Here is a 144,179-nt window from a genome sequence, read left to right on the forward strand (position 1 = left end):
CAACTGAACTGACGAATTTCCTCAAGCACATTGATATGCAAATACAGCGAAGATACTATACTGCTTGGCCTCACCAGTGGGCAGTTTCTGAGGAAAAGGCTGCATTTATCTTACTGGGGCAGCGCAGACATTTTCAGAACCCAAGCTAAAATCCCATTGTGTGGAGGAAATGGAGAGGCAAAAGATAACAAAAATAATCTTTATTAGAATTCTCATTGAAAAAAATACAGAAAACCAGTAAAAGGGAGTATAGGTCAACAGTCATAGTAAAACAGTTCAAGGAAAAATACATATACAGAAGAAAGAACAGTGAAATAAGTCAATCATCAACATTAAAAGAGCTCATTATAAAAAAAAAAAAAAAGGGAAACTGAATCCAACGGAGGCATTTAAGCCACTTATGGAAAGGAGATACGGCTAGACATTCTAGAAGATCGGTGTTCTCTCTCAAAGGTACTGCTTTTAGAAGCAGCGTCTGAAGGGAAGGGAGGACATGGGATGGGGAGAGAGGGGAAGGGTAGAGGGAAGAAAGGGAGGAAAATAGAAAAACTAGTATCTCACGGGTTTTCCCAACAAGCTCAGTCACTTGCTAGGTACTGTAGGCATTACTTCATTTAATCCTTACAACAACCCTGCAAGGTGTATTACAGGAGGTTCACAGAGGTTAAATGACTTGTGCCAGGGCTCGAAGTTGAAGTGGCAGAGAGAGGAGAACTCAGCTCCCCCCCAAAGCCCTCCTCCTTCCCTCCCCCAGCAGGTGTTTCTCTACCTCGCTACACCTGGATCCAGGGTTCGGAACAAGCTTAGTGCATTGATGGTCTGAGGAGGGGTCCATCTAACCCACGCAACATATACCTTTTTGGAGCTTGGGAGTAGAGCAATCTGGACCACATTTCCAAGAGGGCAAGTCTGATTTGACTATTTCTTCCTTGTTTCATAAAAGAGACCACCACAGGAGAAAGAAGCCATAGGAGACTGACTGCTGCCTACTGGACTGGTGGGCTCATAGCAGTTCTCCTAGAGTGTACTGGTTAATCAAAGACGGAGAAAAATGTATGGTAGACGGAAATGTGCAAACCCGAATGTGCATGTAAATCGATGATCACAAAGATGAATCAACTCTCATAACCTAGATTCCTTAGCTGTCAGAAGTCTAAGGATAAAGAAACTCAAACACCAAGCATGTAGCAGAGCTATCCGCTAAAACATTGCTTCGTCACGTTCACAAGCCGCACAGGCAACGTTTTCTATCCTGATGGCCCCTTCTTAGTTGATGATTTTTCACAATGTATTTCATGGCTTCCATCCCTACATGAGACTTTATTACTATCACATAGGAATAAAAAGCCATAAAGCACTAGAGTGAATTTATCTTGGTCGGATGCAAAACTTATTTTCTTCACATGACTTCACAACCATTTCAAAGCTAACCAATCATTTCATGCTACATTAAGGAACATTTTAAACTACACATAAGTGACAGGAAGCACACTTAAATTGTGACATCACAAATTAACAAGATGTGATCCTTCAACGACATTCTTCGCTACAAGGACCAAGAAACAAGACCAGAGACACTCAGCAACACTCAACCATTGAATTCACTGAAAACAAAGGACACTGGGAAGAATTCCTGGAGAAAAGCTCATCACTTTGACATTGGACTTGGAAACACAGGAGGAAAGACGGAAGACAGACAAATCACTGACGCAAACTGAAACCAGGGGATTTCTTTCAAGCCTCTTACTTCACCTTCTTACCCAGGAAGCTTTCCTACATGGCCCACTGCCGGCTTTCAGACTTTTCATTCTAGAGCTGGTGTACAGGGGGGAACTTAGCACCTGCTTAATACACTAAGTCAGCACTAAGCCTTCTATACCTAAATAAAAAAGAAAAAAGAGAGAGAGAAAGGGAGAAACCCTACAGCACGCTAAGAGATCACAAGTGCTAACAGTTCATCTGCAGACCTCTTGGAGGCTGATGCCATCCCCCACCCACATCTGTAGAAGCCAATATTGATGCCAGAAACAACACGGTGCACTAAAGCTCTCAGTGATCGAAATAACTCAGGTCCAGAGCCCAAGAATATTCTTTATGTTGCATTAAAGTGACATTGCTCTTGGAGCTATTAATGCACTTATAAGTGAGCACACGGAAACCAAGTCTCTGTGACCACTGATAACTCAATGCCATTAGTTCCCATGGGTTTCCTGGTCTTTCAGAAAAAAACCTGGAATGCCTGTTTACCTACTCCTAAAACAGTGCCCAGACTAATAAGCACTGCCCTTTGCTTTTTAAAAAAGTATTGTATTCTTCAAATTCAAATAAAAGAAACAAGAACTGGAATTTCTCATGAGGAGTAAGCTCTAGGCAAGAGATTTCCACCAGGAGGTTACTCTAATGAAATCTTGGTTTATGTGAATCACAGGGAGGAGACTGGAAATAGTTAAATGAAAGGAAGTGCATACATAAATTCAATTATCATGCATGAAACATGCAAATGATTCAAGCACTGCATCTGAAACTCTACTTTATATTCATTAATCTCAGGTTGCACTTTTGAAGGAGAAAGACATGCTAATTGGGTCCAGATTAATGCACTCCCAAACCTCTCCAATTTGTTTTTAGGTGAGGGTTAAATGATATGTATTAAAATAAACACAGCTGTTCGTCTGCCTCCACCTTCCACCTCCCCCACTCCACCTCTACCTCTGCCCCCAGCTGCCTCCCCCCCTTACCTCACCCACCCAGCTGCCTCCCCTCCCTGCCACAGCCCACTCCAGCTGCCTCCCCTCCCCCACCACAGGCCCATCCCAGGAAGCTCCCCTCCCCACCCCCACACACCTCTCTTCCTATAGGGAAGGAATTTAAAAGCCCCTAACTTCTTCCTTTAGAAAAGATACTAAATGAACCAGCTTCAACTTAGCCTTTTCTACACTTTCCCTTTCCCTGCAACCCAGCAACCTGCAGAAAGAACATCACATCCTGAGGATGCCGAACTGTGGCATCGAGAATGTGCCCAGATGGGCAAGCTGCCTAGCGTTTCCACGGACAGCGGGTTCCTTCTATGAGTCTGGGCCTGAGTCCTTGGACCAGTATGTACTGAAGGGTAGTTTCGGAGTGTCCTGGCATGTCCTTGCTTGAAGCCAAAGTTGCTGCCGGCTGACATGGTGATCCTGTGACTTGGTTATGTGGGAAACTAGAGAATTGAGAGAAAACTTGGGGTTTTTGTTTGCTGCTCTTCCACTGTGGCTCCCTGGGCTGGCAGAAACCGGCATAAAGCAGAGGGCCCTCAAAAGCTCTTTGGAAAGGATCCCCTGCTTTCCCTCTTCTTCCTCCTCCCTGGCAAAATTATCCTTAAAAGAAGAACATTATTTACATATTTACTTATTTATTTATGTTTGTTTATTTTGATTTCTTGGAAACATTCTTTTGGGACACAAAGAAATAACATGTTTTGGGGGAAATCGTATCTCGTGAGTCATGACGCTTTTAAAACAGTGAAACAGACAAAATCTTTTTTCTTGGTTTCTTGGACCTGGTCTTTAGAAAAATAAGACAAAAGAAGAGGAGCTATGGCCTCCCGGGAGCAGACTTGGGCACAGAGCGGGGATGGAAGGGTTCGCTCGAAGGAACAGGCACTAAGGAGTTAAACCAGGCCCAGTGGGGGGCCGGGGTGGGGGTGGGGGAAGAAGCCTTCAAACTAATTTCACAGTGAAAGTGATGTTTAATTTGAATCACGCTTTTCCCAAAGGGAAAAGGTTGGTCTCATCACTGGGCTCCTATCCTCTCCCCTTTTCCCTTCATATGAATTGAAAATTCAGATTGACCATTAATCATGATGTGACACGTTCTTTTTTTCCTGGTCCAAAAATCAAAGGAAAGCCTGGGAGAACCTCTGAGAACGCACGGGCTGGCCAAACCCCCCAGCCTACGTGCACAACAGAGAGATGACAAGAACAAGGGCACACACACACACACACACACACACACACACACAGAGACACAGACAGAAGTACAGGACTGGCACTCAACAGCAAGACACACGGACACGCACAGCGATTAACAGCCAGCGTGCTCCGGAGAGCCTTGCCGCCTAAAATTGATTTTTGCACATTTGCAAATGTAAATCGAGTCACAGTAAATAACAACAAAGATGAGGCCGGAATTAAATCTGTCAACGTCCTGACGAATGCTCTGAGCACTCTTTAGTGAGGAAAGACACTTAGGATCGTCAACGCTCCTAAAAGAGAAAATGATTATACGCTAACCAAACCCTAAGTACAAGCTAAAGATATTCACTTCATGAAGCCATTCCTCAACTAGCCCCTTGGCACTTGCTGGAATTATTCGCAGCACGAGCTCTACTTTCTCATTTTCTGCGGACTCCATGTGGGTAATTTCTTTCTCCTGATTAAAAGTGAGCTTGGCAGATCCTTCAAAGCGTGGCTTTAGGTGTGGCGGGGCTGGAGCGCATCCTTTGTCTAAGGCAGGTCGCTAATAATTCATCAGTGGACGGGCAGGCCGGGGGAATAGTCACACACCTAAAATGATTTTTTTTTAAAGGCAAACTTTATAGATATCTTCATATAAACATATTTTTATACGGAAACATGCAGCCAACAGATGAAATGAACTGTTTACCTTGGAAAAGAATAGGCAGGCTTTTCTCTTCCAAATAATCACTCCGGCCTTTCTGAATGTCATCCAAAAGCGATTCTGCCTCCTTCGACTTATCCAGCATCTGAGGCTGGGAGATAACCCTCGTAGCACTGGCCTCCTTCCCCAGCCGTTCATTATTAGCCTCCTGGTGGGTGAGATAGAATACAGTGGATGTAATAACCGTACTTCACACAACAGGCTCGCTCTCTCTTTTAAATTGAAAATCCCCTTATTACAAAACAAGGGGTGTTCTTTTTCTTCTACCTTTAAGTAGGACTGCCACATTCATTGCTTTCTACAAAAACGCAGCTGCTTTTTAAGCTACAGATAAATAGAATCTGCTAGGCGGTAATTCGACTCAGTCTGAATGCATTATTTTCTAAGACACTTTGGCGAGGGGCTTTTTATTATAAACTGGAATGAACAAGGAAAGTCCTTTTCTCTTCTAATTATGGATGTGTTTTGTTCCCTACTATTAACCTACAATGTCAGATTGATCTTCTTCTTCATCCTCCTCTTCTCTTTTCTGCAGCCAGTTCAATAATCAACATATTTCCTTTTTTTCTGGAAAATTAGAGGGCTGATGATTAAGTCTCCATGAACTCCAGTGACAAAAATGAAAATAGCACGAGGGACAGGCAAAGGCTGTAACCACAAGACAATGAAGGGGCCCTCTGATGTCCAAGGTGATGAATCCTGTTTTGACCCTGAAAGTTAAGATAAAAGGGATTTACATGTTCATTTCATTTTAATTAATGTGATTTTAATAAAATTAAGCTTTCCAGGCATTTGCATAAAGCCGATCTTATTATACTCATTCACGTAGAAAGGAAGATGTAATAAGAGGGTAACAGTTCCACATACAGTGCCCAAACTCCTGTGTTCCTTGTTTACTTGTTCATTACGTGTGATAGTTGGTAATTTTATCAGGCATCCCTCGCTTCTGGAAGCAATGCAGTGAAGAATTAAATTGAGAGGAAACACTGAGATAAAACGTATTTAATTTGAATTTCTGCGGACTTTGCTTTAACTCCAAGGATAAACACTGAGAAAAATGGGCGCGTTCCTAGTAATATTAAAGGCAGTCTGGAAACTACACTAGCCTAGGTGTTGGCTTAATTTTGATCCCTATGTTGATATTTCTGACTTTAATATTACCATAGACCATGGTGGCTATGCTCTATGTCTATATGGATACATCGCCTAGCCAATGGGAAGAAATCCCACGGGGTATCAGTGGGGTTCCAATTAAGGAAAGATAAACACTGCTGCAACCTGGACAGAAAGTGGAGATTGCCAGTATATCACAGAAGCACAGGCAGGTGCCCACAACTAAATCTATAGATTTAAAGCCGATGCCATCAGCTCCCTTCCTTCATCAGTGATGGAAAGCCAAGTGTTGGAGATGAACCGTGTGTGGCAGATAGTTTCAGAACAAGTTCTCCTTGTTTAGATTATTTTGAGTTTATTTCCAGTAAGGATGATAATGGGAATCGAAGGGGACCTGTGCACACATAAAGGCTTTCATGGAAGAATTCTGTGCTGTGATCCCATGCATATTCAAGAGACCTCAGAGAGACAGAGAGACAGAGGGAGGGAGGAGGGAGAGGTGACTTGAAATCATCTTTCCATCTAAAGCCACACCGTGGCCTCTCCTGTGTAGTTCTGTTTGAAATTTTTAAAGGGGGTACTTATTACAAGTGAGATGCAGTCCAAATTTTCAGAGCACCCACTGTGGGAAGAGATATATTTGCAGCGAGCGGTGGTGAGGGATCTTTGAGAGTCTACTGCCCTGCTGAAGATTTGAGTCTGTTTTCTGTCTTCTGATATGCCTGGGAACAAAGGAGCCCCAACAGGATGCCAGCCTCAGTCTCTGTGACTCCTTGAGGCTGTGGCAATAGAAGCAGCCCAGTTTACCTGGAATAAATAACCAAGCCCCTTCACTGAGAAACAAATTAGAGTATATTAGTTATCGCTGTAAGAGTGAAATTGAATCCCCGGGCATCGACATCTCCATTGAGCCAAGGCCGCAATACCACACCGGCTTCGGCAATCGGGGATGTTTATTTTTGTAATATTGATACGTGAGGCAAATAGAAGAAGCGACCTTCATGAAAGGAGTTCAGTCCTGATTTAGAAACATAATATTCGCAGAAATCGGTTTTGCTGGCTTACTCACAAAAAATATCTTTGTGCCTCTGCTCCCCTCAATCCATTCTTTCTCCCTGGTAAATCATTAGCTCAGATGAAAGACAGATTCGGCCGGGCTGAATGTGAACTTGTCAGGACAGCATATAATCACCATCCTCTGCCATCTGTATGATTGTTTCAGGGTAATCAAAATTACCTTGTGTGAAGATAATATAAGCCACGAGAGGCAGAACTCTTGGCCCTTATTAAACTTTCAAAATCATTAGGTAAGTAGCTCCACCGAAAGTGACTCTGTGGCTAAGGAGAGAAGAAGGTCTGCCTGTTGCTGGAGACACCGTAGGATGGTGCTTCTAACAATGTGGTCTCCCTTGATTCTCTCTTGGAGAAGAAAAAGGAGGAGAAGCCAAGTGAGAAAGGAGGAGGTGACTGAGGAGTTGGAAAGAGGAAGAGGAAAACATTCCAAAGCCCACTGGTTACAAGTGAGTTATTTCCTTCCTTTTCACATAAAAATGATTCTCTTTGCACAATGCCCCTGCCCCTCAACGTAGACTCAGTTTCAACCATTTTAAGCATCACTTTGTGCCCCAGTAAACTGGTAAATTGAGAAAAGCTGGGCCCGTCTTACTGGGCTCCTCAGACAATGAAGCGTGTGGTTTTGGGTTGCCTAAGACGCACCCAGGAAATAGCACTTACCCAACCAGGAACAGCCATTCCTACTCATGGCACTGCTAATCAGCCTTTCATTCCCCTGGTGCCTCTCCACCTGGGAATTCCTCATTCATTCTCCAATCCTGCCCCAAATTCTCCGAATACCCAGCAAAACAAAACAACCCATGGCAGGTGGACCCTTGCTCCGCCTCTTTCCTTTCTTCCACAAATTCAAATCACTTTACTCTTGCAGTGGAAGGGCTGGACACTGATTTTGTTTTACCTCCAGATCCTGCTGGGTAGGAAAGATCTGAGAAATGGGAAAGAGGAGGTGCTCAATGTGCAAAAATCCAAACCCACAGACCAAGCCACTCCCTATTCTGAGAGGGTTCATGGGTATAGCCAAGTTGGCCATGCACTAAGACAGGAGGTCCCCAGGGAGAACTTAGAATCCATTTGATTTTGGAGTTGTTGTCCCCCAGCCCCAAATTCAAGTTAGTGAGCACGCCTTGCACACCCCACCCATGGTTGAGCCCCACCCATGGTTGTGTGACATGCACAGGCACACCTGCATGAACAGCTCTCATGAGTACCCCCTGTCAAGAATAGGAACAGACCTGCTCCAGGACATCACCTAGAAGTCTTCATTCTGCCCCAGCTGGGGATAAAAACACTGATCCTGAATTGCCAAGAGTAGATAAATCTGGTTTTGCAAAACTGCCAAATATCTCAAGTTTACTAAACAAAATAGCAGCTAACTACTCTTGGGTTGTAAAGGGACATTAGGACAATTGTCCCTCTCAAGGTCAACGTCTACTATCAAGATGGGCTGAATTTCCTAAAATAAAAATAGCAACTTCAGAAAACACTCATATCTTTTTTTACTTTTCTTTTTTCTTTTTCTTTTTTTTTATTTTTAAGTAGGCTCCACACCCAGCATGGATCCCAACACGGGGTTTGAACTCACAACTCTGAGATCAGGACCAGAGCTGAGATCGAGAGTCAGGCACTTAACCAACTGAGCCACTCGGGCGCCCCAAAGACATTTATACTCTTAAGCATACTCCACACGATTCTTTTTAACTTTCACCAACTCCATTATTTTTTTTTAAATGAAAAAGTAAAAAGGCTCTTATGAAGATGAACTTTTGCAGAGGTATACTCACTTCCTTTTAAGAAAATAGGACATTGCTGCGAGTGAGAAAAATGCCCGCTCTTCCTCCTCTTCCCTCTAAACCTATTTTCTGAAGAGTTGTTTGAAATGATCTCATTTCTATAAAGCCAAATATCTTCCAATGATCAAACTTGACAATTACTGTGCAAGCAAACACAGACTCTTAGAAGGGCAACTTCAAAAAGATTTCTTCCTGCTGATGGCTGTTTGCCCATGAACAGAGAGGCTCCAGAAAGATGCTCCAAGCTCCACTGACCACAGGAACTTCCAGCCAAGATTCTAATCATCGCTGCACAAGGCAGTGCGAAGGCGATGAATGGGAGCAACAGAACACAGTATGCGTTGAATCTGGTGTGTCCTACAAATGAGGAAAACACCGATATCACCCCAGAATCGCATTCAGCACAGAGATGCTCTCAATATGAAAAGGAAGACAAGCTTTTTAACTCCTTGTCAAGGCTTCCTGACATCCACCACTTTCATGAGGTCAAGAAATGTGTCCCCAGCTTGTTTTCTGTTCTCCTTCAGGGAACACGATGAAGAATAGGGCCGCCCAGCTGCCTTTTAGCAAGTCACACTTGGATGACTCCCATCCTTACGGGGCTGGGGGGAGGGGTGGTGTTGGAGGAGAATGTGTCCACTGCATTTGGACTCACAGAATAAAAAAAATCAAAAATCGATTTAACACAAAAGAAATTCACATATATTTGCCTCTTTAATATTCTGCAAAGTGCCTGTGATACAGTTAAGTTGAAAAAGTTTTACATAATGAAGATTACTGAGGCATAAATCACACAGGTAAAAACTGAGATGTAAGACAGAGATGAAACCTACAAGCTAATTAAATTCAACAAGGGCTTCTGAAAAGAAAACATGCCCACTACACTTCCCATGCCAATATTTTGTTTTTCAAGGGGCTATAAGTGCAGAGTTGTCAAAGTTGTAAATTCTGCGGTGTGATCCTTTAGCAAAACCTGAGTGGGGGGCCGGGTTGGGGGGAAGATTAGTTGCATGGATTTCTGTGCTGAATGGATGCCAGAGCCAAGATGCAAAGAACAGATAAGTTGGAGATTCGGAGGAACTAAATTTGAAGCCAGCCAGTAAAACGGATTGAACCTTATTACCTCTAGTCACTGAGAAATTCCCGAGACAGTTGGATGCAATTTGAAAAGGTCAGAAAAATATTTCCTGCACAGCATTACTGCTTCATGGTTTAAGGGTGTACGTTTGTGAGATGCCAGCTCTAATCATTTTTATTGACTTTGCTTTCCAGAGACAGACGGACAGTCTGGGAAGCAAGACCACTAGATAAGAGAAAGGCAATCTTATAAATGAGAATCTCTCTTATTTTGCTCTCTCACTTGTGACTGTGAACAATCCCAAATCTCGCCTATTTGAGGAGAAATCACACCAACTTCACAGAAGAATGACAGAATGCAAAGAAAATCTAGGAAGGTATTGCTCTAATTTTAGTAAAATGATCTCTCTTCCTTGCTGTTTATTTAGCCTCTACTATATGCTAAGCACTGAAAGGTAAAGGATGCTGCACTTTAATCCAAGTATGAATGATTAAAATGAAACACCGTAAAATACACCACGGTGTGGATGTTAATTTATTGTCGGCATTTCCTTTGAGGGCTGGCTTCATGAAAGAGGGAAATCCACAGGAAACAGTAAGAAGTAAATGAAATATGTAACTATATACTCAAGATATATTAGAACCATTCCAAATACAAAGAAAAAAAGATTTGTCATTTGGCTTTAAAAGCAGCTTGTACGCAGTAAGAACCTTTGTTAGCAAATACATTCGCAGGTCTTTTTTGGGGGGCAGGCCGAAGTCAAAACTCAGTTTTCAATACATAATGGCATGATCTCTTCTAGTCCTGCAAAGGTTTAATTAACATCTGACTTTTCTGTCTGCAAGGACCATGTGTTTCAGGGGCAAACACAAGACAATTTACTTTTCTTTTGTTTGGCAGTGAGGCTAAAACTTTTTAATGGCCTATAGACCCAACTGCATGCTTTCTTACGATGTTCTGCCTCCATGAAGATGACCTGGCAGCTCACGAGGGCTTTTCAACCAGCAAGATGGCTTTTCTTATAGAAAGCCTTTGTTCTGATCCATGGCACGCCTTGCAAAATACAGGAGTTTCAAGCTGTACACCATAATCAACATGCCACCACTACCAGCAACACACAAAGCCAATCACGAAATGGCTTTTCATAATCTCAGTTACCCCAAAGACAAGAGAAAACCCAGCTCATGAGTGGGACATCTGAATTCTCGGCAGGGAGGATTAAATGTCTCTCTTCCAAGAGAACATTTTTTTTTTCTCTATTTTACCTGAATCTATCTGGTATTGGTTAGATATAAGCAGTAAAATTTGGTGGACTTCAATTTTTTTTCACCTTGTGTGACATCATAGATTTAACCACAGAACGTGTCTATGGACACTATGATGGTTCAGAGGCTTCCAGGGAATCACAGTTAAAACTCGAGTTTTTCCACATCTTCATTTCCTGGGCCCTGTGTTACTAGCAGAAAAAGTATCTCATGTGTGCCTCTTTTGGTTTCCACTATCTGAGTTCTCCCAGAGGGAAATTTTGAGCATTTCTCCCAACCATTAATATCATTAATCATGACCATAATAACAATCCTTAAAGTAGTATCACTAGTAAAAATAATGATAATGGAAGTAGTGACCGTTAGTTGAGCATTTACTAGGTATGGGCACCATGCAAATTTATGATCTCATTTCATCGTCTCAGCTAACTTAAATAAAATAAGTAAGGTTTTTTTTTTTCTTCCCATATTAACTACAAGGAGAATGAGGCTCAAGAAGATAGGAAAGTCATCTGGGTCAGAAAACTAGAAGGCATTCCCATGGGACTCAGCTCCAGGCTTCTCTGATTGTAGTCCCGATTATTCAAAGCTGTGTGCTTTGCATCATGTCCCCTGAGCATGGCTGGACCCAGGAGTCCCGCTCCTCACAGATCACAGCATCTCTGAAGCTGTGTTGAACCAAATTTCATTGCTAATATGGACTGAGTCACGCCCACCAAACACTGGCTGAGAGTCCACACAATGCAGCCACCTTCTAGAGCTACTGGCTAACAGCTGTTGGTAGATGTCTTTCCTGTCCTTATGGAGTTTAGTACCTGAAGGGAAGAACACACTCATGGCAGCCTCCTTCATCAGTTGGCATGGTTCACCCACCCTTAATACATTTTGGAGTCTAATGGTACACAAATTGCTTTTCTATTTGAACTGTCTTTGAATTGTGTTCCAAGAAGAGCAAGAAGAGAAAGTTTCTTCTTAGCTGGGGCTGCATTAAGGTTGAATGTGTTCATTCAATGAATCCTTCTTTGAACACATTTTAAAAAGGGTAGATGAAGATGAGTAGCCATTTTGTGTAGTCACGGGCAGATAAGCAGACTGAGAAGAAAAGAATGACGGGTCACAAAGGCTTAGCACATAAACTACTGCAAGTCTTTTATCGCAACGGAATGTATGTACCAGCTTCCAACAAACTGTTGGCATGCCTTTAATTGGAGATCAGTTATTCTAACCAATTCACCAAACGTATCCCCAGCCCCGATTCTACCTGTGTGTGGAGAGGTGATGACTGTACGTGTTGAAATGCTGGATGGCCGTCCTATCACATGCTGTCCAGGCACCTGTCTACACCTGTCCGTATAGTAGTAGGCGCCCACAGAGCCCCTCCTGTCTGGAGGGGAGCCTCGTATACTTGTCAGGCTCCCTTTCAGAGGAGACCTTTCTTCCCACCCTGAAAGGAGACTCTCCTCCTGACAAAGCTGTCTTGGAGCTCTCGAGAGGCACTAACAGGAGCCAAGAGGAGAAACAGCGGCAGCTGGGCGGCACTTCTGACAGAATGAAGTCATTGTGGAGGTCCTCCAAGTGAAAGCATTTAGAAACTAGAACTGAAATTAGGTGCAGCTACAGAGAAGTGGAGAGAGGAGCGGGTGAAGAGGAGGCTGGCACATAAAATAACTGGAGTCTGGAGGCCGAGCCCCCCAACGCTCCTGATGCTTTGCAGAGCGGGCAGACAACAATACAGAGAAGTGTGGGTCTTCTACTCTTTGCACCCCTAGTGCTCGGGGACGAAAGGCATCTAGTTCTTAACCAAGGGAGGAATGTAAAAGACCCTCCGAAGTGATCTAAGTTTTAGTACCTCATGGCGAGAAGTCACTTTTTAACCCTTGGTTATCTTCCAAAGAAGATGCCCGAAAAAATGTTTTTAAGACAGGTTAATTGGCTAATGTCTTATGGTTGGTTGGTTGGTTTTTTAATTGTAACCTACTCTCAAAGTACAACAACAACAACAAAAGTCTCTGTAAAGAAAAAGCTGGAAGAAAACGTCAGGCTAGCTTATTGTACGAAATTCCTCTTTTACCAGATTCTTCCTGGGAGCAGAAACTCAGCTTTAGGCGTTCATACCATTAGAATTAACGTTCTAGCAATGATGCTAAGAAATGATGACATACATTTAAAATATGGTATTTTTAGCAGTAGAAACAGTTACACCTCAGACTCCAAGAAAATGAAAACAGCCTTTCCTTTCTCAGCTCTGGATCAAACATAACAATTTAGCAATTTTTAAAAACCCATTATTAGACTTTTATTTTGATTATTCTTCCAACACTTCAATGTCACAATGTTAAGTGCTTTGTGTACCTGGCTGTCCTTCTCAAGAGGATTCTGGTAGCATGAGAACCCGAATGTTATCCAGGTCCGTTTTCTTTGAATTATAGGAATCTCCAGAGTGTATTCCTTCCTACATTGGGAGATAGCATGGCTTAAATTTTTCTGAATAATTTTCAAAATCAAATTTGAAAGTTTTCATGAGAGATGATCCTCCCCGGTGGGTGAGATGAAGCATAACCTAAGGGGAAAACATGAAAATAATTAGCATAAGATATATTAGCATATAGATGCCTTTGAAATAATAAACAGCTGAAAACCAAAATGCTTATTCTCAAAAGAAAGTTATAAGAAAATATGAAATTAGTATACACTTCTCACATGACAACCTCAGCCTGAAAGCCTGAAACCGAATATTCTCATTCAGTGAAGGGTGGGGTGGCCAGGGAAATGGAGAAAAAACCCCAAACCACCTTTCCTACATTCTTGTTTTCTTCATCATTGTCACATCAATTTTCTCTCTTTACTCTTAACTCCATGCTACCCCTTTTCTGTTTTAGACAGAAAAAAAAAGGTAGGAAAACAAGGGTCTTCCTTACACCACTTCTAAGAGAAGAAACACCGAGTAGACAGATCCAATGTTTTTTCTCTCTTTTCTTCCCCCTCTCCTTTAGCTAACCTTCTATCCTTCCCTAGATGGCATAAGAAATGCTAGGCTTGGCAATTCAATTATCAAGAGCACTGAGGAGCTTCAGATGAAAGGGGACAGGACTTAGCGCTTGCTAACCGTGAACCATAAACATCACTGATCATTTTTCCATTTTGAGTTAGTATGGCCTCTCAAGATAGTGAGCTTGCATACGTGCTGTGAAAAGAAGAATACGGTCTTTGAAAATGTGACCCTCACTCAAAAATCTGATCTCGGTAACCTTGAAAAAATTCATCAACCACAATTAGCTTCAGGGGCAACTGGGTGGCTTAGTTGGTTAAGCGTCTGACTTTTGGTTTTGGCTCAAGGTCATGATTTTGGGGTCCTGATACTGAGCCTGGCATGGGGCCATGCTCAGCACAGAGTTTGCTTATCCTTCTCCTTCTACTCCTCCCCCTACACACACTCTCTCTCATACGTAAATAATTTTTTTTTTAAATGTAAAGAAAACCCCCACAATTAACTTCATATTTCTCTTTCTACAAAAGAGCAGTTGTGTTGTCTCATTTCCAGAGAACTGTGACGAGTAGAGGTTATATAATGATGACCTGGAATACAGTAGTGGTTCAGTGACGGTAGGTCCATTCTTTCCTCAATGGCTTTAGTGAAAACTCCATACATTTTTGAATTTTGGGATTTGGTAAGCCTACTTTCCCACTCCCAATTAGCATGTATGTAGATGAGCGTATAGGCTAAAGACATTTATTAATGTCTTGAAATAATGATATTTTGTTCTGGGTCCACGGGATCCAACTGGGTCCACGGGATATTTTAAAAGTATCTGATACGGGTGAATTCCCTGAAGAAGCCCCTTGACCATCAAAATAGTCAGTGTCCCCATATCTGGACCATCTACATGATTTCAGTTCTTTCAATATTTAGTTATTTTAATGGCTGTCTGTACAGCACTTAGAATGCTACGAACAGGTTCTTTGCCAATAATATCCTTTGATTTTCTCAATTTGTTTTCAACTTTGAACTTTTGAGTGATGCTAATTACTTAACAAATGTTGTGTGTGTTGGTCTCTTGGCATATAAAATGGGAAGGAAAGCTTCATTTACAAAATATGGAATTCTGTAGAGATTTTTACAAAATATGGAATTCTGTAGAGATTTGAAACTCTAACTTAGTTTAAGTCACTTCATTCTCTTTCTGTGGAGGACAGATCTGGAACTTACCCTTTTTGTTATCTAATACCGGCTTCTATGTCAACAGTTACAAGTCCAGCAAAAAATACCCATTGATTTCTTGAATGTTTATATTCCTTCATCAATACTTAGGATACTGCTGACATACAGTATTGAGATTGGGATGGCAAAACCACCTCATGTTTTTTTTTTTTTTTTTTGGTCTTTTTTTGGTTTTGTTTTGACAAATATACTACCTAGTTAAGTTTGTGAGAAGCATTTTGCTCAGAACATTTTGGATGCTTTGCATGAACACACACTATCCTCTGTTTACTTTCACCTGCTTAGACTTACCTGACTGACCATACATCTTCAGGCAGACATTATTTGCAGGACATTCCTGCTGAATGTCCTTTAATCCTTATCATTTTTCTCCACTCCGGTCTAATGGAGACCCAGCTTACTGCCCTCGAGGGCCAGTTTAAAAAAAGAAAATGTTTACAAAGACCCACCCCCGGTAAATAAATGAAAAGCTAGTTTTCTTTGGCTTTCGGGATTTGAAAATATTTTGATTGCCTGCATGCTCTCTGAGAATGGTTCCTCTGGCTATGAACGAAAAGGGCCTGTTTCACAAATCAAATAAATACATATGTATACAGAAGGTATTCTCAACGGTCTGCCAGTCATACTCTGGTAAGGTAAAACATGTTCTCTTCTGCAATTTGAAAAGGATTTGAGACTCAACCAATTTGTTCCTGAAGGATATTTTGACTTCTTATGGGGGGTGGGGGTGGGGAGCTTGTTTTAATGCTAATGATGTGCAAATGTGTTTGTTCTATGTTGTTTTCAAAGTTTAAAACCATTCCAGGTGAGTAGTGGGAAATGGGCAGGCCAGTCTTCCTGAAAACTCTAAAATCTTTTTCTGTTTTATTGATACATTTTCAAATCGTTCTTCCCGAAGTTTCTGCTTTCAGAGCTAGAGTTCTGTTAAGGCTTGATAACATGAAAGCAAACCTTCCAAGTCAACTTCCATTGGTTATTTTTTTCAGGTGGTAGACTTTTCATTTGTTTCATACATGGTCAAAATATTTTTTCTTCACTTCCACCACAACAAAATAGTCAAAATCACAAAATGTACTTTGACGCTAACATTTCCTTGACTGAAAACATAGGTGGGAAGATTAAATCTCCTGCCAACACACAAGCATACTCTTCAAATATTCTCCATGACTAGGAATATAAGTCGGCAGAAACAGTACTATTCATCTACCTTGGATATAAGCCCTTCAAGGATGAAGATCTGGGGTACATGATAGAAAAGCAACAATGATTAGCTGATAATAACGACTGAGGTGTTATCTCCTTCAGCTCTACTTAAATCATCCTCTTCCATTTCCTACTTTCTCTTGCCCAGCAGTGACTAAGCACTCACACTGCACCCACAGACAATCCTTCCTGTTAACTGGGATGTTTTGTCACCGGCTGAACCGGTGTTTCATAAGAAACTGGCATATTCCCATTTCTCCTCCCATCTGACAACACAAATAATTTATAAAAATCCATGCCTCATTTATCCCTTCTTCATAAAACTGTTAGACATATTTATGTGGCATCATGGTAACACCACAGTATTAGACATATTAATGAAAAGACCCATTCATCCCTAGAATTTTTTCCTCATCAAATTCCATGACCTGAGCAACCAAGATGACTGTAAGTAGGTAAATGGCTAAATAGATGTGGTATATCCAGATAATGGAATATTATTCAGTGCTAAAAAGAAATAAGTTACTAAGCCATGAAAAGACAAGGAGGGACCTCCAATGCAGATTATTAATTGAAAGAAGCCAATCTGAAAGAGTGTATACTGTTAGATTCCAACCGTATGAAGCTATCGAAAAGGCAAACTACAGATACAGAAATGAAGTCGGTGTTTGCCAAAGGTGGTATGAGGAGGGGAAGAGGTGACTAGGCAGAGCATAGAGCCTAGAGGATTTACGGTGCAATGCAACCATTAGAGACATGGATATATGTAATTATATGTTTGTCCAAACCCACAAAATGTACCTCACCAAGAGTGAAGCCTAAGTTAAGTATGGACTTTGGGTGATTATGGTGTGTCAATGTATGTTCATCCTTGGTAAAAACCATGTGCCATTCTAGTGATATTGATAGTGAGGGAGGCTATGCACGAGTAGGGCAGGGGGGTATATGGGATATCTCTGCGCTTCCCTCTCAATTTTGTTATAAGCTGTTAAGTGCTTTTAAAAAAATAAGTCTTTTTTAAAAATGCCACAATCTTCTATATTTCTGGCCTTGTCATATTTGAGTTCTGATAAAATAGCAAATATTCTTGGCTCCATACCCTGATTACCTGCTTGCTTTTCTGTCTGCTAGAAGAGATTGGGGGCAACTGGAAGCCAGTGTCTGAGAACCCTTTCCACAGCCACCATCTAGAGAGATACAGGAGAGAATGTTTACATTCCTTAAAGTCAGCCTCAATCACTGATTAGTTCAAAAATATTTTTTCTAAAATCTGCTCTCTGAAGGTGGGACATGCCTGCAGGTGTAATTAAATATTCTTTGTGGTACTAATGATTGAATAGATTTCCCATTTATTCACTATGATGTGCAATCTGAGAATTGGAGTCTGAATCTTAGATCTGTCCCACACTAGCAATATGATTTGTCTCCCCTGTACTTGCAATGTCAACCACAGAGGGCTGTGAGAAGAAAACATAAGGGGAAGTGCCCTACAAATTGGGAAGTGTGCAGTAAATATTGTGTTTTGTTGAGATATGGTTATCATCATGATGATGATAACTGTTACATGAGGTCCAGCCGATTTTATAATATATGAAAAAGAAGATATGAGGAACCATACTAGATTCAGTATGATGATTAAGTCCGAGAATGTAATTTAATAGAAACATATGATTTTGTTTATCTGACCCAGAATGGGAAAGATCATGAGCTCATCCAAAAGTTATTGTGTAAAATTAAATTCTCCAAGTTTCTTTCAATGTATTTGAATATCTTTATAGGGAATTGATGCCTAATAAGAGATGCCATTTATTGGGGTTTGTTACCATATGCTTCTTATGGTTAAACATTTTGTGTGAATCATCTTGTTCAGGTAGTAGGGCAGGAACTGATATATTCTACCATATTAGGTAATACCAAGAATGTATAACATATAAGTGCATATTATATAAAAAGAATGGATAGAGTTATGTAAGCCCCAATAAGGCTATTTCATTTTTTGAATGGGATTTCATGGAACTGATAAATTCAAGAGAAGGGAGGTAGGAGGACAGATTTGGGCACCTGGACTGAATGGAAGGGGTATCAGAAAAATGAAGTGGTAAGATAATATGGCTGTATGGGTGAACAACAGGAGAGGTTTCAGGGGAATGTACAGGTCATGAACAAAATTCCCAATTCTTGTGAGGATATGGTCCCTCTTGCAATAGAACACTGCTCCCCCACTATACAAATTATCCCTGAAAACTATGCCATTCTCCTGAACATTTATTGGTCACTGTATTCTATATGCAGTGACCAATAAATACACTGCATTCTATATACTGTCCACTCTGACTTCTGGCACTCACCCGGGACAAAGCCTACACCACCCTGGGAGGTCTGGGCTGAGGTACAGAAACTAATCTTCAACGTTAATTTAACCAACCTTAATTGTGCAGACATATTTGTTGCTGAAAGTTCTATAATATATTTCAATTTCAGAGCTAAATTTGAATATTCTGTTGTCATGTGCATCAGTGAGAATAAAACTTGAGTAAACATTGAGTAAGCCAAGGTAGAATCCACAATACCAACTTTCCATTTAGCTTGAAAATATGTTTTGGGGCTTGTTAACACAGTATTTTAACAAGCACAAAAACTCAGAGTATTTATTTACAGCATTTATCATCATTTTTCCTTTCCACAGAAGAGCAAGTAGATGGGCAAACTCGATGGAGAGAATAATACGAAGTCGGAGATGTGACTGCCTTTCCAGATTTCTACTTCTTAGAGTAAAATGGGCTTCCTAGTCCTTGCACCACTGGGTTGCACTGAGCAGCATATTTAAGAATAACACAGAAATAACTGTGGTTGTAGATTTTTTGCTAATTGAAAGGATAGATAGATTCCTGGAAGACTTACTTTCAAACCCCGAAAGTAGCCTTTGATCACACATGAGATATAGAAAAACAGCCTGGTGGGCTTGAATCTTGGCTCTGTCACATGAGAGTCTCTGTGCTTCAGACTCCCTTCCAGAAAATAGAGAGAGTAACAGCCTCCACACCAAAGGTCTTTGTGAGTGCTCAGACTAGTACCTGGAGCAGAGCAAACACTGTGTGAGTGATAGACATGACCGTGACCATCAGCCCCATTATTCACAATGATCTGTTCATCATTTCAGAGACAAAAGATAACCTTCATGTCATGTAGGCTTTTAGCACAAGGGGAGATTAAATACCATTTCACTATCTCAGCGATAGCCAATTTATTCATTATCATATATAGAGTGCTTACAATGTGCCAAGCACTACAGTATTAAACAAGGCAGAAAAACTCCTTCTCCTTATATAATTTCCATTCGGGGGGATGGTAGACAATAAAAAAAAAATTAATAATATAATGTCTGCACTATGGACTATGTAGAAAACTACAGTGATGCCTGGGTGTCTCAGTGGGTTAAGCCTCTACCTTTGGCTCAGGTCATGATATCAGGGTCCTGGGATCAAGCCCCGCATCAGGCTCGCTGCTCAGTAGGGACCCTGCTTCCACCCTCTCTCTGGTGCCTCTCTGCCTACTTGTGATCTCTCTCTCTGTCAAATAAATAAAAAAAACTCTTAAAAAAAAAAAAAAGAAAGAAAACTACATAGTTTGTAAAACTACATAGTCTGCGCTACAGAGAAAACTAAAGGAAGGTAGAGAAATGTGGGGTGACCTTTACTCTGTCCCCACGTTCACTGTGTTTGACACACAGCTCACCACAGTCCCTGCTTTTCCTCAGAGAGGAATTCTCAGGCTGACATTCTAGGTAACTGCTTCACTGAAATCTCAACCATTTGGCTGCAACAAAAATAATCCAGCATATGAACGCATCCAGATAGACATATGTACACTGGTTTTCTGAAATGTAATGTGTATGTAATTTCCCGAATGGCTGGTTGTCACATCCATCTGGTCTTATTTCCATAGCACTTGAATGCACCACGAGGATATAAACCCTAAAAGCTAGAAAACAGAATTTAAATACCCAAACACATACGAGGTGTGTTTTCAAAAGCAGCAGACAAGCGAGCACTGTGGTATCTTCATTAACTTCTCTGCCACAGCTGAGAGTAGCTGAGACTCAGCACAAAGGCCATCGAACATGAAAGACATTCCACGGCCAGACCTCATTAAGTGGGCTTAAGACAAGCCTGACGAGCTAATGACAAAAATCTAGTTTGGAATTTCTGGACATAAGAACCCTGAAAAAGTCCAAATACACCAACACTCTACCATGCCTGCTATCTCAAAAAGGCAACAACCCAGCCTCCATTGGGTCCACGTAGTTCATGAATCAAAGCCCAGGGAAGGATGTTGTCCTCTTCAACCACACTTAATAAGAAATTGTGTTCTTTGTGTTTTTAGGTTTGGGCTCTGGTCCTATTTAAACTGCACAGATGTTGAAGGCTCCTAAATTAACAGTGGTCTCCAGGGAGATGCTCATCAGGCTACACATACCGACAAAGGCATGGTTAGAATTCAGACACCACACTGCTCAGAAAATATTTCTGGTACCGTTTCCCCTCTCTCGAAAAGACCTTTCCTATTTCTACTTTCTGTCAGCACTGGTGGAGTCTGGACCATGTTAGACTGTACCTCCTTAAATGCCATGTAGAATTCTCGAGTTGCTTTTGGTGTGCGTGTCTGTCTATTCCAACTATTTTTACATCCCTTGAATGAAGGAACACACCCTTGGTGAAATGACAGCACTTGCGTGTGCCCCACACAGTGGGAAATGCCTTACAGATACTGTTAACTCCCATAACTATCTTATTATGATCAACTTAATTTTAAAGACAAGCAAGTGAAGAGTCAAATAGTTTGCCCCCCACCACTAACTGGTGGAGAACCAATGATCTACACCCAGGCCATCTGATTTCAGAGACCACATTGTATTCCACCACCCATGCAGGGAGGAATAAATGTTTGTTGAATGAATACATAAACAAATGCATGTATTACTTAATATCTTAGAATTAAAGGAGGAAGAATCTGCCACTTGAACTATATCCTATTGCAATAGGAAGTACATAATACATGCAATAGTAGGTACATAATGACAAGATAGTTATTTGAAGTCCTTGAGACTTCGTGTCTTATCCTCTCTACGTTCCTACAGTATATTTTGGGATACCTCACAAACACAAGGTATTGTGAAATATTCGTGGAATCAGTGAAATAGTTTAACCCAACATAACAAGTAACATATGAATGAGATGATTTCCTTGGGGTCATTTTTCCATTTCCTGTTACCAGCTCCTTATATGAAGGAAGAACAGATTTTTCTAAAATCTGGCTCCGGGTGCTAATTTCATAAGAAATCCCTACATATGTACCCATGTTTCCACCTCTGGGCTCTTGGCCAGGCCTGAAAGAGACCTAAATTCCTGGTCCCAGCTTTTCAAAATATAGCTCACCTCATTTCTACAAAAGTCCTAGTAGTAAGGATGGAAATAGTAATCTTTAACTATTGTGAACAAGGCAATGAGTCAGAATATCTTAACACATGTTTACTGAGGAGAAACAAATTCCACTCCACCTGTCAAAACATGGATAATGTCCTGGATTTCACAATATACGCATCCTCAGCCCTATATTTAAATACGGTAATATTTACATAGGATGTTACTCTGCTAATGTTGCATGGAGAAACAGCATTAATAGCTTCTTTTTCCTGAACAGTCCAGAAAAATTCTCTGAGTGTATTCTGAACCTTCATTGCTTCCCTGTCCCTCACTGTAGCAGGTGATTCTGGGAAAGTTCTTTAACATCTCTGCCTATATCATTTATAAAGAAAAATATAATGTCACTTGTCCTATCTCATTATTGTGAAGATCACATACGATCATGTGTACAGAATTGCTTCTGAGCCATGAAATGTTACATAGCTGTAAGACATTATATGAACAGAAGGAATATATGTTTGTGTATAACACGCCTTGAGAAGACAGGTGTTTAATTTCATTCTTATGTAAATGATATGTGTATGTATATAAACACACATGCACATATATACACCCAGGACAAAATGGGTTTGTATGTATACTGGCGGGAAATTTGAATCACTTTGCTGCATAAGACTTTAAGAGTTAATGAATGTCACAATAAGAAAATTTCTCTAATAATTTCTGTTGGTTTTTGCTGCAGAGCTATCGTGTTTTATTAAATAATTATATCTATTTATTAAGTGCCAACTTGATGATATGCATTAAGTTAATATGTTTATATACATTGTGTGGTTTATTCATTGTAACACCACTCTAGATATGTATTATTATCTCTCTGTTGCATATGGGTAAACTAAGGCCCAAAAAGAATTAAGAAATGCCCCCCAAGGCCACATTGCTGGCAAATGACAGAGGCAAAATCTTCAGGTCTTCCTATTTACAAAACTTTGCTTACCAGGTCAAATCTTATTCATCTGAAATTTGCATTAATTCAAGTGTAGCATATGCTATGCTTATCCGAGAGCAAATTCAAATGAATTCTGTTCTTTGTAAAATATTAGGGTTCCTTTGACCAAACATGAACTGATCAAAAACATGCAATTTTCTAAAAATAACCAGGAGCTTTAACTTTTTAATTTTTTTTTTAATTTTTTTAACGTATCTTCAGAGGGTTTACAACGGCTGGGCCAGGAAATACACAATATCCTATAATTTAGGTTACTGAGCTATAAATGGGGTTAATGGCCATGACTTGGACCCACTGGTACCCACAGTTCACTCCAGGCATCCAGCAGGTGCTCCCACTGTGTGCATACCACTTCTCATGTCCTACAGCTATGCAAGGTACAGGGGAAGGTTTAACAAGAAGCAAAAGAGAACCTTCAAGGAGTCTACAGTCTAACCCTTTGAAAAGAAACCAGCATACACGAAGCACTCAAAGAGTCAAATTAATCTTAGAATACATTAGCAATACTTAGAAGTAATAAAACTAAATCAAAATTTCTTCAAAGGATTAAGTCTCTCAGCCTTTAACTCAGTCTGACCTGCTTCCCCCACATGCCAATTAGAGTTCAAAGAAAAGATTCATACACTTCATTTACAGATCTATTGAACCTTGGGCACAAGTGATAAATCCTTAATAAGTCAGAAAGATAGCTATATTTATTCTTAAAATTAACTAATTTGCACACTGAGGTTAAGTGATTTGCCTAAAGACAATTCATTGCAATGTCTGATAACACTCCGTAACTCCATTTTACATTTCACATCACTGACCTGGTTTCCCATTTTAAGGTTACTGTGTAGAAATGCTAACACATAGTCAACAAAGATTATGGAAGAGATTCTGACACCAAGTAAGTTCACATCTGCACAAAGAGACAAGACAAACAAACAAACAAACAAAAACTTTTACTAAAATATATAGGGAATCTCATGATGAGCAAAGAGTGCCCCAGACATCACTGATAATAGCAGAGATGGATGAGCTTGGCAGGGAGAACTTTCCTTCTTCTCTCTGCTCTGAAAGAGGACTTAGGTTTATTCAGAAGTCGCTTTACTGAGTGTAACAGCATGGCAGTAAGCACATTCACAATCAAACTGGTTGAGGGACGTTAGTGTCTACATTCAACCCTTCATTTAGGTGATTTTATGAAAGTATGTATACACACACACATCCACACACCCATATTTTGGTTCTTTAACAATGAACTCCCTGAGACTACCCACAGAACATGTGGCAAACTACATTTAGCTGCTGGGAAACAAAATAATCCCAAGTTCTCAAGAAGAAATATTTCCAGAATAAAGGAATTTTATATGAGGCATTTTTGAAAAGGCAAATGCCAAAATGATAATTTAAGGCAAGACAATTTTAAAGGTGACTTTTTAAAGCATGCTATTAAATAACCATAATTGTAATACACATAAATTTTATTTAAAAAAAATACTGGGGTGAGCTTCATTGATTAGACAGCAAATGGCAATGCTATGTTACAACTAACTGGTGTTAATACAGAAAATGGAAGATCAATGGTCCAAGCAGGACTTATGTCCCTTTCTCAACTTTGATTTAGGCTATTTTGAGGACTTCATGGTATCTGGGGCCAGTTCACTGTACTTTAAAATTTCTATAGCCAAAATGTAACAAGAGTAGAGTCATTTCCACAAATTCCTTATTTTCAGTACTAGATTTGATTGTAATTTTGCTGGATCTAAACCTATCTTCGAGAACCCAAATGACACAAAACTTTGGGAATAGAAATTAGCATAATGGAAATAATTTGATTTTTGGTAATTATAATTCTCACTTAAACCTAAATTAAATATGCCAAACTATAATTATGTTCAAATTTGCATCATGAAAATTATCCCCATTTTGCTCATGGCATCTTAAAATACCTAATAAGGGATCTTAAACTCTTAAGTTTGAGTCAAGAGGCCTTATTTTCAAGCCTTTGGGAAGAAGAGACTTCTTATGTATTAAGCACAGTTATTCAGCCCCTTGGGAAAGGGAGGACGGGTCCATTATTCTTCACGATTTGATGTGTAGGATTTGTACTATAATCTTTGGGTACCTCGAAGCTACCTTGCCATTAATGAGCCCTGAGTGCCACAGCAGATGGTAAAAGATTAATGCTTTCTTTGGAGAGAAACTTTAAGCAAAGCAGGTCATGCTTTAGGACACAGGTAATCGGAATCAAAGACATAGTAAGAGCTGTAATACTTAAAATCTGGGCACTTCAAAATAAGCATGACTTTGCGACCCATTTTTAAATGATCGAAGATGAGAGACAACGTGAAGGCACTGAGAACTTACCTTCCAGTACTGCAAAGTGCTCAGGGATTCCTAAGCACTTTGATCCCTATGATCAAAATATTATTAAAAAAAAATATTATTATTACTATTATTTATTTGGGATGCAAAAAGAAAACACCCCTAAAATACTGCTCACTGGAAGCTGTCTGTTTAACCTTTCTACTACTGGATTTCATTAAATTAACCAGTTGATGTGATTAAATTTGCAAGGTCTTCTATTTATCTTCATCTTTGGGACAGCGGGTGGATGTAATCTGGGAATATATTGGTCAAGAAATAGATGAGTCTGGATGTGCAGGGCTGGCTGGCACACTGTCAAAGCACACGATGAGTTTCTTAGAAAAAAAACACATGAAATATCGCCGGTTGAGTAAAATATTCACATTAATACGGGAATAAAGAAGAAGAACCCTGGCTGACATCCCATCTGTTCTTATGAATTAAATTTAGAAATCATATGTAATATAGACATTTCTGTCTGAATATCATAAAACCCTGACACATCTAGGCTTTCATTAGAAAGCTCCACGATGTGACTTGAATAACAATCTGTCTTAGCTAATTAGTATTTTCAGTTTAGCATATTCACTTCCAGACATATTGCTGTTTGCACATGGTAATTTAGGTAAACAGATACCATCCACAGCTGCATCAATTAACACTGCTAATCAAAACTGAATTCAGGTAATTAGGCACATTTATGCAAAAAAATGTGTAATTTTGGAGAAAAGCTAGATTCTTCAGTAATATGTCAATAAGTTAAAAAAATCTCCCTTTGCTTATGAAGATGAAGAATGAGAGGAGAGAAATCATCATTAATATATACATCATGCAGACAGAGTCAAAATTCCTAAATTAAATCTCAAACTTTAATTGGCCTGTATTTTCAGAAATTGGATCATATTTTTCATAAATGTTTCTCTCAATGTTTCCACATAGAGAAGTTGATTCACATCTGCCTAAGGGTTTAATCATCATCAAGCAGGACTCAAATGGTTAATGAATTCTCAAGTATTTATATACTTAGAAGATGTTGGTCAAACTTGTTCTTCCATCTTGCTTAGCATCTCTTAAGGAAGATGCTCTCGTTTTCTTATACACTTTACTGTTCTCTGCTACAAAGGACTTTTATTTACAGTTAGAATCACAAGAGTAATTTCTAACTTTCCTGCAAATACTCTTACACCCCTCCCCTGATTCTACACAATGCCTTCTAGTTGCCTTTTCATTCATTTTCAAAATGAATATTGTGAATCATTTTTCTTATTTTCCTATAATCATCAACCCATCTGATAATTTTGATTATTCTAGTCAGTTCAGAAAAACTAGTTTAGCTGTTGGTAAGTTAGCAGTAACCAGTAACTAACAATTCAGGTGGGAAGGAAATTGACAGGTTTGAGCATTAAAGTCAAAGTAAAGAAAAAAATTGGGTCATTCTCAAAAGAATTCTATAGTAGATATGGGAATCCATCCTTCATCTATCATCTATCTCAATTTCCCTTTTCTCTTTTCCAACTCTGAAACTTAGATTTCTTTCTTAGTGCAAACCCCAGGACTTTATAAGGAAATATTGAATTCAATGTCCTTAACTTTATTTTGATGGTAATAATCGTGATCCAGTTTGACAAACATTCCCTTGGTACCTACCATGTCTCAGGCACTCTCCTATGCCCTTGTGGGCAGAAACAGAGATGTCTTTAGGTCTATCACACCCCTCTGAGCCAAGCTCTGAGGGTTCACAGACCAAAAGAATCAACTTTTAAAAAGTGGACCAACTCTCCAACTGAAAATTGATCGTCAATTCCAAACTTTTAGAACCTCCTATGCTAATTTTGCAAAGGTTTACTTTTTGTTTAACCCATGCTAACTCTTTTGTTCTCGTAATGAATTAGGAAATGAGGACAATAATTGTTTCTGCCAGAGGAGCGTGATGGCTTTCTCTCACATTACAGTAACCCCATACAATATCATATATATATATATAGATATATATATATATATATATCTATATATATATATATCAAGATTTTTTTCACATATTCACTTAAACTCATTTGGTATAAGCAACTGGGCAATTCCCAATGGGAGAGCAATCTGACAGACTGGGCTCATATGCAGTTTCAGGAGGAGGGATCATAAAAACATGGAGGCACATTTATCAAGGGTTGTTAAACTGCTTAGCCAATGACAGTGTGTGAGGCGAGGTGGGGATACCTCTGACTCTCACTGGGTTCAACAGAATTATTTACAAATTTCAAATGAAAGACAGTTAATTACAAACATTTTAAAGGCAATTTTTTTAAAGAAGAGCTTATTGGCTGACTTTCAAGAATTAAATGATTAATATTTGGGCAGGACAATTTTTAGTCTCCATGAAATGAGCCAACCAAGTCAAGCTCATTGCATGGATATGCCCATGAATAATCTCGGTCATTCTAAAGCACCTCTTCTCTCCCTTAGGAACAAATCAGGGGAGAGTTCCTTCTTTCCTTGTAGTCCCTGCAATTTAGCAAATTCCTTTGTCCGAGAGAAGAGTTTACAATCATCTCAAATCCCCATGCTCACAATCACCAAGTTTCAGCAAAGTGGGATGCTACAGATATGGCAACACTAGCTCTGGTGTTTCAAGAAGGCGTTGAAATATGGCACCTGCTTCCAAGCCAGGCCAATTGCTCTCCACCCTCAGTCTCAGTTTCTGGTCCAGAAAACGTGACTCATGGGCCCACCTGGCTGCACTGAGGGGATACGTGGTACATATGAGGTACCCAAATAATTCTTGCTGACACCCCATACAGATTAGTTGGTGATGGCTCCAGAAAGACTAATGCTAAAGGCATTTTAGTCAGAAGCTATTTTATCAAGCAGTTCTCCATATTCCAAAGTCCTATGCAGAAGTGGTGTGAAAACAAGTGGCATGGAATGCACCTCCTCAACAGGCTACAAGTCACTACCCTCCAGTAGGTCACCTTCCAATTCACCCGCAAACTGATGTTTCAGAACTTTCACAATTAGCTGGGAAGTTAACATCGGAGCATTTATGGTATCCGGGGTATCTTTATGATTTTGTCAAACAAACTACAAGAAAAAATTCACTTGACCAACGTTAACCAAATCATTTTATTCTAGAAGCACAGCCCGCTAAGGAGAATAACACCTTGAAAAATTCAGACAAGTTCTTGACCATGAGGGATTTTAAAAACCTTGAAAATCCTTGTGTTTGCCACTTGTTGTCTCTCTTTGGTTTGGCACCATCCGATTGTTCATAGTAGGTCTACTCTAAATTTTTGTGGCATTAAATTATTGACTCACAAACCATACAAGATGCAGTTAATAAAACGACACCACTGGTCACTCTACGGAGAGTCTGGTTTTTAAGCACCAGGACTCCTACTAAAATATGCGGCCCAAGAAAATATCAAAAGGATTAATTTTGGTTGTTAATGGTAAAGAATGTTCTTTTGCAGCCATAAGAGAAAATGTCAGGTCTGGGACTGGGTGGATTAGAGGCGAACAGATTGCCAGAAACAAAGGCAACAAAGAAATAAAAATGTCTTCTAAATACACTGAAGCAAAACAAATGATTGGATTTGGGATTTAACAAAATATAATCTTATTTGCCTCTGCTCTTTCAGCACATCTTTTCTCTACGCCAAGACAATATGAACCTCGCCTTCTCAAGCCGTATTTTCTTTTATGGGAAAGACTGCTGGTAACTGAGGGCAACACACAGAAGATACTATCAGTAGATTGGCATATTCGTTTTTTATGCTGAGAGGATGTCATGTTTACAATAAATTTTAACGCCCAATTATTTTCATTCAGTTCTGGTAAGAGGTAAAATAAGAATAATCAAATTAGAGGGGATTATTGAATTACAGCTGAAGAATGAATAGTGCTTATTTTAGAGACTGAGTTTAGAGTAGTGTTTGTTTGTTTGTTTTAGTGAGAAGTGTCTCTAATAAGAAAAGTATTATCACGGAACAACTGGGTTTTTAAAAAGTTGGGCAATTTAATGTACCCAACCTAAAGCTAATAAAATACACTTTATCAGGCAAGGTACAGAACAACATATTTGTTTACAGTTTATGGTTGAATACCAACCCCACGATTAAGAATTAGGAAATTATCTTTATAGCAAACAGATCTTAGCCAAACAGATTATTAATCTGTACTGCAAGGTATCACCCCGCTCTTTGGAGGGTGCCAGCGTCACGTAGCCAACTGAATTCTCTCTCACTCTATCACAGGATTTTCATCTTTGACTTTCTACATAGGCCTGGGGTAGAAGTCTATCTTTCAGAAAAAAATGCTAAAAAGGGTACATGAAAAGCTTGCGCAAAAATAAACCATAGCACCTCAGGCTTCTTAATTTTTACACTATAATACTTGGGATATTCGTCCCTTGACATGTTCAGAGTGAATGCTTTGATGAAAAGAGAGAGAAGTAAATTAGATATAGAATGAAGAGAACCTGTATTATCATTTTAATAGTCCACAGACACATAAAAGGAAGATGTTGTTCACTATGTGGTGGGACTTAACTCACTGACTTGGGAATAAAAAAATTTAACGTGATATGAAAAATAGCAACAGCTTTTGCAGTGACGTGAATATGTAACTTTTTTCACAAATTTTCTGAAAAATTTAATGAAGAAAAATAAAACCCACCCATTACATGACTTTGTAAACAACGAGAGTTCGCTCCTCCTATAACATTTTTGGACCTAATGTAAGATACTGAATATATTTATAGACTCTCAGAGATCACAGGCAACGAAATTCTAAACATTAGAAAGAAATCAACATTTTGCAACAAACAGCTTCCTAAGCAACCATACCACAAAGACTCCATTTACAGGAGACATCATACAGATTTAACACGGATATAATATCCAGTTTAGGTGGCTAGCAGTGGATTAGAATAGAGATGTCCCTGCTATTTATTCCTAACCTCTTCAGGACATTTCTAGATTGGTTTTTCTATTGAGAGCACGCATTTTTCAGTGTGTGGAGATTGCCTTCAGGCTCCCGGCTTTTTTTGAGGCGGTGGTTTTGATGTTTGGATAGGAGTGATGCCTGGGACGCTTCCCACGTGCTCCCAATTATCTATACATTAGTCCATATTCCCTGCCACTGGGATGCTCTCGCCAGAGCTATGATCCTTCCAAAGCAGCATCCCATTCAGAAGTGCAAAAATGAAAATTAAAATAGGGTTTTTTTTAATTATTATTAGTTGAATGACATACGACCTGCTCAATGTTTGCATTTAAATTGGCCAGAATAATTCAGCTCTAGCTTTTAATTTCAGAAGGGTTAATCACCCTAACAAAGGTCAATCAAACTTTAATCTTCAATAAAATTGCTACAGCCCCAATCACCTGCAGGACATTTATTATATTCCTATTTCCATGCGAAAGAACGCACTGCTTTCATTATGCATCACTAATCTTCTAACTCTTTACATTAGCACATTTTACCAAAAATATTAATTCCTTTGAAACTCTGACAAGAGTTCATTTCTACACATCTCAGGAGATAATCCTGTTTAAAAGAACGGGTGTATCAGCTGTGAACCACTTTCCTGGCTTTTTCTAATCCTCATAGACCTTCGCTACTCCAACTGAGTTCTTACAATAGGAAATCTCAATGACACAAAATGTTATGGAGGTTTAGGTTAAAACAACATTATATCATTTTAGGAACTTAATCCCCCCTATTGTCTGTGATTATGCCATTCATCTCCTTGTTTCTATCCATAATGTTTACTACGTTCAAAAGTTATTGATTGGAGGCAGCAAGTGTTAACCATATTTGAACAGCAGCAGAAAGACTTAAATTCATTAATTTGTTCACTCGATAAATATATAGAGTGCCTATTATGTACCAGATACTAGGAGGCGAGAAATGCAAAGTCAAAGAAAAAAAGAGATTCTCTCTCATGAGAATAACACTCTCTTCCGAAAATGACATCCGGAATATAATAAAATGATACCTTAAACCTCCACTTCCAGCATTTCTTATCAACGTCATTAAATTTTAGTGAAGATTGGAAATATGTTGAGTCAAATTTTAGCCAAAATTTCAACAGTTTTTTTTTCTATTACTCGGACACTTAAAGAGTTTAAAATTCACAATCTCCTAAGTGGCTCATTTTTTAAGTTTTGAGAATATGAAATTTGATTTTCATATTTTCAAATAAATATATTCAGAGTATCTAGTCTCCCATGACTAGGAATAAAGCCGTGAGAAAGTTTAAATGGGCTTATTAAAAATACGCATTGCTATGCATTCGTTTCCAAAATGTCATTTCATTATGTTTTAAAAACTGCTATTAATACACACAGCAAATGGCATTGGTAAAACAAACAAACAAACAAACACACACACAAATTTGCTTTATTTTTGCCATGATATACTGGTCTAGACGACCACAGAGGGAAGCAAAGAACCTCAGGGTAAGTCCCAATTATACTGCAGATTGATTGCTTTGGTATTCTAGCGGTGATGTGACACAGCATAAACAGCCCAAACTTCACCTTCTGCATCATTTTTGAGAAACCTTCCTCTCTCTTTGTACTCTGAGGAAGCACACAGGCATACACAGAGGCACACACTCCTTCTCATTAATATTCAAGTTCATTAATTAGCAATATGTGATGACTATAATTTGGGTAACTCCCCAGAGCCTGAATATTCAATCAAGCAAAGCAAATCCCAGTAAAAAAGAAAATACAGGTATGACAGTCAATGGCCAGACTGGCATTGAGGAATAGCATGATTTTAAGATATGCTGGTCTTTCTAAATGTTGTAAAAAGCCCCAATTACTTTGACAAAAGTCAAGACCCCAGCCTTCCTTCCCAACTGCTTTGAGCATTTCTTGAAACCGAAATAGGACCTCCACATCTTCTAGAACTATGCTTGCTTTTTTCACCCCTATAACGAGGTTAACACAATAGAAAAAGCAGAGCAATGGCTCTTATTTTTGAGCAAAATGAATCCAAGGCTACACAATATAAAAGGTTCAATTGATACTTGTTAACAAACAGTTAATCTGAAAACCGATAAAGGTTAGACACAACGACAGGCAAAACATTGCTTTATACTCTATTCTCTGCATCAAAAGCCATTTCATTATAGTTCTGAATTCCCAGATTTGGAAAAAACCCAAAGCTTTCAGAGAATATGATGTAAATGCTCAAGATGCATATGGATCTTTTTACAAATCATTTTGGTCACAAAACAAAATGTAATCCACAAGCCATCAAACAAAAAAAAAAAATCTGAATAAGAAAGCCCAGGTGTGGAATTATGAAAAAGCAAACAAACGTACCTTCGGCTGAACAAGTTCACGATTTCTCATCTTGCCTATACGGCTTTGCCATTCCACCTTGAGCAAAAGTCAACTCCGTGTCCCTTGTGATCTTTGTGACAATGCCATCATATCGCTGGCAAATTTTTCGATTAAACTTTGCAGATATAGTAGCAACTTTGTTAATTATGATATTAGCCAGCTGGCGGGTACAATCAGTCAACCGCTGTAAGAAAGCCAGACAAAGAGGCATCTAATCATTGCAACCAGAGCAGATAAATTTTGTTCCCTTCTCATACGTGTCACAGATTCTATCCCTTCTGACCCTCTCCTCAGCCATCGACTGTCAAATTTAGATTCTGCGAGCTCCCAGCTTCCCTTTATCCCTGCCTTAGATCTGAAACTCCTGGTTATCAGGAAGACACGCGTCACCAGCTGTCTCGGAGCAGGAAAGCAATCAGGTGAATACTACTTATTATCTTGCATTGCTTTCTGAGGAGTGACAAGATTGATTTGGGACCCAGAATACATTCAGATCTCAGACATGTAGTTCCTAGGTTTTGAGTTCAAAAAGGAGGTTATGTGTAAGGTTGCAACAGAGAGTACTTCAATCGCAGTGTTAAGGATATGGGATATTAGAAACTTAAGGAGAATTTAAAAAATAAACAAAAACCTATCAGAGCTCCTTTTTCAGATGCCTTTGTATTTTCTTTCCCACATCTGCATTACCTTGGTCATGTCTGTGAACAGACGGTTACCCAGCGGAGACAGCTTTATGGCTAAGTAGTCTTAGGTCAACCCCTGGAAACTGTATTCTGACATTATGAAGTTGTATCCATCCATCCCCTTTTCATCAGCAAGAGTACTCTATAAACTCCCATCCTGGAACTCAGCCTTACAAATAAGTTCAAATCATACTTGCAGAGAATTTTATGAGGAACTAATTTTGGGCATTGCAGCTAAGAATAACTTACACAACTTTAGATAAAGAGACAGACATCTCTACATCCTAATACAAATTTTCCCTTCAGAAAAAAAATCAGTGAACTCAAATTATATAGAAGTGTGATTGATCAATCGATTGGTAGATATAAACACACATACATTAATGAACTTACTGAAATTGAATTGTATGTTGGTAACACACTTAATAACATTCCTGTAAAATGACGTTAACATTATTTTTTAAAGTGAAACATTCAGTTGACCAGTAAAGAGTTTGATCTGCATAGTAAGCCATTAAACCAATCTAATACTTACTAAATGATTATTTTTCCCCTTTGAAGTGTTTCAACATCAGTGGATTAAAAAACATTTACATTGCAGACTTTTAAAGAGAGTAATATACAATATGTTAATAAAATTGTATTTATCAACAAATCAGTAGGTTTTTCCGGGAAGGAAGAATTTGGTGAAAAGTTAAAATGCAATTTTGAATTACATTTTAAATAGGAATTCTATATATTTGGCTCCCTAAAGGGACCAAAATTGTTCTCTACCTATGAAAATTGCAGGTAGAGTGTACTGTGTTAACAAATCATGGTATGTATCTAAATTTGCATTTTATTTCCACATGAGGATATTCCTGTAATGGAAGGTCCAAAGCCCCTGCGTTTGGTTTATTTAGCATGAAGTGCTGAAAAGATAAATGTAGTTAGATGCAGTCTGAGCTATATATGACAGGGATAAGATGATGTAGGGATCCCCAAAACTACAGAGCGAGATACTTTCTTTCCAGGAAGATAAAAAGGCTTCTTAAATCCTACCAGAACAGAGATGGGAGGAGAAAAATATGGTTTCAGGAATTCTCAGAAATTATATCTATGCATATGTCTTTCTGAGAGTAAGATATTCTTTGTCCTTCATGTCTGGGGCTGCATTGAAGAAATACGTCAGAGCCCAGGAAAGCAAAAGAACAAAGGATTCAGAGATACTAGAGGCTGAGGGTATGCTGCAGCACAGTCTCAAGGACAAACAAAACAAAACAACAAAAACCCTTAGACATGACCTTTAGTGATGTTAGGAAATGAGCAGACTATCACCTTCACTGTCAGAGGCTTGATGACCAACCACCATGGGGCCTGGCACATGGCAGTTTCTCAAGAAATGCATGTTGATGCAGAATGAACATTTTTGTTGCACACACCATCCTCCCCAAAGCCCAATTTACCCATCTTAGAATTTAAGTAATGCCAAAAATCCTTCTTTAGGTCTTGTGTCTGTTTCTATAGATCAATGATCCCCACATATTCATTCAAGAATTGTATCTTTAAACATACCCCAAAACCCCCCAATTCAGACCGACAAAGAGTTTGAGATACCATTTTTCTTAAGATTCCAAAATAAGTGTTTCAGTCTTGCTCACTATTTGCGCCCATGAAAATAGTTCTAACTCAGAAACTTCATGAGTCAAAAGCTTTTTTATTCTTTGACTGAAAGACTTTTCCCTAAGAAATGCAGGATAAAACATAGTACTTACACTGAGTTTTTCATCACAGTAGTGTCTGTAAGAGAAAATGAAAACAATCTAATATTCCCAAAGAGGGAAATTACTAAACTACAGCAATTAGGTGTATGCAGTCATTACGTGAGAATGAGATGATTGAGGAAATCAAATTTTTATGACTATAGTAAATGAAAACAGCGGAGTATAGGACTGTACATATCCTGATTACTGAGTGCATCCGGACAAAGATTGGAAGAAGAAATGTCCGAGGAGGAAGTATGTTTTGCGGGATGAGAAAGTGTTTTCTTTTTGCCCAGGAGCTTGCTTTGACACCATTACAATTGTTCATCTCAAAAAGTCTGAATAGAAGCCCCCATCTGTAAAATGGAACAACAAAAATAATACCCTCCTGGCGGAGCTCTGGTATTAAATCAGATAGTGCATACAAAACCTTTTGCATCTCTCCTGACCTGCAGTAAACACTCGTTACATATCTTCATTCTTACCTTTCCTATAACCCCCATATAAAGAATCCAGACACATCGACCTACACCTATAATTTCATTTTTTTTCTACGAAAATCCCCAAAGAGTCACTGAATTAAATGGCGCAATCTGAAACAAGGAAAACCCACCAGACACAGAAATAGAGCCTATGTGATAAAATGGATTTATGAAATAATAATGACAGGAATAATTTCAGGTGTACAACATAAGGATTCGATAATTCTGTATGTTACTCAGTTCTCACCATGGGTGCAGTCACCATCCATCACCACACAAATGGATGTAATGTTTCATGTCAAATATACTTAATTAAAAATATAATGGCAATAATAATAATAATGAATAGATAAATGTGACTTTTTATAAACCCTACAGGTCTTAAGAAGCAGGCCCTAGCTCTGCCATAGGCTGTGCCAATAAAGAAACAGGACTGCTGGGAAACTGAAGTGGAAATAGGAGAATGTGACCTGGAGGAATGGTCAACCCCTCAAGGAATCTCAGGGCTCTTCCTTTCCTTTCCAATGTGGTGCCTGCTGATTTCTGCTCCCTGGGGGTACACATTACAATGCAGAGCAGAAGCACCGAGGTTGCGCTCTCTCTAGGGCCTGCCAGCGCCCCTCCTCACAATGGGTTGTTTATTATATAGATGTGATGCACGGGTGTGGACTTTTGCTCAGATGGAAAGAGTCGGTGAGACCATGTTCATCTGGACTTAGAAACACACTGTCCGTGGGGAAGCTTGCACCAATATCCACTGGGAATCCACACAGACAACTAAATCCTACTTAGGTGTTTATCCGGGACCATGCACCAGCTTCTGCTGGCCGCTGCAACAGTCCTTCCTAGTCCCTCTGGTCACTTGAATCTGTTTAATTAAATCTCATACATATATTTATTTCCTTCCTGCCTTCTGGCCTACTGGCTGGAGAATCAAACACCTCATTTCCCTTCCTGTTGTGCCGTGGTCTCAGGAGTCAGATGGCCTGTTCTGTCCTATGCCTAGCTCCTCACTTACCACCAGCTTGGGGACTTCAGGCAAGTTATCAAAACTCATTAAGACTCTGTTAAGAAAAAAAAAAAATACCACCACCTTGTAACGCTATTGTGAAGATTAAACTATACATGTCATTTGCTTAGTATACAGTAGGTATTCAATATATACTCTGTCATTGTTGAAGGAGCAGTGGAATCCCTGGGAAGCAGCACAGCTCGGCAGTGGGTGAATTTAGATCCTGGTTTTCTCACTTCAATGATGAACAACAACAATGAAAACAGTAATAGTAATAATAACATCTCCATAGCATTATAAGAGTTAAACGACTACTACAAAGTACTTACCACATAGTAAATAATGTTTGCAAGTATAGTTATTATTCTGCCTACTATGCTAATTGATTATTTCTTCCCCATTATGTAACTATTGTATAGTAAAAACAAATCAGGACGTTGAATGTGAAGACCTGAGGATACGTATATTCATCTATGTCCATATTCATTTTTGTTGCAGCACTATTTGCAACAGCGAAGGCCTGCGAATGATCCAAAAAATCACCAAACATAACTGGTTAAAGAAGGCTATATCCATACTGTGGAATGCCAGGTAGCCATTAAAATTAATGAAGAAGTAATGATATGAAATCATTTCTATGATCCATCTTAAGGGAAAGAACAGCGTATTGTATGTTATCATTTTGTTTAATAAAAGTTTGTACATAATATTTGTATATTTAAAGAATCTCTGAAAGATACATAAGAAATTGCTAACGGTGGTTGCTTCAGTAGGGAATGTGGCACTGGAGGAACAGGAGGGGAGGAACTCTCTCACAGTACAGATATTCCTCGATTTACAATGAATTATGTTTTGATTAACCCATCAAAAATTTAAAATATCGTAAGTTTAAAATGCATCTAATACACTTCATCTACCAAATACCTTAGTTTAGCCTTGCCTACCTTAACTATGCTCAGGTCACTTTATTAGCCTACCATTAGGCCAAACCATTCAATACAAAGCTTACTTTATAATAAAGTGTTGAAAATCTCGTGTAATTTATTGAATACTGTACAGAAAGTGAAAAACGGAATGACTGTATAGACACCGAACAGTTAAGAGTTGTAAGTGTACGTATGGGTTGTTCAACCTCCACGGCTGACTTGGAGCTGCTGCCCAGCATCAGGAAAGACCATTTTACCATATTTCTTTAGCCCAGGAAAAGATCAAAATTCAGAATTCAAAGTACGGTTTCACTGAATGTGTATCACTTTTGCACTATAATAAAATAAAAAAATTTTAAGTCGAGCCATGGGGCTGTCTGTATATTCTTTGCTACTGTATGAATTTGTGTTATATGTATGTAGCTCTTTTAAAAGCATTAATAAACTTATCAACCTTAAAAAAGTCATTATCACTGAGTATGAAGGGTGTTTCAGTTTCTTTATAAAAAAGTAGAGACAACATCCACCCTTCATGCTAGTAGACATGATTCGCTAGTTTGTCTACTCAGATATCTGTAAGACACACTGTGTTGTTGTTTTTTAAGATTTTATTTTGTTCTATTATTTATGTTTTAGAGAGAGAGAGAGTGTATGTGTGTGTGCATGTTAGCATGAGCAGGAGGGGTGGAGTGTGAAGCAGAGGGAGAATCTTTAGCAGGCTCCATACCCAGCAGGGAGCCCGACATGAGGCTCGATCTCATGACCTTGAAATCATGACCTGAGCTGAAATCAAAAGTCAGACACTTAACTGACTGAGCCACCCAAGCACCCCTAGAGATTAATTTATATCTCTATATCCAACTTGGGGCTCGAACTTACAGTCCGGGGTCAAGAGTTGCAACTACCGACTGAGCCAGCCAGGTGCCCGCTTAGTGTTGTTTGTTTGTATCATAACATGACCTTTTTCTTTCAACTCTCATTTCAATGCTGTTTCAGGAGCCTTCATTGCGTAAGTTAATTTTCTTCACTCAGTAAATGCCAAATTGTGGATATTCCAGCAGCCTCTCCTTTCTTATAAAGGATCCTTATAAAGGATCGAACCCAGCACGTGAGAGACAAACTATACATTCTGGATTATTCCAGAATCATTTCAAGTTAGGAGCACTCTTCATGTTACAAATAACACATGTCCATCTTCAGATAGGCAGTTGGCTCTCAAGGCTAGGTCCTCTAGTTGCCAGCAGAATGCCCAGAGCTAAGGGTGCCCAATACGGAACAAGGGGAAACTCCTGGTATATTGTAAATTCTCCACGGATAACCTGAAAGATTGGTATAGGTTTCAAACAAGACACTTCTTGTCTTTCAAATATGCATATTTGAGAACTCATTGCTAATTATAAATATTATCTAAACAAATATCAACCGATACTTTCATAGGAACCTTTCATGTGTCATGTTTCCTTCTTATATGGAATAGTCTCTTCTACTTTTAAAAGGTGCAACTGCCGATCACAGATGTTAGCCACCAGAACGCTTGGATTTGCAACAGGTGTACATGCAACTTGTGGCCTTTACTGCCTGTCTATAAAACAGCATTGAACTCACAGGGAAAAGATGATGGTTAAAGGGGTTGGATGGTGTGCCAGATACAATGGCCAGCACTTGGGAGCACTCAATAATGGGTTTTCTCATCAGCAGCAGCATCACTGTCATCACCACTAATTTTAAACACCATTAGATGGTCAACCGTTGTACTGGGATATGAAAAACTGCTGGTTCTTCCCGCTTGCTAATTTTTCTATTCCAGAGTAAATGTTATCCATGAAATGAACACAAGCCCTTACAGCAACTGGTAATATTCATGCTATATGCCAATCCTCAAACTTTTATGGTCATGTAAATCAGGGAGGGATCTTGTTAAAATGCAGATTTTGATTCAAGTAGGTCTGGGTGGAGCCTGACATTCCACATTTCTGACAGGTTCTGGAGGGACCCCACCACTGCTGGCCTTGGGTTATCAAGGTTATGGACACCCTGGACTTTATAGAGGGTAAGAATGACACACTTCATAATAAACACAATGACTATTAAACTATGTAGTTATGTGCACAACCAAGTAATATCTTTTTCTTCTCTCTTTCATGCTTATCTCTCTGCATTTACATTCCTCAGTCTTCAAATAAAATACAGGTATGGAATAAAAGTACAACTAGGTTCCTCTCTATGCTGACTCCTGCTGGGTACAAGGCAAGGGGGAAAAATCAATTACGTCAGTCATAAAGTAAGGGTCATATTTACAAAAAAAATTTTTAAGGGAAAAGGCAGAAACTTTAAACTTGAGTTTTTTTGTTTTTTTGGTTTTTTGTTTTCCTTTAAGTATGCTCCACACCCAGCATAGAACCCAGCTCAGGGCTTGAACTCATGACCCTAAGATGAAGACCTGAGCTGAGATCAAGAGGTGGACGCTTAATTGACTGAGTTACCCAGGTGCCCCAACCCTGAGATATTTTAAAAGAGTGAGTGATAACTATGATTTCCTTTCTTACCACAACCTAAGCCATTGTTTATATTCATTCTGTTTGACCCCAAAACAAAGTAAGATATTAACAAAATATTTTTTTCAGTGATCTATATGCTTCTCTTGTGTAACTAAACATTTACAGTCACTTCTTAAAAGAATTACTTAAAACTAAATGGTTTAATCAGTAAGAATACTGTACCATCAGCAAGCTGATATGGCTGAACTCTTAAAAATTCTGGAGATATTTGCTAAGCTTTCATTATTATTTCTACTGCTATGAGTTCTCTTGATTTGCTTGACGATAACTAGTGGGAAAAAAACCCAGAATTTTAATATGGTAAGATAATACTCTAAATTCTAAAACCCAGCATCCAGGCAAAAGCTAACAAAGGGTATATGACCTAACTCAGGTTTGTTTTTGTTTTTTGGGCTTTTTTTTCAAACTGAGACCCATGGTAAGAAAATATTTACAATAGAGCTAAGGAGCACACACACACTCAGAAGATTTTTGAAAAATGTGTTCATGAGACAATATTTGCTACATTCAGTGTGCTCTGACAGTTCCATTCTCTTTATTTTAATATTATTAAAATTATTACAATTATTAACGTTTAGTGCTGGCTGTGATCCATTCCATTGGTTTTAAACAGCCCACTAATGGGTCACTCAAACTTCCAACCTCGGAAAACTTCTGAGAGCTAAGGCTGATTCTCTGGAAGTTCATGAGTACAAGGGATGTTCAAGAACTGAGGCGACATTGTGACATTCATGGACCAAAATCCTGACCAGAGAGCCCACACAAGGCCATTTCAGTGGCAGTTAACAGAAACCATATTCCCAACAACCCATTCAAGACAAATGTTTTCTCCCCAACCTTGTTTGGAGGATAATGTAAGAAAATCACCTTCACGATTAGGTAGAATAATGGTGTTTAAGTGAATCACCCAATTACTATTAGGAAGTAATAAGGAAGTAAGTGAAGGATGACTGTGGATCAGAACTGATGAATACAAGGGAACGTGCAGGGAGCCATTTAGCAACTTTTAAATACATTCGAATATAGTAGGCTGCCTTGACCTGAGAGTCACATCAGTGAACCAAAGAGACATTATTCTAACATACACTGGAACTTTTCTAAGGACTGGCAAATCACAAAAAGAGCATGGAAACAGAATGAGATTTTGGATGGCATTGATTCTTTTTATGTGGGAATGGCTAAATTTTATCTTTCAGAAGTTCAAGCAGCACTAAATTGTTTCAACTACAAGTACAGGAATTTTGTTTCAATTTTATAAAAGGAGGACAGCGATCAGGTGTGTGAGATAAGAAGCTATAGCTAATGAAGTCATGGAACCTAAATGAAGTATACTGAAGCCACATGCCAATGCCTGGGTACTGGCTAGATCTTTTCTCGCCAGCTGAAACACAAGCAAGCAAACAAAGAGAAAGAACACCCCAACTGGTAGCAAGACAGACTAAATAGTTAGAGAGGAGCATTGCTATCTTTAGTGGGTCTCAGAGTAGTTCTGTGTGAAGAAGGATTGGGTAACCTTTCATATTTCCTCCTGCACAGTTATTCTCAGATTCCATATGGGGAGTACAAAAATAGTGAAGAAAATCTCCCTAGTTCAGACTTGGGTACCATGCGGAGGCTTAAGAGATGCTTTTCAGTAGAAGAGAGTTCGTGGAATATTTTTAAAACAATATTTTAGAGCACTGATCAGAGATTGTATTCCCTGTATGCTTTATCCCTAAGTGTTTCTAAGGAAGGTGTTTATTTATTTTTTTTTTTAAAGATTTTATTTATTTATTTGACAGAGAGAAATCACAAGTAGATGGAGAGGCAGGCAGAGAGAGAAAGAGAGGAGGAAGCAGGCTCCCTGCCAAGCAGAGAGCCCGATGCGGGACTCGATCCCAGGACGGTGAGATCATGACCTGAGCCGAAGGCAGCGGCTTAACCCACTGAGCCACCCAGGCGCCCCAGGAAGGTGTTTATTCTGATGAATCACTAATAGTTATTAGTATAATATATATATATATATATATATATATATGTCGGGATAAAGATTTTAACAGACTAGAAGGCCGTATCACAATACTCTTCCTCTCAGAGAAAGACTTTTTCATAATTCTCTCAAGGGCCTCTGGCTTTTATTAAACATCAGCTTTTTTCTCTCCGCTGAAATTATTCTGACAGCCTTGACGTTACATTATCATTACAAGATAGTGGTATACTTAAAGATAAATGAGGATTCATGGAGAATTAAAAATAAAAAGAATACATGCAAGTCTCCAAAATACCAGGTTAGAATATCAAAGGTTACTCAGATAAAAATTTGATATTTTCTCATTCAATTAATCATACCTTCCTATGGGTAAGCAAACAACCCACGCTGTTCCGTCAACAACCCTCCACTTCCACTGCACGTGAAAACACGTATATCTCATTTCAAAGATTTGTGTAAAAGCAATGATGATATTTTAACATCCTAGAAAAATTTCTCAATGAGGATTAGTTCTAATTCCAACTGATTTTCTCTGCAACTCAGGCTCCCTCACTCTCATCAAGAAAAGAAATATTCCCAGCAGGATCCTTTAGTTACATGGTAGATTTTTCTAAGTAGATTGTATGCCTCTTGCTCTTATATGGTCTATTAATAAGATATTGTGCTACTATACAATTTACTAAATTGCAAAGATCAGTCATTCTTACTTTCTATGCAAATCTAATCCTACAAAGAACACGCACATTCATACACACGTAGTCAAATACTCTCAAATCCGGTGGTCCCTTACAGAGTTACACAATCAAATCATTTGGAAGATTTTTTCAAAAAAGTTTATGATAACCCCCCAAAAAAAAGTTCCAAAGGAAAAGTGAAGTTTGTATCTGAGTTTTAAATGGAAATTTTAATTTCTTTATTTGTATAATTACCCATTTATTTTAAGAACGCCAACTGGCTAGAACAGGAGTTTGGAAGACTATGTATTAAGAGGAAAGATGAAACAGATGCAGTACACAGTTAAGATCAAAGAGCCCCATCAATTCATTCGGAGAGTCAAAATCCAGCTGAGCCTCAGCGCCCTATCTGCATAATAAGAAAGGTTGACTAAAACATAAGGATTAAACAGATGAGCTGTCTCCTGCAGAGGCGTGGGAGGGAAGCCCCACTGAGACACTTGTAAAGACACTTTGGAAGTGCACACCTGCTCCTCCTGCAGTCAAACATACAGGAGACCAGCCTGGCCGTAGACGTTCCACTAATGTCCTAAATTGCTAGTTTTAAGAAAAAGGAATATATGTCCCAAGAATGTCTCTTTTTATTTGTCAAAATGCTTTCAGTCCAGGAAAATGACAAACTAATAAATAGCTTCCATTTTTCCAAGGTGACTTATCAAGGGCTTGTTTTTCAAAATCGAGAAGGAAGAGAGTATGTATTTTCCTATGTCATGAAACATTATTAGGGAGATGCATATCTCATGATCAATTTCCTTCCAATACATGGTGCTTTTCTGAAGGCCATCTTGAGTAACACTGGTAAATATATGCTAATTCTATTTCCATTCTCAGGAAATTATCATTTTTAGTAGTATATCCCAATTTTTATGAACACTCTGCCAGGTTATACTCAGAGCTATGCTAAATTACACAATTCAGTTCCATATAGCAAGAATACAGCACAGAAATCAAATGCACTTAAGGTTCTGGGCCCGTGACAAATGATACATTTATTCTAATGCCTTCACCACAATGTTATGTTGTAGCTACTGATAAGAAATTATTCTGAACATAAATACAATTTTCTTTTAAGAAAGCTAAGTTAAGCATGCTGGGCCTTTACCCTACTGGGAAAAGATCGTATAGAGTTATAACATTAGACTTCAAATAAAATTTAAAAACCTTACCTTTGGTATGGATTAACTTTCTCAAGCACAGCGTGTACGGTGATTTAAACATGCAATTAATAGACCCAAATATATGGTAAGCATCAGCTTTTGTTTAATTCACCAAAACAAGCAATCCAATTTGCAGCAAAAGCAAGAGTCTCTCAGGAAGAGAAGGAGTTGCAAAATGTCAGGAAGTGGTTTCATGGGGTTGAAGTGCAGTCTTTGACCTGCTCCCTAGTAGTCTAATTACATGATCACTCACTCAACCAACCAGCCAACCAACCAATGTTTTTACAGTGTTGATTACATGTAAGAGGCTATGAGGGATACAGAGAATTACACGTGAACCATAAGTAACAATATTAAACCATAAGTGTCAAACGTGTGACGTGAATAAATACTGTAGAAGCAGAACCCTGTGGGATGAAGAGCTGGAGATTTTCATTTAAGAGGTGGGGTTTGGCTTAGGAAGTGAGGGATGAGGTGACGAGGAGGGAACTGGTTTCTTAAGGAAGTACAGAGATAGAAGAACGTAGAATCTACTTGGAGAGAGAGAGAAAACATTCCATTTGGCTAGGAGATACAGAAACAGATGTTCGAGGTTAAAAAGGAAAGAAAGGTGGGTTCCTGGGTGGCCCAGTGGGTTAAGCCTCTGACATTTGGTTTTGGCTCAGATCATAAACTCAGGGTTGTGAGATGGTATCCCATGTAGGGCTCTCCACTCAGTGGGGAGTCTGCATGAGATTCTCTCTTTCCTGCTATCTCTACCCTTCCCCTCTCTCTCTAAAATAAATAAAATAAATCTTTAAAAAGATAAAACAGAATAAAAAGGAAAGAAAGGTAATTATGAAGAGCCTTTGCTGGTACACAAACCACTTTCCCCCAGTCTTTCCCTAAGTGTTCTCTACATGTAGTCTGGAGAATCACTTTGCATTTCTAGTAAAAACTTATGATCTGATCCACTCTGGACATTGTGGATCAGAATCTTCAGAAATGAGAAGTGAGAAACTGGATTTTTGAACAAACTCATAAATTACATTATTTTTAATCTTTTAGGGCAACAGGGAACATTTAATATATTTGGGAAGATGTGAACTGAAGGATATGTCAGAAGGACTTTGGGGAGGGAGAACTCAGAGACAAGAAGAAACTCGGAGCAGGAGGTCCAGATCAGAAGGGTTTTTTAGGTTGTTTTTATTTTTAAAAATTTTTTTATTTATGTGTTTTAGAGAGAAAGTGCACATGAGCAAGATGGCATTGGGGGGCAGAGGGAAAGGATGTCAAGCAGACTCCACCTTGAGTGTGGAGCTGACCTGGGGACCTGGGGCTGATCTCAGGACCCTGAGATCATGACCTTGAGCTGAAATCAAGAGTTGGACACTTAGCCAACTAAGCCACCCAGGCATCCCCAAATCAGAAGTTCTTATTTTAATCTAGATGTGTGGTAAGAATAATCACCTTTGCTCCAAACAAACATCAAAATGTCCATTTCTCTCAAAATCAGAAGCCCTTAATCCCAAATCTCATCAGAATTTCCTACATATTAATATTCCAATGTTTTTAAAAATGACTTTTTAAAAAAGATTTTATTTATTTATTTGAGAGGCAGAGAGCAAGAGCGTAGGGAGAGGAAGAGGGAGAGAGAATCTGAAGCAGACTCTGCACTAAGCACAGAGCCTGATGTGGGGCTCAGTCCCACCACTGGAAGATCATGACCTGAGCTAAAACCAAGAGTTGGATGCTTCACCGACTAAACCACCCAAGTGTCCCTAAAAAGGACCATGAAATCCAACATATTTCAGTAAGACATTACTGATCCCTTAAAAAAACAAACAAACAAACAAACAAAAAACCCTTTAAAGGTACACTAATTTATTGACCACTCTACTTTAAGCACCCATTTTCAGAAGGTCTCACTTAAGTCAAATGTGTTAGGTAATGCCTAAGAAAAATTTAAATGTCTACAGTCTTTAGCCACAACAAAAGCACCACTAGAAGTCTAGCTTAGAAAAGTACCTGCAGAGGTGTATAAGGATAGATAGTGTGCACACACATACACACACGTTTATATAATTATTAACTTATAGAATAAAGGTGGAAATAATTTACAAGAACCTCAGTAAGGGAATAATTACATCAAGGTACATAGACAGAAAATGGTACAGTTATAGTCACAAATTCTGAAAATCTATGTGTTGTTATGGAATAATGTTTAAGACGGTAATTTTAAAACCAAATTACAGAAAAATACGTATAGAACCATCCAATTTTTAATGAAAAAAAGCAATGTGTATTACTAAGTGTACTTATATATGTTTCTTTTTTGATAGAAAAAGCTCAAAGGGGCATGTACTTGGCTCAGTCACTTAAGCGTCTGCATTTTGGCTCAGGTCATGATCTCGGGGTTCTGGGATAGAGCACCGCATCAGGCTCCCTGCTCAGTGGGGCATTTGCTTCTCCCTCTGCCCCTCACCCTACTCATGCTCTCTCTCTCACATGCGAGCTCTTTCTGAAATAAATAATATCTTTAAAAAAAAAAAAAAAGCTCATCAATAGTAGTGGGATGGAGGAATAGTACAAGAAATAAAGGCTAAGGTTTTTCCCTCTTTAATTTACTCATGTCTGTATCACTTATTTCCTTAAATAATAAGCAAAAATCCTTCTGTAACTTAGAAAAAACTAACTTAAAACTTATCTTTGAAGTCGCTACTAAAATGAACATAGTATTTGCAAAATCTATTAAATAGTTGCCAAGGATTTTAAATAACTTCCGAAAATAAGTGACACTTCACAAGTGTCACTTTTGAAGTTAGTGTAGGGGAAACTGGCTTCCTTTCATTTTGATTAATTAATTCTCAAAATTTAATGGACCTGCAGCCTTTAAAAAATCATTCAGAAACGTTAACGATTTACGTATTGACTTCTACTTTACAAAAGCCTTTCCATTTTAATTAATCATATCAATCTTCCCATCTGATAGAGGAAAACTTTATACTTGCATTTTTAAAGAGGAGAGTCTAAAATAAATAGATACACATAATGTTAGAGCTTAGAAGCTAAATTATGTAATTATGCTACTTGATCATTCATTAGCTACATCTCATGAGCCTACCTTCACTCATTCTCTGATTTAGCACTACTATTAGATACTTGGTTCCCACAAAATATCATAACTTATAATATGTGGGAATGCTGAATATGAACACTAATTTTCACTTAAATCTATTAGCAATCCATTTTCAAAATGCTTCCAAATGATGCTGTTTAATTTACCAATTTCATATTATATAAAAGATGCATTTTCCTATACCAACACAGCAATTCTTAAAGGTTAACATAAAGCTAATTTATGTATTACTTTTAAAAATCAGAAAATGTCTTTTCACATTAAAGAAAATTTTCTATATTAAAGAAAATTCTCTACATTAAAGAAAATTCTTAAACATTATGGAAAAAACATTACTTCATCATGAAATTCTCTACAGTTGAGTAAGATTTACATATTTCCCAAATCTCATTTTTTAAGTGTTTAGCAATTGGTTTTAATTGGAATTCTAGCTCCTCTTAATTCTAAGAAATATGAAAGGACAAATAAAATATACATTAGTTGTGAAGTAAATTAAGTCACATTCTGATATATTTAATAGCACCAGTGGAACGCATACATCCTTTGCTGACTGTGTATGTTACAGTGAAAGGAACAGCCTTACCAAGCCTATTCAGATAGGAAATAAGGAGAAAACTATTTACTGCAGTTTCCTAGAGTTTGATGGCAATTAGCAAGTCTTACAGCTGTTATTTTATTTAAATTACTTTTAAAGTCATGTTTTATAAATGGGGAGAATACTTCAGTAAACATTAAATTCTTGAGCAAAAGTATCTTTTTCCATAAATGTAAAATTAAGAAGTTCGATAAGATGATCAAAATAATATAAAATGTTCTCTTTAGATGTATGACCAGAGGATATAGTCAACCACTGTTGGAAGAGTTTCTTCATCATTTAAGCATAAATACAAGTGAAGGTTTTTCCACTGTCTGGATCAATGACCCAGGACTCTTCAAAACACTTTGAATCCAGAATTATACTCAGGTTGATAGAGAACAACTAGGAAGGACCAAAAATAATTTGCCAACAAGGAGTTCATAGAAGAGACAAAGCATATACCTGTGACACCATTAGAAAATATTTCTCAAATGCTTGAGTGTACTGTGTGTAATATAATCATAGAATAAGAGGCTGAGATACAAAAACATCCATAATTTCTCTGGGATTTCAAAAATCCTCAGGTATGGTCATTTTCTCTCCCAAGTATAACAAACATGTCAACACAGATCTAAGAATATACATGTATTTTCAGTTTCCCCAAAGCTAGTTTCCCTGCCTCAACGCACTCCAGGACAAAGCTGTTAAGCTACTTGTTTGTGCCATGGAACCTGACTACGTTTGCCTCTGAATTGTGGAATTCTTACATGGCTACAAGGTTATCACCTTTTAAGAATTCCACAAATCAGAGGCAAACGTAGTCAAGTTCCATGGCACAGATGAGTAGCTTAACAGCGTTGTTTGCAAGAATGACTTTTACTTCTTTCTGCTATCAAAAAAAAATGTGTTTATTCATTTAACAAATACAGTTGAGCACTACTATGGGCGGGATACTATGTGTGGTATAATAACGCTGGGCAATGGGGGAAAGAGAATAAACACACGGATAAGGTCCTTAAATAGGACATGTTAAATAGACATGAACTGGGTTTTGTGTTTTGTTAAAGACCCTTCTCCCCCAAAAGGAATCCAATTATCTTTCCTAGCAATGTCTCCCAGGTCCACCATAGCTTATTTCAAGACCTTACTTAATGTTTTGTTCTTTATTTCTGTTTGCGCTAAAAACCATAGTAGGTAGCCTTTACGTGTGCTAGTTTAGGCCTAACTGTAAAAAGCTTAGAAGGGAAAGGAGACCGGCTCAATTTTAAATTTAGGCTACACAGATCACGTCAGAAGCATACACTGCTCCGCACAGACTTCTTAATACTTCCAGTTTAGTTGATGTTAATCAAGATTTACTTTCGTCTTCACTTAATTGAAAAGCATCTTTCAAAGTGAATAACACCAGGCAACATACCCAGGTGTGCCTGGGGTTAATTTCATGGCTTTCAATTTGAAAATCATTACTCTTAACTTTTCTAAAGGTTTTCACAAACCGGCACCTCCGAAGTATTGAAATTGGTCTCAATTCTTCACAGTGATGGTGCAGCGATAGAACTTTTTGCTTTTTCTCAAAATACTTCGACTTCATCAGCAACAGATGAATTCATTAACTTCACTATTAATTCAAATGATTTTTTCATTTTTGTAAGCTCCAAGGTTGTCTCACTAAGATCGGCTCTCTCTGTGTTCTATAAAATGTAATCAATCTCTATTATAGTCATGAAAATGGTATTTGTCACTTTGCTGAGAAAAAAAGAAAATCAATATATTATCCAAGGCTGAACAGGCATTTAACGCAATGAATTGAAGACCTTTAGAGAAATTTAGCTTGCCAGGAGTTTAGGACAAGTTAATCGAAATCCAGAAAATTCACAGAAGGTTGGCCAATGAAATATATAGATGTGCCACAGAAATTAATATTTGGGCAGTGGAATAACCTGTCATCTCCAATCCTGATAAGAAAATGGATTTAGACAGGCAAATCTCCAAGGGGTCACCAATTTGAAAAACAAAAGTGAAATCCATACACCAAGAAAGCATTTCTTGAATGTGGCTGGTAAATAGGAAAGGCTTCATTCTCATTTCCTATAAAATGTACTAGGTAGAGAGATGTTTTTAGACCTGCATAAAGGTAAAAAACCTTCAAGGTCAGAAACCTGTAGGGATAAATGTCGTTGGACATATTTTGGCTTTGAGCTGTTGAGGGCTGTTCTCGGTTGCAGTGGTTAACTACAGGGTGCGATGGTGTTGCGGAGAACTCAGAACGCATCTTGCCAGTCTCCCGCTGGGGAGGACCTCTGATCCTGTTCTTCCAGCTTCTGCTGTGTTGCCGCCAGCAAAGAGGAAGCGTGCCCCTTGATGACCTCCTGTCTGTAGAATAACTCCTCTAAACGGAAAAGTCTCTGTCTTGAGCTGGAATCTACTTCTTAAAAAACTGCTGCTCTTTGATCCTAGTCCTATATTTGGATCAGCATAAGGTTCTTTTGTTGCTGTTCCTTTGCAGCAGGCCCTCAGATGCTTGAGGTCAGCTATCATTTCTTCTGTCTCTTTTCTTTTTCTGAACAGAGACTAAGTTCCTTCACCCATTTCTCCTACTACACCGCTTACTGTGCGCATGGTTTCAGAAAACCCATGGTGAATCAGAAAATCCTTCCCAAGATACCCCAATTTATCAATATCCCTTTAAATTTGTGCCACCAAAAGTACACATAAGAAAACAAGTATGTTCATCAGAGCCCTGCTTTACTACAGTTGGAAACTAATGTAAAAATAAGTTCCTTCTTTCTGTCTCACAGTAGCTTCGCTGGATCTGTTTTGGGTTGAATTTATATCAGTGAGAGCAGAAGCTCTGTGGGGGCAGGAATTCGTGTCTGTTTTGAAACTGCTCCATCTTCAGCACTGAGCACAAGAAGGCACTCAACAAATATTTGGTGAATAAATGTAGGGATAAAAGAGTCAGTTAAAGATGCTAGATCTTTGTTTATTGAGTGGTTAACAAGTCACATCCCTTCCATTCTATACTCATGAAACTGATTTAAAAAATCCAAATACAGGACTTTGTATTGGCTGCATATTGTCTTGGGTTAGATCAAGGGTTTGCAATAGCTAAAACTATATCAAGTGCATATGCATAAACAAAAGGTGACTGTAAAGCAATGGCTTTTATTAATTAGCCTATGAGACTTGACAGATTCGAAAGTCATTTGGTCATTATCATACCCTATGGTTTTCAAATACAAAGTAAATAGATCTCTGTATGTTAATTTCACTTTTAATCCTGCTGGAAGTAGTTATTTCATTACTCTTCAAAGAACAGTTATGATGTCCTACGTGAGACAACTGAGACATTGCAAAATTAATAATCTGTCTTGGCTCATATGAGAGGTAAATACCAGGATCAAGTTTCAAATTCCAGTCTCTTAGGACCAAATCCTATGTTTTCCACCATCCCATTCTCCCTGTTTTATAAAACTGAAAGATGATGGGAAAGGGAAAATAATGACGAGGAATTTCTAAAGAGAGATACTCTGTGATAATCTCATCATCCTGATAAGGAAGAAGTACCAAGAAGTACCATTCCAAAGAGTTCATCATAAAAGTTCCCAGTGGAAAACCATTTTTTCTTAAGGTATTTTTCCTTCTCTGCCTTATAGTCTCTAACAATTAGAGAACAAAATAGTAAAAGAAATTTTTAACTTTGAAATTTACATCAAATTTTGAATTTGTACTCCTATGACTGAAAAATTTTGAATTTGTACTCCTATGACTGAAGAAACTGATAGAGGTAGAAAAACAATAACAACAACAAAACTTTAGGAGAGGAGAAACAAGATCATGGACTCCATGTGAATAAACTGTGTTTGTACAACAGTAAATCAACTACTAAATGCAACTTTAAAAATTTGTGCATGAAAAGGAAATGAGCACTTCTACTTATTTGATGAAAACAAACTCAAAGAAACAAGTGGTAAATTTAATACAAAAAATGTTGGCCATTTTGGTGGGTGTCCCATAGAGTGAACATACATAACAAATGTTTGTATCACCAGTTGTCCAGAAGCAACCTCCTGAAATAGCAAAGCAGTTTTGACCAATGAATTCAAGCAACTGCCAATTTAACAGAAATATTCCTCTCAAATAGGCTAACTAACATTCTACTGAGACAAACTGGATAATCACTTGTTTGAATAATAGCATTATAACCATACAATGTACCAATCTTCTTAATATCTTGAAAATTCAATTTCTTATTAAGTAAAAGCACATGATGGTTCATCTTCATTTGCATCAAATCTGTGGAAGCTCGATTCATTTCATGACTTGCTCAATTACAAAGTAAATAAGCGACTCATAGAAATCACTTATTAGGTGGCAACAATGAAAACCAAAGAGCTTATTTTCTTTACAGGCTTCAACTGCCCCTCTCTGGTTTTTATGAATAGAATTTTTTTAATGCCATCTATTGTTGGCACTTTCAGTAAATGTTCCTCATAGAAGTTTAACTGTAACTTTCACGAAAATGACAGAGTTGCTTCATTTCTGAGGTCACGGAACAAAGCAAGTTAATTAAAATTATTTCTTTGTATTTAACATGGCAGATCGCCACATCTTAAGAGATAAGTTACACTAAGTCTTCTGTAAATAGATCTCTTCCATTGTTAAGTCTCTGAGTATAAATGCGCTTAGGTTAACTGATCTAACGGTGCTAACTGACTTACTCAGCACATCTTTACTGACCACCCACCTGTGTCACACACTACACTACATCATGAGGATTTGAGGAAATAAGGCACAATTCCTTTTCTTCAGGTAGGTACAGTCTAATAGGTAAGACATAAACATGAGCATAGAATTTCAGCATGGTGGGGTAAAAATAGCACTACAGAGAATTCCTTAAGTTCACAGATGTCACCCAGAATCCAGAAATGTGACTATCGTACAGTAAGCACTCAATAGATACTTGTTGACCAGATGAACAATGGAATGAATTTCAGTTGCTCTAGAAACAAACAGAAGAGGCACCTACCTCAAGCTAGCGCACTTGTGCTGCAGACTGGAGTGATGGATAAGGAGGAGATGTTGGACTTTACTTGTATGTTTCCAGAATACTCTGACCTCATATGGGGAGGAGAAAGGGAAAGAGATTGAGAGAAGATAGAGCCATCTTAACTGTCCGTCAAAAAGGATTTTATGATAAGGTGATTTCTCCTACATGGCAGGCTCTGAGCCTGAACCTTGGGAGAAAGCAGTTATTTTCATGCTGATCACACTGAAGCCCTAAGTTATAAAGTGACATATTTGGATTTAAGTGGTTGAGAGCAGAACAGGGCCATCAAGTTCAGTATATAGTTCACTATGTCACACCCCAGAGAACATATTAATGAAAAAGCTTTTTATACGTGAAGGCAGACTTCAACACATTTCTGTGACAGTAAATTAAAGATCTGACTTAAGACAGAATAGAGTAACTCTAGTATCAGCTGTATGCCTACAATAGTCTTTACAAATAAATTTATAATTATCCCTTCTCAAAGGTCTATCTTTATTCCCTCTTACTAACTAAAATGTAAGTGAGAATTCAAGCAGTTACAAAGATAGCTGTTGAGACAAAGTAATAATGGTCTTCTGGTTAAGATCCTATTCAAAGGTTGAGCTTTCTAAGAACTCATTTTACTATAAAAACTCAAGAAAATTAAGTCATTGAGTGTGGGTTTCCTCCGGTTATGCCACCTTATACCCAATGATGACTCAAGTAAAGAAGAGAGCTGATTCTGTCTAAATATTTGTCTTCTTTTAAAGCTGACGTGGAATACATTCATTTTTTTCTGCCTAAACTTCCTAAACTTCCAAAATTGTAGTAAAACAAAAGCAGTTCTAAGTCTTGACCATTCAGCATCTGCCACCCTACATCACTTCATTATCAATTTCATACTTTTATATTTTGCCCCACTGTCCTTCTGTCATATGCCTGGATTAATTCCTAACTCTGGGCAATCTAATTAATACATTTTCTCTGTTCTTGTTCCAAAGCCATTCCGGGATGCTGAAAAAACTTACACCACTGGGCTGATTGATGCCAATACAAAGGGATGCCTTCAGAAACTCCTTCACTTATACCAGTGCATCTCCCTGCCCTAGTCATCAAGAGAGCTCTTACAAATATTTGCTACTCTTCACTTGTCCCCTCTCAGTGGACTACTTTGCCTCCTACTCCCTAAAGAATAAAAAAGAGCCCAAGAGGTAAAAATAGCTTCATTTCACCAGCTGATAATCATCCTTAGCTTCTTCCCTCCTCTTTTGGAAGGGAGAGGTATATGTTGTTCCTTTGAAGGCCCCTCCTCCAGATGGATTAACTTCTCCCTCCCCCAGGAGTCACTCCATGAGGTAATCTGCTTGGCCTCTCTTTCCCTCATTATAAACATCTTTCCCTACAAACATGCTCCATTCTTTGGTCTTTCCAAAAGCTTTCCTTCCATCCTTCCACTGCTTGCTCCCCGCCTTCCACATCCTGTTCCCACCCCCTTCCCTTCCATACGGAATGTCTAGAAAATGTAGGCTGCTGGCTGTAACTCTTACGCTTCTCAAGTCCTATTCACTATGGCTTACATTCCTACTAATTCAGTCTTTCTGAGATGATCCTAAACTTCCTTATTTCCAGCCAAAGGCTGGATACTTCATCTTCATACCCTTGGCAGCTTAGTGGAATTTGGCACCAGTAAGACTCTCTTCTCCTCAAAATCCACTTTTTTTTTTTCCTTTTTCTCCCCCCCCCCCCCCCCTCGGCTCCCTTGGTGTCGCTCTTCCCTGAGGTTCCCTTGCTTCGTCGATCTCCTTTGATTGACTCTCCCACCCTGTTCATCCTTTCAGCGGGAGCTAGTTTGCTAAGTTCCCTGGGCAGGACTCTTTAATGCTTTCCCTCCTTCTCCTAGATTAGAAGTGGAGAGGAAAGGTGCTCCATATATAAATTACCTCTTCTGTCCAGCTAACATTCACCTGCCTCACAGGGTACTCAAAAGGTGTTTCATTCATACAAACGAAACAATCACAACTCTTTTTACTAACTGAGGATTGTTTACTGAATCTAGCCTCTTCATTCTCATCGTCATTTGTAAAATCAGCTCCTTATTATTTAGAGGGCTAATAAAGGACAAAATCTTCCTTATCCTTCCCTTCTTGTTTCTCCTTATGTATATTTTTTTCATGACTGACAGAATTAGCTATCTCCAAATAATAATAATGATAACAGCATTTCAAAATCACGAGCCCCCTTAAAAAACAAAAGTGCAATCATATACCTTGGCTGGCCATTTCTTACAAGATTAAAAATTCAGGTTCCTTTCCTTTGTATTCAAAGCTCATCACCATCTGGCCTCATCACATCTTTCTAATTCATCATTTACCTCTCCTCCTTCATGTGTACATCTACCCGAAGCCTCACTGTATTGATTTTCCACAGTAATTGCGGGCAAACTTTGCAGGTGTTATGTTCTGTGCCTAGATGATTTCCCCCACGTCTTCATTCTGCATCCTTTAATAATGAGCCTGAATATCATCTTTTTGGGTAAAACCTTTCCCAGTTACCCCACAGAGTTACTGAAACTAACGAAATCTTTAATTTTCTTGTGTGGCAATTTATCCATTTTCCTGTCATTTGGACTTCACAGTGAAGTCCTTAAGGACCAAAGAATCTATTTCACTCATCTTTGTATCTCCAGAACCTGGCACAGTGCCTAGGAAATAGAAAGTAGTTGTACATATAAAACTGATATTTTTGATACATACATGTTTTACATTAATCACTGAAAATTAATGATGAGCATTCAGAAAGGGAAAGAAAATCACCAGGATTTTCATTTCAACATGTCTGTCATGTTAGACACAAAGGCTACCTTTTCAAATTAGCTAAACAAGTCATAAGGAAGTAGATTTTTAAGCCATTTTATAAAGCTCTATTTGTGGGATAAATTTGGACAGTTAAGGGATAGCCTGGTAACTAATACATTCCTGTAAATTATAATATAAAATCTTATGTGGTCATGCATGTCGTATCTATCTGACATTATAATAAGAATACAGTATATCATGAAAGGTACTTACTATAAATAGCTTAATGGCTACTTCTATTAAAATAAATGGTTTTTCAATAATAAAATGGCTTCTTATTCATATAGAAGTCAATACATATTTTAAGTAATTCACACCTTCATGTCTTACATCTAGGGTGTACTTATCCTCTTGGCAATGTATAAGAAAATAAACTGCTTTTCAGATATTTACACCTGACCACTTTCTTTCCATCGTATTTCAAAATTTACAAATCAAATTTTGGTGTTTTTTTTTTGGCAATAAGAATGATGCAGAAATTTTCCTAAATTTTTAAAAAAAATCTGTCATGACAGTGATACCAAAAATTAAATCCAGCTCCAGAAATTTTCTTTGGATTACATTGAAAACCCTAGAAGAATAAACATAAATGCAATTTTGGTAAAGCAGAAGCCACTCATGTATTCTCCATTCCGTTATCAATATGCACCTGTAACTACATACATCTCGCTAGTTAACGGAGAAGAATGAGAGAGTAGTACAGGGCATTGTCACCACCTCTATTTATGGATTTCATGAAAGAAACTATTTGCAATTCATAGTAAAAAGCCTGAAGTATTCATTACTGCAGAAGACAAGTGTTGCTCTCAGTGAGTTTTCACTGTAAACCTTTTCAGTCTTTGTTGTCATATCTGAGCATCTGCTACCCTACAGTAGGTGAAGTCTAAACACAGCCCATTGCAGCTGTCAGGTTCTGTTTAAACTTTTGTCAAAACCCAAACTCTTTGCAAGCAGTCATTCATTTGAGATTCGTGTTCCTCGCTGATTACCGAGGCAATCCTAATGGCTTCTATGTGCGCTTGTGATCCTGTAGCATAATCATAGGAGTTAAGTGTTAGTATTTTTCTAACTGAGTACCTGAAGGGAAACCATCCCATTGATTTTGCCTCAGACAACTCTGAATAATTTGCATGCATCTAACAACTAAATTTCACCTGTATCAAAGTATGAATCCCAGAAAGAAATTAGACCTAGTATTTTCCAATTAAAATACTTTCATAGGCCATCAACAACAAAGTGAAATAAAAGTGAACATACTATGAAGACTAAAATGAGAGGCTCTCAAATGGGGGTGACCAAGGTTTCCAGGAAGGTAATCCTTCTTATATTACTTCCTTCTCCAATCATAGAGAACAAGTCTAAGAGGCATTTATTCCATTTCCAAAGGGTAGAACTCAGTAGAGCAAGAAGTAAAAAGAAACCACTCATTTTCCTTATCCTCATATCCTGGATATAAAACAAATTGAAGTCTGAAATCATACGTATTAGGATATCCAAGATACAGTGAAAATAAATATGAAAACAAATATAAGTGACCCCTTTTTAATGCATGTAATTTTTTCTAAGAACTTTTCTCGTCGTGTTTCTAAAAAGGAACGCAATACTCAGAGTCCTCCTCCTTTATTGGTAATACAAAAACCAAAGATAAACCTGAGGTTTTATGATATCACACTCATTACACACGCAGGTTATTGTGCTAATAATACTTCTGGGATGATATTTAAATATTATGATGAAAATGCTGAGATAAAATAAGAACTGTATTTTAGGAAACAGTCATTAAATTTGGGATTAAACTTAGTCATTAAAGTGTGTGTCCTTGCATTCTTAATCAGGTATTTACATCTTTCAGTTGGCTTGAGATTTAATGTAGTTTAATAAGACAGTCATAATCATAAACGCATAATCATAAATGATTAACAAGACCCACATTTCTTGCTCACGTTAAGAAAGTTTCTGTTAAGTCTATGAAAAAAAGCTGCATGCTCTGCAATTGCGTGTTTGTGGTTTTAAAGAACACTGAGGGCAGAGAGTCAATAAAGTGCATTCAGAAGGCTCAGTGTGCATGGATAAAAGTACAGAGCTGGCTTTTAGTAAGATGCAGAGCATGAGGAATGGAACAGAAAGAAGGAATTAGGTGGGATGACCAAGGAGGAAGACAAAGCAAGAGAAGATAGGTGAAGATACAATTTGCATTGGATGTATGTGATGGGAGCCACCACTTGATGTTCTTGAGCAAGGGGGTGGCATATTCAGTGCAGAAATCAGCAAGTAGGACTCTGAGGGCTGCAGTGGGTTTTACAGAAGGGAAAAAAAGATAAGAGTAAGCAAAACGTCTTAGCAGTCCAGTGACAAGGACCATGAAGACTGCCATGGACATCACATTCCACCCTCATACCTGGTCTTTGCACACCAGAGAATGTGGCTTGCTTATATGACATTGATGATTTCAAAGGATTAGGGATGTATTCATTCTCCATTATTCATCTGAACCTGACATCACAGTCCCCAGGTCAGAATTCACAGGTCTTTGGGGTGCATGTGGAGTGGGACACTGTTTCATGTTGACCTACAAAATGGCATTGCTGAATATTTGAACTAGTCACCAACCAGGTTCACATAAACATTTGAATTTCCAGACTTAAAATTAGAAGGTCTTTAAAGATTTAGAAGTTAAAATTAGAAGACCTTGCATGGCTAGATCTGTATTCTTATATAACAACACATTATTTTGATTTTCTGACAGGGTGTGCCTTCTCCAGTTTGCCAGAGTCCCCACTATTCTCTATCGTCACTCTGCTTGAGGCCCATTCATTTTACTGTGACCTTGTCGGGCTCATTGAGTACGCAGTCTTGGATCTAGACCTTCCAAAATAGATTTATATTTTGAGATGTTTGCCCCCAGTGGTTTCCTAGCCATGTAAAGTACCAATAAACAGGGCCTACCTTCATTTATGGTTTATTGTTCACAAAGAACTCTCCTAATACACGTGCCAGTCTATGAGCAAGGCAAGGTATATATCATTCCCACCATTTTACAGATGTAAGAAAGGGAACTGTACCAGATCAAGAGACACATGTAAGCTGGCCTGTGACAAGTGTCTGGGTTGGCTCCAGGTCTCAGATCTTTTGTCCGCTGGTAATTGGTCTTCCCACTCCTGTGAACTCCCAGGGCTATCCTCCAATTCTTACGTCTTGGGTTTTAGCCAATGTGTTATTATGACATCCAACCCTATCTCTCACATTTGCTCAACATTTTTTCCTACCTGACCCTACCCTGGTATTCCAAACTCTGCCCAATCTCAGCCTATTTTCACTGCTGGCCAGCTTCAATAAATCCTCCAGTTCCCACCTGAAAGCTCACTTTCTGAGGAAAGTTCCTCCTCAGACATTCCCCACGACCTGGCTACATCTCTCCTTTTAGTTATGCCATTGTGCCCTCTACTTAGCCTGTTGTCACATGCCTAACACTAGATGATCATCTGTGTCCCTCTCTGAGCCCTAAGCACTGTAGGATTGAGGATAAGTCTTTCTCATTTTCTGCAGTGTCTCCAATCCCTAGAAGAACTATGCTGCTGGTACATGTGAAGGCATGGTGTCAAGGTTTTGGTTTGGGTTTAAAAATAGTGTTTTAATTGTGTCAGCCTATCTTAAATGAACAGTGACTGATATTTACTGAGCACTTACTATAAACTACTGCAGATATTCAGAGGTCTTTATTCATATCAGAGTTGCAGGATTCTGGATGGGAATAGAATGTATGTTCTTACAAAAATAAGATACTGAGATTTACTCTTGCCACTTTCTGACTGTATATAACCACATGCTACCTTCATCCTTTAGCTGACATACAGAGGTAGCACTCCTTGTCAATGACCCTTACATTCCGTGTAGCCCCACCCAGTATCTAGTTTTCAACTAAACATGGTCAGGCAGCCTATCTGGCTCACTTGGGCATTTTTTTTTTCCTGCTGTTCAATGTTGTCCTTGCTCTTTGTTGGCATGTCTAGTTTATGCATGCTTACAATCTTTATTCTTAAAAGTATTTATGCTTTTTTAGCAAGTACTATTCTTTTTCCCTGGAATTCTTAAAAAAAAAAAAAAAGCGAGAGAGAAAGGAAAAAGAAGGAAGAGAAAGGTAAGAAAAATGTGTTTTAAAACATTTTCAAATCTCTCTACAGACCACTCGCTTATTCTCATTTTCTAAAGCAAAAGTCCCCATTTTGTAAAGGCTCCTATAGCTAAAATTGAGAGGGCACAGCTTACTTTTTAAAAAAACTAACTGCTATCTTAAGTATGCCTGGTTTCATAGATCCTTGAGGCAAGGCTAAAGTCTATTTAACAGTTAGGCGCTCATTAACTACTGATAAATTTTATCATAGGGAAAGAAGGAAATAAAACATCATCAGAGTTGCTGAATTTGTGAAACTAGAAGGAGGCTGCTGGCGGTCAGTATGGCAAAGACAGTAGGGAGGCATGAATAAAATTTTGCTTTTAACTCCTCTAACTTTTAGCTATTGTCCAAACACAAGACATGCAAGGTGGAGAAGCAGAGAAACAATATGAAATATTCCATAAAGAGAATTCCATTGGGAAATCAATTAAGAGTCCCCAGAAAACACACCGTGAAAAGAATCCAAAGAAAACCACACTGTACAAAAATATTGTATTTACCATTACTAAATTTTTAAAAAGTAGGCTCCATGCCTAGTGTGGGGCTTGAACTCATAGCCCTGAGATCAAGAATTGCATGCGTTATTGACTGGGCCAGTCAAGTGTCCCACCATTCCTAAATTTTAAACTCTTATTCATTTTTCCAGCTCTAGGCTGTCTGTCACCTATGTTGTGAAGTGTTCTGATTCCATAGCTTGAGTTTGTCACTTCCTCCACATTGATAAGCCAGTCAGTCCCTTCATTTATTATGGCAAGTGCTGTGATGTTCTAAATCTACTTCTGTACCCTGTGCTTCCCCAACCAGGCTGGAAACTCTTTGAAGGTAGAACCACATTGCCACAATTGTTTCTCCAAGATCTACCAATCCCAGGATCTGAATTTTAGTGGGTATTCATTCCATCAATGAAAGATCAACATATAAATGATTATAGTAAATTCGAATAATGGGTTAAATGCCAAGGCAGGACATTGCTTAAGAACAAGAATGGAGCTCCATTTGAATTTCAGGGGACTAAGGTTGCCCATGTAATGGTCAGCATTATAAGGGCTCCATTATAAGGGCAAACGAGAATCCTCTGTATTTTCTGCCATCATTTTTACTTTCTCTGAGAGCGAAGAAAGTTCTATATTGGCAAAGTATTAACACTGGTGACACGGTGATCGAAACAGGTCCTCAAATGTAGCATCTCTTCCCTGAAGTTGAAGCCCAATTAAGATGAACTATAACCAACACTGAAGTCATGTAGATGCAGCATTCCAAACAGTAGTGATGTGCTTGGAATGCTGGGCCAGGAATCCGGCAAAAACAGTTTTGTCTTGAAATCTTAGACATGATGTTGCTAAATACAAATCAAAAATAGCAACTGACATTTTATGTTTATTAAGCCTTTTTCTCTCATCTATTTCCTGCAGACACTTCTACAGATGGATATGGAGATAGGCACCTGCTATAGATCCTGTTCTCCCTTGGGAAACATGCATTTGCTGTTTTTCATGGCCATTCTATTTTAAAATTTGCTTTCAGGAATGCTGAAAAGGGGAAGCCACTCAGCTAACTTGCTCTGCCCAGAAGAGCACTAGCTGCTGGAGGAACTAACCCATTTGCTTTGCTGGCTTTGTGTTATCATGCTTCTTTTCATTTAACTCACTTGGATACAGCAGGAGAGAATATTATTAATCAGCCCAACAATGAGCCTGTCCCCTGGAGAGAGAGTGATATACCTGTAACACAGTGGTATCTCCATTATCAAATAAACTAATTTAGAGTGGCCTGCATTTCTTGGGTCTGTAGGTTGTAAGATGACAGGCCTTCCAATAACGGACATATCACATGCAAAATTAATTCAGTTTGTGAAGGCATATTTTTAAGACATACTATTGAACTTTGGTGAGATAAAAAACACACAAAAAACAGGGGATGTGGCTTTTTCCAGTTTCAACCTGAGTAATTTCATGTTTGTGGAATCCAATAATAAATGAGTTTGTGTTTCATACATCTTTTTTAATTCTATTTTTTCAGTAATTCATTTTTATTATATTTTATGAAAATATCAGCCCACAAAATATGATCAATTTAAGAGGGGGAGAAAAAAGGTCCTTTTTGAGAATGAGAGTACTCAGGACAGCAGTGTGATGTAACGTACAGGGTTGGGCTGGCCTGGACCATGTGCAAAATCTCAGGATCCTTGGGGAAATCCAGAAAACAATGGTTTGATGCCAGAGAGCTCTCTTTCCTCAACTATAACATGGACATATACCACTACTGCAAAGTTGTTGTACGGATTAGATAATTGGATAAGGTTTGTAACTCAGTGCCTAATTGATGTCTAGCAAAAATCCAGTTAGCTGTTATCATTATTCAAAGTGTCTTGCACATAGTAGATACTCAATAAATACTAGCTTCTAATTATTTCCCACTTTGTGTAGAAGATTCTAAAAATGTTAATGCCTCACATGGCCATAGTCCAAACTTCTGAGTGACCTGGGGACATGGCAGCCTGACCAGGCCACATCCGGATATGCTACAGAATGATCTGGTTCCTTTGAGAAGCGACTTGTGGATCTAGCCCATCAGTGTGGGCCCCTTGTTTACCAGTGGACATTTCTCTTCTTATACTTTCATTGAGAACACTCTCCTCTGGGCCATCCCTGAGTCGCTGACAGGAGGCAAGAGATAGAGAGAAAAGAACGCACAGAAGGAGCCATTTCAGGTAATGAGGGAAAATGTTAAAGAGAGGTTATTTGATTTCTTCTCTCACAAATTACTAAGCCTAATGGGTCTCTGCATGCTCTCTATTAAAAAAAAATTGCTTGAGGAGGTAGTTAGGATGGGCAAAAAAGAAGACCAAAAAGCTTCTACACTATGTTTGACTTTAGAGAACTCTTTAATTTGATTCTTAGAGGCCGATGGCAGATCCTGTTATTCCCACAAAACTGAGAAACTGAGGCTGAGAAATTAAATTGTTGTCCAAGCATATCTTGCTGGTGAAGACATACTGTCATCCCAAACCCAATGCTCTAAACTCTTGAATATGTGCATGGAGAGTATAGGTGAAGTAGAGGGATATATATATATAGAGAGAGAGAGAGAGAATATTTCGGGAGAACGTCTCAGCATGGTAGCTTGATGCACAAACAACTTGACACCATGCATACAAGCCTTTGTGAAAGAAACAATGGGCAACCGAGAATGAATATATGGATGGGGTGTTCACAGTGACAAGTGGATGTATATCCAAAAATAAAGAAGTGTATTAGGAAAAAAATGATCAAAGGACTTCAGGTTGTGGTCTAAGGCATAACTAGATTCAAAACCCAGAAAATAAAAAGGAAAAGCTGACAGACATTTTTAAGTGGCCCCAGGCTTAGAGAGGCAGGCTTTGAGGATGTCAGACAACCCCAGGAGAGTCCCAACAGGCACCTTTGGCCGCAGAACTAACCTCACCCCTTGGCCCAGTTAGCCATTCCCACTCTGGGGAGATCTCCAGAGGCAAGGGAGAGATCGCACTGTCAAATAAATTTCTCCAGCTGCTGCTGGCTGCCAGCAATCTCATCAGCTCAGTATTTGATCTTTGATAAGAGGTTAGTGACCTTTACAAGGGCAACACCTCAAATGTTCTCTGTCACATAGACCTTTGTGTGGATAAATTTCAGGTCCTTGCTCCATGGAGGGTTTATCCAGGAAAGGCAAGCAGCAGGGCAGGGAACTGGGCATTGCAGGGGAATAAGGACAGAATGCACCTTTTCCATAAAAGCTGGCATTGCTGACGGCAGATACTGCCTTTTCACGATGTCGTCTAAGATTAGCCATCAATTCTTTGCCTAATGCAGCTTATAGAAAAATTGTATATATACCGTATATGTGTATCTGCACAGATAGGCGATAACTAAGAGGAGTACTAAAGATCACTGCTAATGTTTATTGACCTACCATATGCTAAACAGTGTGCTTTATACTCATTATTCCATGTAATCTTTACAGCAACCCAATGGGGGAAGGTCTGATTACTTTCCTCATTTTATAACTGAAGAAGCAGGGCTGGAATCTGTTTATATAGCTAGTAAGCAGTACAGCAGGAACTCAAACTAGTTAATCCAATTCCAGTTTAACTGCTACATTTATGCACCAAACTTAAGCGACAGTGTTTTCACAGTGTGACACAGACACAAACATGTATCAGTCCATACTGCAGACCTGCAGCGGAGAACTCAGAGCCCCCATCCGCTGAGTTTCTAATCTCTGGTTTAACACATACTGGGTCCACAAAAATTAGACAAGGAAAAAAATGCAGCAGTTTATCTTCAGAAAAGATGGGAAACAAGGAGGGTAAGAGTGAATGTGGTTGGGGGGAGTCAATCTTTAGGTGGGGAAGTAGGAAATGAAGAACTTTCTGTGTCTCTGAAAAGCAAAGTAACAAGGTAATCTCAAGTCTAAAGGAATTGCTTTAAGCTCAATAAAAATTCACAGATTTGATGGGGCTAAATTCTGACAACAGTCAGCTAAAATCCTTGGGTGCAAAGCGTGCCCAGTATCAAGGAGTTACGGTGATTTACAATTCACATATCTATTGCCAATTCATCTGTTTCGCACCCCTGCGTATCAATACTCCGGGCTTTTCAGACTTGACCAGGAGTGTCTGGGATATGTGACAGTGTTGGGGAGAGGGGTGAGACTGCACCTGGCACATAGCGGACACTCGACAAATGTTCTTCTGAAAGAATCACAAAAGGGCAAACATGGCTCACTCATCTCAAATATCAGATGTACTCAACAACAACCAAATTACTTTTTTTAAAAAATAAAACAATCACGATATATAACGAAACAGAATGTAAAGTATGAGTGAATTCCTTCAAACTAAACATGACTTGCTTTGGTACCTGTTTAGGGTAACACCCACATCCTCCAACCCTTAGAGTCCTTGTGGTTTCTCTTCCACCATGTGTACCACTTGGCCAAGAAATGTGTACAAGAAGTATACGCATGCAAATACGCATGTGCACGTATTTAACCCGGACCATGGACCACTGCCTTTCATATTTAAAAATGAATCTGTTTAAAGGAACTGCTATCTTTATGTCACATTAGAGTGAAATGGTACATCATTCTTTTGAGCTTATTAAGACAGTAGAGTGGGCCCCTGAGAACCATAGTAGCTGAAGAGTAACCGCCTCCTTCCCTCGCTCCTCACCATGACCATCAAGCTGTGATTCACATCTCATGCAATTATTTGAATGGTAAACAAAAGAAGGGCATTTTATTCTCCAGCATTTTTCATTTAACAAATTAGAAAAGAAACACACACACACATACACACACACACACACACACACACACATTATCCTCCACCATTTTCACCCAACCATGACCATCCCTGGAAAGAGTTTTGAAACCAGAAAGCACTAAATAAAGAAACATGAGACCTCATGCTACTGGACATCCAGAGGCCATTTAGTGCACCAAAGGGCAGTGGAGGTTGGCTGCGTTGAGTGTCTGGAAGAACATGGCCACCAACATGGCACTATCACTTCAGTGGAGGCAAGTACACAGTAACTTCAAAATATTTTGAACTTACTGGTCCTGAACACTTCTTTACAAAATAAATGAGTGTCTGAGATTCCTCATGGACCCCAAGAGACATTTATAAATAGGAAATCTTTGTCAGATTGAAGACAAATTGGCTAAAGAATACATCTAAATACTAAACTAGAAGGGACCTCATACTCTTGAAAAGATTCCAGGGACGGTCATGGTGCAAGCATCCATGACCTTTCATCATTCTTTTTTCTTTTCTTTCTTTTTTTCTTTTTTGCTAAAACTTCAAAGATATTCAAAGTTATTCATAACTTCAAAGTTATTTAATTTTCCCACTGCACCTTCTATGAACTTCTGATCCTGTCTGCTAAGAAATATCCAGAGATCAGTCCTAGAACATAAAACAAACAGGGGTTCTGCTCCACTGTAAGATGGTGCACATACAGGCTCCAACTCCAGTGAAATAGGCTCTGTAAGATTTCCTTCAGTATGTGGGCCGTGGGCTCCAGCTAGGAAGCATGCCAATTTAGTCTTAAAATGAGCTATGATATTCTTACAATAATCTAATACATCTCAGAACTTTAGTCTTCTTGCCTGACATGTGTATTACGTTCATCCTCTCAGACAACTCTTGCATAGTGCTCTCACACTTCCTTAAGTATATATTCTGTATGAATGCAAACTGATATTATCATCCCAATTTCACCAGTTGCGAGGAAAGCCCCTCCAATGAGACAACTGCTGCTGCTCCAACAGAAGGCAGGTGCCTCTACTCCCTCTCTCAGTTCCCTGAGCCTTCCTCTGCCAGCACATGAGAAAAAGGCATCCACGGTGGCAGAGCGACAGATTGAAAAGTCAAGAATCAATACAGCGATGTGCTTTAGGATATTTGCTTGATTAAATGAGCTTCATAAAATATTTAAGGAGGTGTATACTTACCACTTAGGAAATAGTAATCAAATTAACATAACAAAGTAAAATCAATTCTCACTTTCTTGTTCTTCCAGAAGCAAACAATAACATGCAACATGTACTCTTAGAGGAACTTCACATATACCTATGTTTTATAGGACTTTTCACCCTGCACATTTAGTTTTTGCTAACCCTGGAGTTACTATTAAAGCAATTTGGAATTCTCCTACTGCATCGTACTTAGGCAGTGGTAGGAAGTAGCCCAATAACATGCTGGGTAGAGGGGGGACCCCATTTGGGTTGACAAAATCCACCATAGTTAATCCTCAAAAGTGAAATTTCTATATCCTATAATCAGGCGTTGCTGGGCATTTGATTAAATACCCCAGGCATTTGGTCCCCAACCTCCTTTTCGTCTCTCCCCCCAACTGGCAAACAAGAGAATTTAGACCAGAAAAACCTGGAGAAACAAAGTGTGTACTTTAGTACGGAAATGCTTTTACCTGCCTTGCCTGCTGTGAATGAAATGGGCTGGGCTTTCAAAATGTTAGTCAGCTTAACTCCCAGTTGGTGGCCCTGGAGAAATGTAGCCATGCAGTCTATTGCTCTGTTTCTGTTCTTTAACTGCCAACTGGAATACAATAGACCAGTAGAAGGGGAACAAAAGAGAGATGGATCCAGAAAGAACCCAAAGAATGACAACAAAGCAAGCAAAGAAAATGATAATGAGTCAAAGACACTGAGCTTGCCAAAGTTAGCATCCCAGACTATTTTCACATTGAAGATAATTATGCTTCCATTAATTGCCACTTTTCCCCTGAAAAATTCATGATATTTTACAAGCTACAAATTATCTAGTGCAGATTCATCTTTGCAACATTTTAGGAAAAGTCATACCATGTGCATAACCCAAAGAGAGAATGTCTACAGTCATGTTGCTCAGACGTGGATAAGATATATTTTACGCATCAAAGGGGATTTTGGTATAAACAGAATGGGCAGTGATGTTGAAAACACCAATATTTTTGAACTACAAAGTGAGCACGTGGCCACTGTAGTGGATTACAGAATAGGTACCAAATAAAGAGGAACAGATATTTGTGTATCTACAGGCACCTTGAACTTTCCATATGTCCAGCTCCTGTCCTCCATCATTCTCCATTGTGTTTCGCACTTTTGTCCTTCCCAGGAAGATATGAAAGTTTTACCACAGTAAACACAAGGCTGACACTTACCACGAAATCTTTATTTCCCATTTTAGCTCTAGAATACTTCCAAGTATGCCATTGTCTTTAGTTTGTGCACATTTAGAATTCACACGTCAAAAGTTAAACCTCCCCTAAGGTTAGAAAATAGTACGCCTTTCCCCCCAAGAACAATGATAATATTTGTAATTTATTTTTATTGAAGTATGTCATCTGATATACTGTGTTACAATTTTCCAAGCTGAGAAGGATAGAAAAACAGTCACAATAATATAATTTATCCATAAATAAAATACCTTACTACATAGCATAGCTTTCAATGCCTTAAACTGGTCACAGTTTAGAAAGTGTATATAAAGCGTTATATTACAGATTTCTGTATCAAATTGACAAATGCAAACTTTCTTGGGGGCTGAAATCATGCTACATAAAATCAAATGTAATCTCATTTTATGGGACATGATAAAATCTTACCTCCTCAGATGGGACATCCAGAATGTCACATTTTCCCTGCGATTTTATTAATAAAGCAGCAGCAGACTTCTAATAGATAGTTTCTTCTATATAACCTTCTCTTTCTGGGTAGTCAGAGTCAGGGTATTAACTAGGTGATCCGAAGTTAGAATACAAATTACAAATAATTTTTGTTGTTATTTCAGCCAGTCTGAAAGTTCAGGAAAAGGAAAAACAGAATGAAGAATCTTCGACTGGACAGCAGAAAGAAAAGCTTACTATTAAGATGATTCTATATATATTACCATGAACTTGCTAGTATTTTACATTTTAACTTACTTAAAATCGGTTTTTGATCTCACAAAGTATTAAAAGTTAAATTATATCTACTCCCAGACATAGTCAAGTGATGATTGGGCAATTTTCTCCTTTAAGATCCATATTATCTTCCTTGATCACCCACTCTGCTCAAAATACATTATAAAAATGACCAATTTACCACCCCACTTCACACGAGGAAAAGACAATACTACAGAATGTGGGTCCCAGGATAGAGCAACCAAACACTACCCGGGGACAGATGAGCATGATAGAGTGTATATGAGTAACTTAAATTTTCCAATTATTCTTTAGCTTATAAAACAATCGCTAGACTCGCCATTATGAGTTCCAAAAACACACACTTGGAAGCATGAGCGATTAGCATATGTCATTTCCTACTGGCGGAAGCCAGCTCACAATAAATCTCTTACCTTGTAGAGAGATGGAACAGTACAGGGCTCATAATAGGATGAGTGATGTGTGAAATGTTCTTCAGCTCACTTCCCCTGGGATTTATACTTCCAAACCTAGGAGCACCGTTTGCCTGCATGAATGGAATGCTAAGCAATGCGGTAAAAACAACCAATGTGTTATGTGTAGCTTTTCAACTTTTTGAAATCTAGGAGAAACTGTGAAATCAGTAAACAAGTAAGCAAGCACGTGTCTAAAATTATGGCACAAAAAAGCTGGAAAAATGCACAGTTCAAATAAGGAAGATTAGCAATGAGCACATATTTTAAGTAAGACTGTGTAAATAATATGCTTTTTCTTAGAAGCTGAAGGACTACTCCATGCCTGGTTATGAGCTTAAGAGTGAGGCTGTTTTATAGTGTACGAGGAAATCACTGGATTTTGATTTACAGACAAAATGTTGGTTAAATAGTCAGATTGTTTTCAAGAGCATTCAGAGGAATAAAGAAAAAGGTGAACCTAAGAAAAATGTTACAGGCTCAAATTCTCATTTCATTTCCTTGTTTAATTTTTTTTTTTGAAAGAAAAAAATTGTCACTAACTTTTTGAAAGGCATACTTTCAGATTGGACTTGTTTCCAATCTAAATTTAGCCTCCGGTCCTTGTGTCATATTTCTTCAGGCATGAGAAGGAAAATCAATGCCCCTACTCACCTTTGGAAGAATTTCACTGCCAAGTCTCCATGGTTCTATGGGATCCAATAATCCGTGGCTCAGTATTGATTTTTCTATGACACCTGTAGAAACAGCCTCTCCTTCCTTTCTAACAAAATATAGCAACAAGAATTGTGTAGTTTCTGAATGAATTAAACAGAGGCTATTAAGGCGTAACTGCATCCTGAAAGAAAATGGGGGTTATATTTTCTAAAAAATGTTACATTTGCTTGATATTTCAGAGACACTTAACAACTTTTTACAGATAATATGAACACATGCTTTTAAAGATAATTTGAACATAATTTCCTCAGGTATGCTGTAGCTAAGTCATGGATTACAAATACCACTTACTTTTCTAAGGAAATAGACAAATGGTAAAAGACAATTTGGTAAACTTCAACCCCCAATTAAAAAATGTCTCCAAAGCACGGGGTGTGGTGCAAAAATAATGAATACTGTTATGCTGGATATAAAAAAAAAATAAATAAATAAGTGAAGAAATGCAGATTGAAAATTTAAAAAAAAAAAAAAATGTCTCCAAAATCAAAGCCCCTTTTGCCAGTGAAAAACCACATCATGCCTTTAAGACCTAAAGTTTTGATAAAACAAAGGATGACCCTTTCAAGCGGCAGAGTAGAGAGGATCAAACCTTAGGAGAAAGAGTACGTTAAACCTGGGGGTGTGTTTTATGGCACGAAAGGAGTTGGAAGATCAAGCAAGGGCCACCAACCTTCCCACTTCCTTAAAAAGCATAAATGCAAAAGCCAAGCCAAACCAAACCAAAATCCAAGAAGTCATGTTTCCAGCATTCTTCACACACCTGACTGAAACCTCAAAGGTATGTGTCTCCCGCTGGGCAAACTTCTTTGGGCACGTCTGAATATATTCCCTGCGGCCGTCCCGCATGCTGAGTGGGGTCCCTCTAGTTGGCAACCCACTCTGTCACTCACTCCATCAGCCTGAGAATCTGCAAAATAAAAATGCAGTGTTAAAAAAAAAAAATCCTTTTACATTTGCTTTTCCCAGTAAAATCCTAGAGAAGAAAACACAAAGCAGGTTGTTTCTCACAATAAATGTGACATCTTGGTTTAAAGTGACACGGCCATGTTGCACTCTGACAGGTTGAGTGTTAAGATCTGACAGATATGAGCCCGCAAGAACCACCTTCCTGCCACATGTATTTAAGCTCATGTTAAAACCTTGATCTGATAGTCTCTTGATTAGCTTGAGCAACAGTGAGTGCTACTGCCTTTCAAGTTCATTATAAATTATGCTATTCCTCACATTACTGTCAATTTAAGCTCCTGTTTTACTAAAATGCAGGCATTTAAACACTCATCAAACCTGTGCACATTTTTGAGTTAAGGACTGAGATCAATCCACACTCCAGCAAGGGAGAAGTTCCATTGTTTATCAGGCCATGTCTACACTGGCTGAGCAAAGCGCTCTGTTCAGAAGGAGAAGCGCCTTTGGCAGCTAGAGTCTACATAGCTGACCCATGGACGCTCTGGCGGAGCTTCTTCACCTAATTACACAAGTGCAATGAAATTACTAAGCATTTGATGAAAATGACCCAGGACGACAAAAAGGCATGGCATGATTGTGCTTCTAATTTATTTACATGGTAGTCATTTAGCATATAACTCAAAGAACCTATTAAAAAATAAGAATGTTTCTACTCTTAGGCATGATGAAGAAGGACAATAGTTGATGACTCAACATTGAGTTTGACCCACGTTGTATTCTTCCCAAACAAGACAGTGGTAGCATGGTTTTAAAATGCAATGTGTTTTCCTAAATGGTCTAGGTTAAGCCTTCACCCCTGATTTTATATTCGTGGGGCAAAGTCTTCAGACTTCAAGTAATTAAAAAGTTAATTTAGATCTGCCAGAAAAATGGGTCAAAACAGTAACTGATCTTTGCAGGAAATATTTTCTACTCTTCCAACCTGCGCCACCAGGATTTAGTAACAACTGTGGGTGCGTTCTATTCTGGGGACACGTCAGTGCCCTCAGAGCATCTTGTGTGTTGAGATCTTTTCACCAATTTTTAGAATAAAAAGAGATTTAGCAGAAATGTTCTATTAACAGCTATGAAATTATAGGTTTCCCCCTCCAACCACCCAAACACACTCCACCCTGTGCAATAATAGATACAATGCTAATCACCTTTGGAATTTTGCCAGGCTTCCCCCACGGGTGAACTAGCAGAGTTGGACCAAATTGCCTGGAAGGAACAAAGCCTCTCTCACCCCCAAGGAAGACTTCAAAGGCTGTCAAAAGCCACCCATTCCAAGTCTTTGAAGAAAGCCGGGGGGTGGGGGGAAGGGGAGGTATTTAAACGCGTGCAAGTCTATCCAAACCGTGATCCATGAACTATACTTCTACCATCACCTCAAAATACATTTGCTAAGCCAAATTCTAAACCCGAGTTTCCCTAATCCCTGGTCTTTGCAGGCAGGATGATCTCCCATTTTTTGCCAGCCCCATTTTCTGATTTTCAAAACAGTGGTCAGTCTGTTGCTATTGGATCGTCATTCAATTTATATGCCAAAGTGCTTTTCCCTGGGAGCAAAATTCCACCTTCAGACTGCATCATGGCAACACACTAGTTGATCAACTTTACAAATTACCACTCAAATTCTAAAATTAAAATGAATCTAGGTGATCTAAGAATTGCTTAATTTAGGGAAGCCCACCTAAGAAATTGAATCCAGTATCTCCTTTTCCTATAGGAAAGCCCTAAGAATGTCTAAATATAAAACCACTGTTGATGTCTTAGTCACACAATGTTTGAGCACCTCATGAGGACGACATAGAGCAAACATCTTCATGGTGCCTACTACATGCTAGGCATGGTTCTACATACCTTGTATATGTGATCTCACTGAATCCCCATGACAACCCTCTGAGGCAAGTACAGATAAGAAAACAGAGTCCAAGAGGCAACGAGGAGGCTGTCTTGAGTCACAGGGGTAGAAAGTGGTGGGGCAAGGATTTGAATCCAGTTTGGCTCTGGAGTCCATGGTTTTACTGGGCATCTCTCATGCCCTGCCATGCTAACTAAATGGCTGTCATTATGGACAGGGATTGATAGACAAGGGTGATTCCTTTAAATTAGCCCTTTCTTTCCTATAGGAGCAGAATTAATTTGCCTGGAACTAAAAGCTTTACTCTGTGAACAGCTCTGGCCCCTTGGCTCATTTTTCTGCTTCTTCTTCATAGGCATTTTCTTCCGTATTGAGCCAGCATCTTCTCCTCTCAAAAACAAAATTGCTTCTCACTGATCATCCCTTCAGAATACCGTTTACTCCTTTAAAACTTATATCCTGGAAGATGCTTACTGAATGTGAAAAATATCGAGTAAGGAAGAAAATGCACGAATGAAAACTGTTAATTAAATAAGACCTCTGAGTAGAGTATGAACTTAATTGTTGCCTCATGGAATCAGGCTTCCTGAAGTCCAGTCCTGATGGTACCTTTTACAAGCTGGGCAGGTTGTTTTTTCTCTCTAGGACTTAGTTTCTTCATCTTTAAGATGGGAATAAAAATAGTACTATAGCTTAGGGTCATGAGGATTAAATAAACTAATCCATGTAAAATAATTCAACCTAGTGCATGGCTCATACCAAGCCCTCAATAAATACATGTTTTTGCTATTATGACATTTCGTTTGTCACTGCAAATAAGCCTAGCCTTCAGCTGCCACAAAACGCTAACAATCAAAAGTTTTTGTCATTTGGGTGTGAAAGTATTAATACGATTTTAGGAAAATCGGTTGTAGTCACACGAAATCCTTTCAGCCCAGGGACAATCTGGCTTTAAAAATTCTCTGTGACAGATCTTCACAAATAATTTCATTCCCCTTTATTTTGCAAGGGCACAGGCAAATCACAGAACATGACAGAACTACTTAAAAAGTCATCAGAGCTTACAATGTGGTCGGACACCTAACTCAAGAGCCAGGAGTAAATTTTTCTATATAAGGTTTTAAGTAACTTAAAGGAATTGGTCACTTAATGATTTGTTTTTTATACCACAATCCAGATTTCTGCCTGGAGTTAACTGACATGAAATTGACCTGGACAGTGGGGATGCAACTCTCACAATTGTGCCATTCAACAATAGTTAAACTGTCCAGGCTTCAGCTTGTCTCTTTCTTTCTTTGCTCCTTTCCCTTCTCTATATTCTAAAAGCTGAGGTTTATGCTTAAGTCCCAACTCTTTGAGGCCACATGAGTGATTCAGAAATGGCTGCTTAGGAACCTGAGACAGAAATTTCCACTGCAAAGAGAGGAAAGTACTAGAGGCAAAGGACTCATTGAGTGCATGCTTGCACTGAGCTATTCGGTAAGTGTTATACAAAGAAAAAGGAACAGATTGAAACCTTTCTTCCTTTTGGTTCTAAAATGGACACCATCACCATAGAGAGAGAGTGAGAAGTCCAGAAGTCCAGCAGGAGAACTGGGGAGAAGCTATTTTGGGTAAATCTGACACTTTTGCCTGGATATTCCCAGGATGCTCAGGGCTGCCTTTTTGTGATTCAGGTGCCATGGGACTTGGGAAACACTTTTTGGTCCCCAAGGGGCTAGTGGTGAGGACAGTGCCTAATTTCCCAGTGGCTCAGAGATAACATATTCTTTGGCGATCCAGAGGGGAAGGAAGTACGGATGTATAAAGACGCACTCTGGTCAAGAATTAAATTTTTGAATAAAGAGGTCTGTTTGCAGTCTCATCTAGTATAAAGAGACAGAAAATGGAATGGTGAAAGAAAGCACACACAGTCTCAAATTTTAACCCTACATCTGTGCCTGTGAAAGCTTACTGCCACCAACATTCAGAAGGCAGGGACCCATAAGCTGCCCCAGGCCAGCCGACTTTCATTCTGAAACAAGCTTTTAGCAATAATTAGCCTCTGAGTTTCTAGAAGAGTATGGTGTGTCCCAGAAATACTCACCTGCCTAAAGTAACCTTGAGTGAGGGACAGTTATAGGGTTAGAACTCATGGAGGTAGAATGTGGTAGAAATGTTAGAGAAGAAGTAAATTTCCCGAGAGCAGCTCAGTCATTAGAAGGAAAGGGGAAAGCCAGGAAACACAGAAGATTTCTATTGGCAAGAGATGCCTCATCTTCCACTGGGAATGATCTACAGAGACCACAGGGGTACGACGAGGAGATGCTCTCTCAGCACTCTGCCACCAAGAGGATGCGAATAGGGGATGATGGGGAGCCAAAGAGCATAATCTGCTTTCTCACTTGAGATGATGAGCCATCCATAGCAAAGGAACGGGACCACTGTGCAACTTTGTGGGAAAGGTACTCCATGATCAGACTTCCAATCTGCAAGCATCTTTAAGTCAGATGAGTACACTACCAGGTACAAAATCACTCTCAACAAGCAAAATTCTTATTTTCTTGTGGCAGTCTTATTTTTTCTTATTGCCACATATTGGGGTCTTATTTAAGGTTGTCTAAAATCCTTTAACCTAAGGAATTTTGAAAAGAATTCTGCTTATTTCATACCAAATATAAGTGCCAACAAATGACATGGATGCCCCAACACCAAATGGGAAGTTAACAAAAGAAAAAAAAAAAAAAAAAAGATAGGCTTTATGAGTGGTCCTCCTCACTGGCCACACTGTACATCTGCTGTCATGTCTCTTTTTTTTTTTTTTTAAGTCCTCACACAAATTCAACCCAGGTGATTTAGTTCTTAACAAAATTAATGTGAATTAATTCTGATCATAAATTTTAATGAGACAACACTTCAGATGCTCTTGGGCATTCCAAATGCTAAATTTCTCTTTTTTCTGTGGTAAAACTGAAAATTCTTTCCTTGGGAAACCTTGACTGTTTCCTCTCTGCTGTTTTGACATAATGAACCAATGTGCGTAGCAGTCAGGTCAGAGGGGACAGAACCGGAACCTCAAGCTTCCTGAATCTTTACCCCCTTCCCACCACTACATATTTCTCATTCCCTTTTGTTCACGAGTTTTCTAATTTCCCAGAATTACAAGTCATACAGCCTGACACCAAGCTTGATCTTGCCATTATGCTTGATTGTTCAAAATTACACTAGTCCCAGAATGTTGACAGAATTCCTTTCAATATTTTCTCTGCTGGTTTATTAAGTGGCAGTGTCAGACTTAAAGAAACGATCATTTCTGGGGCCACTTGTTCCATTCTTTTAAGACTGACATCACATTAAAAAATGCTCTCCCCAATCTTCTACTATTCTCTTGATCCTCAGTATATTTGACATGTCGGAAATAATTACAAGTGGCTTACTAAAAACGGGAAACATTTCTCTTGAATATTTCAGAATGGATGAGGGCAGGATGGCTTGGTTATCAGCTTCATTCTGGGTGGAAGCAGGCACCCAACATCAGCAGCGTCTCCCGAGAAAGCGGAGGCCTGCCCTAATGTTTTAGATATCTGTTTCTGTGAACCCAGCCCAGGCACTGTCTGTTCCTTACAGATAATCACTAATAGCAAAGGCCCTTCTTCCTTAGAGGTGTCCCTCAACTTCTTGTGTCACTTTTTATGTAAGTGTGCTCAAGGCAGTACCTCTGCTATGTCACTTGTTAGTATCAGGATAGCTTGTTTAGAAACAGGTTGCTGGTTAGAATGGGGGGGAGCAGGGCTTTATTTCAGAGCTCTCTCTTGTTTCACACTCTCTCCTTGGAATGGGGTACTGCCTGTTCTTTTCATCAAAGGCAGAAAATCTGTTTTGTGTCTAAGGTAAATGGAGAATGTCCACATCTATATTCCTTTTCAAAGCTTACTATACTCATCTATGTTTTAAAAAAAAAAAAAAACTGACAAAGGATCCTGCCCTATCAGTCTTGGTTGTATTGTAGGATAAACAGTCATCTCTCTATAAAATGATGCATCCTATGCCCCTCTTTAAGGAGACGGAAGACAATCTAATACTGGGGACATTATCCCTTTTCACTGATAATCAGGATTATAGCAAACTTCCTGAGTCTCTGATCTGTTGCTTGATATTAGCCCCACTGATAAGCTCTCGAGAGAAACTCCACCAGATGGGCTTACACGTGGAGAGGTGCAGGGCTGAAACCTCCTGATCCAAACTCTGGGAGACGGGTTTCTGAGACGGCCATGCACTGATGGACAAAGTTCTTGACGTGGACAGATGGAACCGGGTTTCTTCTCTACCACTTATTATTAACCATGTGGCTTTGAGCAAACCACCTAGGCTCCCTGAAGCTTATCTTATAAAACACCTTTTGAGGCTTATCTAATAAATTAGACAATGTATCTGACAGTGAAAGCAGTGATTCATAACAAAACATCACACAAATGCTTGGCATTATTTTGTCTCAAATAACAACCTAGGACTAATGAGGAAATCAGTCAAGATCATGGACATCAAACAGAAATCTAGGGGAAAATCCATATAGAACATAATCATGTTTATTCGGCACTAAGAACAAGGCTTCCTTCTAAAGAAATATTATCATTACTTAAAATTTGGTTTTATGTATATATCATATCTACAGGTGACCAATTTTCAAGGAATGATAATACAGTAAAATACTCGAAGCCACACAGAGAGTAGTTATAAATGAACACTTCTTAATAATTCGAGAGGCATTTCATTGTCTTACTGCACCTAAGGGTCACAATTATGATTATCAGTGGCTAACTGACTAGAGAAATGGATGGAATCTGAATGACTCTTTGAGGAAAGTGAGAATAAATTTTAGGCATTAACTCATGCTATGCATTTTGAATACTATCCGAGGTCTCTACTGCAAAAAGGTAGCATTATCTCAATAACTCTAAGCTATCTGCCCTAAGCTTAGTGATTTATATTCTCTCTAGGAGGATGCTAACCACAACAGAAATTTCCACATTCTAACACATCACCAAGCATGTTGCCCCAACATAATGACTTCTGGGTGGCACTAAAGGCTGGGAGTTTCACTTCTCTGAATCTGATGCACCAACTTTGGAAAGAACAGCAGAAAGTCCCTGCAGGGGTGGGAAGTAGGGAGGAAAGAAGAAGCTCTGCCCTGACTCATGGATGGGACTGTCAAAAAGATGAAATGAGTTAAAATTTGAAGAAGACTTTGTAAGTTATATGGCACTAGACAAGTGTAAGATATAATTATTGCTCTTAATAGTCTTGCTCCGTCTACCACTGATATTATATATAGCTTGAAAGGGAAGAGTTCTTTTTCAAACGATGGTATATTTATCCCACCATCATCCAATTCTTGCTTTCTCAGGTCCTCTCAGCCAACATGAGTGACATGCATAGTCTATTCTTGTTTTCTTCGGTTTTTGTCATAGTTTGACACAGTTGGAATAGATGGGAAGATCTTGCAGAGAACAGAGCTTCAAGTGAATTTGGAAATTTTTAAAAATAGCTGTCTCTGAATAGTAAGGTATAAAGGTTTCTGTACGTAGAAGTTTAAACACACTTCTTGTTAATACACCTCAAAGCATGTAGCAATTATGGCAGGATGGTAGAATATTCTGAAAGCTCAGCAGTTGCACACTGTGTCTGTTAGGATGCCATCATCAAAAAAGACAGATACGTGTCATAATGATTTCCACTCTGAGCTTAGCGGTCTGAACCGCATCCTTGAAATAAATAAATAAATCTGCATATGTGCATGAGCATACATGTGGCGGCGTGGGTCCTTATGGTTGTATAATCATAAACACACACAGTTGTCCAACAATATGCCACAGGAAGAACCCAGGACACATTTGGCAGAGAGCTATGAAGCTCTACAAAGCTATTAACATTCATCTGTAAATCAACTGAAAGTAAATCTAGATTAATCAAAGTAGATATTCATTTCTTCACAAGGAAAGGGCTGTTTTTGTTTCCTTAGTTTCTAATAAAAGTATCTTTGGAATACTGCTTACAAAGCTTAAGGGGGCGAGGGGAGAAAAGTGTAATGGGGTTTTATAATGGGCAGTGCTTTCCTAAGTAGAATGAGGGAGATTTACATTGGCTAGCACAGACTGTTTACCAGGTAGGTAGGTAGGTAGATAGATAGATAGATTGATACAATGAGAAAGGACTAGTAGAACATTAACCATAACGTGGTCCCACGTAGGTTTCACACACACACATATATATATGGCATAAAACAGATGAAGATCGATCTGTTACCAGATGTTCTATCTGGGAAGGAAAGTAGAACTGGGGACGGATGAGCAGGAGGGGGAGAAGGGAGCTCCTTTTCCCTCCTTAAATTTCATTGTGATTACTATTTTACTTATAATTAATTCTTAAAGAAACATTAAGTTTAAAGAAATAGAAGTCATGGCACCTATACTAGAGGAATCCTGAATGTAATTACAGGTCTTTTGTAATTGAGCCTACTACTTTTCGTGTTGCTCACGGAGTTCTGTAGAGTGGATATTCTGCATTGATGTCCATAGCATCCCTCTGGCAAAGGGCCACTTACCTGCTACAAGTATTTGCAAAGCTCAACCCAAGACACTATGTCCATGATAATCTCAAATGTAAGGAGTCAAAAATACTAGTAAATTCATCATCTCCTCAGTCCACCTTCACAGCTGAAAGTGTTTTCCTTCTTGCTTTTGATGGGACAGATATAAAGCACTAGAGAAAAAAAAAAAATCGTACCCTACTTACTAAAGTCTTATCCATACTTGCTTACCATATCACACTCCCCCAATCAGCTGTTTCAGAACATGGGCCGGGGAGGAAGCACACGACACTTTCCCCATTGCTCATGGCATTGTTCTTTATACCATTATCCGTGCATTTAAGTTAGGACCCTTTGAAACAGCAGAGCACAAAGAACTAAGAGTATTCAAGATTGGGTCTGATACTTTGTCTGCAACAGGAACAACCTGACTTACCAGCCAGCACACAGGGCCCTAACAGCTCATTCATTTGTTTGAAAATGTGCCTGTACAATGACGCAGGCACTTTAGTCATGGTGAGAGCATGACATAAATGATCATCTCTTCCTTCCCCTCAAGAAACTTGTAGCTGTCCAAGCAATAAAGTCAGATACAGAAAAGATCTTAAAAGTGATCAACCTTTTCTAACCTTTGAAGAGTTCATGTATATGTCTTTGATTGTAAAATTTGACTCATTAGAGAAGTCAGCACTAATTTTCATGTCCTTGACTTAAAAAGTCAAAAGAAGAGAGTTCCGAGTTACACGAGTTGTTGGCAAAGCACACAGTGGGCCAAATCCAGCCTGCCACCTGTTTGTGTAAATAGTTTCTTTGGGACACAGGCACGCTCATCTGTTTATGTATTATCTGCGGCTGCTTTTGAGCTACAACAGAAGAGGTGAGCAGACACAAGAGAGAATGTATTCATTGAAATACAAATGTGTACTTAAAAAACAGAAAGTACTTATTTGTCTTCGATTTTGGCATGCTTTTTTGGGAAGCTGTTTCTGTAGGATATTCTAAGAGTTTTGTTTTTTGTTTTTGTTTTTTTTTTAAGGAATGTGTGTGTTCCCTTTCTGATACTCGGAAGAACAAAAAGAGATGGTGAATAAAGAGTTATTGTAAAGCATGGGTAGAAGAAATATAAATTAGAAATGGAGGCACTTGACAAGCAATGTTTTTAAATCTGAACTTTTGCTACTAGTTCATTTACCTCCGGCTGGGCCAAGTGCTGAAATCTGAATGTGTATGGTGGGGATAGGAAGAAAAGATCTGAATTAAGTGATTAGGGAAATAATAGAGCTTATTTAACAAGTCTTTGAAAATGTTTATAATATTGTGAGAACTGCCCCCAATTCCTGAATGTCTCTTCCTGAAGAGAATCTGTCCAAAAGGAAAAAAAAATTGCTTAAGCTAAATTTTTGCAAAACATTTGCATGGATAGAGCAACATAGTGTACTGCCAAAGATGCTCCAATTTAATTATGCCCAGCAAGTTGGCTGGGCTTGTTTGGCACTTCATTAACAAAAAATAAACCTCGCTCTTTTTCCTGAGAAAATAGCATTTATAGCATTTTTGGGGACAGCAAAGTTCAGTGTGCTACTTCTTGGTATAAAAAAAAATGTATGTGTATAAATAAAACTTGAAATTTTTTCCTCTGGCATGGTAACTGACTACCCCAGAAATTCAATGTTTTAGACATGTGAGTGAATAAAGGTCATGTAAAATTTACCTTTAAGTGTTTTTTGTTTTTTGTTTTAATCACAGGGAAGCAATGCCATAAAGCAGCAAGAGGAAAGATGTGGAAGTTGAGAAAATAGAGTCTTGTGACACTTCTCAACTAGCGGGGGTGTTCTGTGCAAGCCAATAACTTAGTCTTTTTAAATTTCAGCTTCTTTGGGTGGTAAAATATAGGTAAAGTGTGGATGTTGGGAGAGAAAGTAAGATAAAGATAGTTGTATATTTGTGACTGAGTTACTGCTCAGAAGGAAGGAAAGGTAAAATTAAATTAAAGGTAAATTGCATACATAGAACTCCTTACATGAGTTTCCTGACTCAATTATCAGCCACGGAACAGAGATATTTCCAGTCTTGTAGCAAGTTTTTCTCCAAAGAGGTCAGTCTGAATTTAGTTCGAAGGAATAAGTTGCTAACAAGCTGCTAGCAGCTTGGACCGCAGAGCTCACACCAAGACAAACTAGAGAATGACACAGCTCACGCAGTGAGTGGGACATGCATAGGGTGTTGGTAAGGCTAAGAAGTTGGGGCAGAGGGTGTCAAGGCACACAAAAGAAGGATTCTTAAAGGAGGGGACATATTTGTGTTCAGCAAAGGAAGCTTCCGAGTGGGCCACGAAAGAGGGCACAGAAGTGACTTATAGGCCAAAAAATGATAGGGTTCATAAGCAGAATTCCCAGCTGTTTTCTGGGTCTGGAAAGCAAAGTTTGAAACAGGACATTGTTAGAGATAAGATGAGTAAGATGAGCAAGGCAAGATGCAGTGTATTTAAGGCAAGAACTCAAGTTGGGACGATTTTGGACTTTACCCAGTTGGGCAGAAACACACGGGGCATGTTTTCGGCCCGCGTGAGGCAGTCTCGGCAGTGGGTTCTACATGGGGGACAACAAAAGTGGGAAATAAAAGCTGAAAATGAGTCTCCTGTGTCTGGTTCAGGTAGACGTGAGGATGTGGTCCCACAGCGCGTTACGGAAGAGCACAGAATGAGAGACCAGGGGAAGGGGATGGTGATGATGATACATGCAGGGTTGGAGGGTGCCTCGTGGACACAGCAGGCAGTTGGATATCTGAGGAAAGGGATCTTGAGCTACGGATAAAATTTGTGCATCATTGTAAATCCTGAGAGTGGATAGAAGTGCGGGAGGGGGGCAACGGACTGAGGGTGAACCCTGGGGAAGGAGGAGGAAGAGAAGGGCATGATAGAGGCAGGGAAGGAACAACCTGGGGAACTTCAAGAAGGAGACTCAATGTGGCCAAGTGTGCAGAGAGATCCAGGAGAGACTCCAAACGTCCCCTAGGTTTAGCAGTTTAGGAACCATTAGTTCCGTGGTGAACTGAGAGCAGGCGCCAGAGGCTGGGGACAGCAAGACGGAGACAAGGAAATGCACAGAGTACACATACAGCTGATTTTTAAGAGGTCTGAATGAGATGAGGAGGGGAGATACTGGCGTGAAGATGGACTGGAACCAGGGCATAGGGGAGGAAATGTAAGACGCAAGCTACCCGGGGATCCACTTGAACAGATGAATGTCTCTGGACTGAAGCGTCAGCCCTAGCCACGGCAAACTCGGCCGTGGCTCCCTCTGTGGCTGGGCCACCCTCCTCTCCTCTTCCATCTGTCCTTTCAATGCCATCACATTCACCCTGGAGAAACTTTCTGGGCAACGTGCCCTGGTCCCAGGACGGCAGGCTCTTTAGCAAGCAAGACATGAACTAAGACGGAGTCAGTCATAATTTTTGTACATAATCTCCTAGGAAATCAGAGAAAAGGTGATTGTTTTCTTAAATAACCACGATTAAAAAAAAAAAAATCCCTTTAATTCTGATGTAAGCCCTGTCATTACCCGAGTGCTTATCTAGTATTTTATCATAAAGCTTTTGAGATAGATGTGCAGGGACATTAGGAGACATCACACATGAGATCTGATTTGTTGGTAGATGGCAATTATAGGTACAGTTAGTTCTCAACAGCGCAGAAATTCCCACATTGGAAAGGGACAGTACAGCATAGCTAAGAGAGGGTCATCTGGCTATGAACAGGTTTGAGCTTTCCCTGGCTCTGTCCCCACCCAGCCCCGCAACCTCACCCAAGCTCCTTCTCCAAGTTCAGCCTCTATTGGAATAGGTGCTTCCAATTAATGGTTTCCTGTCCCACAATTTCCAGCTAAAAGAAAACTATGACTGAGACTCCCATTATATTTTCTAAGATTTAGGAAATTAAATAAAAATATATTACATGGCTACTGAAGCAAATACCGAGCAGGCGACCAAGGTCATAAAATTACAGCATCTATCTTGGGAGAGAAACACCTACTGGTAATAATTTAAAAAGAGAGCTAGACACATAGCCTCTTCTTTTTCCAAATGAAGAGCTCATTTGAATCTCACAATATTTTCCTTCCCTTTCAAAGTCCAGTAACAAGTGTTTGATGACAAATCAAAGCAGGATTGTTCCAGTCACAGTACACATGCCAGTGTCTCCAGAAGCAGAGGAAGAATGACAATTTCTGGAGACAAATGATTCATTTCTGTTTCTGCTCTATTCACTAGGAGAACATAACTGCTGTCAAGATTCAATCTGAGGTTCAGTAATACAAAGTCTATGCCTTTGGTTACCACACAGACAGCAGTTTCTCTGGAGTCTCTCCCTAGACGGTGTCAAATAAAGAGACCTCAAAGAACTCTAGTGGGCGGGGATGAGGAAATTGAAAAGTGCTTTTAGTTTCACAGAAATCCAACGAATGCATATTTTGTGATCCTGGAGATAAAAATGGAATAAAGCGTAGTGCAAAGATTTAATCTTCTCTTTCTTCTTCATTCCAGAGACAGAAAAAAAAAAAAAAAACAAACCACACAGTAAGTATGCTTGGTCCTTTTCCTAGGATTTGCCGGGACCCTGCTTGTCCTTGGGCTTGCTCTTAGCTGTAATCTCAGCATCAGAGAAGCAAGACCTTCCAACACTTAATTCCTTCCTACCCTCTCCTGTTTCTGAGCCCTCCTTCTCTGGCGTTGGGTTTTGTCGAGGTACTTGGTATTTGGTTTATTTCCTCTACCACTTTGTTTACCCCCTTTTCCATATCATCTCTTCAGTGCCAGTCCAGGACTTGGTGAACACCCACGTGGATTACTGTGGCCCCCTTCATCCCGCCCTCTGACCTCTGAACTTAAGACTCTTCATCTGCCTTTGTGTGGCTTCCAGACGTCGTACATAAGCTAAGGATCAACACACAGCAGAACAGCTAGGGTTGTTCCCCACACTGTCCCAAGGACCTCATCATTTTTTTCTCTTTAGGTTTCTGCTGACGTTTTCCCTGGGAGGTTTTCCTAGCTTCACAGTCTCTGTGGGGCACCCTACCCTGTCCTAGCTGCTTTTTCTCTTAACCTTTTCTGGTCTGCCATACTCTCCTCAGACGAGACATCTTGATACCCACATCATCCAGCCACTCCCCTTGCATTTCTGAGCGTTCTCCCAAAGTGTGCCCTAAGTGTGTGATAAGGTCTTCTCCATCGTGCCTTCAGCAATGCCTCGCTCTGGCTTTCTGTCAGGAATCTACATTTGCTGGCAATATCTGGAAAGCAAAGTTGTCTTAGCTACAATTTCTTAAGCACACACTATTCCTTAGGCCGTTCTTTTTTTAATACCCAGAATTAGCTAATTTGTATACTTTGTGCCCTCATGATTTTAGTAGTATTTTCTCATGCAAAACTTATTATATTTGTATTTCCTTTATTAGACTTTAAACTCCCCACCTACAGGAATTGTATAGCTATAAATCAACCTCCTCAGGGTTGTCCAGTCACCATTTCAAAAATGGCTTTAAGAGTGACAATAAAATAGAAAGTACTATACAAATGTACCTGTTTTTCCACGAGGACATAAATGAACAAATCATCTTGGTAACCACATAGCTTGGCTCCCTCAGCTCCCCAGTGGGCCTCGAAAGCACTAAGCCTGTTTCTTACCTTGCTTTCTGTCCTGTGGAGCTAATCCAACCACAGACTTGCCTTTGAAGTCAACTGGAACATCATGCATGGGTGAGCTCCAGAGAGCACACAAAAGCAAGAAAAGAAAACTGACATGTTATTCTTAACCAAAGGGACTGTGCTATTTCCGTGTTTCCGTACACACTGGGGCATCCCACAGACTTCAAGAGCCTGCGGATGAAGTAGATGAATCTGAAGTTAGCGGCGTCATGTGAACGGGGAACGGGGCGGCAGATGAAGCACAACAGAATAAAAGTTCGAAATTCCTAGTCAAGAATTTCTGTTTTCTTTAACAAGAGCCATACAAATCGCAAATATAAAATTCTTCAAGGTTATGAAACTCCTCCCTGAGAATGTCAGCCTCTTCTGGAAATGGCATCCACTCTTCACCCGAGGCATCACAATCACTTTGTAGACCAGCATTCAGTCCCATGCAACAGCCGTTTATCCAGAATCTTTACTGAAAAGGAGTTGTGCTCATCAAGATGAGAGCATCATCACTGTCTCCAAGAAGAAAGTATAAAGCAGCTCTCAGGGCATACAGCTCTCCACGGCCACTTACAGAGAACACTCTACGACAGGAATGACCGACAATGCAGCAACACAGTGGAATCCAAATTACAGCTTTAATACTGCTTCTCATAGTCAAGGGCTTAAAACCAAACAATGTTTGGAAACGAACTAAATTTATTATGTACACACCTTTGGACCCTGCAAGTCCTTTCCTAAAAAGAAATTCCACAGAAATAAAAGAACCAACAAGATGGCCCACTACTTAACAACTATGTGTATTTTGGGGTAAATTTTCCTCACCTTTCTAAGTCTCAGAGTGGTAATCTGTAAATTGTGGATAATAACCTTCTAGCCCATGTGGGTATGATGCCCGACATGGGAAATGGTCAAGAAAAGTTAGTAAGATGGGTATTATAGTCCTTACTTTGCAGAGGGGAAAAAACAAACAAACAAACAAAACAAAAAAAACCTGTGTTTCAAAGATGCTACACAGTTGGTCCAAGGTAATGGCCTGTCTTGGATTTGAACTGAATTGGGTTTAATTCCAAAGACGATCATTTTCCTGCCTCAAAAACTGCTACTTAACTTAGGGTCCTAAAGTGAACAAGAACAGGAGGCATCAACAGAGAAGATGCTCCAGTACCACCTGGGATGATCATTCGAGGATGCCTGAGTTCTCATAACCCTCTCTTCAATGTGTGTGTTCCAATGCTAGAATATTAGCCTTTCAAAAAACATCCAAGGGCCTCAAATCACAGGGTCCTAAGCTTAAACATGAAAATGATGTAACCAGGGGATGTAGCCTGAAAAATGAACATGAACCTGAAAAGCTAACAGTCAAATACTGAGAAAATAGGGATTCACTGTAGGTGCAAGAAAAAAGCTCGGTGCTCCTGGACATTGGCACGGCACTATAATACTGATTTATATTGAAATAGTTTAAGACGAAGCATAAGAACTTGTATTTGCCATCAGGAGCACTGTTAATCAAAATACTCTAGTTACTTTTCTGGGGTAAAGACCTGGATGACAATGAGCAAGTTATGCTGAGGTTAAATTGCCCTGAATGAGCACCTGGAGAGGAACTAGAGAGGTGTCATGCCCAGAAACAGTGGACAAGGTGAGGATGCTATGCTGAAAAACACTTACCCTTAGAGGTATGGCACTAAGATTAAACTTTAAGAAGACAATGGACATTAAGATCTAGCAAGTGCAACTAAGAATAGATGAATCCTTAATTCAACAAAATCTCGATCTCTTTGTTTCTAAATAGTCTTCGATCTCTTCTGATTCACAAATTTAGCGCCTGTATAATATCCCCCGCTGTAGAATACTCTCACCTTCTTGAGTTTGTTTGTTCCCCTTTCTTCAAATGGTGTGAGTCTAAATGTGTACTTTTCTTTTTAATGTGCAATTTTAAAGGCAGAGATGGGTAGAATGTATTTAAGTCTCTAAACTTGATGTTCCAAATCATTTACTGGAGGAGGAGGGTAGGTAGAGAGAAATCCCACTGAAGAATTTCTCAACCATTCCTCTTGAATTCCATGGAGTCTGAAAGTGCCTTCTACAAATGGCTATCAAAAATGAAATGCAGGGGCACCTGGGTGGCTCAGTGGGTTAAAGCCTCTGTCTTTGGCTCAGGTCATGATCCCAGGATCCTGGGATTGAGCCCCACATCCGGCTCTCTGCTCAGCAGGGAGCCTGGCTCCCCCCCCGCCTCGCTTGCCTCTCTGCCTACTTGTGATCTCTGTCTGTCAAATAAATAAATAAAATCTTTTTAAAACAATGAAATGCAGCCTAGAGTAGACGGTAGTGAGAGGAATTCCTTATTTGGGGACACCAAAGGCATTCACAAGTCACAGCAAGAAGGTGTATAATATCTCTGTGCTCTGAATCTGTTTAGACAGGGGGATGGTGAGCCCTGCTTCCCACAGACACTGAGAACCAAGAGCTGCCACATCTTCGAGAGGAAGTTGCTCTCTGTTCTCTGAATGGGGCTCACTAAGTATCTTTCTATCTGTTTCTCTTACGCATCTAGTGTAAGTCCATTCACATACCCGGATACTCAAGAGAATTAGTCCTTTCCTGGACCCTCCCCCTGTTCCCTTAACATTAGGGCATCTCTCCTCCTTGCTTCTTGAATGTCATACAGGGTCCACACGAGCTATCTGGTGGGAATAGAGTGCTCATTTGTCTCCAGTTCTGCCCTTCCCTGAGCAGAGAAGGCAGAAATGGTCAAGGCTCTTCTCTCTATATCTATAAAATACATACTCCACAAGATAAAGTAAGAGTAATTAAACTATTTCTGGGTTTTTCAATATGAGATCTTAACCTAGTTAGGGGCAACGACTTCAAGATTTTTTATTAAAGCCTTAAAATTTTTTGGCTAGCTAATCTTTGGTTTCCCTGGTAAATGACAAGTACACAAATACAAAGTTGTCTTCCTTAAAATCCTAAGATTTTATAATCATGATAAGATTTAAGACTGAACTAATCCTAAAGCTCTTTGACTAATTAGGTGTTGTTTGGAATAATGTTTTTAGCTATGTGGCTGAATGGTCCAATATTTCCTTGAGAGAACAAAACTCTGGGCAGGGCTTGGCACACCTAAGGATGCTGTTAAAGACAGCTTTGAGGTTTTCCATTGCACAGAATATGTTAGCCTGTCTGTCTTCTCAATACAGCAAGGAGGTTGAACTATTCAAAAAACTTTTCAATTTTCATTTGTGTCCAATTTTAGAAGAATATCATGAAGTACAATTAAGGCAATGGTAAACTCCAGCTCCCCACCCACACATATATAGTTTATTATAAGCCTTCAATAAAGTATTTGTAAGTTTTGGACAGTTGATTACTAACCATGTGATATAGTTAATTTTTTTAAGTCTTCGTGAAATGAAAATCTTCTTTTTGCTGATGAAATAAATTGAAAATTATAACAATCATTTTCAGGAGCCAACCTTTATTCTGAATGTTCTCATTACGGTTCTCACAACAAATAATCTGAAACAATATTCTGAGCCAAAAAGCTATATATTTGATTGTTAATACTGCTTTCTACCTGTGAGGGAATAGCTTCTTCCTTCACAGAACTGAAGTATGATTGCTAAAATAATTTTATTATAGTATCCAATTAATTCTTTAAAGTTCTTTTTCTCCAATTACACAACGTTGATGACTATAATCATGACTATTAAGCAAAAAAGATACTATTTTTGTTAGAAAGGTCATATACTGTGCCAGCTTTAACTCAACTTAGGATGGAAAAAATAAAGTCCCCAAAGTATGTGAAAATCTGAAGTCTTTAAAATATTCTAGATCAGTACTTCTTTGCCCTACGTACTGATATTTCCTATTATATTTACTTAACCCTAAACCAAATACTATCAAAGAGATAACTGACTGAAGGAGGTTAAGGTATTCATAAATATCAGAAAGCCAATGAGTAACAATGAACTGAAGTAGGTTAGATCAGATCGCATTACACCCACTGAATTAGCAGGATTTAAGTAAAATGAGGGACTAAACTCTGGATTCAAATCCTGTCAGCACTGTGAAAGCACTGGGCTTAAAAAAATAGATCTCAGTCTTGAAGATGGTATGCTGCCTGAATTATGTAGATAATCCCATTCTCATACCACTTTTCTACTTGTCTAAACTAGCCTGGACTGATTATAAGGACGACATCTGATGGGAAGCCATGTGTATTTCCGGTTTCCATTACGTAAGTACACACTTCCTAGGTGACTTCCTCGTCACTTGAAAGACCATTCTCTTATTTATTTAAAAATAAAAATTTAAAGCTGCTAATGTAAAGCTATTTTTGTAAATGTCACCAAATGGAATTTATTTTAAAGATCAACGGCCTCGTCACACGACATGCCTAAGAATGAAATGTTATTATTTGTGCGTCATGTACAGCCTTTTACATGTCATATCCATAGCGAGCCAACAAAACAGAGCACTCAAGGAAGTTTTTAAAAAATCCTTGGACCAGAACAAGTTATTAATTTAGCATATTTTGAAACACCTTTTTTTTGTTTGTACATTCAAGTTGGTAACGCCACGTCCCCTGATTTGCATGATACGAATTTGAGAGGAAGCCAAAGGTTTTATTTTTGCAGTGACAAAACACACAAGGCAATTCAGAGAAAACAGGATCTTCAGCTCAACTGATTGGGACTGCATGGAGAAAACTGGCTGATTAAATATTCCCTTTTCCAACTGCATGTGGTGTGTTCTTATGGCAAATCACAGGGGCTAAATATTGTTCGCCACTGTGCACCCAGGTGGCAGCGAGATACCAACAATTCCACACTCTAGCTCAGTCCAAGGTTCATGCCTGAAATTAGTGTCAAAATGAAAGGACCATAGAAAGTTCAGGTTAAAGGGAAGATAAGCTCCTCCTCTGCATTTTACTGACATCAACGCAGCATGTGATAAGCACCTGGAGCACATTCTCATTTTTGGAACTCTCATGGGCTGTTCCACTGCTACTAGGACAATACAGACTGCAGAAATATCCCTTGTTTCCTAAAAGCACGATGTAGCCCAAAACCTCATGGCTATCACTTCACCCTCACTCTATCTCAACAAGCAAGTAAGGATTCCCAAAGAATGGTGCTGCTTCAGCTGAGTACTCCCATAGGAATTAAAGGGTATACCCTGGCTATCATGATCACTGGTTCAAGGTGCAACCCTTCTGGCTTGCTTTACCCAACGAAATTAACACATCTTACACATCTATTATGTATAAGGAATATTCCTTGAAGTAAGCCCTACAGTCATAGCTATGTATACAGGTCATGGCTCTTAGAGTCAGTAAAGCAACCTCATAGCAGAGCTCAGGTATAGTAGTTGCTTTAAGAAATATCTAACTAAAAAAAAAAAAAAAAATAGAAGTATCTATCTGGATTTTCCTGTGGGATAAAGTTTTTACCTTGAGCACGTGATTTTCAAACCCACACAAAATATTTTTTTCTTGAGATATCAAAGTTACATTTTTAAAAAAATATGATTGAGTAAAAACATAAATAAAATTAGCCACAAGAGCTGCTTGTTGGTAGAGGAAAAGCTGCATTAGGATTTTGAATGCTGAATTTAGCTTTTATTGAAAAAAAAATCTGACATAAACTATTAAGCAATATAACTTTATGATGGTTAAGAGGATGTCTCTTTTTGGGGGGAGGAAGTTGTCAGCAACTTCTGTGATACTAAATAATGTCCCTGGGGATAGAGAAATAATCATACACAGCATAAAACAATACAACCAGCTTAGAGTCTGGTGTGCCCTGGGCCTGAAAAGTATTACTAAACATTGACAAACATAACACAATTGCCCCTTCTCTTAGAAACATCAGAAAGTTCATTTTATATTTAATGAATTGATGTTGATAAGAGAGACAGTTTATTCTCGGAAAAAGTAAAAACATTTTCAAAAATAAAGATTACTGTGAATATCTAAACATTCCTTAATGGGATCTCTGACAGTTATGAAATATTTAAAGATCTTTGAAGGCCTGGGGCTATAAGTTTAGGAATATTATATTCTCCTTCCCTGCCAACTTTTTTCCTCATGTCCATCTCTCCTCTCTCTGTACCTCTCTTCTCCTCTTCCCAGATTCAAATATGTATTAACTGCATATTCTATGCCAGGCACTGTGCTAGGCTGTGCGGCTCTAGTTTCTAAGCTTTCCAGTCCTTTTCCTCTTCTATGTTCTTCTCTTATTTTACTATTGATTCCCTGAACTCTTTGCCAATATGTCACCTGGACACATGTCTGAACACTAAAGCAGCCAGGACACAGGAAATACGTGAAATGTTACCTAGCCTCAAATCCCTTTAGTTGTTGCAGACGTCATGTGTCGAATGATCAGGTCAGATAAAAGAACTCTAGTATTTCATTTCCAAGACAGCCCATTTGTTGGCACCATGGGCTCTGTCCCAGACACAGAAGGATGGGAAGTGTTGAGAAAGCAGCGGCAAAAGACTTTCGGGGCAGGAACAATCAGAGGAAACACAAGGCAAACTTCATGGGGGCAATGAGCAGATCAGTCTTTTCATTTAGCAGATTCTTATTTTGAAATAGGTAATAATGCAGTTGAAATGAAAGACTGAAGCCAGATAGTGCAAGGTCTAAAGAGGGTTTGAAATTTAAATGTTTTATCCTATTGGCTCTGGGGAATCCATAGATACAAAGGGAAATGGTGCAGTGGACACATCAAGGTGGCTGCGTGCTCCTATTCTCAGGGTAGAGGCTTGCCTGTTACACCAACTGTTTTATTCTGAACATCTTGAGGAGGCCTAGGACCTCATAAAAGCTCCATAATACTTGTTGATGACTGGAAGCATGAACAGAGCCTGAAACACTTGGGTTTTAAGTCATTGCAGCTGCTTGCTAGCCCTGCGACCTTGAGGGAGTTAACATCTTGAAAATTCCATTTCCTCTTCTACAAGCAGGGATGGTAACACTACCTTTCTCAGAATGTAATTGAAAGGATTAAACAAGAAAACCAAGGCAAAGGGTTTAGTACATTGACTGGCGTATAGAAGATAAATGCGAACAATTAATCATTAGAGTTAGAGGTCCCTTAAAACAGTATAAGAAGCATTAGAAGGAAGCAAATGTAATAAAACCGGTGTAGTATTTGCTGCATCATGGGCCTCCACAGGGAAGGGAAGAGGATGAATTTAGACCCCAGTTCTAAAGACACATCAATAACTTCTTAAAACACATTCTGACTGCTTTGCTAATATAGTTTTCTAAATTGGTATATATGCCTAGAATATATTTTAAGCCCTTGAAAGGAGAGGCAAAGGGAGTACAAGTTCCAAAATGATATAGATTGTGACGTGATTAGCTGATCCGTGTCTGAGTAACTGGAGAGACTCCTCTAATCTGCAAAATCAGGCAAATAATGAATATTGATTTAATGGTGAATATTAAATGAAGATCCACAAGAATAGTGTCTGGCATAGGGTGGGCACTGAATAAATGTCTGTGGAATGAATGAATGAATGAATGAATGAATATTTTCTAAATCCTTATGGGAGAACATTTAAAAAAACATTTATTTGATTTCCACATTTCAAGTTTCTAGCAAATCAAATTCTTCTTCAAACATATCCTGAAAATCCAATATTTTCGAAGATGCCTGCAGTAAACTATGTTAGAACCCTTGAGATTGTGATAATTAACTGTACACCATATGTTCCTGACCATGGCGTGCTTGCTACCTTATCTTTCTTTCTCTAAGGAAATTCCTAGCCTTCTGGTGTATTTCAGGCTTTGCACTTGGACTGTGAATTTCATCGTCAGAAAAATGCAGGAATTTCAAGATTTATAAATCCCAAGTATGTTGTGCTTCAATAATGCCAAGCGACATTAAGAACATAAATTATGGCTCAGAGATGTTATTAAAAATGCAAAACAGTTCTGTCCACCATAGGGTATAGGATCATAAAGTCTAGCAACTTTAGAAAGACTCAGGGCCATTACGATTCTATATGAGCCATCTCTTGATTAAAAAAAAAAAAAAAAAAAAAGATTATAAAGACCATGGAGCAAACTACAATTTTCACATTTTAAAAATCTGAACAAAGTTTTCAATGCTTCAATTAATTATTAGTGAGTGACAGAGTGTGTAATTAAGGTTTGTAGCATAACTTTTATTTTCTGAAATCATTCTGGGATCCTTTAAACTAAAGTATGTGACTGACAGTAATGCAAATTAAAATCTGCTTTTGGATCACAGAGGCGATTAAACACAAAAGGCCAGTCGATTAAACTTTACAATGAATCCTTGCCAACATGCTAGAAGAGTAACCTGGAGTGACACCTTTGCCAGCTATCCAAGAGGGTCCCTCTCAAGTCTGTTTTTCTTACAACAAGTTTTCTAGGTGAATCTCAGTATAACTTTCAGGTTTGTCACTTGGTGGAAAACAAGCTAAGGTAGCTTGAAGGAAAGATTTTATTGAATGATGCAAGTAACTCGCTACCACTAGGAAATGCTATATCCCAATATCAAGGCCTTGCACGGCATCCCAAAGGCAACTCAGATCGTTCAGCACTTTATACACAATTTCTAATGAAACAAGTTTTCCATCCCCCAAACACAGAAAAACAGGTCACACAAACAGCTTCAAAGTCAATCTAACTGTCTAGATGACAGATAAGAATAATGGCATACCAAAAAGACAAAAACCCAAATTCCAGTAGGCAGAAAGAAACTAAGAGTAACCAATTACTCAGCAACACTGGTATTTGGAAGGGAGTATTAATGACAAAAAGAAAGTAAACTTGGGGGAAATCTAGTAAACACATTAAGCAAAGAGAATAAGCAAATACAAGAGCTTAATTTTGCTTTTCTAAAAAAAAAAACTGCACCAGTGGTGCGTTAATTCAGCAACAATATAATATTCTGACTGGAAATATTTACGACAATCAAGTTCAATTGCACACACATTTTTCTAATTAGTGTTTGAAACAACTCAGTTTGGAAGCTAATGGCTTTGTGTAACTTGCTCAGAAAAACTGATATAAGATTTTCATTCTGACTTACACGAAAATTGATCTAATATGTCACACCTCCAGTTCCCAAAAGATTTGATTCTTTAAAAGCTACGTGATTAACTTTACTTGTGTCTACATCTCCCGAAAGAATTGAGGTGCAAAGATGTTCCTCGTAACATTTGCTGCAATTACATTAAGTTTCTATACGTTTCTTTACCTATTAAGTACAGATATAACAAGTGCATATTTACATGCATATATTTGATTTCTTAGTCCATTTTTAAATTTCAAAGGTACATGACATCTTGAAGCAAAGTCATCAATTTTGTGGTAGTGCATGATACTGATTCTTTCTGTGTTCTCAGCCTTTTCCTAATCTGCCTCTTTGTTTTCTCTCTTTACACTACAAACTACCATTTGTAATATTCCTCCCTTTAAGATACGCCTAATTGTTGTAAGGGAGTACCAAATTAAAATGGGAGGAATCTGGAAATACTGGTTTATCTCAAGAGTTCAATGCAGTTGCTTCAGCTGAGATATATGCATGAAGACTTCTCTGAAATAACTTTTACATGAGGATAAAATTATTTCTATGTCAGAAACAATTACCAGCCAACATTATTATCACCAGAAAATTGTAAGCTAGAATGAGCAATAAAAACATTGTATTTGGAATGAGATATTAGAGAAGAGCTATTAAAATATTTTACTCATTTTCTATTATTCCTTAAAATGAAAGTCATCAAAATGTCATTATAGGCCTTTCCCCCAGATTCTTCAGAGACTGAATTTAATCATTTCAGGAAATCGAGCACTATCCAATATTCAGTTAAATCCTCTGAAAAAACAGCAAAGCAAAACACAATGTAAAATATATAAGACATTTTATATTGAGATATGTCCACATACACACATAGATACATACCACAGACTGGGAGATATTTGCCTTCGGATAGCTGGAATTAAACATTTCTTGTGAAATTCACCACTTACATGAAATATTACCTTCAAAAAGACCTGAAGTAAGGAACCCAGGTAAGGAGCCACAATTTAGCTTTGCAAAACCCCAGTCTTCATCAAGCAGTAAAATAGCAGTTTAAAAAATACCTTCAAAAATCAGTTTTTGGAAAATGACTTCCAGCCACAATTTTTACCTGTATCACAAAGCATAGAACTTTTAACTGCTGCTCCACTAAAAAGAGCTAAACAGTTGAAGAAGTGCAATTAACACCAATAAAGGTATCCTTATGCCTTCTTTCTGAAAACTACTGCTCTTTGAGGAATTGTCAAGCTGGAAGAAGACTTTCGACGTCACCCAAACCCCGTTCTTCTTTACCAATTCTGGGAGTAAAATCTACATGAAATAAAGATCGCTTTATTAATCCCCCAAATGATAACGTCCTCTAAAACCAAACCAAAACAAAAAACAAAATAAAAACAAAAATCTGCTCATTTTCAAGGCTGGAAGGAAACATAAAAGTACCTGGTTGTATTTTGTTAACAAAGCCCAGACAATCTTTACAAGATGATTAACAATAAAATTCCCTAAGATAGTCTCTTCTTTAAACCTTTTATAGCTAGAGAGAATGGCTCAAATTTTAGTTACATTTAGAGAGCGGTTTTCCAATGTTACTGGCAAGAAGTACATGGACTGGTTTGACAATTGCACTTAAAAAATGTTTAATTTTTACCTTTCCGTTCGAGGATGATGCCACTTCTTATGGAGCCCATTTTTCCTGAAGATACTCAGTTCTGGCCGATTTAGAATAAAAACCATTAGCATATTACTATTAAAAGAAAAAAAAACTACACGACAAAGCTGCAATCTCTCGGAAAGAAGCGGACGGCGCTTATAAGCAATAAATGCCTTTCTTGATACCTGTTTTGTCAGCAGCATCTGATTAGCAGACTGTATGCTCCCTGCAGCATCAATTAAGCACTTTTTAAGGGAACGGAAATGGATGAGGGCTCATCTGCTAAGCACGGCTCTATACTCCACAGCCCCTTAATCAGCGCGGCTCCTTTCTTAACAAGGTTCTAGAATGCAAGGTCGTCCAGGGACCATTAAGTAGCACAGAAGCAGAACATCCCTGGGAGTCGCCAATATTGGATACCACTTTCCCTCAAAGAACCAGCATGAGAGCCAAGGTGACAGCCGCAGCACATCTGCCCCTTTGTGCCTCAGCCCTGGGCACTTGCAAAGCAGAGGCCAACCCCAGCAGAGAAACTCCTCCTGACTTCCTAGTGCCCCCAGCAGCAGTCAGGCATCCGGAAAGGGCCTGTTTCTCCTGCAGCCCCAACTAGAGAGAAAGTAAGGAAAGGGAAGGTTAACCCTCTCCTCCTGGATCCACCTAAAGCCATGTCACCAGAATCACAACTGAAATGCTAATGAACGAGAAAATACATGCCAATTTCCTCCACTTTGCTCCAAGTTTCAGAGGCCCCTCCGCAATAAAAGATAGCTGTTTGTGGAGGCTGCCTTGTTCCATACCATTAACTCAGAACAAAACATATTTTTAGTGGGACAGCGGTGTTTACTTGTAAGAACTGATGAATTGTTCGGCACCATTTATCACTTGCAGACAAAGACGTTCAGCCACAATTTTGGACATAAATCAAGGTACATGCTCCTCAATTTAAAAAAAAAAAAAAAAGACCGCTTAAGTCCCCAAAACCACAGAGATTGAGGTCAGACTGGCCATAGCAACCAAGAACAGGACTTGGGTCTCCAGAAGGACCTAGCAACCGATAAATGAGTTCAGATCTCTTTTCATCTCCACTGGTGTGAAAGCCAAAATTAAAAAGATTAGATCACCCTGCACCCATTACAAAAGGCGCCACAATGAAAAAGTCATTTCCAGCCTTTGAATCACATCAAATAAATAACATTCATCCCTGCTATAATGAACAACTTTCAAAGTAAATTGAATCTCCATAGTACTGATTTCCCCGGCTGCACAGTATTTACATAACAATATATCACAGGAAGCTCAGAATGGGTCTTGTAAATGGGGAACTCGGGATAAAAAGCATCTTTAGCCCCGATTACTGTATACTCAGACCGCTTTTCAATCCCCTTCATTTAAACAATGTGTTGTATCAAGAACATAAACAATGTTTTTAAATTGTGGGAAATGAAAGTTTTCAGGACATTTTTAAATGTCTGGACTCACGCCTTCTGTGGGGCACTGAGAATGTAGAAATCACTTAACCTCCTAAATCCATACCCTGGGTTCATTTTTGTGACAAAGAATTCTCATCTGTGGGTACACTTGCTTCTTTGTTCGTGCCAGCAGTTTTTCATCCTAAGTATCTCCTGAATTTTTATATATTATTTAAGATGAAAGTGTGCTCGGAGATTTTTTTTTTTTTTTTAGCATGTGGCTCATTCATTAGTTGTCATTTCCTCGAAAGTATAAGGTATTCTCCACTACCAGAACAATTATGCCTCTTAAGTTTTAGCAATATCTCCACACAATACATTCATCCTCTACAGGCTAGTTCTGACAAGATTTCTCCAGGTCATTAAAAAAAAATTTTCAGGACGAATATCCCCCACTACTGAGGTTTCCATAAACTATTGTACAATTCATGCACTTCAAGTGGGGGATGTTCAATTAAGACAGTTACGTCCATGTTAAAAATATACCAGCTCTATCTTCTCTTTTTGTGTCAGCTCACGTAGACATTACTATTTGAACTCCACAGGGAATCTCATTAATTTTTAAAACTCCCTGACCTCAGTACAGTTGAGTATAAAAATAATTTCAAATTAAGAATGAAAGAGCATCACTTGAATTCTACCCGGCCATATGCTCTACGTTGCAAAAAACATTGCTAACTATCATCAAACAGAATTTTTTCCAGATACGAATTTAAGCAGCATGGTAAATGTCACCAGACAGACATAAAAAGCAGCTCACCCTTCTGCCCAGCCCTGCTCACACCTCACCTCCGCGGATTCTCGTAACACAAAGCCCCGAGAACACAGGTTTGCCGGCAAGTGACAGCACAGATGATATCCTCATGCAAATATTTTCCTATTGAGACTCGCTCTCTATCTCCGCGTCTCTCTCAGCCACAAGGATGCAAAAATGCAAGAATCGGGACATACAGATTTTCTTACCTAAAACTTGTCAGAAGGATGGTCCCTAGGTCCTTGTCATTGTTGTCACCTCCGGTGCCCCCGCTTGCCATCGTGGAAATTGGCTTCACTATGTTTAGCGGTCTGTGCCTCAGGTACAGCTGTGGCACTCATCTGCTTGCATAGAACCTACGAGGGGAAATAAGGGAGGGAGAGAGAGAGGGAGAGAGTAAGGCAGAGGGAGGGAGTGGATGTGTGTGTGTGCTTGTGCGTGACAGAGAGAGAGAGAGAGAGAGAGAGAGAGAGAGAGAGACTGCTGACTTGAGACTAAGAACCTAAAACCTCCGGCCAAGACAAGCCTGAATAAAAATGATCAAAGCTCTGTCCTTCATCAAGAGGTAGACAGATATTTTTTTCTCCTCCACTGAAAAGTGGAACTGTCATTGGGGATTCTCACCAGGAAAGCGCAGACAGAGGCAGACCTTCTCCAGAGTGTCAGCGCTGCCCAGCAGTCCGTGCAGAATACAGGTACCTATTGTTCCAGAGACAGATATGTAGCCAGCCAGTCAGACTCTGACAGATCTCAGCAAACCAGTGAGCCTGCCTTCATTTTAACTCCTTATTTACTAGTGCTTTTTGGTCAAATGCAAAGGTCTTCTCATCACCCAGGAGAAATAAATGGAGATGATGCAGAGGAAATCCTGGCAGGAACTAATCCCATATCTTTTACAAAGAGGCACTTTTCACTACTGTTATTGAAATGTTGAATTTAATGCAAAGATCTTATTTTTCTGGGAGGAAATGAAACATTAGACTAAAGGGGAAAGACTGAGCAAGTAAAAGAAAATCTTGACATTCAGGATGAATAGCACAGCCCAGTTTAAAAAGAAGGCAGATATTGGGGTTATTCAAAGCACCCTGGATATAAATATATATACTTTGGAGCATGAATGGGGTTCCCTTAGCCAAAAGGGTTCCAGTCTTTTGCATAGGGGTGTGGCACATAGAACATATTCCGCTCAAAACTACCCTGGTAGACCTCTGTTTTCTTAGGGGCTGAATTCATTTAAACTCTCTCTTTCTCAAGCACTCCCTAGGCCCCCCAAAATTCTGCTTTCCCCAAAACCTTACCAGTATTTAAATTATCAGTATTTAAATTATGTCTAAGGCAATAATACAAAATTAAGGGAGCTCAGAGAAAAATAACTTGGATTCTGAGATCCAGAGGGTATATCCGATTGTTTAAATTCCTGGACCTTTCTGGATTACAGTGGGTTTCTAACTTTCATCTTTGTATATTAATTAATTTTCTTTGAAGGAGTGGAAGAAAGCAAGATGCCTTGCATTTGACTATATGACACCGTCAGAAGGCAGAACATAGGAAAAAAGGGAAAAAGAAAAAAAAAAGGAAGAAAAAGTAGCTTTTCATTGAGTTAAATTAAGAGATGGACTTATACTCCCCCCCAAAGACTTAATACACAAACACTTCAGACTTTTTCCCAGAATGAACACCAATTTCATTAATTGTTACCGTATACCTAAGAAATGCTGTGCATATTCTGATTTTGTAGGTGTGCTGCGGAGTCTATAAGATGGTTGTGAAATTCCTTTGTAAAACCCACACTCAAGCATCACTTTACAAAGCCAGAGGGTAAATACTCAGCGCAATAGGGGGAGGTTTAACCATGCGTGGCTGCTAATAGTAATGAGATATGCAGTATATATCTATGCACAGCCCAACTGCTTCTTCTAAATATCTAGGGTTTATTTTATTTATTAAAAAAAATATCCTAATAGGTTTCTTCATGATGTCTCAAAACTCCACTTAAAACGAGAAAGAAAAAAGACTTAGAAAAAACAGTTTCCTCCTTTTTCTACCTTCCTAAATCCCAGGATTTTGAAGGCAGTTCAAGCCATGCTAATTTAACAAAAACTCTGTGTAATTAATAAAGGCTTTAGAAACTCTTGCAGAAGTTAAAATGGCTAGATTCAGTGACTTCTGAGAGTCCACTTTGTGTTTTAGAATTAGGGAGAGCTTCTATTATGCTCAGAAGGGGAAGGGTGTCAAAGACTTTACCTGGACAGGGAGAACGGTAGACAAGGTTTCTTACTAAGCTCACCTTCACCTATGGGCAGCAACAAAACAAGACAATCTTGTAGCTTCTTTTTTCTAAGTGGGATAGACTGATTTTTTTTCAAACCTGTTTTTAAAGAACATGCGTATTTTTGTAAGCTTTGGAGATAACCTAACTTATCATGACTATCTTAAGAGCAAAATAGCCAAAGCCCATTCAATGAAAGAAAGGAGGATAGATTATGGGGCCACGTATGGAACGAGCTGGCTCAGAGCAGAGGGGACAGCTCCCAAACAAGGCTCCCATGACTGCATCTAACGCGGCAGTTTAAAAGGGGCACCTAAGCTCTCACTCCTGAGCATGTGATAAGACTTAGGTGTAAGTACATTTAATTAGTGCATTACCCAGGCCCCATCCAGATGTCATTATCTTTTACGGTGGTTTTTTTCCCCCTTTGATCTTTCTGTCCAACTTCTGTTGTCTTCAGAAAACCAAGCTTAGTGTGCCAAACAGATTTTAAATATTCAGCTCTTAACATGTCTGAATATGGACAGTTCTCACAGTCGGGGTCCATTATTTTCAGGAGACATGTGCAGAGGGTTATCAACATTAATGAGACTCAATGTGCACATGTAAATAAAAAACAGAGGATGCACTCCTGTAAAGTGTGTGTGTGTGTGTGTGTGTGTGTGTGTGTGTGTGTGTGTATGTGTTATAAATGGATATCAGTATCTGTGCACGGTATTTTCTGTTGCTGTTTCATGAGTAGAAGAGAAGATCACTTTTTTTTCCTCAATAATGTTTTTTTGTGTGTGTGACATCCCTAGATGTTTTTGTCCCTAGGACACCCCTGAAACCTATTATACAGTCCCAAGTTTATAATTCACACTTCAGTCCCCAATTTGCCAAATAATTCATGTTAAGCAGAAGTCCAACAAAAAGCACCAGCTATTTCTTGGAAGAAGAAAAAAAACTGTTTCATGAGCTGGATTTTTAAGAAATAAACACCTGAGGGTAAGGGCACCACTCATTAATAGTAACAAGGGGTAGGCTAATTCCCCTGGTCCTCTGCTGGGCATTTATCTCTTTTCTTCCACATAGCTTGAACTGAGAGACGTGAAGTCAGATTTTCCAGAAGGAATGTGGAAGGAAAACAGAATACTTTCTTTGTATTAAAGAATATTCCAATTTTTATAACTCCCCCCAAGGATTTGCTACGGACACCTCCAGTTACTCATTCACACAATAAACCTCACGCTGATAAAACTTCTAAGAGACTCTCCGGGAACATTGCAGGTAACCCGACTCCAGCAAAGTTAAAAATAGTCTCTGCACCAAATTAAACATTATCTAAGTTCTCCACACAGTTATTAAACACATAGAAGATCACCTGTGTGCATGACCTATAAATGGCTTGGATTACATATTAAGATTCTAATTAAAAGTTTTTGTCTTATCTCAGTTGGCCGATTCAAGATTAGAGAGTAAACACTGGTTCAGAGTGAAAGTCCTAAGGAATCGAGATTTTTGATGGTTGCCAGTTGGAAATGAATGGCGATGTTACAAAGTATTTCTAATAGAAAGAAAAGAATACAAAACTATGAACAACTTCCAAAACCCCCTTTAAAGGAGGGGTATTTAGTGCCAGGAAGACTTTGAACTTGACTTTCTTGAGAGTTGGAGGGAGACATGAGAAGTACAGCTTCTGCAGGGTGTGAGGAACATATCAGCATGATAGCATGATTACCTCCCAACCTGATGGCTTAAAAATCTGATCATGAAACCTAGTTCATTAGAAAATACATCATGAAGTATAAAAGCTAAAGCTTTCAATTTTTAAGACCCAGGATGGGGTAAATGCTACTTATGTTTCCATTTAATCCACTGAATGAAACAGTACTTCTGAGAGCCTTGTTCTGAAAAGTCAGTGAAAATCTAATGGAAACTATTAACAGCACCCAAACACACGCAATGTTTAATATTCAGCCATTTGATGATGAATAGAAGGAAAAGTAGGGACCAGCCCCTAATAACCCCTTCCCTGCAAGTATACTTCACAGAGTCTACCTGATCAACTTCCTGATCTGCAGTTTACACTAATTAAAGATTTGGTTTTGGAAAAATTCAATGACATCTTTCACTCACCTGTTATTGAGCCATCAGGTATTCTGAGGTAACATTGGAGTATTCTGTCTTCCTTCCTCTACAATAGCTGCTGGAAGTCAACTCTGAGAACCCACAAAGGGAGAACAGAATGTTAATATTTTGAATAGTTACAAAGGGCAAGAATTTGCCTTTGTTGCACGTGTAAATGAAACAATATGTTTTCCATGTTTCCATAAATGTCCTCTTGAGTGGTCTCAGACTTACAGCAAAAGGGAAAAAAAAAAAAAAAAAAAAAAAAAAAGAACATGGAGCTGATTGATGAGAATTGATATTCAACACAAAAGCATTTCATAGGAGTTGGGAAACTCCCAGAAGGGAATAAGGCAGAAAAGCTGGTAAAGATTTCCTGTACAGCATTAAAAAAAAAAAAATCGCAGACTATTCCAGAACATGAACAAGAATTACAATTTGGAATTCTTTGTTAACAGACACATGTTATCCTGTATCCCATTCTTTGAGTGAACTAGGACCTACCTGACTTCTCCAACAGCTGTTTCCAGAGCTTGGAGAGCGGCCTGATCCACGCCAACCTTCAGCTGTAAGTGCTCCTCTCTCTGCCTTCTGTCATGTGCAGTCTTCCCCATCCAAATCTTTTGATAAAAGTCAGGATAAAACATGATTTATTAATATAGCAAAGTCATTACAATCCTGAGCTAAAATGTTACTGGAGCTTTCCCTAGCTACTGCTGTTTAAGAAAGTCTTTAAAAACCAATTTAATTTCCTTCCACCCAGTCAAGTTTTCTCCACAGATAATTGGTTTTCATTATATGCACAAAAAAGCATCAGTGTTGTCAATATGTATGAGGCATTTAAATATTTTCGAATGAAAATATGCATGTATTTATGTTGGGGTGCCCAAACACACACTTCCATTTGATTCTGTATCACTGACCATTAACACTCTTTCAACATGAGAGAAAGCTCTGTGGAAATCACAAAGGCTGCAGAAACAGCCGAGTTAGTCATTCGTGGGAGTAGAAGTTCAATAAAGTTGTAGGGTGGAGGTCCTCCTCCCTCATTTTAAACAAGTAGATCACAATAAAGCAATATATTCTTCCCGCTAATTGTGCTGAATTGGTACATACTCACAAGCATGATACTTGTGTTTTTGTTTTCAAAGCCTTCATCATTTCACTGGGAAAAACAAATAACAATAACAACAACAACAACAACAAAAACCCTCTCGTTTTTTTTCTAATCATCATTTACACAACAACAGCCCTTTTAGGGCTTATAGAACCTATCTCGGTGTATTATCATCATCAAAAGTGTGTTTGAGATGCTAGTGCAGAATCACTAATTGTTCATAAGTACCTTGAAACATTAGATTAGCAGTGTTTATAATTGTCTAAATACAGCATGACGATAGGAAATCAATTACCATGCACATCAATCTTTGACATTTCAATGCATTATAACTACAGTAAAGTTGCTATAAACTTAAAAAAAAAAGAAGCCACTGTTTCTCTAACTAATGAAGTAGTATTCAGTTGTAAACACAGGAGAAATCAGCATAGTAGCATATGCAATGTTGAAACTGGTCTACTTACTTGAATATTCCTCTTCCTCTGGATTAAGACTATTAGTGAATTTGCAGACTTTCATGTTTGAGAATTTTTCAGGGTCCTCTTGGTCCCACAGTCCCTCCTCCACAGGTAGAGCATTATCGAATAAAAAGCTCCCTTTCTCAACAACCAGACAACTATCTTTTAAGAGTCACTGAACTTCTAAAAGTGACGAGATGCTCTGCAACTTCCTTGGTGACACAGGTGTCTGTCGCTGCCCGTGGTCAGGTCGGATTCATCAGTTGCCTGGGTAGCCACGATTTTGTGCATTTTTTTTCCTCCTGGGGGTCCAGGGTGCTGAAGTGAGAATGGCTTCTCCTTGATACTTATTTGCTTTTGGATTGGAAGGAGAAGGTTAGCTTTTTGTTTTGTTTTGTTTTGATTTCAATTCAGAATCAAAGACCGAGTTTTCTAAGTTGAATGCGGGTTTGAGATTTGCTCCCTTTCTGACTGAAAAACAAATCAAAAATAAAACACAGGGTAGAACGGTTCGGAGTGCCTGATCCCATCAAATCACTGTGATTTAAAAGAGAAAGACAATCAAATAAGAAAAGAAAGGAAACATTCTAGGCAAATTAGTTTCTTTGCTGGGTCCCACACTACCCCCTTAAACCCCTGACCTCTCTGCAGACCACGTCTTCCCCTTGTTGAATAGTAACTATTTCTGAATAGCCAGCACTTAATGAAGCCAAGGTCAGGCTGCTTTGAGTTGGCATTTTCAGTGATAACAAATCAGAAATGATAGCATCATACAGATTTATGAATTTTTTACCCCTGCAGTCACAAACATCAGACGTTTACTTTCTAAAGAGAGCTTTTAGATCCTTCCTGCAGTTTCCATAGTGACTTCATTTTTTTCCTTTTATCACAGATTGGCTGAAGAGCTGCTACCCTTTGTGCGTTAAAAGGCTTGTGCTACCAACTGTCGATATAAAAGGTAGCTGAGGCGGAGACGCAATATATACTGCCAAAAATAATTGAAACAGAGACATGTTGGTGAAAGGTTCCAGAAGAATTTTTTTTCTTCTGTATCAATGTGAAAGTACAGGGGAAAATAATTTTGCCTGAATTCTCGTAATTACTTCAAGTTAAATGGAGTAGTATTTTACGCCGTGTACCATACTTATATTAAAACACTCATCATACAAAACATAATCCTCTCATAAAAGGGTTTAATATAGCTTACACTGTTCCAAGTGTCTGGGCTTGTTAAACACCAAAGTTCATTTACGAAAACATTTTCACTTTAGTTACTTAACTTTAGGCTGCAATGTTTATGTCACTGTTTAGTTTTATCTCTCAGCTGATTCAGATTTTTTTTTTCTGATAAGAAAAAAGTACACTGCATTTTTCAAATAATCCAGACCGCCCATAACAAAACCATCAAAAGTTGTGGAAGAAACCCATGCATGTCTACCTAGCACTTCATAAGTGAGGGTTCCGTCCTTAAGTTAGTTCTCCCTTATTTTGCCTTCTTCTCCCTATGAACACTGAACATTTAAGTGAATGTTAACTGTTATCCTGATTTTTCTTTCAACATTCATGTTAGTTAACAATGTTGGCACTGAATAATCCTAGTCATAGGTTGCTATAATCCTAAGAGAAATGTCTGTGTTCTAGCTACTTATTAAATATATTGAATTCTTGTCACGATGCTGTAGATGTTTTACAAGTAAACTTTTAGCTCTGAATGTGTTTTTTAAGCTTGTGACAAAAATAACACCAATGCCAATTACCACTAAAGTTCATGTTATATTTATATATAAGCTATTAAAATGGCACTAAATGTAAAAATAATTATCATTTTAGAAAAAGAAAGACATTTCTATGAAAGTACTTAAGATATAATATATTCTTATGTATTTCATAATAAAAAATCTTTGAATTTCCAGAAGACATATAGATCTATGGGCTCTACCCTATGGTTATTACAACACACATTTTATTCCATCCTCATGCTTTTTTTTTTTTTAATTTCTAGAGAACATATAGCCTAAATAGGCTAGCTATTTCTGAATTTTTATTCAGTGTGAACAAAATTATGTGCCATAATAAGATTTCTTCTTCTCCTTTTCATCTCACTTTCATCAGAGAAAATAAGCTGCAAAGTGGATTTTGAAAGAGAAAAATATAAGTTGATACATATGGCAAAAACTCCAAGAGATGGTAGGTAGGTAGACATTGTAAATAAACACTATTTTAGTTAAGGTCTTTGAGGGTCAAGGAGTAGAAAGTCTCTTGATTTATCTTGGCTAAGGTCATAGTTAAGTTCAAGAAGATACAAAGTAATAATTAACAGAGAACTGGTGTACCAATCTTCAGACTCATACTTCCAAACTTCACAGAGACTAAAGTGAGAGTCGGAGAAGCACCAAAGACCTTGTCAATTATAATTTACAGTGACATTCAGTCACTGAACAAATTTTTTTTTTTAAGCATAGTTGACACCCACGTAAGTTTCAGGTATACAACACAGAGATTCAACATCTCTATACATTCTGCTATACTCACAAGTATAGCTGCCATCTGTCCCCACACAACACTATTACAGTATTGACTATATTCCCTATGCTGTGCCTCTTATTCCCATGATTTACTTATTCCATAAGTGGAAGCCTATATCTCCTGCTCCCCTTCACGGATTTATTTGGCCATTTCCCCCACCTCCCTCCCCTCTGGCAACCATCAGTTTGTTCTCTGCATTTATGGGTCCGTTTCTGCTTTTTGCTTGCTTGTTAAACAAATTCTTATTAAACAGTCATTGCCAGACACTTCGATAGATATTGGGTGTATCTCCACTTGTGAACAAGAGACATTTTCCTTGCCTTCGTGGAGCTTCTAGTCTGGGGAGGAACTAGGGAGACAAAAAAGAAGTAGAGTGCAAATAGAATATAAAATTGCATTAAAGAAAATGATAGTACCTCTGAGAAAGACATCTGTAATCTAAAACCTGAAGAATGAAGCTGCCACATGCAGGCTATGTGAGGGAGTGTTCCAGACACAGCAAGAGCATTCCATGTTTGAAAAAGTAAAAGGCGTCCACTGAGAATGCAGCAAGGTGAGCAAAGGCTGTGGTGGTTCACTCGTTGTTTAGATAGGGCACAACCTGTGGTTGGAAGTTCATTTAGTTCTAAACACGAAGGAGTACCACTCAAGGGTTTTAACCAAATGAGTGACATTATCAGATTTTATTTTTTAATGTCATTCTGGATGGCATGTGGAAAACAGACTGGAACAACATAAATGTGGAAACAAGGAAATAAATTAGGAGATTATTAGAGAGACCTGCTAAAGAGATGCTGATGGTCTGCACTAGGGAATGGTGTCAAGATGAGCAGATTTAAGTAAGACAGGTTTAAGTGAGGAGTGGAGGTACAGGTTAAAGTAAGGAGTGGAGGTACAATTGTCAGCATATGATGATAGATAGGTTGTGAGCAGTGAGTCAGAGGAGGAGCCAACAATTCCCAGGTTGTTGTAAATGGGGAATACAAAGGAAAAGAAATATATGATAGGGTGGGAACAGCAAAAGTTCAGTTCTCAACATGTGAGATTGTAGACATCTATAGATGCCACAAAGTTATAGTTTAGCTTAGAAAGATAAATTTGAGTTTTTGAATTATAGATAGTATTTAAAGACATTTCCTTCTTTTCCAGGAGAAAAAAAAGATCACCTAGGAAAGTCTGCACATAAAGAAGAAAATAAGTCCTAAGCTAAATCTAAGACATGTCAGCATATAAAGGTACAAAAGGAGGAACTGAGAAAAAACCAAAGAGGTTGGGGAGAAACCAGAGACTGTGGTGCCTCAGAAGCTAAGAAAAGAGGCTATTTCAAGAAAGAAGAGTATGGGGGCGCCTGGGTGGCTCAGTGGGTTAAGCCGCTGCCTTCGGCTCAGGTCATGATCTCGGAGTCCTAGGATTGAGTCCCACATCGGGCTCTCTGCTCAGCAGGGAACCTGCTTCTTCCTCTCTCTCTGCCTGCTTCTCTGCCTACTTGTGATCTCTCTCTGTCAAATAAATAAATAAAATCTTTTAAAAAATAATAATAATAATAATAATAAAGCCTCTGCCTTTGGCTCAGGTCATGATCTCAGCGTCCTGGGATCAAGCCTCACATCGGGCTCTCTGCTCAGCAGGGAGCCTGCTTCCTCCTCTCTCTCTGCCTGCTTCTCTGCCTACTTGTGATCTCCGTCTGTCAAATAAATAAATAAAATCTTAAAAAGAAAGAAAGAAAGTAAGAAAGAAGAGTATGGTCAACTGTGCAGAATATTGCTAACAGGTCAAATGAGACAAGCATATAAAAGAGTATTTCGGATCAAGTGTTCACTGGTGACATTATGGATTATTCAGGCAGAAGCTGCACTGGAACGGACTGAGAGATGACTGGGAGGTAAGAACGTGGAGAACTCATGCTTAGACAAATCTCTGAGAAGTTGGGTCATAAAAGTAAGCATATGGTACAGTAGCTATTAAGGAGGAGATGAAGTCAAGGGAGATTTCCTTCTTATCTTTTTCAATATGGAAGATTCTGGAACATGTTAACAGTGATGAGATTAATCCATTCAATAAAGAAGCTGTTTTTTTTTTTTTTAAGATTTTATGTATTTATTTGACAGAGAGAGACATAGCGAAAGAGGGAACAGAAGCAGGGGGAGTGGGAGAGGAAGAAGAGGGCTTCTGCTGAGCAGGGAGCCTGATGAGGGGCTCGATCCCTGGACCCTAGGATCATAACCCAGAAAGCAGACACTTAATGACTGAGCCACCCAGGTGCCCCCTAAAGAAGTGTTTATTTATTGAGGAGAAAGAGAATGAGGGAACATCTTAAGTCTTTGACAAAGAAAGAAGGGATAGGGTTTAGAGCACCAAATGGAAGGACTGTCCTTTTCTAGGAAAAGGGACATTTCCATCCTTATAACATGAGAGAAGAAAGAGAAGATGGATGAAGAAGCAGATAGGTGTATAGATTTGGTGGTAAGGAGGGGAGGGGGTTCTTGACTGACCAAAAGCTTCGCTATTCTAAGTGAAGTGTGAATCAAGGTGATCAGCTAAGAGCAAAGGGAGAAGAGATGGCGCAGAAATTTAAAAAGAGTAAAAATATGTCATCTTATGTTAAAAATTTATTCATAACACTTGTTGAAGACAGCAAGAAAGACTTTGGAAGGAACTATTGCAATGAGCTTTTGCAGTAGGGGAGAAAGATCAGCTCACTTCAGAATACAATAATGTCAAGTGAGGATTTATAGCCAAGGAGCAAGGGGGGTGGTCAGTGGATGGAAAATTACTCAGAGGAAACATCAAGGGTAAAGAGGATTCTGGCTAAACCAATTTGACAGGATTTTTGTTTAATGTAGGCCGAGGTATAAGATATCAAGAGTGGCTAGGTGAGTTGAAGGATTTGATCAGTTATCTTTGATCAGTTATTGAGGATGATAAAATACCAAGGGCGGTAGATTTTCACTGAGAGACTCAGTAGGATTCTTGCTAAAACTGGACTAAGTGAGCGAAGGACAAAATCCAAGGTTGGGGCCTAGTCACAAAAGGGCTCAGAGGAGCCTGCTCAAAGTTGGTCATAGAGACAGTCTTTGTCATTGATGGGATAAAAAGATGAGCTTACTAGATAAATATAGAAAGGTTGTCAGGCAGGTCTGAGGTTTATGATCTTGAATTTAAAATGAAGCAAAATTCTGAATGCATATTTGATTTTTTTTTTTTCCCTCCGCAGTGAACTTGATCTGCTTGATCTGAGAAGGTATCAGCCTGGATCTTTGCCTAGAAAAAGTACCCAAGAAAATCAGATAAGATGAACCAGGGGCATTTGGTAGGCTATGGTTATATTAATGGACTATGGAATCCTATTTTGTGAGGTAAAGAGGAAAAGCCTTTTCTTTCTTCTCAGGAATGAGGATGGTTAGGGTACATGAATTATAGGTCTCGATAAGTTTGAAGACTGAATGAAGAACTGAGATGAAAGGATATGAGACAGAAGTGTGAAAATGAGATATCTGAAGCTGAGACATCACAGGTAGTATAGTTTCCATCAGGGTCAAGGGTAATGACCATAAGAGTACATAACTGAAACCGAGTGGACAAATAGGCCATTGGCAACAGAGAAGTTAAGGACCTGGGAGGTATATGGAGTCAAGGACTGGGCTGCTTTTCTGGAACATCATAAACATTTCCTGAATAAAGGACTCTTGGTAGAGAATAATGTGTTCTAGAAAGAAAATTCTTAGCAGAGATTTTCCAACCACACCATAAGGTTGATAAAATGGCATTAAGAAAAAGGACCCAAAATGTAGAGAAGAAGCCATGTAGGCTTAAAAGTGAATGGTAGGAAAGAAGTACTTGAGTTCTTGAGGAGTGGAGAACATGTCACAAATAATAAATGTACCTTCTAATACAGAGATACCAATGAACAATATCTGGATAATAAATTGAAATGGAATATTCAACAAAGCAAGTATGATTCTGAAGTATTCCTGATGACTGACATGATAGCAGTCATGATTAGACTATGATGATGAAAAGGTATACTTTGCTCAAAATACATACATTTAATGGAAGAGGTGGAAGTAAATACAGTATGACAAGACAGAGGATATCAGTAGAGAACTGCATGAACCTGCAGGTGGAAGGACCTGGATAGACATGGAAGAGGAAAGGAGCAGGAGAAATAATGCCTTTGGGATGTCCTGTAGATTTCCCTGCTTCTGGAAAAGACAATTTGTAACTACAGAGGAAAGACATGATGATGATGAGTAACTCCAGCGATCTGAACTTGTTTGGAAAGTCGCCTTCTATTCCAAGCAGAACAATATGAGAAAACTCCTAGTCAATCTTGCAAAAATTTCACTTCTCAGGTGATGCAATAAGCAGTGATCAGGGCAGATTCCCATTCTGACCCATAAGAAAACATCGAATTCTTTAAAAACAAAATGTATTCAGACATTATTATTAGGTGTTTTGCTGGAAACCAAAAATGAACCCTAAGTACCAAAAATAATGTTTTGGGAGTTAAAATAATGGGATCGTAGGAAGACCTACGAGCGCTTACCAGAAGACAGACACTGTTGTAAGCAGTTTCCATGCATTTGTTATAGAGTCCTGTTAGCTACTCTATGGGTAGATACGGATGAGGTAGATTTAGATGAGGATTCTGAATTAAAGAGAGGTTGACTAAAGTGATCAATATCACACAATTTACATAGCAGGGATAAGATTTAAATCCAAGGTGTCAGCCTGAGAATTCATAAATCTCTTATCAGAAAATCTTAGAACCAGATAGGTTTTAGAATTCAGATTTTTTTTTTTTGTACTTCAGAAGTATCAGACAATATATATAATTTTATTTCATAATATCCCCAATATAGTCTAAGGCAGTGTTCATGATAATTTTATTAACAGTTTTATAGTAAAACATATTAGTGTCATACTAAATGGGATAACAAAGATTGTAAACTCCATGCATCAGTTCAGGTTAAGATTAATGGTCAAATGAGTTTTAGTATAAGTTTATCAAAAGAAAGGGAGGAAGAGAGGGAAGGATGAAGAAAAAGGAAGAAAAACTTGGTTTTTAGTTCTTTTCCAACTTTGGAATCATGTATAAAGGACAGTGAACCTACTATATTCTATATAAATTGCAGAAGAATAAAGCAGGGGTGAAATTCAAAATATTTACAGTTGGGGCCCTGGCCAATCAGAACAAAAGACTAGAAATAGTTTTGGGTGGGATTCCCACAGACCCTGTGCTCTGTCAAGAATTAACTTTTTAGTTGCTATATTTAGGAAAGTCCAAAGAATACTGGAGATAGAGTTTGGGGCTGCCAAGACAGTGAGTGAGAACACTAGGTAAAAAGGTGACCTTGGAAAACAGTTTTCTAAAACAAACAAGAGGAAAGATTTCAATTTATTATCAGCCAGTACCTTGGAGAGAGACCATTACATTATATCATTTCAGCACTGGCTGTTATAAATATATATGCAGAATAGTATAGCAAACGGAAGGAGTATCTAACACATGGGAGTGGTTATAGGGGATGGAAAGGAGGTCCGAGAAGTTTTTCTGACTATACTCGTACTATAATAACAATAAAAAATGATAGCAAGCACTGAATGAGATTTTATAGGTGCCGGGTACTATTTTAAATATTTTATATGCGTTAACTCATTTGATCTTCACAGCAATTCTATAAGGGGGACTACTATTATCCTCAGTTCTCAGTTGAGGAAACTGAGGCACAGAGCAGTTAAAAAACTTTTGGCAGGCTAAATGATCACTAGGTATTGGGGCCAGAATTTGAACCTAGACAGTGTGACTCCTGAGACCTCTTGTAAAACCACCACATTACCCACCATGTTGTAAGTACAGCCTTCTACATCACCTCCTCACTCTGCACCGGGAGTTTGAGCCTGGGACCAGGGCTTGTTCATTTCCACACTCCCGGTACAGTGCCTAGGTCATAGCAGGCACATGGTAAATAGTTGTTATTATTATTGCTATCATTGGAGATCATGCTGGAAAGATTCTGACTCCTTGGGAGAGGTGGAGAAGAGGATTCTAGACAGAGAGCACAGTGTGAGAAAAGGTAGGGAACTCTTTGGCAACAACTCCTTTCTTCTTCACCACTAAGGAAAATAATCTTCACATTGAACGAGGTAGAACTCAATCGAGGTTACAGATGCCAAACACTTCATGGACCGCCCTAGAAGCATAAATGTATATATATGCTAGGTTAGCAAAACAGAACGCTTGTAAGGACTGGGTGGGCTAGAGATTGGATACCTTACCCAAAGGCATTCTCATTCACACTTTCTGAGCAATAGTTCTGCAGCTTCTGGTTTAAGGAATTGAGGGGTGAGATGATAAAAAAAAAAAATGGGCATTGAGGGATTTTGAAAAAAATTCAAGTCAAGAAAATGATGAACAGATAGGACCATTTAAGGTCCTCTTAGTGTAACTAGAAAAATGGGAAATTATCCAGGATATGGACCATAGGTAAATGTAATCCTACCCACAAAAAGGAGAAATGTTAGATTCCCAAGGCTACAAATCAATGAGTCTGATATCCATTTCTGAAGAAAATTCTAATAGAGATGATTGAATAGATAGGTTATGAGCAATTAGCAAAGGAAACGGAAATAATTGGAAAGCCCCCTAGATTCTTAAAAAGAATAAGATATCCTGAATGAAATATACATTTTTCTTTGGTAAGAGCTCTCCAGACTAACAGGTCATCATCTTAAGACCTTGTGTGGACAAGATGGAGAATGCAGAGATAGAAATTTTTAGCTAAGAAACTGTGGTCTCTCCTCTGCCCTGGGGAAGTTCTATAATGAGTACTATATGTTGAAGTCAAGGAATCTAGCCTATAAGGGAACCATGAGTGCTGGAAGCTTGTTCAGAGGATACAACCATGTCTGTAATATAACTTGAAAGCACATCAGCTTGTAGAGTAATAAAGATTTTGGCCTAGGAAAGACAGGAGTGGGGTGAGGGGGTACAGAATACTGTCTTTCAAAGCTTTAAGCATGTAATGTGGAAAAAGAATAAGGTGGAAACAAACGTATATAGACTATCTTGTAGGACAATGAGATACCAGGTGCTGGGTGCTGACGGCTGTTGGAAAGATATCTTTCTAGTAAGTGAGGCAGACTCGGAATTTTATTCCTTTAGTGAGAGTCTACTCCAGGCCTATGACTTTACTAATAAGGAAACTGAGAACTGAAAGTGGTAGGTAATTTTGTCCAGTGCCACACAGTGCTAGGAGAAAATCCAAGATTCTGACTTTCTACTTCAATGGTTTTTCAACAACACTAGGACACCTGGAAGCTAATTTAGCTCCTTCATGGTTCTGGGAACTAGAAAGATAGTGTTAATTACCCCCACTGAATTCTATTGCCGTATCCCAAGGCTATAGGGTTCTACGCAGAAAAAGCCAGAATCCTCAGGTCTGAACCAATACTTCAGCCTGAAGTGGTATATTCTTCAAGTGTCATGTAGAAATTGCCTCCTTCTGAAGAATTTAATCTGCTTCCTGAGGCAGACTGAATTTGACTTGCTGGTTTATACTAAAAATCTGTTATTTTCTGGTTGATAGTCAAATCTATTAAACTGACAACTTTAAACCAAGTATGCAAATACTCTCCATCAATACATTAACAAAAGTTTGGTGTGCCAGTAAGCAGCAATTTTCAATCACAAAGGCATGCACATTTTCCTGTCATTTACAGCAGCAACCACCATAGGGGTCATTTTATAAACCACTTAAATACTCAGTAAAAAAAAAAAAAAATTCTCCCTACACGTTCCATGTCAGATAACACTGACGTGAAATATTTCCAGTGGGGCCTTTCCTAGCAGATCTCAAATAGCCTCGGAAGGATGAAAAGCAAAACGTCACCAAAGCTGACCTGAGTGGCTCCACTCATTTTAGAAAAGGAAGGAAATTAAGTTTGCCATATCATCTATTCCTCATAGCCATCTGTAAGGTATTTTTTTTATTAAATATATCTGCATGTTGACTGATCAAAAAGTATTTTAGGCAGTCTATGAAACAGGTATTCATATTTTAATTTTGCAGATGAAAACACAAAGGTTCTAAGTGTAAGTAGTTTGCCCAATGTTTCAGCTAATAAGTGGAAGAGCCAGAAACTGATCGCAGATATGTTTATGCCAAAGCTCTGAGGGCTCTTTCTGCTGTAGAGGTAGCATATGGATCAAAGTGGTATTTTTTATATGATAGAAAAAAATCACATTTAAGGAAAATAGACTTGAAAGTTAAAATGCTTTTATGTTGTTATTATTATTATTATTATTATCATAGTGTCTATATAAATCCCATGTATTTTCCAGATGTGATTCTTTTCATCATTCTATCATTAAGCCAAGTTAATAAGAAACAAGTTTTGATACATAAAGCTCAACGTGGGGTCTAACACTTGTCTTCCCTATGACCAGCTGTGGTTGGCAATGGACTTCAGGAAGGAAGTGTGGAAACAAGAGTTCTCACTGTTGTTCTGGAACATACGCTCCCTGGGTAGCACTTTCTTCATCTGCAAAATGAGAGGCGTTGAACAGATAATTTCTACAGCCCCTTCTGGCTCTAACCTTCTATAATTTTTAATGTCTGCACTTTCCTCTCTCAAAATTCAAAGTAGCTCTATGTGGGGCCATCTCCAGCAGGCACTGCAAAGTGGAATAAACATGAGAAATTAAAAATCAAAACCCAGAGCGAACTTCTCATTAGGTTCCAGAAGACAAAGGCCCAGATTACAATACATTAAAAAAATGTATTTCCCCATTGCTACCTCAGGCTTCCTGATTTAGTATAGGATCAAGGGTAGAAATAAGAAATGTGTGGGAAATTTTGATCTGCTTGTAATTCTAATCCAATTATAAGCAGAAAATACCAAATATATCTTCTAAAACATATCACTTGATTCCCTGCTCATTTTTATAAGTTTAACAGTTTATATAGTTTTGATGCAAATTCTAGACTCCTGGGTACCTTTCATATTCAACCAACATAAGAAGTAAATATGCAGAACTTTATAAGCTCAAGAATTCTTCCTCAAGGACACTTAACTAGATTCCTTTTTTTCCTTTGCTTTACTTCCTGTTGTCTAAAAGGAAGATTGGCTTTTCCTCTGGAAAGATAACACAGATTCCTGACATAAATTTAGCACTCAATAGATGCTAAGTGTCATTACTACTTCTTTCAACAGATATTTATAAAGTGCCCACTATGTAACTGGCACTGTGACAAGCCCTGGGAATAGAACACTCCACAAAAACAGTCATGCTTGTGGACCAGACGTGAAAAAGACCACCAGGCTAGTGCAGGAGACATGAAAAACTGCAAAGAAAGGTATAGATTCTGTGAGAAAATATAACAAGAGAGCTAGTAGAGGAGGCCAGGGAAAGGTTCCCTGAAGAGGAAATCGTTGAACTGAGATCTGACAGATGAGTATTAGTCAAATAAGCAAAAATAAGGAGCAAGTTTCCGCAGACAGAGGGAAAAGCAGGTGCCAAGGCCCTGAGGTGAGAAAGCACATGCCAAGTATGAGGAAGGAAAGTTTTTCTGCTCCAAAAAAAGCAATGTAGAGGCATGATGTAAGATAGAACTAGAGATGTAGGTAAGAGCCAAACTACAGAAACCATGGTTGGCTATGTTAAGAAGTTTTGATTTTTATTCTGAGAGGAATGGGGAATGATTCAAGAGTTTGAAGAAATAAGGTGGGTTGAAGAAAAAAATGTGATAGATTGTCCTTTCTAAGTTTATTACTGTAATTTTGATATAATTCCTGAAAATCCCATTAAAGATTTTTTCCTCTTATTTCCAACTCACATAACTTAGGCAAGTTTTCTATTAGTTTCTCCAATTAGACATGGCTCTCCAAATAAAATCAATCATATGGGGGCTTGAATTTAATTACACACATTGAAGGTATTGACTGAACCATATGCCCATATCTATAAACATTTTTTAAGTAATAGACTCAGAAACCAGGTAAGGTTATCAAACACTGACAGTTTTAACATACTATATTTCTAGTTGTGTTATTACTTTTACTAAGAAAAGAAAAACACAATTTAAAATTAGATGTTTAATCATCTAGGTCATAGGGACCAATGGTTATTTTTATTTTAAAATAAAGACTGAAGGACACTTGTGTGGCTCAGTTGGTTAAGTGTCTATGTTCAGCTCAGGTCATGGTCCCAGGGTCCTGGGATCGAGTCCCACATTGGACTCCTTGATCAGTGAGGAGCCTGTTTCTCCCTCTGCCTACCTCTTCCCCTGCTTGTGCTCTCTCTCTCTCTCTGACAAATAAATAAAACCTTAAAAATAAAGGCTAAAATGTGAACCTTATAAGGTAAAAACTGGTATATAATCATTTTTGAAAAGAATCACTAGTAATATATTGATCATTAAATTGAAAGAGATCACAATGAGTGATCATTTATTATATATATTGTATATTGATATATTAATTAATACAATATATAATACAACATTAATAATATCATAAATAATTTATTACTAATAAATATATTCATTATTAATAATTAATATGTTCTATATATTATATAATATATTATGGCAAATTATTGTTCATTTTGTTACATGAAAACACTATTGTCAAGTTAGGTTATGTGAGATGCAGTTATTTCTGATCAAAACCAAAAGGCATGGTTGATATACTTTAAACAAGTGTTTGGGTTAAAACTACTGAAACAAATATTTCTAGTTCTAATATGGTGGTATAAAGTTAGTATTTTCACTTCATCTTGTTGGAAATTCCTCCCTCAATGAAATTGGGTGAATGTAAATAAAAAATTTAAGCTCTATTTCTTATAAAATTAGGAGACAGGGGACCCTAAATCAGAAAATGGAGAGTAGCTGCCAAGAGCAGTATAGGTCAATAGAGGTACTTTCAGGAGGATAAAGAAGGGAGGTCCTTCAGCTGCCAGCATCAGAATGAGGTTGGTTTTTTGGTGGTGTTTTTTTGTTTGTTTGTTTTGTTTTGTTTTTTGAGATTTTATTCATTTATTTGAGAGAGAGGAGAGCATGGAGGGAGAGTGAGAGGGAAAAGCAGACTCCCCACTGAGCAGGGAGCCTGACATGGGGCTCAATCTCAGGACCCTGAGATCATGACCTGAGCTGAAGGCAGATGCTTAATCAACTGAGCCAGCCAGGTGCTGATCAGAAGGAACTCTTAAGTTAATCTTTCCTGAGCATAAGGTTAAAATGCAAATACTTGCTCTACTACCACAGAATGATGTGTACTAGCTGGAGACAGGAGTTTCCCTGGATCTGATTTGGTTCCAAAAAGCAAAGGAAGAATAATAGAAAAGCCAACTTTTGAAAGAAGCAGTCCCCAAAATTGGGGAGAAAAAAGAGTTTACATCATGAACCACCTCTAGCATTGACTTTCTCTATTAGCTGGGGAGACTTAGAGGCTAAACAAAATCCTACACAATTACCTGGGTCCATAAATAAATAAGTAAATAAATAAATTCTTAGTCAACTAAAGCATGGTCTTGGGTATTCCCTGCTCACACAGAGAAACATACAAATTATGAATTCAGAAAAAAAAATGGTTTTCTTCTTCAAGATATACAATCAAAAAAGAACAAATAGGGGTGCCTGGGTGGCTCAGTGGGTTAAGCCTCTGTCTTTGGCTTGGCTCATGATCTCAGGGTCCTGGGACTGAGCCCTGCATCAGGCTCTCTGCTCAGCCAGGAGCCTGCTTCCCCCTCTCTCTCTGCCTGCCTCTCTGCCTACTTGTGATCTCTGTCTGTCAAATAGATAAAATCTTAAAAAAAAAAAAAAAGAACAGATAAGGATATCATACAGAGATATTACAATCAGGAAAATAAGAAAAGGAAGTCACAACATAATGATAGGTGAAGAACACTCACCAGAAACCATACTGAAAATTTCAATGGAACAGGTGAGAACTTTGACTAATATTTGACTCTGACTCAAGTATTACCACCACTACCACTGATAAGGCAATTGCTTCTCTGAAGGAAGAACACAACGTAGAATACACAACCCCAGGGAAGAAAAGGTTAGGAAACAGGAGACAGAACATGAGCTCACAGAGATGTGCAAAGAAAAAAGAAAAAAAAAAAGTGAAAGAAAAATAAACCAAGCAATGAAAATGAAACTAGAAGGAACATTAGAGAGTATAGACACCGCTGAAACATAGTAAGAGACACTAAGAGCAGAAATAAGAAAAGTAAACAAAATAAAATGGAAGAAAGTGAAGGAAAAGGAAGGGTGTGAGGGAGGAGAGGGGAGAGAAGGAAGGAAAAAGGGAAGGAGGAAAGGGAGAAGAGAAAGAACACAAGAGTCGTTATGAACAGGCATATTAAAAAAATCCAACACACACATAATTGGAGTCTCAGGAAAAAGGAAACCAAAGTAATGAAATAGAATAAACATTAAAATACATAAAGACAGGGACGCTTGGGTGGCTCAGTAGATTAAATGTCCAACTTCTGATTCAGCTCAGGTCATGATCTCAGGATCCTGAGATTAAGCCCCATATTGGGCTCTGTGATCTGTGCGGAGTCTACTTAAGATTCTCTCTCTCCTTCTCCTTCTGCTTCCCCCTTGTGCTCTCTCTCCCTCTAAAAAACAAAAAACAAAAAACCATAAAAATAAATTTCTAAAAATAACAAAAGAATTTAACCTTCCTACTGGGAAGTCATACTATTCCCAGAAAAAAATAACTCCATAGGCTTAATACTAACAAATTATTAGAACACAAAGATAAACACATTGGTTCTCCAGTCAAAGGAACAAAGTGACTTAAAATAAAATGTAAAAATCTGGTGTCCTTAAACTACTCTAAAACAACACACAATCTACAAAATCTTAAATAGGCAATGTCACCCTTTATAACCTAAGGCTAGACAAAATACCATTCAAGTATAAAGAAAACAACAGATTAAAATGTTAAAAAAATCCAGAGAATATTTCATGTGAGAACATCATGAAGAATCTACTAAAAAATAAGCTTAAGGAAATGCATAAATAAATGGAAAAAAACTTTGGCAAAAGACCTCTGGTAAAAACTGAATCTATTTAACTACAGGATTCAAGCATGTTTATATAAGGGAATGTAATGATATAAACATGGAAAATTGAAAATGTTATAACTAACAGAAGTTTGGAGAAGATAGGATAAAACATAAAAAGTTTAAGCATAGTGATTTTCTCATATTTAATAGATGGAGGTAAAAAAAATCAGTTAAAGTTGACCCATTCTGGGAAAGAAGTAAAAGTTTAATGTTACAAAAGTAGTCATGAAAAGATCTAAATGATGATTGAAAAGTGGGTAGTGAGAGAGAAGGAGAGAAAAAAAGATGATGAAGAAGTACTGAAATGTTTCACTGTTATTCATCATAGAAAATTCATAGAAAGTGCCAAAAAATATGAAAAGTTGTTATAATGATAAGCAAGTATAAAAAATATAAAACCCTCAAAACTATCAGAAGAAACATATACACATAAAGCAATCAAAACAAGTATATGACAGTAATCAGGTATTTAAAAGTAATAGAGATGCTAAACATGAAGTAGCAAACTTAAGTCCAAACATATCTATCACATTATTAAATGCAAATGGTCCAGTTTCACCTATAAAACAAAACAAAAAAAATGTGTAGATAGGACCACAGAGAAAACATCACTGTGTGCTATATAAAAGACAGAGGTAAAGCAAAGTGACAAAGAAACATTAAAAAAAAAAAAACAAAAAAAACACCCAAAAGTAAAAATAGCAATAAAATCTTACCTGATCTCCATGGAGCACAACAAAGCCAGACGTCTACGACTCCAGAAAGTCAGAAGCTCTCTGTCAAACACCTGTTGGGTCAAAGGATGTTCATAAATAAAAACTTCAGAATACCTAAAAATTGACCCCCCCCAAAAAAGTCCTACATAAAAGATCCTGTATGATTAAAATAGCAATAATCAGTGAAATCACAAATACTTATATTAATAAACAAAAATTAAAATAAATGAATTGACATGAAAATAGATTAATAGGATAAACATGGGGAATCAGAAGATAACTAAGTATTAAAGCAAAAGTTAGTAAATTATAATACAGAAAATATGGAGATCTAACAAGTAAATACCAAAGATGGTCTTAAAAATGCAACAAAACACATTCACAAACAATAATATAAACTATCAACTTTTATATCAAGAAAAGGATATAAACACAAAAAAAATAAGAAATAATTACAAAGAGAGAGGAAATTTAAGTAATCATATCCGAAGACTCTGATCAACAACTTTGCGAATTAATTTGAAAATCTGGTTGAGGTGGCTAACTTCCTAAAAAAGTATAACTTGCCAAAACTGACTTCAGAAGAGAGAGAAAATATAAACTATCAGTAACTATAGGATACATAAAAACATTGGTTAATTAGCTTCATATTCCTACCTTCTCCAAAAAAGCCCAAAGCTCACCTGGTTCACAAGAGAAATTCTAACAAATCTTTAAAGAATAGCTAGTATGGTACAAAAACAATGAATACTGTTACGCTGAAAAGAAAAAAAAAATAGCTAAATCTCCTATTTTTTCACATTGTTCCAGACCACAGAAGAGAGAAGAAAGCTTCCAATCTTTTTATGCAGTCATGAAAACATTGATTCAGAACCCCACAAAAAGTTTGCACAGAAAAAAAACTACAAAGTAATAAGATGAATATGTTAAGAAATCCCATATAAAATACTTTAATAGAGAATCATAAGCATATTAAAAACAATATACTGAGACCAAGTGGGTCTCAATGCAGTGGGTCTCTCAATGCAGGATTGATTCTTTCTTTGGAAATCTATTACTATAATTCACCTTATTAGCAAGAGCTAAGGATAAAAATAATCATCACTACCAAATGTATGGTAAAATTTAACATCTATTCTTGAGATACTCAGTAAAACAGAAACACCTGGAAAAGTGTATTAATATAGTCTCCACTTTTCTATTTTTGCCCCTCCCTGTTGATATTCTTTTTTTTTTTTTATTTAGACTTTATTTATATATTTGACAGAGATCATAAGCAGGCAGAGAGAGAGGAGGAAGCAAGCTTCCCGCTGAGCAGAGAGCCCGATGTGGGCCTTGATCCCAGAACTCTGGGATCATGACCTGAGCTGAAGGCAGAGGCTTAACCCACTGAGCCATCCAGGCCCCCTGATAGTCTATTCTTCCTAAGTTGACCACAGTGATGGTTTTCAAATGGAAGTACAATCACGTTGTTCCTCTGTAGAGGACACTCTACTGTTTCCTCATCTCAGAGGCAGGAAAAGCCAAGTCATCACCCTTGGCACAGGCCATGCATGACCTGGCCCGCTGCCTCTCCAGCATTATTTCCTGTCACTCTCTTTTTCTTTTTCTTTTTTTTTTTTTTTAAGATTTTATTTATTAATTTGACAGAGATCACAAGTAGATAGAGAGGCAGGCAGAGAGAGAGAAAGATAGAGAAGCAGGCTCCCCACTGAGCAGAGAGCCCAATGCGGGACTCGATCCCAGGACCCTGAGATCATGACCTGAGCCAAAGGCAGAGGCTTAATTCACTGAGCCACCCAGGCACCCCTCCTGTCACTCTCTTGCTCACTGCTCAGTCCATACTGGCCTCTGTTTTTTTCTTGGAATAGCAGGTACATCTCTGCTTCAGGCCTTTTGTACCTGCTACTTCCTTTGCTGGGGAATTCTTAGCCCACATAACTGTAGGATTCGCTCCCTGTTTTCAACTTCTTTTACTCTGTTTTCTCAAATGTCAGTTTAGTGAGGCCTTTCCTGACCTGAACATTTGACTTCTCACCCTATAACCCTCTTGCTTGCTTTGTTTTTCTCTGTAGCATTTCTCATATTCCACCAACCCTATGTAACTGGCTTATTTTCATTCTTTTTCATTATCTGCTCCCATTAGAATGTTCTAGAAATATCCATTCGTTATTTTTGCCCATTCTGCTTTCTGGTTTTCTCGCTAAGGCGTGGCATATAATAAACACCTACTGTATATCTGTCAAACCAAGAAATTAGTAGTATATAATATGAAAGTACAAAAATGTCCTTTAAATAGAGTTACAGATAAATGTCTGAGGATATATTTTAAGTGAAAAATGTAAGATGAAGTAGGGTATGTAAAATATGCTACGGTTTTGTGTAGGAGCAGAAGGAAGAGTGGGAGAGAAGAAGGAGGGGGCACTGAGGAGGGGAGAGGGAGATAAAACAGGTTCCCATTTGTACAGGCAAAAACTATTTCTAGTCGTCTACACAGGACGCTGGTAAGACTTGATGCCTTTGGCAAGGACAACCAGGTGGGCCAAGAACAGAGAAGGGAAAGGGACTATTCATAATAGAACCTTTTGTTTCTTTTGAATGTAATGTCTGAGACATATTTCAAAAAGAAATAAAGGTATATTTCAAAAAGAAATAATTTAAATGGCCAAATATTACAGAGAGAAAGAATTTAATGCCCATTACACACACACACACACACACAGAGTATACAAAAATATATTAAAATGAGCGAAATAACATTTTGCCCTTTTCCAGTTCTTGAGCAGGAAGAAACTACTCCAGCAGAAAAGTATCTGTATGTTTCATAGTTTAATATATATTCTAATATTTCAAGGTAGCTTTAGGGGACTTAGAAGTTTTAGGTTATTTTGTTCAATTTTTGTTTATTTTATTTTATTTATTTTTGTTTTATTTTGCCTTATTTCTCTGCTCAGCATTCAGTCCCTTTCCCATGGTAAACCCTTGATTTTAACTTTGAGAAACCACCTTTCACCATGTTTCTCGGCTGGGAGATGAGCATGTGAGGCAAGCTAAGCCACTTAGTGTGTCTAATCGTTTCACCACAGCAGCTGGTTCAGATGTGGACTCTTAGCTAGCTGGGGATAATCAATGACAACAATACTCAAGCCTAGAACTTCTGGCTTATCTATTTAGGAAGCTGACTCTTTCTTACACTGGGCAAGGGTTGGTAGCCTGAAGTGGACAGGGGTTACGGACCTGAGAATATACTTAACCAGAGAAAGCACAGTGAGACCTAGATCAAACCCTGCCTAAAGGGAGCTAGCTCTACTCATGGACATTTCAGCTCATATTATTTAACAGATTTCCTTTGTCCTTATGCCAGCTTGAGTAAGGTTATATATCACTCCTAACTGAGGAGTCTTGACCAGTAGAACAGCCATTATTCTCCTGACCCCTAAAATCTAGAATACTGAAATACTAAGAGAAATCTTTTTCAATGTCACTCTGCTAAAATTGTTAAAACCAAGATTTGAACTCAGGATTATCTGGCTCCAAAGTCTTCCTTCTTCCTACAAGACTTTGATGGTGAGCTCTCAGGTACCAGTGAGAGAAGGAGAAAGACACACAGAGAGAGAGAGAGGCAGAGAAACAGGAAGACATAGGCAGACAGAGACTTGGGAGAGAAGAGACAATATTGTAGGAAAACAGTATCACATATGAGAAAAAAAACATGAAAGGGGGAAAAAAATTCTGAACGAAGCTGACACAAGCATGAAATGGAACAGTCACACAAGATTAAAGATCTACGGGTTATTTCATACACCTGGTAGCACTCTAACTGCTTAGTGCATTTAAAGCACCTTTTAGGTTTTTGCTTATAGAATATGACCAAAGACTTTTGATTACTGGGGAAGAGGGTGATTTCACTGACTCCTTCATGTGTTTCACTGAACCCTGAAGAATAAGAACATAAGAGATAAACTAATGAAACATAGTTAATAATTTAAGTTATGACTTGTTCTTTACAGCTAGTATTTCTTTTGACATTTTCTAAAAAAGAGGGGAAAAAAAACTGAACAAAAAACTTGCCCCAGGATTCCAAGCTGCAGGGGGCATCAAAGGAACTAAAAACCAAGAGGAAAGTTCCATCCATCAGCTCCCCGCTGGCCAACAATTTCAGCTGATAAGAACTTGTGGAAGATCGCTGTAAGACACGGTCATCCACTTTTTCATACTGTTTTCCCTGGTGGCAATAAAATTGATTTTCTGAAATATATTCTTAGGGCTTTGTATGCCCTGAAGTGCTGGACAAACAAAGGTATAATACTAATAATTGTTCTTGTTATTAGAAAAATGTGGTTCAGAGCAATGATTCTCAACCAGGGGTGATTTTTGTCTTCCGGGACACATTTGGCAATGTCTGGAGACATTCTGGTTGTCTCAGTTGGGGGTGGTGGCAGTGGCGTTATTGGCATCTAGTGGATAGAGGCCAAGGAGGTTGCTGAACATCTTACAAATGCATAGGACAGTGTCCCACAACAAAGAATTTCTGGCTCAGAATGTCAATAGCGCTGAGGTTGAGAAACTGATTTAGAAGCAGGGCAGCATTTGCTTTGTGCAGCTATAGCGACACAATGTCATTGTGTGTGTGTGTGTTTGTGTGTGTTGAGGGAGGGGCACTTGTGGAGTCAGTGTCTTCTCTTCCACACTCCCTAGGCACCCATTCCAGCTTGTCCTCATCGGGGCGTGTGACATCGGCATTTGACCAAGCATATCATCATCACCCAATGGCAATTTCAGGCCACACTTAGGCAAAGTACAGCGGATGTTCATGTCGAAAAGACGGTTGCAACGGCACATACAAAATACGCCTCAAATCTGAGTCATTAAAATATTTCCAGGTGGGCTTTTTGGTTGCTGCAGTTTGGGGCAACCTCTTGTCATCACTTTGGAAGTATTTGTCACATCTCCAGGATATGTTTTTGTCCAGTCCCCAGTTTTAGCACCTGTTCATCTGACAAGGATTGAAACGATTCTCTCTTTAAGCTTCCATTGCTATATACTAATTTCCTAGGCCTTTCCGTCTCCCCATGCATTATGTCTCCACTCATCACCACTAATAGGTAAATAATCCTCCCAACCACCTGTGGCCATACTTCAACATACCTTGAGAGGCTCTTAGAAAATGCATTTTAAATAAACTCATTAGCAAAATACATACAATGAAAGAGCATGCTTCAAGGAATCCCCATGAAGAGTGAGCCTCCTGGCAAGACTTTCACCTTCTCTCACATACCTGAACATGGGGGGAGGGGAAGGGAGTTGATGGTGTGAAAACTGCTCCTCACTGTTGCTGTCCCCACTAAAATCTCGTAAGGGGAGATGGTCATGGAAAAGATAAATTAAGAAAATAGTAATTCCTTCCTAGTCAAATCTGGATGTTTTGGCGTAGTTCTATATTCTAGAGATGAACATGACTCAGAGTTACTATTTTGAAAAATCAACTATTCAGAAGATGGAGTAAAAAATAAAAACTCCTTTTACCCAGTTCCTATACTTTCTCCCCTCTTCAGAAGAAACCACCCTTAGCAGTTTATTGTGAATACTTCTAAATCAATTTTATATTCCTTCCTTTATATTCCTTCAGCAAATTTTTATTAATGATCATGATTATCATGTACACAGTATGTATGGCTGCTAAAGTTATAATAGAAGAAACATGGTTCTTGTCTTTTGCTGCCTTATATTTTAGCAAAGGAAGGAAACAGAAAAGCAACAACTTCAGACTGACATATAAATAAAGGAATTATTAATTATTAATTGTGATCAGCTCAAGGAAAGAAACAGACTCAGGAATGGAATAGGGGCCTGTACAAGGTAGAGGAATCAGAAAACCCTCTTGGAGAAACTAAAAGCAGAAAGAGAGGCAAGTGAAGAATGAGGAAGAAAGTACTTTAATTTGCTTTTTTCACTAAAATATATAGTAGGTGTTTGTGTTAATTCATAAAGATTTATTCTTTCTTTTAATTAATAATCACTGAGAACCTATCTATGTGCTAGTCTTGTTCCATAAGGACAAAATAATGAACAATATCTTTGTCTCCATGGACCTTATAGTCTAATGGTAGAGTTTTGATATGTCTGATTAATTTTAATGGCTACACAATATTACATGACATAATGCAATACTATTTTTTTAGTTATGCTCCTGTGTATAGACATTTTGGGTGTTTCCAGTTTTTCATTATTCAAATCAATGCTCCTGGAAACATCCTTTTCCATATATGGCTGTGCATATTTTTGCAGGATATTTTCTAACACCACATTTGCTATGTGGCAGTGCAATTATTAATGTGTCATTCATAGAATCCTCACCATCATACTTAAAAGTATGTGAGGTTCTCATCCCCATTCTCTGAACATGGAGACCACAGATATGTTGAGAAACCTATCAAAGATGGTAAGTGGCAGAGTCTAGACATAAAGCCAGAGTCTGACTCCAAGGTCTGTTACAAGTCTCTCCTAAGGTGTAGGGGCCATGATTTCGTTTTATGGTTACAAAATAATTAATATGTTTATTTATTTAGGGTTTAAGAAGTATACATAAAATTTTAAAATCTTTTTTTAGCTTTGCCACTAATGTGTAAACAAAATATCATTTATCACTGTATCGATTCAGGAAGTTAAAAGCAATGTCATTGTGAAAGAGACTGATGAGCAGACTCTACAAAAAGAAGGTCCTATGAAATATTCTTAAAGAATTTAAATACCCCTTTCCTCCATCATCTTGACCATTTTCTGAGGAGAGATTGGTTTACCACAGAGCCCATCAGCTCCCTTCCATTAGTACTCAGGGTTTCTGTTCTCACTACTGCTGGTTTCTTAGCTGTTCCACTCTGAGACTGAAGCTTGCTTAACACTCTGCAGGAAGGACACCAAAAAGATGGTGCAAAGAATGCTTCTAGGATATAGGTCAGTATCCCAAATCTTCAGATTCCTGGGCATCCCCTGGAAATTCTGGTGATAATTTGTCTCTGCTTGGTTTTCTCATGTAAAAATGGGGGTAATATTAGAACCGACTCCGTAAGTTATTTGCAGTAATTGTGCATAATGTATTTAATATCTTCAAAGCACTTGAGATAATGTTATTAAAATTAGCACTTAACAATTATTACTGTATTATGGAGTCAGCCCTAGGTCTCTCTATGATTTCTTCCTTTGAGAACTTACTACGACTGGGCACCTGCATAGCTCAGTCGGTTGGTCATCTGCCTTTAGCTAAGGTAATGATCCTAGGGTCCTGGATCAAGTTCCTGAGATGGAGTCCCACATGGGGCTCCCTGCTCAGAAGGGAGTCTCCTTCTCCCTCTGCCCCTCTCCTATACTCACACACAGACAGGCATACCCTACTCATATGTAAAAATAAATAAAATCTTTAAAAAAAGAAAAAGAACTTACTACTGCCAAAAGACACACATATGTGAACATAGGAAAAAAAAAAAAAAAAACAACCATGAAGGGCCAAGTACTACTGGTTTTCTATACCTAGCAGAAGTAGAGTGATACTTTTCTTCTTATTTTGCTTCCCTGTGTTCTCTAAGTTGTCTTTATAGACTATGTGATACTTTCAAAACATTAGAAAAACAAATAACTTATTTTTCAACAATTTTCACCAATTATACTACAGGAGAGAAAATTGAATGATTAAGCTCAGTTTTTGAAAACAGGTAACTACAAATGTTATTCATGGTGACTTCATTCTTAGTTAATCACTCTTGACTGTTAGGTATTACTGTCATGACTGTCATCATAACCATCACTATCTTCATCACCAAATGCTTTTACTAGTGGTGATGCCTTAAATAAGCAGAAAGATTCTACTGTTAGTCATATCATTTTCACACTCAGTTCCCCCATCTGTCATATGGGGTTAATAATATCTGCTTTAACAATCCCAATGGTACACAAAAAGATAAAATAATGCAAAATGTTATAATGCAATAATGAGATTTACATTTAGATATATATTAGGTAATCATTTCTTTATAACCCATATAGTTATACCTCCCATTATTTATTCTGACAAGGTAGAAAAGAACTCTTACCCTACTTGACGAATAAGGAAATGGAAGCATAGGACATTTGCAGTGATTTCTCAACTCACATACTGGATAGTGGTGGAGACTAAACTAAAACCTAGTGTTTTAATGCCCAATCAGTTCTCAGTGGTCTCCTAGGTCAGCATTTATCTGCCTTCATCCGAAGAAGCCCTCTTCTAGCAACTGACAACTTCTGCACCTCAACTGATTGCAATCCTACTCCACAGTAAACCCCGGGACCTTGGGGAATTTTTAGAAACATTTAGAGATGAAGTAAAGTTTCGGTGACCTTTTCAGACCAATAATGCTAAAAGACAAACTGAAAAGGCTTAGAAAGCGTGATGAGAAACAGGGCATTGCCTATAACTGTTTACTATCTCCTCAATAATTCTACTCTTCAACTACCTTTGAAAAGTCAAAGTTCTAAGTGTTATGGGGAAAGGCTTCCAATTGTGTTCTATAGAAATTTAAAACAGGATATAAAACTGAAGATAGATACATAAAATAGACTGGCAGACACAGATGTAAGTGTGATCTTAATACTGCACCTCTTAAAGAGATTAGAAGATATACCAAATGTTCATGGTGAGTAATTTCTAAAAATGGGATTATGAGTGATTTTTCATTTTTATTACTCTTGATGGCAGTTTTCAAGTTTTCTACAATGAGCATAAATTACTTCTATGCTTACTAACAGTAAAAGATGCATCCATAGTAGGTGTGGTCGCTTGCCGTGTAAATACGGGGCCATGGGGAGAGCTAAGGGAGTGGGCACAGGTCTTCCTCCAATGCAAGGCATACATCCTAATGGTTTCATCCACAGTTAAGTCTCTTGTTTTACCCATCTCCTGGCTACTCATCAAATAAACCCAGCCCTAAGCAATTCAACCTGGGGTGTGATTCTGGCCAGAGGTATTGGTCCAATTTAAACACGAGGAGTAGTTTTCTGGGGGCTTCTGGGACATAAGGTTCAACTGAGAAAGCCAGGATTTTCTTTTTTTTTTTTCTTTTAAATATATATTTTATTTATTTATTTGACAGGGAGAAAGTGAGAGAAGGAACACAAGCAGGGAGAGTGGGAGAGAAAGAATCAGACTTCCCAATGAGCAAAGAGCCTGACGTGGGACTTGATCCCAGGACCCTGGGATCATGACCTGAGCTGAAGGCAGACACTTAATGACAGAACCACCCAGGTGCCCCTAGGATTTTCTCTTCTGGTCTTGTTGGTATGATATGTAGATATAAAGCTTAAAACTGCCAAGACATTCTGCCACCATGGGAAAAGTCAGCCTCAGGATGAAGCTGACAATAAAGAAGGATGGGAAAGAAACAAGGATCTCTGGTGCCTGGGTGGCTTGGTTGGTTAAGAATCTGCCTTCAGCTCAGTTCATGATCACAGGGTCCTGGAATCAAGTCCCACCTCAGGCCCACTGCTCTGCAAAGAGTCTGTTTGTCCCTCTGCCCTTGCCCCACTGGTTTTCTCTCTCTCAAATAGATAAATAAAAATCTTTTTAAATAATTAAAAAAATATATGAAAGAAAGAAAGAAACAAGGATCTCTAGGACATTGGTGAACAGTTGAATCAAACCAGTCTGAAACCTGATATGGGTTTAGACCTTGCAGTTACAGAAGCCGATAGATATTCAGTGTTGAAGCCAGTTTCCGTTTCCTGTTACTTGTAGAGTCAGATATGTGTGTATATGCCATATACATATATTTACATGGAGGGACTCCTCTTCATTACTTAATAACCCTGTGCCCAGGGTTATTAAGTAAATGTTTTATTAAGAGCAATTTCCCAATTGAACTTTTTGGTCACTATTGTTTTTGAAAAAATGAATAGGATTTGAATTAGATTATCTCTTTATCTACATCCCAGATCTAAAAACCTATGCTTTTTTGAAAACACAAACTATAATCACAGGAAATTTCTGAACTTTAGATGTTTCAAACTAAGGTTTCAGGTGTTTTAGGAAGCTATTTGCTTTATGATAAACTCTCCCAATTTAGAGAAAATCCTGCCAGTTGTGATTTTATGCATATTTATGATCTTTAAAAGTAGAGAGAATAAGCCATAATTCTAGTAAGAGGGATGGAAAAATGTAGACAAAACTCATTAGCCTTGTCAGACATTTGATAAATAATTATAAACCAACTGTAGTAAGAGGTATGCATAAAGCCAACCTTTGATCTCTTTGAAAACAACTGTTCCCTCAACAATTTAAAATTTTAATCACATGTAATGTGTCTCCAAGTATAGAACACAGAAATGTTCCTTCAATTCTGCCTGAGTCTGGATCATTTTCTATTCGATCATTAGTTAAGAAGCAGATTCTACTCTATATCACATTTAAATAATGGGCTAAATAGTTAGCATATGATTTGGGGACTAATCAGCAAAATGTTTATCATACACTAAATGTACTCTTCCCCAAATTAACACTGTTTGTTAGGCTGTGGAAAGATTAACTACACCAAAGAAATATACTCATTAGCTTTTAATGATTGTAACAGACAGATACCATAGCTTTAAATTGCTTTTCAAAGTCTGGTTTCTATTTTTATAATCAATGTTCTAACTAAACATTCATCATTATGAAGACAAGTCCTGTAAGTCATACACATATTTCTGTCTCCCTATGACAGACATTGATTTAGAAAGGACAGACTAGATCCAACCCCCAGGAAACAGCTGGTCTCCTCAGATAAGGAAATCATCGAACTGGCTTTTAATATTGTAAAAAAGGAGAAAGAAAGAAAAGGAGAGACAGTAGGAGCAGACAACAAAAATCTGAACTACCTAGATGAGACAACACAATTTATAATTCACAGAACATAACTGAATTATATTTCTTGATAGTCTACTTTAAACTGTAGGTTATGTCTTCTCCAATCAAAACTACCAGCTCTGCTGCTGAGAGCAGAATGAAACATTCTGAGAAAATCAGGTGACACAAAAAGGGTTAAAAGAGGACATCTGAAATTTGGGGGGAAATAAACCTGCAAAACGGGCTACTGGAAAGTGCCAACTGCAGTGAGAGCTTGGAAAAAGTTAAATGCCCGGGAAAATGCTTTATTTTCATCTTACAGGAACAGGTTCCTGTGGCACAATTTAATAAATACAGACACATGATGTTATCAGAATATCTGTGAATTTCCCCAGGTAATTGATGATGGAGTGCTATTTGTTCAAACTTCAAAAATTTTAGAAACGAAGTTGCCGGGCATGTTCTTCTTTTAAAAAAGGAACATAAATCAGATCCACCTTTTCCTAGCTTTCTTCTACTGGAAACGTCTCTACTAGAATCTTCATAATGTCAATATTAAAAGAAAAATCACATTATCTCTGCTTTATTTGGAACTAAATGTCATCTGAAGAAATGAAAAGGTACATTAATGAACGACCACTTCATTTCAAGTCAGATGGCTCTGTTTAAGTAATAGTTTTCCTTGGTCAACATTTTTTTTTTTTTTTAAAGAACTGGAGAACTTGGAAGGGACTTCTCTTTCCCAAATCTGTAAAATACTCAAACGCTCTAAGAAGGGAGGCATCCACTGAACCAATGAAAGAAGTTACTAGAAACTTCTAACTGGCCCACCAGTGGCTCCTCTGTCTGTACCAGAAATGAAGAGAGTCGCTGTCCACACTATGTGTCATCATGTTCATTCTCAGGATACTTCTAGTTTTCTTATAGGTAAAAGTGACTTTAGGAAATGTACTTCCGGAATTATGTGAGCTAGTTGCTGATTTTTGATTAACACAATGCCTGCATAGAGGAGTTCACTGGCATAATACCAACCTGCAGACAATCCCCATATCCTTGTTTTAGGGATTAAAATGTATTACATGATTTAAAAAATATATTTAACTTCCTAATTATATTTATCCTGCCCTAATACTAATATGGGTTTGTTTTTCCAGACCACAGCAACAGTAACCTCTGAATATTTCAATGATGAGGGAAATCACCCTGGTTAAAAATAAACAATAAAAATTTCATATAGTAAAATAAATATTATTTTAATCAAATAAATATATATCAAATATAATGAATATATATTGAAACAAATATATGTTTAATAAGATAAATGTATATTTTAATATATAGTAAACTAAAAAACATAGGGGTGCCTGGGTGGCTCAGTCAGTTGAGCATCTGACTCTTGATTTTGGCTCAGGCTGTAATCTCATTTCATGGGATTGAGCTCACATTGAGCTCTGTGTTTGGCAAGGGAGTCTGCTTGAGATTCTTTCCCCTCCCCCTCCCTCCCCCACTCTGCTTCTGTGTAAAACACACACACACACACACACACACACAAAATCTCTCTTGTACATTAAAGAAATTTCTTACAAAGAAAAAAAAAATCTGGAGGTAAATAAACCAAATTGGAATGGGGGAGTTTATCTTTCAATTCCACCATCCCAGCAGATGGCTTCAGTCTCAAGGTCATGCTATCATGTAATTACACCAACTTTCACATCCAAGTTGCAAGCCTGAAAGAGGATGAAGCACAAGGACACAGAGGCGACGCCTCTCAGTTGGCTCAGCTCCCTTTTAAATGGTCTTCCTGGGGTTCCCATACAACACTTTCTCTTGCTTCCCACTGGCTACCACATGGTCATAAGACCAAATGCAGCCACAAAGCAGTCTGGGGTGTGGAGTATAAACTCCAGTGACAATGTGAAGGGCTGATACTGGGGTGGTGTTACACACGGAAGGGGGGAAATGGAACAGCAGCTCTACTGTACTCCGAGTTGTTCAGTTAGCAGAGTACCATCTACACTAGACAGTAGCAACCTGGATCCAGACTGTTGGATGAAATTCTGGCTCAGGTTGTGTGGGCAGTATGACCTTGTGCAAGATTCTATGTTCAACTGTTAAGAGGACTACTGAATTAATACATGTAAAGCACTTGGAACTCTGCCCGTCACAAAATAAATACTCAATATATGCTAATTAACAAGTTTATTTTTTGTTGTTTATTTGTTTTCTAAAGATTTTATTTATTTCACAGAGAGAGACACAGAGAGAGAGGGAAGTGGGAGAGGGAGAAGCAGGCTTCCCGCTGAGCAAGGAGTCTGATGTGGGGCTTGATCCCAAGACTCTGGAACCTGAGCTGAAGGCAGATGCTTAATGACTGAGCCACCCAGGCACCCCAATAATAGTTTATTTTGAAGTGTTAGTTTATTCTAAGAACAATGGGTTGTTATTTCCTGGAATTCTGTGCATCTTAAATATGTGGTCTATTTGGTAAGAATCCTCTAAAAGTCCCCTGACATTAAAAATTTGTCAGGTTTTTAAATTCCTTCTAGCAGTAACATTTTGCAATTCTTTGATTGCTTTATCTTTGCTGTTTGAGAGATTAGGTAGGGCTGCATCATTCCTTAATGCCCAAAGGTTACATAACATTTGAAAAGTGCATTTATTTCATGATGCTGATACTTTTTTTAAAAGCAAATATGCTTTTTTTGTAATTGAGTTTGGGTCTAGTGGGAATAATGCCCATAAGAGGCCAAAGAGAGGGAGAGAGAGAGAAAGAAAGAAAGAGCACCAAGGAAAAAATGCTCCAGAAATAAAAAGGCTAACTGTTATCAACTTACAAACTATTCTTAAGAATTTGTGAGCCACTGTCTCAGGTAATGATAAATGGGGGCCATCACTTTCTTAGTCCCCAGTTGGTCACTCTCTACCTTATCTAAGGAAGCAGAGAAAATGCTATGGATTTGCTTAGCACAGTTATATAGGTTGCCTCCCTTTATCTGCCCTGAGCTTCGTGAGGTCCTATGTTATTCCCACTTCCACCAGAAGAAAGCAAAGTGTTCAGGAAGATGAGACAACTAGATGGAAAACACAAAGTAGTGAGTGGCTAATCCCATGCAGCCCCATCAAATACCTCCTGCCCCTCCTAGAACTTTATTGCTGTAACAAAACCCCAAATATGGATTTGAAACGGACCGAGCAGCTTCCCAGAGGCACACAGCCCATGGAAAGCAACCTCATCTTTGACTAAAGGATGTGAGCTCTTTTCTGAGAGCCTGGAGAGAACATGTCATCTTAGGTTGTGAAGGGACAGAGCAGTCTTTCTGTTAGCAGAAGCAGTTTTTCAATCATTTGGGGGGCACTGATGCCATATGTTAATATGCACAGAGGTATGTTTTGGGGAAAAGGAGATTGTTTTGTTTTGACTCAAGGAAGAGGATTTTATTGTTACTTTATATTTGTGTGTGCATGAGACAGTGTGTGTGTGCGTGTGCAGGCAGTGTGTGCATACACCTGGGATACCAAGGAGAAGAAAGGAAGGAGATGGAGATGGTGGACAGGAGGCAGGACATCTGATGCACAGTAGCTGAAGGGTGTGCTTTCAAGTCTTTCTCTTGGGAGGTATAATCAGGTCCAGAGGCTGAACAGCAGAGTTTCTGAAGGACTGCAAAACTAAGGGCATAAGCAATGCTGCTCTGAGGACATAAAAGATGAAAATACTTTTCTAATCAAATCTCCAGGGGAATGAACTCCAGCGATGAGGAAGTTTGGGTGCATAATTCAGCAGGCTTGTGCTGAGGACCTACTATGTGCTACAACAACTTGAGCAACACTGCTACTTGGGATTGGCATTAGGTTTCAAAAAATGCTAGACCTGGGCTTTTCTGAGGTCTGGATCCAAGAAGAGGCACTGTTCCTGCCCCTTGGTTCTTATCATGTAGAAGACATTCACAACAGCCATGAATTTTTCTATATAAAACACCATATCCATAAATGATATGTAGAGGTACTGGGGTTACATTGACCTGTACAACCCATTACAATTGCTCTAAACAAGTGGGCACAAGGGGCAGGGAAGACAGGGGTGAATAAGTGTAACCCCAATGTCAGCAGAGCTCCCCTATCTTTTGCAATGACAATAAAGTTAAAATAACAATAATAAACATTTCCTTCCTAAACACTTACAATCCCAGTCCCTGTTCTAAGTCCTTTGAGTGCTTTAACTCATTGAATCCTCACCATGTCCTTTTGAATGATGAAACAATAAGCACCTACCACTTAAACACCACTGGACAGACAAGGGTATTGTAACATAGAGTTGACGCAAGTTAACTAACATGTTTAAGGCCAAACAACTAGTAAAGGAGGAGTTTGGGGTTTAACCAACTGACAGAACTGGGTCACATCATATTCCACGTGGGATGGGAGAGCTTCATCCCAAATCATCTCTCCAAGAATTTTAGAGGTATTGTTATATTCAGCTTATAGTTTTCCTTATCACCTCTAGCTACAATTTCATGCTTTTGCTGAATTTTTGCAGTACATGGATTGTCTTACCATCCTTCACTTATTATCTTGTTTTCTACTATACATTTGATACACAACTCCTTTTTCTTAATTTTCATTGTATATATGCATATTCATATATATTCGTTCATTCACATATATTCACAGAAGCTATCTATCTATCTATCTATCTATCTGTATCTGCACATAAGACCATCATATGAGTCACACAATTGATTGGACAATTTTTAAGGAATTATAAAACAAAAATTAGATGTAGGAGCAGAACCAGCATTTTAACACCATTAGCTGGAGATTAGGAATCATAGCTACACAACAGCATTCCCCAAACGCTAGTATCCGTGTGTTATGTTTGGTTAGCATAACTTTTCAAAATGTGAATTTGAATACCTTCAGATGAGGCAAGCACTTTCCAACTCCCCCACCCCAGGCGTCACCTCTCCCTGTTGCTTTAAGCAGGTCAGCTTCATTAGCTCGCATTACCATTCTGGACCAGGAAAGCACTTCCATTTGCCATCCTCGTAAGAGCTTCTTTGCATTTAAGCAAGTTTCATGCTTCGGTTGTCAGCTCTCAGCTTCTGGAGTGGAAAGCCAGAAGGCAGAATGTAGGGTTATGTGGGACCGAGCATCTTGTATACATTTCATCCATACCTCTAGAGCAGGAAAAAAAGATCACTGCTAAAGGATGTTTATTATTATTTTATTATTAATCATTTGTTAGTGAGCGTAGGAAAAAAAAATCTATTACTAAAAAAGTTGCAGAATCTAAAAAAACATATTCTGCTTTCCTCATAAAACAAAACAGTATGCAGTTTGGTCCTTGCCTACAGTATGCAGTTTGGTCCTTGCTTCCGGACGAGGGACAGAGGCCAGTTATTTACACAGGTAAAAGCCAGGCTACTGGAAAGAGAAAACTGGGAAAAGGAAGGACTGTTAGAACTTCAGAGTAACTGAAAACTTCAGATGATACTAACCAGTCAACTTAAATAAGGTCACCTTGGGTGGGTCAGTACAACTCCTCTGGATCTCCTCCAATTTTTCTGAAAGCCTTAAGAGTAGCAGTGGCTCTCATTCAATCATTTATTAATTCATTCAAAAATATGTATCGGATGTCTTCTTTGCAGAAATGTCTGTTCATGTCCTCTGCCCATTTCTTGATTGGATTATTTGTTCTTTGGGTGTTGAGTTTGCTAAGTTCTTTATAGATTCTGGTTGCTGGGGGGAGGGGGTTTGGGAGAAGGGGGTGGGATTATGGACATTGGGGAGGGTATGTGCTTTGGTGAGTGCTGTGAAGTGTGTAAACCTGGTGTTTCACAGACCTGTACCCCTGGGGATAAAAACATATGTTTATAAAAAATAAAACATTAAAAAAAATATATGTATCGGGGGCACCTGGTTGGCTCAGTGGGTTAAGCCTCTGCCTTCGGTTCAGATGGGATCTCAGAATCCTGGGATGGAGCCCCCCCCTCGGCCGCTCTGCTCATCAGGGAGCCTGCCCCTTCCCCACCCTGCCTGCCTCCCTGCCTACTTGTGATCTCTCTGTCAAATAAATAAATAAAATCTTTAAAAAAAATATGTAGCAGGATCCTGAGTAATGCACTACTCTAGGTCCTCAGACGACGGCAAGAAACAAAACAGACAAAACCCCACACCTAGTAGGAAAAGCCGGGCCACAAGCAAACATGTGGTTTATACAGTAGTTTCAGAAAGTGATAAGACCTCTAAAACAAAACAAAAAAGCAAACATTTAAAAAGCGAAGAAGCAGGGGCCTAGGGATATGAGAGCCGCGGAGGAGTTTACCAGAGGTTTTGAGAGTGTGAGAGAGCTCACATTAGAGAGAACACTCAGAATGCAGTATTCTGCTTCCGGTTCCTAAAATGACCATCATTGCTGCCGTTCGGAGCCTCACTGCTCACCAGCACCGCAGCCTTCCTCTACTCCTGTTCTCCTCCTTATCTGTCCCCTTCCACACACCCCTGTTCCGATTTATTATGGATTTAAATGAGCTTAGTCCGCTTTTGTTTTCACTCTCCTACCAACCTAGGCCTCGGGTTCTCACCCTGCACTCCCTATTGTATTTATCAAGTTATTTTCCCTTACCCAGCTGAGAAATGTTTAGCAAATTGCCAAACCATCCCGAATCTACAATTCATCTGTATTTCCGTTCTATTGTTCCTCTTTCTTACTTGATTCTGAAATGTCTGTGCTGAGCCATTGTGTTCCAGCCAGAAAGCAAACTGGAATAAGGCCATTACTTTGTATGATACTATTTGCACGGTGACTTCTTTCACTCAAGCAGCAAGAACTTTGCTTAATGATATTTTATTCGAAATGCAAGAAAGATTTCCACATTCCATTTTTGCTAAGGACATAATATGTATTCTAGAACAAGATATATGTGCAGTTATCTGAGGGGGGAAAATGACTTCTCTTTGACAAAAAATAATTTAATTTTCAGAAGAACTATTAACCAATAGAACCATTCAGTTAAGAGTTGCAACAAGTAATTTCAGTCGTGGTTGCTAAAGATAATGAACCGCTTCTCCTTCACTTATCACTGGAAATGGCCAAATCATTATGGATCTCAGTAGTAACTAATGGTCTAAGACAACAGGGTTGAGCAAATGACTATTTTATAGCTCAGTGACTCTTTGAATGCACGCTAGACCATTCAGGTATTTAAGTGTTATCCACGGCCTCTTAAATTGAACAAATGGGTCTATAATAATTAAAATACTGTAAATACCGGTGACACAGTTCCTGAGTTTTCAAAGAGATTCTCTAGTCCTAAGGGAGCAAAATGAGGTGTTGCCTTGTTAGGAAGGCACTGTTTACATCCAGAAGCATCCTGACAAGCTGGCGAAGAGGCTCATTTTGTGAACCCACAGCCCCTCAGCGGCCCTCCCTCTTCGTTCCCCGGAAGTTTCCACGAAGGGGGCAGTGAAAGGCTACAGCAGCTGAGCTCACTTAATGTTCCTTTCTAGGGCTTTCCATCTCAATGAGCAGCCCTCTCACTTCCTGTGTCAGGCTTTGCCAACATGTCACACATTCTACAAGATCTCAACGCATCAGGGAAATAAAAAGTAGTTTCTATTTTTAAAATGATTGGAGACAGTCTACATACAGGAATGTCCTCCTTCTCCTCACCTTTGGGCGCAAAGCCCATTTTCACAAGAGAAGATATTACAGTCTCTTCTGGAGAAAGGAAGTTCAGATGAAGCTATCTTTTTTTTTTTTTTTTTTATTTGACAGAGAGAGAGATGACAAGCAGGCAGAGAGGCAGGCAGAGAGAGAAAGGGGGAAGCAGGCTCCTCGCTGAGCAGAGAGCCCGATGTGGGGCTCGATCCCAGGACGCTGAGATCATGACCCGAGCCGAAGGCAGCGGCTTAACCCACTGAGCCACCCAGGTGCCCCAGATGAAGCTATCTTGATACACAACTATATTAACTCTGGGCACAAACCAGTGACTGAGGGGAAATTTCTATTGCTTTCAAAACACTTAAAGAACAAAAACTATATTATTAATTATAGCTCTGAAATATTTTGTTGACCTTCTGCTAAAGGCATAGGAGAACACTGAACCAAAGTATAACAAAATGGCACTGAAAGGAGGTCGGGTAGTGAGGTCAGGTGCTACCTTGTTGAAGTTTAATTAGTTGTCCCTCTGAGGTCTGAGAGAAACTACCTGAATCTCCCGAGTAACAATAAATTGGCTTCCAGGAAATCGGGAAAACATATCCTTACAGCGACACTTTCAAGAAGATACGACCTAATAAAAGAATGTGGTTGATTTTTTGATGGGGGAATGCTGTCTCCTAAAGGACAGGATTCGTGTCTTTTTTCATTAATTCTGGAGTATATCCAGCCCAGGGCACTTACCAGATAAAGGTTCCAGCCATTCGTAGAAACATGGAGAGAAGGAAGTTCGAGAGGCCACAGCCAATGGTCCCCTGACTACAGGAAGAACCCAACTCAAAAAATTCCCTTTTTAAAAAGATACATTATCTTTTTTTTTCCTCAGAAGAAATACAGATATTCCAAACATTTTCTTAAAGGCAAGAAGGTCTTCCTGATATTTCACTAGAATCCCTCTTAACCTGTCAAATGTAGAAGCAGAGAACAGCTGCTCAAAATCATTCACATAGCCTCATCGTTTCGTTGCCGTGAAGACGGTGATTAAGATCTTTCTCTCTCCAGGGTTCTCAGCCTGGGGTGAGAAATCTAGTTCTTTAATGTTCTTTCACAGGGCTGGTCCCTAAACCACTAATAACATTTTAAAACTGATGCCTTCGAGATCTCCAAGTTCTCCTCAGTAGACTTCCATTATAAGACTCACACTTCTGAAAACAGTGGCTTTTAACAACCTTCTCCTCTTGCTTTAAGCAGAATCCTTTCTCCTCCAGAGCCACTTTTCTTATCCAGTATATTATGGGGTGATCAGCTGGCCTGGTTTGCCTCCAAGACAGGTCGTGAGATGTGGGACTTATGGAGTTAAACCTGGAAAAGTCCCAAGCAAACCTGGGTGAGTTCACCCTCCCACAAATCAAGTCCAGCCTGCTCTGATGGGTGGGGCAGTGGAAGGAGGCTTAGGGGCCTGTGACTCTCCCCCAACCCTAGCCTCCTGAACCACTTTGACAGAGATCCCAAGCTCCAAGGAATTCAGCCTGAAAATCATGCTTTAAAAGAATATTTAGAATAGTGCTAAGTATGGAGCAGTTTCTCAGCGTCAGCACTAAAATTTGGGGGATGATGATTCTTTGTTGTGGGGAGCCGTCCAGTGCATTGTAGGATATTTTGTAATATCCTTGGCCGCTATCCACTAGATGCCAGTATTACCCTCCCAGGAGGGTAGGAGACAACCTAAAACATCTCAACCCTACCCTATGGAGAACCACTAGTATTGTGATAATCCTTTCATCCTGTCCAGGTTGTAATTCATGAGGTGGGTGGGTCATAAAAATCGATGTAGTGGTTCACACTAGCATAAAATAATAATTTAAAAATGAAGACAAATAGAAAAGATAGGTAAGATAGGAGATGCTAGAATGGAATGGAATGGAATAGAACACAGAGTCTCACATGTAGTCAGGGTATTATTTTGTGAAACATTTGTTTCAGATTTATATATATATATATATATACATACTTACATATACTGGATCACAATGTAGAATTATTGTTTACCATGAGTCACTCTCAAAAAAGTCTGAAAACCCCGATGCGAGGATCTGTCCATCCTATTTGCACATGTCCATGTTAGGATACCTACTTCACGCTCTAGAGTCACCTGCCCATCCCAGCTAGCCTCCAAAAGTTAGTCGCCACTCTCTTGCAAAATCAATCCCATCTGTGGCTTATATTTATGACGACTGAATTATCCCACATGAACACCTGTGAAACCTTTTGCTGTTTGCGTGTATCCACTTCTCCAAATTGTCAAGGTCACCTTGAACTTGATTTAAGTTCACAAAGCAGGTGTCACTGGCAGATTTAATTTGAACATATTTTATTCTACTATTTGAGTCACTCTCTGTTAATTGTGTAGTTCTCAAAGAAGTATTTGTGGGGTGCCGGTTTCTCCTCTCGGGTAGCATGATTTTTCTATGTGCCCTCAGGTTTTGTAAATACTAAAGGTTCTCAAATCCCAGCCATTTCTCATTCTAGGCTTCATTTCACATTTTTTTCCCCTAAGCCCACTACTATTCGGGCTATACCAGCCATGGCACTTTTGCTTTAAATCAAGGCTGTCTAGCATGAGGCTGACTATCTCAGATTATGCATAGACCACACCTCATGGCTAGAGCAATAATAAAACCAGGACCTGGGGGGCCCTGTGCAGTGCTTAGTAAAGAAAATCGCCGCCGTTTTTGTCTTCCTGAAGCTGTGAGGACTGAGGGCCTTGTAGATTTGTCGGCTTTACTCAGAGATCAGTTGGGCTATTAGAAACAAATAATAGTGGGTTTGATTTTTAGTGGGAATAAACCTTTCCAGCAGTCCATCAGAGATCATTTGTCTTGGTCCTCCATTTACTTATGGTCAAGAGGCAAAAGTCAGCCAAACTGAAGGATTTGTGTTTTTCAAATGATGCCGAGCATAATCAGCCTGGGCTGGGGTAACCTCAGGGCCGAGAGAGAGGAATTCTCAGAAGCTCTTTGTCTACAGTAGTTCAGATGGTGGTGAGGGGATTCAGAGACTCCACATTCTTCTTCTCATTAGCAGGTGGCTCTTGTAGATGCCATGGGATAAATGATGACCCCCCCCCACCCCAAATTCACTTGTTAAAGTCCTAAACCCCCATTCTCTAGAATGTAACCTTTTTTGACGATAGGGTCTTTACAAGAAGTAATCAAGTTATAATTAAGTCATTAGTGTGGTTCCTAATTCAATATGACTGGTGTCTGTATAAAAGGGGGAAATTTGGAGACAGACACACATGGACCTAGAGATTGAATCTAAGCTGTCACAAACCAAAGAACTACAAGAAGCATGGGGAGAAGGCCCAGCACATCGCCTTTGCTCGCAGCCTCAGAAGGCACCAAGCCTGCCCACCCCGTGACTCAGACTTCTGGCCTCCTGAACTGTGAGACAGAAACATTGTGTGGTTTAGACCCCCTAATTTGTGGTACTTTGTTCTAGTAGTCCTAGCAAACTCCTGTGTGGGGGGATGGATCCCCTGCTTTCTCATCATCTGCACAAAAATATACACCACACACACTCACACCCCCCACACTCACCACACATACACACACTAAAGATAACCACACTCCCATATACAGCCTGGAATTTTCATTTCTATTATCTTTCTCTTCAGTTTTGCTGATAAACGATCTCTTTAAAACTACTTTGAATCCTTAAAATAAGACATCATTTAAACCAACGCTTTGTCTTCACCCTTCCCTCTCTTTCTTATCAGGAAATGAGTAAAGAAAATTTAAAGCCTATATCCTAGGCCCCATTTTACTAAAGCGATTTTGGGAGCATAATTGAGATTTGCTGCTTCAGAGTCAGAGTTCTTCCCAGAAGAACTTCTCAAGCTTTCATGTGCTAAAGCTTGGAGGTCTGGTTAAAATGTTGAGTCTGTCTGATTTATGTAAGAGGTCTTGAGTAAGGCCTGAGATTCTGCATTTCTAACCAGCCCCCAGGTGAAGCCAGTGCTGCTGGACTGCGGGCCACATACTGAGTAGCAGGGTTTAAAGGAAAGCAGATTCCCCAAATCTGGTTCATCACCAGAATTCGTCTCAGACCTACAAAAATCTGAATTTCCAGAGAAGGGGCCCAGGGCCTGCTTTTCATAAAAAAGAAAGATCGCTGAGATAATTTATATCATCATCAAGGTATGGGAACCAACACTCCATATTCCACTGCCCTTTGGCTGGATTTTCACACTATGGAACAAGGAGGAAAGAATGAATTTCCAGAATTAAGCACTCCAGACCCAGACATTGTGGCAACAAGTCCTCAGGAGGGTTCCTGATCTATGTAGGTGTGAGAGTTAATAATCATAAAAGCAAAGTTGGTTAAGCATTTGGAGCTCTGTTTTGAGAGAGGGGTGGCAACAGAAATGAATAAAAGAAGGAAAAGGAGGAGGAGGAGATGGGAAGACACTAAATTCAACTGGAACTCTATCGTGTTTCCAACACTGAGTTTCCAGGAGCACAACTAAGACCACCAACAGAGTGATAGTTCCAATCAATGTTGAGAATTGAAGAACTCAAAGATGATAATATGACTGTCACACCAGGACAGGGGATGGCACAGATGTGGGCTTACTAGGATATAGATGAATTTCTGTACTAACGTTGTCAATGTGACCACATCAACAATGGCTTGATATCAGATTTAATGCCAGATACTGGATTAAGAATAAATTACTCAGTGTTTGCCAGTATGATGTTCTTAACCATACTTAAATCTCCTACCCACAGAGCTGAGTTGTGAGAGGTTATGGTTAATGCCTGGGGTGCAGTTCAAAGTTACGCACCCTGTGGATGCTTGCTAAGTACTTGTTGCCTATCTGATTGAACCCCACCATGAACGCCTAGCTCCTCTGTATTTCCCATAATCTTGTCAGATGCACTGGAACCAGAGAAGCACCAGGGTGGGAGATTTCGTCCATCTCTCCTTCTCTGCAAGAACTCCCTGAGCTACTTATAAATATGCTGATCAAAACCTGCATCAAAGAGAAAACGCATTTCCATATTCCCAGTTTCCTTTATGATCAGAAAATGGATCAAAGAGAAAACATCTCTCCCCATTCCCGTTTTTCTTTTCATTCCTGATTTAGAGGTCAGAAATGTTTCACATGTGGGAATAGAACAAGCAATGTGAAGTCCATTTAAGGGCAGAAGTCCATATGAGCTCAACGTACAAGGATTTCAAATTCTCTCCCCAGATGCACTTCCAGGGATAGGGAAAAAAATGTCTTAGTTCTTTTACTTAATATATTCTATTTTACTAAAAGGTGATAATAACCATTTTTACATTTTGATACTTGAAAGAAAAAGGAAAAGTATTGTAAGCTTTAATATAGTACATGATGATCTATTTAATTTTAGTCATAATGCCTAATTCAAAAATAATATTTTAGGATTTCAATTGCACTTTAGATACAGCTAAGGAATGAAAATGAATTTGCTCCTTTTAATTGAAAGTGTTCCAATATCCATCTCAAAACTGACTCACTTCCTTGGTTGCTTAATTGATGATCACTAGGTTAAGTTTGAAAATTTTGACTGTTGACTTTTCTCTCAATATTTTCATGTCATTTCTTTTTGTTTTAATTTTACCGACCCAGAAGTAACAACTCATGCTGTGAACATGAGTAATTTTCCTAACAACTTAGTGTGAATTAAAGAAATTAAAGGAGGCCGTTGTGTGTGTTTGAACAGCTTACCTAGGATTATAATATTAATGTTTCTGCTTTTCTTTTGTGAAGGTGCTATTGACCTGCAAACAATTTTGTTACATATTTTAGAGAAAGTGCCTACACAGAAAACAAATAAGCCATTTTGCTTCATCGTTCTAATTAGATAAAGAACTTGGTATAAATTTCAATATATTAAACAATGTGATTCCAATAACAATAATTTATTGACTATAGGGAACTAAAATAAATACAGTTTCTTAATATCTAAAAAGTAATTATTCATCCTGTTGTTAAAGGGATTGTTAAACATGCATCCCTAATTTGAAAAAGAAAGGAGGAAGGAAGGAGAGAGGGGGGGGGAAGCAGGAAGGAAGAAAGGAGGAAGGAAAGACGGAGGGAAGGAAGGGCAGACAGACAGGAAGTCCCAAGAAGCAATTTACCATGTTGATCTAGGTTCTCTCCAGCTTGAAATGAATCA

At 38.6% G+C, this 144,179-nt stretch overlaps 1 long non-coding RNA gene across 3 annotated transcripts; it reads right to left on the reverse strand.

Annotated features, from left to right (window-relative positions):
- Positions 1-3,371: 3,371 nt before the first annotated feature.
- On the reverse strand, positions 3,372-101,659 carry LOC116592978. 3 transcript variants are annotated; one of them, XR_004286683.1, is made up of 12 exons: positions 101,573-101,659; positions 97,395-97,541; positions 94,960-95,020; positions 69,930-70,076; positions 69,107-69,211; positions 68,414-68,526; positions 67,683-67,872; positions 32,517-32,721; positions 13,332-13,539; positions 5,147-5,369; positions 4,645-4,807; positions 3,372-4,544 (listed from the first exon to the last, which is right to left on the reverse strand). It is a non-coding gene; the product is annotated as an uncharacterized LOC116592978 (long non-coding RNA). The 3 variants fall into 3 exon arrangements; XR_004286681.1 differs by lacking the exon at positions 101,573-101,659 and adding an exon at positions 97,810-97,886; XR_004286682.1 differs by lacking the exons at positions 5,147-5,369; positions 101,573-101,659 and adding an exon at positions 97,810-97,886.
- Positions 101,660-144,179: the final 42,520 nt, after the last annotated feature.

This window comes from Mustela erminea, chromosome 6, assembly GCF_009829155.1.
Source record: "Mustela erminea isolate mMusErm1 chromosome 6, mMusErm1.Pri, whole genome shotgun sequence".
NCBI classification, from domain to species: domain Eukaryota; kingdom Metazoa; phylum Chordata; class Mammalia; order Carnivora; family Mustelidae; genus Mustela; species Mustela erminea.